Below are 144,179 nucleotides of genomic sequence, written 5' to 3'. Positions count from 1 at the left end.
CAGACATGAAAGAACACATGACTCACTCTACATAACGTTCAAAATATACAAAACTTATCTGGGGGATGGAGGTCAAATCCTGGCTACATTTGAGGGTGGGTAATAACTAGGAGGGGAAAAAAAAACCTCTAGAGTGCTGGGAATCTTCTCTTTCCTATTCTAGGTGGTGGTTACAAGAGTATGTTTACTTTGTAAAAGTACATAGGCTGATTTGGGCATTTTCTTGTATTTTTGCTAAGATTTAATAAAGAAATAAAAACAAAAAAAAAGAAAACAAAAAATTTAAAGGGCTTTATTTATTGTATTCTAGTCAGCTATTCTCTTTCTTTCCTACTAACCTTTGTTTCTTATAATTCCCTCTTGCTTTAGATCTGTTTGTTGTTTTTTTTTTTTTTCTTAGAAATCTTTTAAATACCCAAATGGTTATTTTAGGGAAACCAGACACATCTACATTCTCTCCCTTCTTTCCACTGAAAAAACTTTTTCACTTTTTCTATGTATAGCCCAGAAGAAGTCACAAGCTTAAATGACAATGAGAGAAATAATTTTTTAATCCTAGAAATTATCACATACTTGACCAAACTATTAATACTGTAGGACTCACAACTATATGTCTGTCTTCCCACTTGACCATAAATTCCTTCAGATAAGAAGACAGATCTAAGTAATGTTTTTGCTCCTGCTCACACCTTGGTCTTTGCTACATAGTAGGAACTCAAATTGTGATTGACCTGAAAAATCAGGTAATCCATTTGAAGTCCTTGAGAGTAGCCAGAGGGCCAGAATTGAAAGAGTCTGAGATATCCTATTTCTAAGCCAAAGAACTAGATTATATGACCTCTTGAGAGCCCTTCTTTCTCCTAGATTCTATGATTGAGTGACTTACTGGTAACTTTTATAGCCTTCCTTAATTACTCATTGTACCAGTTGATATACCACTGAGATTTACTTTGTTCTTGTTCTTTTTGTTATTTTCCTTTTATTAAAAAAAGTCATTTTTTTGGTCCTTTCCAAATTATTGCTATCTGAACTAAAGGATTAAAATGTACAATTTTTAATTTCACATCTATGTGATTCCTATGCTTGAAATTGATAGTTCCAAATATTGTATCAATAATCCAGATTTATTTCCAGATACAAAATTAATATCCTCAATACATTTGCTACCACAACAGAAATTCATTTATCTTATACCTGATTTTTGTTCTTGCTCCAGACAATATCTAGTGTTTAGTTTGTGGTATCACATGTTAGAACAGCAGAAATTATTATGAAACAGATTAACCTGATCCACTAGGATTTGATCATGAACTTGCATGAGGAAGACTCTTGTCACAAGAAAAAAAAAAGTTTTAAATGAAAGCAAAGGAAGATAGCAATTGGAAAGTGCCTATGTCTCTCTAGGTAGTTGATAAATTTTGATTATTTTTTCTTCCTTTTTATGTCCAAAGCAACACTAATGACCTTCAAAAAATAGTTGTTTGCTATTAAGTAGACAGACTTTGAATGCAGCTAAACTCTCTTGATCACATTTAATGCTTTAACCTTACTGAAATTCAGGGTAAACACAAATGCTCACTTTCTTAAAATGTATTTTAGTAACTGCAAAATCTAATGTCTCAGTGATTTTGCTTCCATATATTAAGAAATGCAATCTATGTATCTATAAAACAATTACCATCAAAAGTCTATGTGTATTTTATCAAAACATGAACTAAAAATTATTGTGCACCACCTCTGTACTTTGATTTCCTTTGTTTACATGTTGACAAAAATTAATTTAAATGAGATCTAATCGCACTATTTCAAAATCGAAGAAATACCTTTGACCTCGAGTTTACTGCAGACTACATTTCTCATTACAACACAGATATGTAGTTTCCTTTCACTTATTTTTTTTAAAAAGATTTATTTATTTATTTGAGAGAGAAAGTGGGGGTGCAGGGGCAGAGGAAGAGAGAGAATCTGAAGCAGACTCTCAGCTGATTGTAGAGCCCAATATGGAGCTTGATCCTATGACCCTGAGATCATGACCTGAGCCAAAATCAACAGTCGGACCCTCAACTGACTGAGCCACCCAAGTGCCTCTTACTTTCATACTAGAGATATAAAAGGTTTACTTTCTCTCCTTTTCTCAGTTCTAAGTGAAGAAAGATTTCCATCTTCTGATTAAGGACAATCAATTTACCGACTCTCCTTTGTCAGCACCCAGGGCAAAAGGAATTGTAAGATTACTTATTATTTAACCTGGGATCTAATTCTAACTCTAAGATTGTGACATTCAGGTAGATAGGAATTCAGCAAATGTAATAATGACTAATGACAAGCCTACTGGCATTTCTCCTAATTGAGTTCTCCTGGAGGATTACAGCTAGGGTTACAGAGAAGGGACAGTTATTCCTGATGGAGCCCCTTGTAGGGAGGGAATTGACCAAGCTGTCCTTGAGCAGAAGCTGGGGAGGCAGGTGACTATTGTGGTCTGAAGGGTTCAAAGTGTCTTCGGAAGTTTCACCCAAAACCCCTGTAATTCCCAAAGTATTCACTATTTAGAGTTAAAATGCAAATGGTATGTAGGAAGGACAACACTGCTGATCAACTAGTTTTATGAACTATATTGCCCGACAAGATATGAGTTGGACAAAGATAGGTAATAATTTGGAGGTGAGGAAAGAAGCAGAAATAAGATGTTCAGAAAGTAGGACAGAAGGATCAGCTGAAACAAGGACGGGTAGAAAGAAATCACAAAGTATAGTTAAGGGAAAGACAGGAAATGGAGTAAAGCTGATTTTCAAAGCATAGTAAAAGGTCTGAAAATGATGTAATATTGAATGTTTTCACTGAGGGAACAGAATGCAAATTTTCAAAGAAATCACCAAAAACTTGTTTAGTGAGCCTAAAGGTCCCTTGGCCACATGGAGGATATAGCAGGGTCTAGATGGTAGAGATGAGAGGATTCTGTAGGATGCTATATTTAGAGAGAGCTGGTGGTATGCTAGGAGGGGTGGGATGCAGACCCATCACTACTTGAATGATTTACTGGTAACTAGTGAATAGATCTCCAACAGGAGCACTCACTCAGAGGGGGTGTCTTTATGGGTCTCGGAAAGGCAGGGGTCTTTAGCATTTGATTTCTGCCTGGAAATTCTTAGCGTCCAAGATGGACCTGCTGGCTGCTTTAGTAGAGAGAAAGAAAAATAAAATCATTGAGATCAGCTTATAGGCCCAATTTTTTTTTAAAGCAGAGATATGTTAGCATTTCACACAAGAGAAATAGTCTGAAGCCATTTCAGATCCTTCCCTAGAAGACCTCTGGGAAAACAGGGGAAAAAAATCCCACAAATAATAAAACAAAAAACAAGAGCAATATGGGAAGAAGCAGCTGTAGAAAAATATATTGCCCTTATCACTAGACATAAACTCAAATGTTCAGTGAGAATATCTGAAAGAGCACACGAGAAGAAACAAGTCGGGTTAGACATCTTTCAGGTGGGAGGTAGAAAGCAATACCAGCATGTAAGCCTGCTCCTCTCCCTTCAATCAGGAGGGATTAAAAACAAAACAAAACAAAACAAAACCTTGTCTGCAAAGATAGGGGTGAAAGGGAGGAGAAGGACTCTTGGCTTTCTGTAAGAGATGCTTTGTTAGATCCTGAAAGTGGATTGATTAGGAATAGAAGGATACTTTTCATATGCCTCTATCTGATGTAAAATTCCTAAGTGGAGTGTCTTTCCCCTTGCCCCTTCTTAAACTGAACACTTCTCTCCTGCAGCACATCCTAGCTGGGAAAAGGAGAAAATGTGCAAATCAAGTTTAAAATGTTATCACCTCCTGGACCTATTTTAAAATACCCAATTGATACTGTGTTTTGTGACTTAGAGTAAACACAATCCTTTGTATTTATTAAAAGTGACCAGAAAACTCATGGTACTAAGCTTTGAAAAAAAAAAGGGGGGGGTGGCTGTTGGGGGAGTTCCATCACTAAATAAAATTTTAAAGGGAAAGTGGAAAGCAAAAATAAAGATATTTTCTGGGGTGCCTGGGTGGCTCAGTTAGTTAAGAGTCTGATTCTTGATCTCAGCTCAGGACTTGATCTCAGGGTTATGAGTATAAGCCCTGCATTTGGGCTCCATGCTGGGTATGGAGCCTACTTAAAAAAAAAAAAAAGACACTCTGTTAAATCCCATTACTGTGTCTTGTTCAACATCCTTGCTACAACACTAATAGTAATAGCTGTAGTGACGACAAATAAAATAGCTACCACTTATTAAAGACTTATTATATGCCAGATGGTTTATGTAGTTTGCACATATTACCTCATTTAATGTTCATGACAATGCTATTGGTTTGATGCTATAATTTCTACTTTAATAGTAATCAAAATGAGATGAAAGGGTTAAGAATTATCCACGGTCACTCAGATGTGTAATAAACCACTTATGTGACCACAATGAGAGCTTCAAAGTTATATACTCTCATCTAACTATAATACGTGGTCTCAACGCCAGGTTATAAAATTTTTGTTTTATCCAGCTGGCCCTGATAATCCAAAGGCCATTGTAAGTTGTAAAAGAAATAGAATGAAAAACAAAGAAAATGAAAAAAAAAAACAGAAGTGGTTTTTTTAAGAAGGATAACCTGGCAGCCCTTCACCCTGTGGCTCGACATCAGGCTCCTTTACCACTCTGGCCTCTCTGACAGCGACAGATAAAGGAACTGGTCACTACTCAGCCCCCTTGCCAGTCCCCAAAGCCATCTAAGTGAGCCATCAGACACATTGCAGAGGGCGGGGGGTAGTCTTAGAACCTGTTATCATGTCGTATTCTTCCTACAGCACATCTGGGAGACTCCACTTAGAAATTTCACATCATAAATGGAAAGGTGAATAATAATACCCTCTATCGCTAACCAGTTCACGTTTAGAAACTGAACAGAGTCTATTACAAGAAGACCAAGTGCCAATTTCAACAAAGTTGTCCTTCTTATTTTGTTCTCCTTATTTTTCCTCCTATTCTCTTCAAGGACACTAGAACCACATGCTAACGAGAGAAAACTCCATGAGCAACTCTAGCTAGTCATTTGAAGTAAATAATTCAGGTGTTAAAAGTCTGACCTATGGGCTATTCAGAGTCAGATAACGGCCAAAAGTTTAGGAACTGGGGCACCAATCAAGAAGCCATTTATTGTTTCCATCCTAAGATTAGAAGTCAGCACCAGATATATGAAAACTACAAAATATAACTTAAAATATTTTACACATCACAGTAAATATAAATGCTTCACAAAATTCTTTTAAAAAATCTTAACTCTTTCATATTGCAGACTAAGGAATTTTAATTAAAATATTTCAATCAAGATTTTTATATTTCATATTTTTCATATGGCTGACTCACAATGATCCCAAACAAAGATCAAAATACAGCTTCTACATTAGGTAAAGTTGTCCTTGACCAGAAACCCTGTTGCCTACATTAAGGTGGTTGTAATACATTAAATACCCTGGTGTTCCTTTTGCTTTTTTAACCCAAAAAAGATGTAGCTCTCTTAAGACAAAGCAACCTTATTAAATACAACTAGGCATTTTTTTCCCCATTTGATTTTCTAAAATAATTTAAAAACTCTTTTTCTTTAATATAGCAACATATGTAAGTACCTAGACAACATTTCAGATACTTGAACTCATTACATATGAAGTTTAGTCTTCAGGAACATTAAACCCAAGGTGAATTCTGAAACAACTGTGTCACTTTGAAACTAAAGCTTCATTGATTGGTATCAGCCAACTACAAGATATGCATTCCATTCCAGGATGGAATCTGCCTCCTGACTCATATTACCTATTGGCAGCAGTGTAAGAGCATTGCACCTGGGAATATTTTACACACAAAAATATAAAACCACTGAAAAATCTTATCTTTTACTACCAGAGCAGCATAATAATTTTTAACAAAGGCCTCAGAAGCTCTGAGGGTAAGGAGGTCAGGAGTGATGCTGTCCTGTGCCTCGTGAATCCCAGAAATGGTAAATAACTCCATGGTGCATTATAAGGAAGAGGAAAGCGCAGGAAGACCATTGTACCCAGGGGTACAAGCAGATATACACCAGCATGAGTTGAACAGGGCAACTCTTGGCCATCTCTTACAGTCTTCCTCCTGAAATCACTCATCAAACAACAAAAGATATATTTTGGAGGGTTCTAACTAGCAACGCAAAATGAGGAAGTTGAAATCAAGGGCAAATAGATTGCTATATTTACTATGGGTGTTCACTGATGGGCTTCCAAATATTGATTAAATATTATCTAAACAATGTCTGAATTTATTGAAATTCAGGGTTGGAATCAAGTTAGCAAACTCTTCCTAGCTATGTTTCTGTTATGTGATTATAAACGTGGCCCTCCCTCCCTGCTTTCACTCTCCACACCTATACAATGAAGAGAATAAAAAATCCTACCTATCTCAAATGAATGTAACGAAGAGGATTCCAAGTTAATAATTCATAACATTTTCTGGGTGAACGATTCTATATAAATGCAAGCCTGAGAAGAGAAGCCGGTAATAAACCACAGGTTATCTGACACCAAGTTTAGTATTTGATCTACAACAATACCATTGTTTTAAAAATATATTTGAAAATAGTCTCACAGAGTTCTCTTCCCTGTCTCATCTCACCCACATCCTTCAAGGTCTTCAGATTATTTCCTATATTGAATGAAGGAGACTATTTTCCACCACAAAATAGATAAGAGTATTGTCAACTGCCTCTTTTTTTCTCTTTAAAAATTTTAAGAGACTTATTCATGGGATGACTGATCACTTGCTCACTACAGAATAGCACTTTAGGCTTCTAAGTAAGGGAAGTGTCTTCATATTTCTGATTATATGACCACAAATGAAATACAGCCTAGGAGTTCATCCTATGTAAATAGCAACCTACCCAGTTGACAATAATAATGTGCATCTGTTATCTGGACTATAACTTCTAAGCTAGTATCTTAGAGTTGCCTGACTTGGACTTAAAAACAAGTCACGAAATGAGCAGACTCATATACCAGTAATTTTACTATATACCAGAACAAAAAGCAATGCTCATTAAACAAAAACAAAGCAATGAAAAGTTCTGACTTTAAGCAATATAGTAGTTACTATATATTAGTCAATTACTGGCCACGTGTGAAGAATCCAAAAATTATAAGACCCGGAAAAATAAAAAGAGTAGTCTGTCAAACTTGGGATGACCCAAATGTGGATTTCCAAAGAAGGACTTTAAATCATCTGATTAAATAGGGTCAGGAATTCAATGAGAAGATGGTTATAATGAATAAACAGATGGAGAATCTCAACAAAGAAATGGAAACTATAAAAAAGAACCAAATGGAAATGAAAAATTTACAAAATACAATTTAGTAAATGAAATATATACTGGATTGGCACATAATTAGATTGGAAATAGGAAAAGAAAGAGTCACAAAATCTTAATACAGGTCAATAAAATTATTCAAACTGAAAATGAGAGAAAAGCTAAAAAAAAAAAAAAACAACAAACAAACAAAAAAAAACTAGAGGCTCAGAGATCTGTGGATAATAGAAAATGGTCTAACAGAGTGTAATCAAAGTTCCAAAAAGAAAAAAAATAATAAGTTCCTAGAAGAGAGAAGAATAAATAGATCAGAGTATTTGAATAAATAATGGCTATATAGTCCTCAACTTTCAAGAAAAGCATAAATTTATATGTACAAGAAATTCCATGAACACCTAGGAAAATAAATACCAAGAAAACAATATCCAGATCAAACTACTAAAAATAAAAAAATATTTTCACTGGTGATAGTATTCTAGTTTGATCTTTTATTTTTTCAGTACTTTTAGGATATTGTTTCACCATCATCTCACACTGTTTTTAATAAGAAATATGATGTCATCTTTATTGCTGTTCCACTATACATGCCATTTTTTCCCTCTAGATCCTATTAAGATTGTCTCCTTACTACTGGTGTTGAGCAATTTGATTTTGATGTGCCTTGGTAGAGATTTTTCATGCCTCTTGAATGTGGGGTTTATGGAGATTCTTGCATCTGTGAGCTTATACTTTTAATTAAATGTTGGCCATTATTTTCTCAAATATTATTTCTGTTCCCACTTCAGTTCTCCCCTTCAGGGACTCCAATTATATATTAGGCCTTTTGGGAGGGAGGGGCAAGATGGCGGAAGAGCAGGGTCCCCAAATCACCTGTCCCCACCAAATTACCTAGATAACCTTCAAACCATCCTGAAAATTTACGAATTCGGCCTGAGATGTAAAGAGAGACCAGCTGGAATGCTACAGTGAGAAGAGTTCACGCTTCTATCCAGGTAGGAAGACGGGGAAAAAGAAATAAAGGAACAAAAGGCCTCCGAGGGGGAGGGGCCCTGCGAGGAGCCGGGCTGAGGCCGGGGCGAGTGTCCCCAGGACAGGAGAGCCCCGTCCCGGAGGAGCAGGAGCTGCACCGACCTTCCCGGGCGGGCGGAAAGGGGCCCGCAGGGAGGTGGAGCAGGACCCAGGAGGGCGGGGATGCCCTCGGGCTCCCGGGGACACTAACAGACACCTGCGCCCCCGGGGGAGTGCGCCCCGAGCTCCCTAAGGGCTGCAGCGCGCACGGAGGGACCAACCGGAGCAGCTCGGAGGGGCTCGGGAGCGGCTCCAGGGAGGGGGCTGCGGGGCGGGAGCGCGAATCCCACAGCGCAGGCCCCGGAGCACAGGGCGCCGGGACACAGCCCAGGATCCGGCCTCCCCCGGGACAGGCAGAGGCCGGGAGGGCCCAGGACAGCAAGGACGCTCCTGCCCCGAGCTGAGCAGATCAGCGGCCCCGCCCCGGAGCCTCCAGGCCCTGCGGACGGAGAGCCGAGAGCCCCGAGCCCCGTAGTTCCTGCGGAGGCTGAATCCAGGCTTCCAGAGTTGCCATAGCAACTGCGGCTGTTCCTCCTGGGGCCTGACGGGGTAAACAACCCCCGCTGAGCCCTGCAGCAGGCAGGGGCAGAGCAGCTCCCCCAAGTGCTAACACCTGAAAATCAGCACAGCAGGCCCCTCCCCCAGAAGACCAGCTGGACGGACCAGTGATACTCCCCCGTGTTCCAATACAACTTGTTTTTGGCCACTCTGCACTGAGCAAAATGACTAGAAGGAAAACCTCACTTCAAAAGAAAGAATCAGAAACAGCCCTCTCTCCCACAGAGTTACAAAATCTGGATTACACTTCAATGTCAGAAAGCCAATTCAGAAGCACTATTCTACAGCTACTGGTGGCTCTAGAAAAAAGCATTAAGGCCTCACGAGACTTCATGACTGCAGAATTTAGATCCAATCAGGCAGAAATTAAAAATCAATTGAATGAGATGCAATCCAAACTAGAAGTCCTAACGACGAGGGTTAACGAGGTGGAAGAACGAGTGAGTGACATAGAAGACAAGTTAATGGCAAAGAGGGAAACTGAGGAAAAAAGAGACAATCAATTAAGGGACCATGAAGACAGATTAAGGCAAATAAATGACACTCTAAGGAAGAAAAACCTACGTTTAATTGGGGTTCCCGAGGGCGCCGAAAGGGTCAGAGGGCCAGAATATGTATTTGAACAAATCCTAGCTGAAAACTTTCCCAATCTGGGAAGGGAAACAGGCATTCAGATCCAGGAAATAGAGAGATCCCCCCCTAAAATCAATAAAAACCGTTCAACACCTCGACATCTAATAGTGAAGCTTGCAAATTCCAAAGATAAAGAGAAGATCCTTAAAGCAGCAAGAGACAAGAAGTCCCTGACTTTCATGGGGAGGAATATTAGGGTAACAGCAGACCTCTCCACAGAGACCTGGCAGGCCAGAAAGGGCTGGCAGGATATATTCAGGGTCCTAAATGAGAAGAACATGCAACCAAGAATACTTTATCCAGCAAGGCTCTCATTCAAAATGGAAGGAGAGATAAAGAGCTTCCGAGACAGGCAGGAACTGAAAGAATATGTGACCTCCAAACCAGCTCTGCAAGAAATTTTAAGGGGGACTCTTAAAACTCCCCTTTAAGAAGAAGTTCAAGTAACTCTGAACGTGAATGGGCTTAATGACCCCATCAAAAGGCGCAGAGTTTCAGACTGGATAAAAAAACAGGACCCATCTATTTGCTGTCTACAAGAGACTCATTTTAGACAGAAGGACACCTACAACCTGAAAATAAAAGGTTGGAGAACCATTTACCATTCAAATGGTTCTCAAAATATACCCTAAAAACTACAGAACACTTCTGAAAGAAATTGAGGAAGACACAAAGAGATGGAAAAATATTCCATGCTCATGGATTAGCAGAATTAATATTGTGAAAATGTCAATGTTACCCAGGGCAATTTACACGTTTAATGCAATCCCTATCAAAATACCATGGACTTTCTTCAGAGACTTAGAACAAATTATTTTAAGATTTGTGTGGAATCAGAAAAGACCCCAAACAGCCAGGGGAATTTTAAAAAAAGAAAACCATATCTGGGGGCATCACAATGCCAGATTTCAGGTTGTACTACAAAGCTGTGTTCATCAAGACAGTGTGGTACTGGCACAAAAACAGACATATAGATCAATGGAACAGAACAGAGAACCCAGAAGTGGACCCTGAACTTTATGCTCAACTAATATACGATAAAGGAGGAAAGACGATCCACTAGAAGAAAGACAGTCTCTTCAATAAATGGTGCTGGGAAAATTGGACATCCACATGCAGAAGAATGAAACTGGACCACTCTCTTGCACCATACACAAAGATAAACTCAAAATGGATGAAAGATCTAAATGTGAGACAAGATTCCATCAAAATCCCAGAGAAGAACTCAGGCAACACCCTTTTTGAACTTGGCCACAGTAACCGGAGAAGGACAAACAGTGTATGTTCTCATTCATTTGGGGAATATGAATAATAGCGAAAGGGAATATAAGGGAAGGGAGAAGAAATGTGTGAGAAATATCAGAAAGGGAGACAGAACATAAAGACTTCTAACTCTGGGAAATGAACTATGGGTGGTGGAGGGGGAGGAGGGTGGGGGGTGGGGGTGAATGGGTGACGGGCACTGAGGGGTACACTTGACGGGATGAGCACTGGGTGTTATTCTGTATGTTGGTAAATTGAACACCAATAAAAATTAATTTATTAAAAAAAATATTAGGCCTTTTGAAGTTGCTCCACAGTCCCCTGGTGTTTATCTTAATATTTAACTCCTTCCTCTGTGTTCTTTATTTTGGATTGTTTCTATTACTCTGCCTTCAAGTTCATTAATCTTTTCTTCTGCGATATCTAATTTGATGTTAATTCTATCCTACATATTTTTCACTTCATGCACTGTAGTTTTGATCTCTAGAAGTTCAATTTGGGTCTTTTTATAGCTTTCATGTCACAACACAAGTTTGAACAAATAGAATACAGTTATAACAGATGCTTTAATGTCCCTGCCTGCTAACCCTGGTATCTATGTAAGTTCCAGGTCACATAACTTAGATCCATAATTTGCATTAAGTTATCTCCTCATAATGGTAGATATTTTCCTTCTTTCTTATACAACTGGTAATTTTTTTTTATTGGACACAAACTTGTACATTGCAAATATTACCTTGTTAGTTCCTGGGTATTATTTGTACTCTTCTACTTATTTTTGAAGGTTTTTTTTTTTTTTGGTGGTGGGGGTGGGGACACAAATTATAAGTGGTTGGAAGCAATCCCTGAGCATGGAGCCTGACATGGGGCTCCATCCCCTGATCCTTGGGATCACAACCTGAGCTGAAGGCAGATGCCTAACTGACTTAGTCACCCAGACACCCCTCATAACTTGCTTTGAAGATTTGTTAGGCATGGGGCACCTAGGTGGCTGGGTCAACTAAGCCTCTGACTCTTAATTCGGTTTAGGTCATAATCTCAGGGTCCTGAGACTGAGCCCCATGTCGGGCTCCACACTCAGTAGGGATTCTGCTTAAGGATTTCTCTCCCCCTCCCCCTCCCCTGTCACCCCACATGTGCTCTTTCTCTCTTTGTCAGATAAGTAAATAAATAAATCTTTTAAAAAAAGATTTGTTAGGCAAGATGGGAGCTCAATATGGGGCTAATTACTCCCCATTACCAAGGTCCCTCTGAGTAGTAGTCTACCCAGTTTCCCATGGATCATGAGGTTTCTCACTCTGACTTATGTAAACACTGTGCACTGTTGACTGTAATACTTTCAAGCAGTTCTTTCCCCAGACTCAGGTAGTTTCTTAACACACATGTGCTGATTGGTCTTCACCTGACTACTCAAAGAAGATCATCTGAAGATCTCAGTAATTCCCTTTTTGTACAGATCCCTCCTTTATGGTACTGTCTTGTGAATTCTAGCCTCCTTGATCTCCCAGGCCCTCAGTTCTAGATCTTTAACTGAGGTAGTCTGCTTACTTTGCCTGGGTTTTTTCTTCCTATACCGTGGCTTAGAAACTGTTTTGAGAAAATAAAAATGGGCAATCAGAATTCATCTCTTTTTTTTTTCATCTCTCATGTATGACTATTGCCCCATGTCTTAAAATGTATTGTTCTTTATAATTTTCTCACTTGGGGGTTATTTTAGGAGAGATGATAAGTCTAGTCCCTATTACTCCATTTTGGCTGAAAGTATACATCTCCTTTTATTATATGTAAAGCTAATTAAAATTCTATGTGCAAAATAACAGGATACAGGTTAAAAATAGAAAATTAATGTAATAGTCAAAATTAATTTTAGAAGAATTAGTGAATTAATTTGAAGAGCAAAAAGATATTCTAACACAGATCGAGTAGTTTGGAGACCTACCAGCTTTGGGAGAAGCATTTGTTTAAAAAAACTGCCTCTCTCTACTCTAGTATTATATCTCAGTACATTTATACATGGAAACAGAAGGTATGGAGGTCCTGAAAAGCCATTGCTAGATAATGCTTGAGAGCCAAGTAAGATGGCCAAAGTAAAGTCTGAGGCCATGAGAAGATGTTTATTACTTATGAAGGTATAAATATTGATTGATAAGAATTGTTGCATTTTAAACTCTAGGGCAACCCATAGAACTTCTTACATTTCATGCTTTGATATAGTATACCTACATGCTCTCTGCTATTTAAATGGCAAACTACCTGTCCTAAGATCCCAAACAGCTTGGTCCATAAAATACATATTTCACTTTATTTTTTACACAACTAATTTTTTATAAGAAGAGGAGATGGGAAAAGGAGCAGAGGGGGAGAGGGAGAGGGAGAGAGAGAGAGAGAGAGAGAGAGAATCTTAATAAGCAGGTTCCATGCCCAGTGTGTGGAGCCTAACTGTGGGCTCAATTTCACAACCCTGAGATAATGACCTGAGCCAAAATCAAGAGTTGGGTGCTTAACCGACTAAGCCACCTAGGCATCCGTATGTGCCATGCCTTTGTCAAAGATATTTATGGCCTGATAAACCCTAGTATCTCCATCATCTTCCTTTTAAATATATATATAATATTATAAATATATATATTAACTATATATATTTAAATATTTATGTATATATATATCTCCAACCCAGCTTTCTATGTGAAATATATATTTAAATATTTATATATATATATATATCTCCAACCCAGCTTTCTACATGAAGCACCTATGGGTCTACACATACATGTAGCATGCCCACACAAAATCACTTTCTTTTCCATTAGCTCTGTCCACATTGGGCTTTCTCACTAACGGTGGAAATTATACGGGATTTAATTATTCAAGAAAGGCCTGAAGTGACAGTGCTTACATATCTACAATTGATAGCAGAAAAATGATACAACATAGCCATAGCATTAAAGAAAGAACATGCATCACAGCCAAAGGCTATCTTACAGTAAGGAGATCTAGAGAGGCCATGTGCAAAATCCAACGACCCTCCCTTTGTAAGGACCATAGCAGTATGTATTTATGCTCTTAAATCAGAAATCACCATAACACTGAACACTCTAGAACCAGAGATCCCAAAATGGAAGTTATCACTAGAATTTTTATTTTGCCTTGTATTTTGCTGGTCCTATAGGTATATTCATTCTGTATTGACCCAATCAGGGATGTTCAGGGATGTCACCACGTCCAGGTGTAACTTCTCAATCTCACTATTATCAATAATGATACAACCACACAAAACTCTTCAGACTCATGGTTACAGAGCAATGCCCTTACTGACTAGGGATCAGTGCCACACAGAGACAAGTAGAACAGCTCAGACTAATTCCAGGCCTACTAGAATCAATTCTTACAGAACAACCTTTACTAAATACTTATGAAAGTCTGATTTGTGGCATATATCTATCTTCTTCAAAAATTGACTATAATCTCCTTGAAAGTAAGAACTATATTTTACTTTCCCTGATATTAAATTTTTATACTAGCATCATTAAATATATTCTTTTTCCTTGCTTATAATAAGGACTGAATTAAAGGATCAAATCAGTGACAAATAATAGCAAGTGGAAATATAATCTCTCTACCCAGAAATTTCATATATATACAAGTTGTTATTTCAAATTTGCAAATTTGAATTTGCAGCAGTATAAAGCCAATGGCTATTGGAAAACCTGGCTAGAAGACATCTTGTTTTCAATGTCTCATTCATAAAAAAATAAACATTCACAAAAATAATAGAAAAATGAGCCCATCATCAAACTACTATAATAATCAACCCATGGCTACTCTTAGAAAATACATTTTTGTCCTTCTCCGATTGACTCATTTCACTCCTTAGTCAACTAAGTTTTAAGAGCAAAATGTAATAGCAAAAATGTGAAGTTACATTAGTGACTATAATTTAAAAAATGTTTCACAATTATTGGCTATCTTAAGGGTTTCATGCTCTTGGCCATTCTCTGGAAACAGAGTGTTCATATGCATCACAGCCAGCGACAAGCTCTGCTTAACAAAAGCGACTCTTTTAAGGAATATTTCTGTCTTAACTTTTTGGCAATCGCACAGGCTACTAAACTCAGCTGCACAACAAACTGACACAGCATACGCACTGCTAAAAGGACTTCATTTCGCTATCACCTAACTTATCACTAGCCTCCAAGATAGCGCTACCCAAATTACAAAGAGTGGATGTTCTATGTTCCTGGGTTACCAAAGCATCAGCTGAGGCTACAGTTACAGGATCTGCTCCATCTTGCTGATACAGTATAAGGAGATTGTGGTGTACAGTATCCCAAGTGCAGTCTCTGCAGCAGGAATAGAGGCAGATACATTCTCCTAGGTAAGACACAGGCTTCCAGCTACCTCAGGATTATATATTGGTGCTGAGTAAGTGCTTCGAGTGATGACATTGGTGTCCTCTGAGAGCTTACTCAGCGAACCTCCAGAGTCCACTGTAGCATTATACCGTTGTAGGAATCAAAAAAAAAATGTCATGAGCTGTCTTTCTGGGATAGTGACTAGAAGAAGGGGAATAAATCTATTGTGAGGCCCTACTACCACTCAACTTCCTAAACTTTAAGCAAAACAATCAGAGAGACACAAAATAGCAGTTACTAATCTATTACTGCTTCTTGATATATTTTATCACTAGTCTATCTCTGATCTCTTTTCATTCATACAGCAGTACAATAGAGAGTTTGGGTTTAAAAATAAGAACAGCCTCCAAGTTTGGTCTTCAGCTTTTTAAATTTCTGTTTTGATCCCCACTATTCGCCCTATTTAATTTTTGTTTTGCAGATGCATCATGTGTTCCTTTGCTGCACAAATTATTACAAACTCAAGGCTTTGAAGTGTTGGTTTCATGTTATTTTTGATATCCCACAGCCCTGATTTGGTTTGATTTTGTCTCTTCTTTATATTAAGGAATAGTCTAAAGGAATAGCATGTAGTTTCATCTCTTTACTCCCTTCTCTAGCAAGCTTATTACTCATGAATCTAGTATTACCTAAATCTATGAGAAAAAAATCAAAAAAGGAAAGCCAACTTTTCCAGAACAACTAATGTGATGGGAGATTATAACAGGCAATGTGTTACCTAAAGCTCTTCATTTACAACCCTGATGATGTAAGAAACACAGAACTCAAGTCTTGTCAGGAGATTTAAGACTCTAAGAGGAAAAGAGCTCCAGTCTGGTATTCTAACAATTGGACAATAAATGATTAAAGAATCGAAGAGAACTCTATGTTGCAATCTTGTAATATATGGATAACATCTCTAGAGAATCATTTATATCATGCCACTGTAGCAGGAGCTACCAACTTCATTCCCAATTAAGTCATTGACCACTGTTATTCTGTGTTATAATAATTACCTCAGCCATGGCAATCACTAAAATGGGACCATTATTTAGGTATAAATAGAAAACCAATTTTCTTAAAGGATCATGTTCTTAAAGGAATTGCAAGTATAGCTTATGCCATAAAACCCAGCTGTTTATTAGACTACATATCAAGCTCAGTCTGGGAGAAATTGGAAGATTCATCATATAATTTACTGATCTAAGTTCATTTTCCTTTAATCTGAGTTTCTGACAACTAGTTCAACCAACAGCATCTTTCACAAATGTTTACTAGAACCAGAAGGATTCCCAGCCTTCTGCTTAACAGAGTCATCCTCATTATAGTTAATAGTTCCCTTACAGGAGAGAGCTGTCAAATCCTTGAAATTCACTCTGAACAGACAGTATGCCGATAATTATCTCCTCCTTATGCCTTCCTTTTATCTAAACTTGCTCTTCTACTGGTATTTTCTATCTCAGTTAATGGCATCACCATCTACCCATTTGTCCAAGCTAGATAACACGAAAAAAACTTTTTCAATTTATTCATTCTTACTCTTCCTCCACATTTAGATTTCTACCATGCCATAAACCTTCTACTTCTGATAGGTCTTTTAAGTAGATCTCCTCCTCCATATTCCCACTGCCTTACTTTTGACAATGCTCATGTCTCACCCTGACCATGAAGTATTATTAAATGGTTTCATAAATGGGTTCATTTACCTCTTTTCCTCTTCTACCCTGATGCCTGAATCTTTTCTAAAATTTCTTCCCATAAAATAATTTCCTACAGCCTATAAAAGCATTATTCAAGAAATATTTATAGAGTACCTACTGTGTACTAGGCATTAAGTGTTTCCTATACAAAAATAAGAAAGGTCGAATCCCATGTCCTCAAGGAGCTCACAATCTAGAAGGGAAAATAGCATATCGACAAGGTGTGACAAGTACTGAGATATTAGAGTCATGTGCAATGGTCAGTGACAGTATAAAATATAAGAGAGTGATCAATTCCACCTGGAGGTATTGAAAAAAATGCATATATTTGTCTGTGTCTTGAAGTATATATAAACTTTTCCAGACAAACAAATAAGAGAAAGCCTTCCAAGCAAGGCAGCAACACATGACACATTTCCAAAACCTGAGTAAGCATTGCAAATTTAGGGAACTACAAGTTATTGAACATTGGGTAAAATAGTATAAATGATATTAGAAAATGCATACAAAGGAGTCTAAAATTTGACCTGAAGGTTACAATAAGCCATTACAGATTTAAGCAGGAGAATAACATGGACCAGGTTTGTGTTTAAGAAAAAAAAAAAGGCTGGAATGAGAAAGAGAACAAATGGAACATTAATAAAATAGGCAAGATACGATTAAGTCCTCAGTTAAAATAATAACCATGGCATTTATAATGGCTATGGTTATATATGGCAGAGAGAATAGGACTCCTTACCATGAAATGTAAGGCTCTGAAAAATATGGTCTCAATCCAGCAGAGTTCCTGGCACATTGTAAATATTCAAATTCAATAAATGTTGAATAAATGAATTTACATTCTGTATCTCTTCTCTATTGCTTCCAAAGAAACGGTTTCAAACTTAGTACCTTAAAATTATAATGATTTTTGCTTCTCACAATTGTGTGGGTTGCCTGGGTGGTGCTTCTACTAATCTTGCCTAAATTCGTATATGACTGAATTCAGCTTGCTTAAAGGTGAAGATGAATTCCTGCCAAAAACTCCTATCTTACCTGGTTCCTTTCTTTTCATGGGTTCTCTCTATACATGGTACCTCCCTCCCTCTCACTGGCTCGGTCTCTATTTGTCTCTTGGATTGGTCTACATGTGCTCTGCCCACTTTCATAGAATCTCTATGTCATTACTCCTTTTCCATGGAAGCACTCATCCTCAAGGAATATAATCCGGGCTTCTTCAGCCATGACAGTCTCAGGGCTCCAAGCAGGCAAGTCTCCCACATGGGTATTTATTAAGCCTCTGCATATACTACATGGTCAAACTTAGTCAATCTGAGAAGAGATTGCACAAGATGAGACTTCCAGGAAGCATGATTCCTTGGAAGCCATTATTATAACAACCACACATCTCTCTCTCTTCATTTTACATCACTCCCCCTCATAGGAACTTAACATCATAGCCTCCTGTTTTTCTCCTAGGTTCCCATACATGTAATGGAATTTTATGCCTTCTTAACTTTGGCCAGGCTTCTCCTCTTACAGTGCTTCCCTTTGCCTTGAGATATTCTCTCCCTCAAATACAGAGTACCTACTTTCACAAGTCAGCTGCAATGTTGGAGAAGTCTTCCATAAAATCCATACAGAAGGAACAAGCTCTCCTTCCTTTCTTTCACTTTATTCATAAATTATAGTAGTAATCTAAATGTGCTGGAATTATCCATTGGCATGTCTTTCTCTAGCCAGAATTTGAACAGCTCAAATGTAGTCATTGTATCAAATTCATCTTTGTGTATTCAATAATTATCTTCATTCTTTATGAACACTTTCTTCTCAATTTCTCAATAAACATTTATTGGGTGAATGGTTCTGTTCCTAACCTATTTGCAAAGGGTTATAAATCATTCTATAGAGTCTTCATGTAATTACAGAAATAGCCTAGAAAGAAACTATACCCATTAAACAGAATGTGTAATTCAGAAACAGAGACCTAAAAGATGTCTTAGAACTTTACACACCTTCCTGTAAACATGTAAAAAAGTGACAATATTGACTTAGGAGCCAGACCTGCATTTCTCCTTAGAGAAGGAAAATTCTTGATAATTCAATGCAAGATATAGCATTCTAGGAATGAGATTCTAACTACCTTTGGAAAAAAGATGGATCAGGACCCCAAAACTATTATCAGTATGGAGAATAATTCCAGCATTCTTTGCAGAACAAGCAAAATGATCCAAAACTAGAAATAGTTTCTATAGAACTTACTTCGGGTTCCCCACTCAGGGAAGAAAGAGGAGCCTTCCTTGAAAAGGGGGAGATAATCCATCAGAAATCACTTTCAGATCCACTTTGGAGACCCAACCTGTTAGCCTCCAACAGAATTCACTACTGTGGGTCCATCTATCCATGTGGTACTGTCTACAAATATGGTTCAAAGATCACTCTAAATTATCACTTTTTAAAAATACTTTATTCGTGAAAGGCACAGAGAGACAGGCAGAGACATAGGCAGATGGAGAAGCAGGTTCACTGCAGGAAGCCTGATGTGGAACGCAATCCCAGGACCCTGGGATCATGACTTGAGCCAAAGGCAGACACTCAATCACTGAGCCACCCAAGTATCCCTAAATTATAACTTTAAACAGTATGGCATGACTGTGAATTTCCAGGAGACCCTAATGAGTGACATAGCAGCCTGCCTTATAGTCCTCTTAGGGGATAACATTCTTTTCATACCTGGAAATCTGTACCAAAGGGTCAAACAACAGTCTTAGGAGTGACATGCAGCAGCTTGAGTTAACAATTAGTCACTGGCTTATTAGGTTGTAGCAGAGACAGTAACACCAAATATTCTATTTATACATTATAAATATCTATATCTATATATTACATTCCCAGCCTCTCTGCACATCAATGAAGAAACACACAATAACTACTTTTGGCCAAAGATATAAGTGGAGAAAAGCCTGTATATGATTCTCCAGCCTCTCTCTTCCCCTGACATAGTATCTAAATGGAGACCTCTATTCTAGATGGTGCTATACAAGACTGTGGAGATTCCATCAACCTAGGTGCAGAGCCATTTGTCAACCACAGTGGTGTGTTGCAGAAGCAAGAAATAAACATCGGTAGGTTAAACCTTTGAGATTTGGAAGCTGTTTATTAATAAGAATGCAGTTTAGCCTAGTCTGGTTAGTACATATTACTCAAATATTGGATTTTTTTCAGCTGTCTTCAAAACACATCCCATCGTACATTTATTGAGTATCTAATGTGCACCAGGAACTCTATTTAGAATATATCAGTTAGGGCAGCCCAGGTGGCTCAGCAGTTTAGCGCAGCCTTCAGCCCAGGGCCTGATCCTGGAGACCCGGGATTGAGTCCCACATCGGGCTCCCTGCATGGAGCCTGCTTCTCCCTCTGCCTGTGTCTCTGCCTCTCTCTCGTGTCTCTCATGAATAAATAAAAAAAATCTTAAAAAAAATAGAATATATAACATTTGTAAAGTACTATCCTCTTGGAGTTGATATTCAAATCAAGAAAATCAAAATCACTAGCAATAATTGGGACCATGAAGCACACAGAACACTGACAAATAAAAGAGATACTGTAGTAAAAATATTAAGGACAGTATTATTGATATGTGAGATTTTTTTTTCTAAAATCACTAAGTTAGAATGTTTGCTTTGGTGAGAACAAATAATTTACATTTGATTCAAGACTTGCTTCAAATTACTTAAAATGTGCAGCATTTTGAAAGGAAAAACAATTTTAGCAGGTTTGAGGAACAGGTAAATGAAGAAGTAAGTAGTCTATTACCTCACCAAAGGCCACTGTCATGGTAAGTATAGTAATTAGCCTGTGCCTATTGAGAAAAGCCAATCAGCCTAGCATCTAGTCATTATTTGAAAGGTGTGTAGAGGGCAAAACCAGATTTCTGTTTTTTTTATTTAAATTCAATTTGCCAACATATAGTATAACACCCAGTGCTAGATTTCTGCTTTTCATTTGCTAAGTTGAAATACTGAGCAATGGGTCTCAAATTCCAATCCTTTTGGTTCTAGGAAGACAATAAAAAAGTATTTTTCAAAAAAGCATTAACTGCAGGGACACCTGAGTGGCTCAGTGGTTGAGCATCTGCCTTTCAGGCAGATTTCAGGGTCCTGCAATCAAGTTCTGCATGCGGCTCCCCACAGGGAGCCTGCTTGTTCCTCTGCCTGTGTCTCTCATGAATAAATAAAATTTTAAAAAAGCATTAACTGCAAATATTTATTTTTATTGAATTATGGTTTGAATATATATAATAAAGCAAATATGTATTATAGTTGGGATATTTTAAATTGTATCTTAAATATATATCTAACAAAGAGAAGCTATTAAGTATTAAATTTGTCTTTCCTAATTCATTGCTTTTTTGATTTAGAACTGGAAAATTAATCTTTTATACATCAAGATGGCCATGCCTTGTTGAGTATTTTACATTGCAACAGAATTCAGCCTTTAGTAGGGAGTTTTTTTTTTTTTAGTTTTATTCAGAAAAGAAAATAGCTGTTCACAAACATAAGTACATCTGGACATGTATAAAATGTTTGCACAATGTTTTTTTTTTACAATTAAGAAAATTATTGTACAAAGACATTAGAATTCTATTCTAGAACTTCTATTTAGTTTTCAGAAAACATTTCTGTAATTCAGAAACTTCCATTTGAAGCTCTCTCTTCTCATGATTAAAGTTAATTGACGGAGCTTAATTTGATTAAAACGAAGTGTTAGCACATCTTCATAAACTTTGAAGTCAGAGAATATTTTCTGGAATTCAGTTCCTACTGGGGGAATGTAGTTTAAGCTCTGTTAGTTCTGGAGACACTTTCATCAAAGGAATGTAAACCACAATATTCCTTGTCAGATGAGTTTCCCAAGGATACAGTTTCGCTTGAAATGGGCACATAATTTCATTGGTAACCACCAATGAAGGCCCTTTTAAGGGGGGTTAGATGGGTTGTAATATCAACCCAAAAGCCCAAGATTCATCCCTGAGTCTCTGGTGAGCTAAAGTAGAAATTTTCCCAAGATGACATGGCCAGCCAATTTCTTTCAATTCCTGAAAATGAACTTTTCAATCAATTAAAATGTCACAACTAAGTTACCTAGCCCGCATAGCAGAAAATTTACTCAATTGTGCTTCTAGAGTACCAAGTCTAGCATTGAACTCTCTCCATTTTGAACCACATAAGCACTTCCAGTTTGTAGTATCACTTATTCCACCAAGATAGGTTCCATTTTTGTGAACCGTTGATATGAAGTAATTCCTGGTAAATTACAATGTGTCCCTCCAATTTTACCATCTGAGGTTTTCAACTCAGAAGGAGTTTGATGTTAACATGGACGCCCATGGAAGTGCCAATGTATGTTAGAGTCACTCCCTAATATTTCTTAGGCAGTCTCCATTAAGCATTTGAAGATTTTACTCAACACAAATATTTTTTTGATGTTATACCTCTCATGAGCTTTATATTCAAAATTTCTTCAGTCTCGTGTATATTTTCCTTTATTACACATACAAATACAACTAACCAGATGGGCTTTTGTCAGCTGCAACAGAACACGACATAAATATTTTACCTTCTTCCTCCAACTTATCCTTTAAGATATCAGCCATTTCTTTAACACTCTGAGCTCATGTTTCCTATTCGAATTAAATCTTGCTGCCAATTTAAATTTTCATAGGTACTACTTAACTGAATTTTATGGCAGTATTATTCAAAAAAAATTTTAATACAAAAGCAAGTTCAGTGAAAAAATTTGGAATCTTTTCCCAGATCATTAAGTTTCTCATCAAACAAGTTTTCCATGTATCAGTTATATTTCTTACCATGGTTGCTTACATAATGGTATTTTAAGTTGTCTTTTTTTGGGCAAAAGCACTTTTCACACATTAAACACATAGGAGTAATCTTCACTTTTGCAAATAAGTGTGCTCTGTCCCATATCCTATCCTCTCAGCTCATCATTCATTTTCTCTCTTTTTATAAAGATACAAATATAAGAAATCACTCATCTTTTCTACAAAATAAGAGAACTGCAACGATATATGGTGACTGAAATTCAGTCACTATCACAGAAGCAAAAGGGAAACTATTTCATTCTGCTGCTGATACTTAGCTCAAGAAATCAGTCTAGGGATGCCAGTGCTTTTAATTTTTCAATGAAAGGCAAACCCCCAGGATTTTCTGTAAAACTGCCCAATTTTCATATAAATGTTGAGAACTAGTTCAAACTGTATTTAAAACACTGTTCCATCCAAACAACAAAATGGCTGGGGCTCCATCCAGCCCATGGCTAGTTTATGGTCTCTGTGCTGAGTCAGGTCTTTATATCACATGAATTCAACTACCCTTGTCAACTTGTCCAACTACCCTACATCTTCCTAACCTTACATTTGGCTGCAGAGCCTGATCTCATAAATTCTTAAACAAATTAATTATGTATAGCCATTATCCATCAAAAGCACTGCTTGGCATTTAAGAAAAATGGTGAAACAATGGATTCATCCAGTAACTTACCTACATTACATGAATGTGCCACCATCAACAGACACTGAAATATTTCAATGTGTAAAGGAATTTTAATAAGGAATAGTATTTCAGTAATGGCCTATATATAACCTGTCTCACAAATGGATAGAAAATCAACATACTGCTCATCCCCTATTAAAACTAATAATACTTTTTTTTCATCACAGGCAGTCAAAAACAACTTGAAGAGTTTTCATTCTTTCTTTTTTCTTTCATTCTAAGTCTGCACAGTAGTTCTTACACATCCATATACAAGCACAAAGAATATCACTTTTGTATCTCACAAGAAACCGGTGTGCAAGGATTTGACTACTTGAAATTCTTCACCAAATAGAAAGCTAAGCTAGCAAGTTCATTATGATTCAATAATTTATTATCTGTAAGGTCATCAAACTCAATTATAATTTAACATGTAAACATCTAGACTGGGGTGTCCCAGGAGAGAAAGTCTTAAGGAAAGGCCAGGTAATTAAGCTTGGAGAACTAAAAGGTAAGGAGTAAAAAAATACAGTTGATAGTGTATGTTACATATACATATTAACTCAGAAAGGCAGAGAATATTAAGTAATATATAAAATATAGGTCTTAAAAAGTTACATTTCCCACTGATTACTAGAATCTAACAGTATCTTCTTTTACATCATTAAACATTTAGTTTCAAGGGAGACGTAGTGTCATACAATAAGAAGTGACCAACGTGATAATCCCTTCCTTCTAAGACAAGACTTTATCCTTGGGTTCAGGGACAGGCAACAGAGAGATTCACGAAGTCCCTGAAATTACGTATAAATGTTCAAAGTAATTAATAATACCAATTAGTTTAAACTTATTATTTTGCTAGGAACTCAAATTAAAAAAAGAATTTGATTAGTATTTGAGTCTAAAATAAACAAACTATTTAAAAAAATAACTTTCAAGTAAGTCATTAGTAATTATTTGCCTAGGTCTTCATTAAATATGAAGTCAAGAATTACGGCAGTTCAATAAATTCATTAGGAAAAGTAGTCCAATGTTGAAAAAATGTGAGTTAAGGAGTCAGATCTATGTTCTATCCAAGTCCTACCACTAACTAGCCACATGAAAAAGAACACTGTGTTTAAACTGTCTGAGCTCTTGTTCCTTCCTCTGTCAAAGATAATTAACAATTCCCACTTCAAAATGACTACCTTTTGAGTTTTAGAAAAATCTGAAGAACAGAGGACTTCCTGGTACTTAGTAGGAACTAACAGTTAAGTTTCCTTCCTCCTCTCTTTCCTATTGAATAAATGCTCTTCTTAATTGCCTGAAATATCCAGACCATTCATTCCTGGTCAGTATGAAGTATGAAGGCCAGAGGTAAGTAACCTTTAAATATCCATAGGATGGATACACTAACACCTCAACAAATATCCACCAGAAAGAACTTAATAGACTTTACCTCGTGCTTAAGCCAGGAGAGGCCCCAGTTTCATATGACAACTTTAAAAAATAGTAGCAAAGAAGAATAGAAACTTGACAAAACCCAGGGAGTAAATTCCAGTTCACAAGTACAGAGCTGAGCCACAAAGATCATTCTAAAGGATATTAGTAATTTCCCCTAGTTAATAGTTTGTGGGGGGGGGGGCCAGGGGAAAAGTCATAAAGTCAAGAGAGGATCTTTTCTGACCAAAATAAACTTGAGGAACCACCAAAGAGAATCAAAGCCCCTCAGGTAAAGAATGAAACCAGAGCATTTGCACCCAGGCTTCACTTAATATGTACACCTGAACGAAATAGAGCTTTGCCACCTGAAAAAGTCCTCCACTCCTCACAGAACAGACAACTATAATGAGGCCTGAGGGTGATACTGTGACCACAGTAGCTCCCAGTCCCTACCTCTCAAGAAAAAAAAAAATTCCACTAACCTGTGAAGAAATAAAGATCAATTCTTTAAGAATGCATACAGCCAAATTTGCACTATTTAAGAGACTGTATTTTTCCTACTTCAGAGGGATTAAAATATCCTTTCTTTTTATAAAAACTGGAATAGCTTTTCAATTAACTTTTATATTAAACGTAAAAATTAACAATACTATGTCTTTCCTCAATTTTCAAAAAATTCAAAAAATCCTCTATGGAAAGGTCTGAAATTACTAATCTGCCTAACATTAATTATTAACCTAAGCTAATCATTTTCATCATTGTCAATACGACAACAGAAGATACTTAGAAATGAAAAAGAAAAATCAGAAGCTGAAAAAGAAGGTGACCAAGTTGGGTGATCGGAACAAACAGCCGTGACTATGTAATTTTGGAAACAGGAGAGAACTTTTTAAAAATCCTATGTAGAATTCTCAATGAGATGTGAAAATACCACATTGTACTTGTTTTGTGTTTTTTTGAGTAAACATCTATTTTTTAAAAGAGCACACAGAAAGTCAGACATTTTGGTAATTTAAAAAAAATGATTGGCTAAATAGATTAATCAATAGAAGGAATGATTTTCCAGAATAGTATTGCTCTGAAAACCCAATCTATGAATCAGACCTTAAGAAATTCTTCCTTTGAGAAAAGGATTATGGTTCTAGAATTAAGTACCTGTAAACTATTATTCTTGTGTGAAAGCAAACACTTGTTCAATAAAAGAATGAATTTAAGATGAATGAATTCATTAAAAGGTACAAAGTATCACAAACCTATAACAATTGTGAACACTCTTAGCAAATGCTATTTCTCCTCACTCTTATGCAGGACTGACTTCCAACTGCCAATACCTGAATTAATGCTGGTTTTCTCTGGTTACCAGAGCCCACACTGATTGCAGGAAACTAATGCCTGCCAACCTTGGAGTAGGCCTCAACTAATAACTGACAAGAGTGGATGTATAAATACCCCAGCTCCCTCACCAACTTGGCAAGGATAACTCTGAACTTTTTATACTGGCTACTCAGAATTCCCAGGGTAGTAAGCTACACCTGTTCGCAATGGTAAATTGCTTGCTGATCCACCCTTTAGTGGCTTCCCTAATTTCTTTGTCCCACCTCCCTACTCTCTTACCTGTACTTTCTAGAAACTGCTTGCCCAAGTTAAAATAGCATTTCTGCTTCAAATAATTAGTCAAAATTTATAAAGAAAATAATCATAAATGGATGAAAGACGATCACATGCATAATTGAAAAGTGAAAACTTTCTCAGAACTTGATAGGCCAAGTGGGTATAAAATAACTAACCAGGAGACTTGAATAACAAATTGCCGTTTTGATATAATGAATTATAAAGATGAGAACATTATCAAAACTTTCCCATACAGCATCAGACCAAAATGATATCCCAAATTCAAAGAACAGACTAATTCTAAGTTATTTAAATTGTTACAGAAAAAGAGGGTTTCACTGTTGATTTTATGAAGCCAGTATAACTTTAATAAAAAACTAATTGACTTCATAGGCCCACCTGTGAGCTCATATCCACCCACATACTCAATAACTGTAAAGAAATCTCATTTGGGAGTATAATGGGAAAAAAAATCCTAGTTAAAATATTAGCAAATCAAATCCACCATTAAATCAAAAACATATTGCAACATGACCAAGTTGACTGTATTCCAGGAAAACAAGGATAACTCAAATTCAATTTTGTAGTTCCTTATGTTGACAGATCCAAAGATTAAAACCATATATTTCTAAAAAATGATAAAAAGGCATTATATGTAATTTATCTATTCCTATATTCTGAATAAAACTTCCTTAACGTGATTCAGGCTAACAAGAAAAAAAAAACCTAGCATCATCATAATAGTGAAAAAATTAAAATTACTTCTACTAAAGTCAGAGATAAAGACATTTGCTGTCATTTCCATTATTTGACACTGCTCTGAAGTTTCTAGCCAATACAATGAAATAAGAAAAAGAAGACAGGTACACATAAAGAAGCAAGCAAGCAAGCAAATTATCGGGATTTGCAATTATGTAATTTTCCATCCAAAAAAAGGCAAGAGTAAAAATTTTGGAATCCATAGCAAAATTTATTGACTAAACTACAATATTAATACATAACATTAGTAAATCACAAACATTAGTAATAATTCTTTAGATGTTTGAATACAATAGCTCAATTCACAGTCCTATTGAAATATAAGCTATATTATTTCTAGAAATAAACCTAAAAAGAATCATATAAAACCCCTGTGGATAAAACTATAAAACTGTAATGATACACATAAAAATTTTTTAAATACACTTTAATAAAGACTTTCTAAATAAAGTGGATGATATGCCAGATTCTTAGATGGGAAAACTCAACAGCGTGAAAGTTTCCATTTTCTCCAGTATAATCTATGAATTTAATGCACTTTTAATTAAATCCCTAAAGAATAGAAATGGGATGTAGTAATGGTATGGAATATACCAAAATTATGATTAATTTCATGAAGAAGAGTAAGTTTATGAGGATAATTTTTTTTTTTAGAAGCAGAGAGAGAGCCGGGTTGGGGAGAAGGTGGTAGGGGCAGAGAGGGTGAGAGAGAATCTTAAACAGGCTGCATGTCCAGCATGGAGCCCACTGTGGGTCTCCTTCTCACAATCCTGAGATCATGACCTGAACTGAAATCAAGAGTTAATGCTGAGCCACCCAGTAACACCCCGAATATAAGAAATTCTCAAAAGAGAAAAATAAGGGGGATCTGTTCTACTGGGAAAAACTTATTAAAAGCTACAATTATTGAAACAATACGTCATTGGCATAGGAATAAACACAAAAATGAAAAATTAAATAAGATTCAAATCCATAAATATATGAAAAGTTTTATATTATAAATGTGGCATTTCAAATCAGCAGGAAAAAGGATGAATAAATATAATAATTCTGCACAGCTGGGTAAACAGTTGAAAAATATATCTAGTCTCTGCCTCACACAAAATCCAGATGTATTAATATTTAAGTTCTTTTTAACATAAACTTACTATAATCAGAGGAGTACATTTTAATATTTAAGAAAAAAGCTGAGGATATCTTTCTTAGATCTAAGAAATCCAAAATTATAAAGTTATGTAACATTAATTTAAAAACTGTTTGAGGCAAAACCATTATGAACAAAATTAAAAGATAGCAAAAATACATCACAATGTATATGATAGACAAGCAATATTCCTAGTACATAAGATTCTAATATTATATACCTTAGTATTATATTAACTCATAATATATAGTTCCCTAATAGGAAAATAGATTGAGATTAAACAAAAGCAATTTACAGAATAAGAAAAATAATGAGCCAAGAATACTCAATGGGTAAAGGATAGTCTCTTTAATAAAGGATGTTGAGGAAATTGGATAACTACATGCAGAAAATGAAACCGGACCTTTTCTTATATCACTCACAAAAATTAATTCAAAATGGATTACAGGCTTAAACATAAGACCTGAAACTTTAAAACTCCTAGAAGAAAATATAAGGAAAAGGCTCCCTGATGTTGGTCTTGGCAATGATTTTTTGGACAGGACACCAAAAGCAAAAGCAACAAAAGAAAAAAAAATCCAACAATTAGGACTACATCAAACTAAAAAGCTTCAAAAGGTACTCAATATCATTCGTCATCAGGGAAATACAAATCAAAACTACAATGATGAGATGAGCACTGGGTTTTAGATGTTGGCAAATTGAATTTAAGTAAAATTCTTTTAAAAACCACAACGAGTTATCACCTCACAATTGTCATAATGGCTATTATCAAAAAGATGAGAGATAACAAACAGTAAAGAGGTGGAGAGAAGGAAACCTTTGTACACTGTGAGTGGAAATGTAAATTGGTGCAGCCACTATCAAAAATAGTATGGAGGTTTCTCAAAAAATTAAAAATAAAACTACCATATGATCCGGCAATTCTACTTCTGGATATTTATCTGAAGAAAACAAAAGACTAATTCTAAAAGATACATGTCCTCCCATTTTCACTGTAGCATTGTTTAAAATAGTCAAGATCTGGAAACAATCTAAGTGTCCTTCAATGGACGAATGGATAAACAAGCTGTAGAGAGTGGAATTGAATACTGAATATTGAATATTATTCAGCCAAAAAGAAGGAAATTTTGCTGTTGTCACAACACAAATGGATCCTGAGAGGATTGTGTTGAATGAAAGAAGTCAAAGAAAAAAAACAAATACAGTATGATCTCACTTATATGTGCAATCAACAAAAAAAAAAAGGCTGAGCCTATAGATATACGTAACAGATTGGTTGTTGCTAAAGGCAGGGAAGGGGGGGTAGTCAAAATGAGTAAATGGGGTCAAAAGGTATAAATTTCAAGATATAAATGATAAGTGTAATGCACAGCATGATTGCTATAGTTAATAACATATTGCATATCTGAGAATTGCTAACAGAGTAAATCTTAAAAGCTCTCATCATAAGAAAAAATTTGTAACTATATTTGGTGACAGGTATTAACTAGACTTATTGTGATCATTTCAGGATATATGCAAATATTGAATCATTACAGTATACATATGAAAGTAATGTGACTTTACCTCAATAAAAAGGAAATAAAAGAAAATGCTTCTGCATAGTAAAAAAAAATAAATTAATATGATGAAAAAGTAACTTACAAAATGGGAGAAAACATTTGCAAACCCTATATCCAATAAGGGGTTAATATCCAAAACATACGAAGAACTCCTACAACTAGGGATGCCTGGGTGGCTCAGCGGTTGAGGTTTAGCACCTGCCTTTGGCCCAGGGCATGATCCTGGAGTCCTGGGATCAAGTTCCACATTAGGCTTCCTGTATGGAGCCTGCTTCTCTCTCTGCCTCTCTCTCTCTCTCTCTCTCTCTCTCTCTCTCTCTCTCTGTGTGTGTGTGTGTGTGTGTCTCTCATGAACAAATAAATAAAATCTTAAAAAAAAGAACTCATACAACTAAATAATAAAAAATCTGTTAAAAAGTGGGCAAAAAAACCTGCATAGATATTTTTTTCCAAAAATTACATACAAATGGCCGATACCTGAAGAGATACTAAACATTACTAATCATCAGGGAAATGCCAATCAAAAGTGCAATGAGAAAAAAAAAAGTACAATGAGATTATCATATCACACCTATTAGAATGGCTATTATCAAAAAGATAAGAAATGTGTTGTCAAGGACATAAAGAGGGAAACTTTGTGCACCATTGGTGGATATGTGAATTTGTACACTATAAAAACCAATATGGGGGTTCTTTAAAAAATGAAAAATAAGGGATGCCTGGGTGGCTAAGTTGGTTAAGTGTCTAACCCTTGATCTCAGGTCTTGTGAGTTCAGGCCCCTCATTGAGCTCCACGCTGGGCCTGGAGCCTACTTAAAAAAAAAATAAAAAAATAAAAATAAAACTACTATATGATCCAGCAATTCCACTTCTGGGTATATATCCAAAGGAAATAGAAAGAGGATCTCAAAGAGATATCTGCACTCCTATGTTTATTGCAGCGTTATTCACAATAGCCAAGAAATGGAAGTAACTTTCACATCCACCAGAAGATGAATGGATAAAGAAGATGTGACTGATCTCTCTATCTCTCTCAATCTCTATCTCTCTCTCTCTCTCTCTCTCTCACACACACACACACACACACACACACACACACACCACTGCAATATTATTCAGCTATAAGAAAGAAAGAAATCCAGCCATTTGAGACACGGATGGAACTTGGGGCATCACCCTAGATGAAATAAGCCAGACAAAGACAAATACTTAAAAATATCACTTATGTAGAATCTAAAAATGCCAAACTTGTAGAAACAGAGTACAATGATGGCTACCAGGGCCTGGGGAACAGGGAGATGTTGCTAGAAAGTGCAAACTTGGAGTTAAAAGATGAAGAAGTTCTGGAGTTCTAATGCACTGCATGGTGATTATCATTAAAAGTACTCTAACTATATGCTTCGAAGATCCTGAGATTAGATCTTAAATGTTTCCTGCCACAGGGAAGAAATGATAATTATGTTCTGTGATAGAGACGTTAGCTAATACCGTGGTGGTAAATCATATTGTAATATGTAAATGTACCAAATCATATCAACACATTTTATACCTTAATCTTACACAATGTTACATGTCAAATCTCAGTCACAAAAAAAGAAAATATGAAAAATTCCTTATTTTAGTGAATTTTAGAAATTCAAATAAAAATAAGACTATATTGTCTTTTAACCTATCAGATTGGCAGTTTTAAAGGTTTAAGATGCATGGTGTGAGACAACAGACATGGAAATATTTTTGATGGATTGTATAGTTTGAAAACATCTTTCAGGGGCACATGGGTGGCTCAGTTAGTTAAGTGTCGGCCTTTGACTCAGGTCATGATCTCGGGATCCTAAAGTCGAGTCCCATGTTTGGCTCCCTGCTCAGCAGGGAGTCTGCTTCTCCCCCTCCCTCTATGGTCATGCTCTCTTTCTCTCTCTCAAATAAGTAAACAAATATTTTTTAAAAAGAAAAGAAAACATCTTTCAGGAGAGTCATCTCATTATCTTTCAAACTTACTATTTGATTCATCAGTGTATGAGAAAATATTCAAAGAAATAACAGAACAAAGGTAGAAGTACAAAGATGTTGGCTGAAATGTTACAATAGTGGAGAAAAAATGGTATGTTCATTGTGGAAGTAATATTAAATAACTTCTCAAAATGATCCCTTTTGTATTAACTTGGAAAGGAGTCCACAAAATATATTTAGGTTAAATAAGCACATGCATTCTTACATATATATTATGTATAGTTATTATATGTATATAAATATGTATAATTTTAAAGGGTGGAAGGAAATATACTAAAACATTAATAGTAAATAGCTTTATAAAGTGAGATTATAGGGGAACTTGAAACTTTTTTGTTTCATAATTTTTACCATGATTTGTATTATCAGGAAAATATTTTCCATTTTGAAATAAGAAATATCAAACTTCATTATTTTGGAGATAGGAATAAAAATGTGAGACAAAGGACTATCTTTTCAATGAAATCACTGACCTAAATAAATATTTATATTACCTTTGAGCAACAGTAATATGGAACTTTTTAGAGCTTGTGACCAAAGCTATGATTTAAAGCAAAACACACTTTTGATATTGGAGCCACAATAAAGCTGAGTTTTGATGGTTTTGAAAAAAAAAAAAACTTCTACTAATAAAGCAACCTCTATAACTCCAAGATATTTGAAATTCTTCCCGAAGAAACTCTACATACAACAGGAAAAAATAAGTTTATGCTTTTGATGGGTTTGATGATTGATATTGAATAAAAACCGGCACAAGATAAGATACAATCAGTGACTTAATGTTATAGATAATAATGACTGAGTTTAATGCTACAGAGTTTTCAACTAGCTTGGGCTAGTTGAGATTGATCAAAAGCAACTGGATTTGTTCTTTCTGTCAAAGATACACTTTAGTTTTAATGAAAATACATGTAAAGAGGCACCTAACTGGCTTAGTGGGAAGTGTGTGTGACTCTTGATTTTGGGATCATGGGTTCAAGCCCCAAACTGGGAGTAGAGATTACTTAAATAAATAAACTTTAAAAAACAAAGAAGGGATGAACATGTGTATCCTAAGGGCCTGTATTTTGTTAGCCTGCTCAAACATTATGAAAATATTGTAACATTTTCATCTATAATAAAATTTTCTAAAACAAAAAGACATGCACATTTTTTTTCATACACCAAGGATTACATTTAACACAGTGTATGTCAACCTATATATAATTCTAGGAAATCAATCAGCCAGCCAAATGAATCTTTTAAAATAAATGTTCTATGCCTAGCGCTGTAAAATATTTTTATGTTCCAAACGTATATTTACCTCCTCAAACACAACAGTTAGTAAAAACAGCACTGTCGGCTGCATAAATAATGTTTACAGTTCTTGAAAGTTCATAGTTATATAATTATCCTTTAAATCAATCTCAGGTTTCATCTTGATAGACTAATAAAAGGGATTTTTGTGACAAATATAAAGAATATCTATTTGAAGCAGTATATTTACAACACATTCTCCAAGAGCAGAATATTGAGTGGAATATTTTTATCTGGAGATAGGGACTCTGTGTTGGAATTCATTTTCTGTGATGGACAATTTAGTTCCATAAATAAATTCTCAGTTGATGATTCCTATTTAGTAAACTAATTTGTAGATGCAACCCCAGGTTACAGAAGCAATATTCCTAACACCTAAGTCTACTCAATAACCAAAGTGCCCATTATTTTGATTAAATAGTGGGAAAATCAGCCAACTTGATGAAAAAAATCAGTTACTTGATTTTTAAAAGCCAAAATAATAGGATTCTTGAGTAAATTTCCACTGCACTATCAAATTCTCACATTGGTTAACTGTAATTGTCCCAGGATAAAATGATTAATCAATTAAGTTGGATGACTGAGAAATATTGTGGAGGAATAGAAGCTCACAATAAATGTTCAGTTAGTTGAGTGTGACAAAAGGTAGGAAAAGAAGAGAATGTTAAGAGGAACACATGCACCTTCTCATTTAAATCTTTCAACAGCTTAGATAAATCTTATTATCCCTATATTACGAATAGGGGGAAAAAAGCTTAAGAGATGTGGAATAATTTTTCCAGATTCACAAAGGTGATAAATGTTGGATTTAAGTTTTAAACCCAAATTTCTGACCCCAAACCAAGCTTTTCCCTCTTCACCATGCTGCCTCCACAGAGATCAAACCAGTCAGCACAATGTAGACATTTTCAGCCATATAGACTTATTTTATCTCCAGATCTATTTGAATGTTTCATATGAATTACTCAATTAAAAAAAAAACAGTACAAGTAGGTGGAGCCCAAGGCTCTTTGGTTAACAAGAAACTGAGCTCAGATTACAATCTAAGGTTTGGAAATAATAACCCATCTCTTCCACGCACTTGTCTAACAATCTTTTAAATTCTCTCTAGTGACCAAAAAAAGAACAAAATATTAAGAAAATAAAACTTCCTATTTCGGATATATCAGGTAGTTGATTCAATTTGAGAGTAGGCTGGGGAAAATGGCTTTGTCTGCCTCAGACTCTGTTTCCTCAGCAAGGAAGGTCATAAAATATTGGGCAATTTATTGGCATCTGTATTTTTTGCTAAAGAAACATGAGGGAACTAAGTTCAACACTGGGAAAAGTATGGCATCCTGAATAAAATCTCTCTCTCTTTCTCGTTTTTTTATTTTTTTATTTTTATTTTATTTTTATTTTTTTCAAGTTTTTTTAAAAACAAAAAATAGCAGTTGTTGTCCTCCAACATCACCAAAATTTGATGAAAGAAAAGGAGAGAAGGTAAAATAGTGGGCTTAACCGGATGCTCTCCTGGGATTAACAATTCCTCTGGAACTCCGGTCAGTTACTTCATTTAGGGGACTATTAATGCACTACTGGCATAAAGAGGCTTCTGCATCTTGTTACAGGGAACCATTTTTCCATGACCCTACCATATACCACTCCTAGAACATTGGTTTGTTTTGAACCTCTGGAATAATAGTACGGTCATCTCTATTATTCTAGGTTCCCAAGGTTGCAGTCTCCGCCTATTTCCCAGTAAGCAACATAATCTCAACTTTTTCCCATTGATAAGAAAGCACAGGTTGGAGAAACTCACTTGCTAATTTGCACTAATGATGATAGGGAGCACTGAACATCACATTTTGTAGATGAGAAGACATATAAACAAACAGGATTAAAACTCAAAGATACCGTTTCACTAAATGTACTTTTCTCAGCAACTGCTTACTTTTTGAGTTTTTTGCATAAACGTCGTTGGCTCTAACCGTGCCACAATAGTGAAATATCACCAAGTATTAGTGACACTTTAAACCATTCCATCTTTTCTAAGCAATGATGTGAAACACTCTGATTTAAAGTCCATGTATTTTTCTGCAGCGAAGCAGGAACAGAAGGAAAAAGAGCTAAATTCTACTTGTAAGAAAAGTTTCATTTTAAGTGAGGGTCATTAGATGCTGGAACAAGGATAGAAAAAGGTCAAAATAGAGCGAAGAGGTGTTTTAACTACAGAATAGATTTTCTATCCCTGGAAGGATTCAGTAACTGTTCAAGGACATCAATTCCTATAAATTTAAGAAGTCTTAGTCTGTACCAACACATTAAAGAACGGACCATTCTTCCTTCTTTAATTTATAAGCAAGAGAACAGAGATAGAGGGATGAAATGACTATTCAAGGCCATGCCATTAATTTGGGAATCACCAAAATTAGAATTCATAGGTCAAACTTAAATTTTTTCACCTTGGAAAACACATATTCACAGTTACAGTTGACAAAAAATAAGCTTGCGGTTTGGGAAACATGGGTTGGAGAGTTGATGAAAAATCGCAAAGCTATACCACTCTGGGAGATACCAAACCTGCATTTCTATTTTAACCCTTTTCTCTTTACAAAAGTATTACTCTAAGTTAGTACTACTCCATGAACCTTCTTTCTTCAGAGACCTGATTATTTGCCAGTGGCACAGCCTATTTGAATTTTGGAGTTTGTATTAAATGACTTTGAATTCCAAATTTAAAGATATATGAAAGCATAAGTTTCAAATTTTCACTTCATCGAGTTTTAAAATTAACTTTTAGAACTAAGTCAAGGGAGTTGATTTTGCCTCTAATTTGTTGGATGGGTCCCTAGAAGAGTAGCAATGAGATTCATTTAATCCAAATTTGAATTCATGCTGTTATTTGGGATAAAGATAATTCAGACTGCCATCAAGGAATTCCTCTAGTTGGGGCTTTTTAAGTAAAATTCACAGCAATGAAAATGGGAAATTGATTTTTAAAAATAAGTCTAATAGTATGCATTTATTTTATGGAAGACCTTTACAAAGAGAAACAGTTATTTTAACATCTAAGACTAAAGTAATAACAAGATAAGAAAATGATATTTTTACTGCAAAAGTGAGAAATTAACAGGAAGATAACTTCAGGCCAAAGTTTTATGTATATGTGAAGTTACCTGTGTATACTGTTGATAACATGACAACTTGCCCAAAATGGAGTGCTTATGCTAAGCCCATGTCACCAAACTAAGACTTGACTTCATCAAGTTTCAGCCATCCTGGAAATGTCATCTTAAAGCTAGCCAGTCAGGAATTGCCTGATCAGCATTAGTTAGCTAATGTGCCGGATAGATTTCTGCTAGCCTCTAACGGAGAGGACAATAACCTGCTTTTTCTGTGTAGGATAACTTCCTTGTTCCTGCTTCCTTCTGCCTATGCGAGTCTCCTTTGGTATAGCAACTCAGAGCTCCCTTCTGTTAGATTGGATGCTGTCTGGTTCAAGTCAATTTTTGCTCAAATAAATTCTCAAAGTCTTGAATACGCTTCAGTTTCTCTTTTAACATAAACTGATATCAGAACTTAACTTTTAACATAAACTTCTGATATCAGAAGCAGGAACCAAAGGAGACTCTCGAAGGTCCCCAGGAGCTTGTTGCTCCAACAGCAACCAAGTGCAGGTACCTGTTGGACACCTTGAGCTTGCTGCTTTCGCACTGCTTCTGAAGGTCCTGAGTAAGTCCCACTCGGGTCCTAGCTCCCCAGCTTTTGTGGTATGAGCATTCAGACTTTCTTTGAGCATTTCTTTTTCCAAACTGGATCCAGAAACTGGGTGGAGTCAGATTGAGCCACCGTGGAAACTAGGCTGGGTCAGGATGGACTAGGTCTGACTGAGAAACTGGACTGGGCCTGGAGTCGGACTGGGTTCAATTTAAGATGGACTGTATTCAGTGTGAGACCTTGGATGAATAAAATTTTAAGCTGAGCAACCAAGTTAACTTTACCAAAGAAAATTCTGAATTCCAGTGGACACAGTAGAGAACTTTTAAACTAAATAAGCTTACTCATTTATGGGGTGCCCTAGGGAAAAGGGAGTCTCGGCCTTTAAAGATCCTTTTATTTATTAGAGAGAGAGGGAGAGAGAATGAGTGGAGGAAGGGGCAGAAGGAGAAGCAGACCTTCCCACTGAGCAGGGATCCTGATGTGGGACTCGATCCAGGCCCCTGAAATCATAACCTGAGCTGAAGGCTGATGCTTAACCAACTGAGCCACCCAGGCACCCCCTAAGGTAACTTTTTAATAAAAGGCAAGATAACAAGCAGATAGTGTAGAACATTTTAAGGGCTGAAGAAGTCAAAACCCAGAAATGCCAGTAAGAGCAGAAAAACAACAACAACACACACACACACACAAACACAAACAGGGCAACTTTCTCTAGCCAAAAGATGAAAAAGGGGTTGCCTAGAAAAACAGTAAACTTTGAGACAATAATCGCCACACTGCACGCAACCAAACATCACAAAGAGAAACCTATGGCCACACCTTCATCCCTGCCAGGAAAGGCTAGGTGAGAAATATGGACTTCCATCCTCTCCAGCCTATAACGAGGTACCTCCTGACTGGAGTGGTACTCCAGAGGGGGGAGTGGAGATGTAGAGCTTTCATCCCTGTATGGCAGTAAGAAGCATCCTTCATATGTCAGTGCAGGCCACATGGGCAGTAATACCAGCCTCTCCTCCCCTTGCAGCCAGTGATGTCAGGGCAGGTTTGAAAGGGAGCTTGAATTCCCACTCACATCCAGCAATAACGAGGAACTCTACCTGTACACTAGGCTGTTAATGGAGGCTGAGTGGAGAACCTGAACTTCCACCCCTACCTGCTAATAACGAGATTATACCCACAGGCACAGTGTCAGAAGAGGCCTCTGACATCGTCAGATTTAAATAAGATTTATAGTCCCATTATAAAATACCCAAGATGTCCAGGATACAGCTGAAAATCCCTCGTCATACCAAGAAAAGATCACAATGAATGAGAAAAGAGTCAACAGACACCAACAAAGAGGTGACCCAGATGATAGAATTCTCAGACAAGGATTTTAAAGCAGCCACATAGTCAGTTAAGTGTCTGCTTTTGGCTCAGGTCAGGATCTCAGGGTCCTGGGATCGGACCCCACATCGGGCTCCCTGCTCAGCAGAGAGTCTGCTTCTCCCTCTCCCTCTGATGCTCCCCCTACCTGTGCACCTGCATAAGAGCTCACTCTCTCTCTCAAATGAAGCTTTTAAAAAATAAAAAATAAGCAGCCACATAAAAATGTTTAAATTAGCAATAATATACTGTCTAGGTGGAAAAATAGAAAGTCTTGGTAAAGATATAGGAAGTATAAAATAGAATTAAAGGAATTTTTAAAATTAAAAATAATCATTAAAAATTGTCTTTAAACTCAATGACTCAATGATAAGCACAATAGCAGAATGGGAGGCCAGAGGAAAGAATTCATGAACTTGCGGATAGTATAAAAATTACCTAAATTGAATAATGGATAGAAAATAAACTGAAAAAAAAGTCAAACAGAGCTTTGAGATCCTGTGAGACTATAACAAAATATAATATTTATGCCATCAGAGTCCTATAAAGAAAGAACGAGGGCAGGCCTGGTAAAAGATATAAAATCTAAAAGGTATAAAAACATATTCAAGAAGCTAAATTGGCAACAAGATAAACCCAAAGTAATCCATGCTAAGACATAGTACACTCCAATTTCTGACAACTATGGAGCAAGAAAAAAATTGAAAACAGTCAGAGACATCCCCTCCCCTATAACGGAAAAACTATTGGAATGAGAGGTATTTCTCATCAGAAACCATGGAAGCCAGAAGTAGTAGAAAAACATCTTTCAGGCACTGAAAGAAAAGATCAGTCCCAAATTCTATGTCCAGTGAAAGTTTTTTTTTTTTAATGAAGGAAAAAAAGACACTCCCAGATGAAGGAAAACTAAGAATCTGTCACCCACAGACCTACTCTAAGAGAATAGTTAAATGAAAGTTTTGAAACAAAAAGATGATGTGGGAAATTTGGAAAAAAAATAGAACTATGGCAAAAGTAAAATTATGTGTACACATAGTGAACTTTTCTCCACTTTCCAAATTGTGTTGGAGAGTTAAAGCCAGACATTTAACATTGTTTTAAGAATTACTAATTGAACTGAATATGTATATTTATTGAAAGAATCCAGTTTTAAAAAAAAATTCAAAGTTAGGAAAGAGCTCAACTTGAAAACCTAAAATGATGATGTAAGAGAACTCTGACACCAGTAAAGGAGGATATTGTAGTTCAGTTGAATCATAAATATTTAGAAAAGGAGTAAAGAACTAAAATCAAGCGACTGAGAGTGTAGAGAAAATGTGGGGATCAGAGGATGCTGAAGACAGTTAATGGCTGAGCTGAGAAGGCCTGAGAAAGATACGTAGGTTATACACCTGGCCCTGCGACTATTATTTGTAACCGGAGATTTAGTTTCCTGAAATCTGAAAGAACTATGCCCAACAATTTTAAAGATCCCTTCAAATTCTAGGATTCTTAATTTGGTGCCCCACAGAACTGGAAATTGTCACGGATTAAAATGAGCTGTTGATTCTGTGAACCTAAAGGTACACATTGGGGTTGGGAAGATGGAGTTCAGTCACAACAAAGGAAAGTTTATTGAAACTACTAGTGGATTACAGTTACCAATGCATCCACCCCCCTCTCCTTCTGAAGGCTTCATCCTAGCGTGAGATCACCAAGCAATATCTCGTCTCTAGCAACTGTGTGTTGGATGGAGTTGGCTCTACCTGGCTATCAAGAGCCATATTTAAATATTAAGGAATTTTGCAAAGGCGATGGCTAAACCAACGGTAGCATGAAATTGGCTAGAGTGGGAGCACTTACACTACAGAAATGGACAAACAATATAAAACAGAACATTTTATTCACAGAGCAGTTTACCAGCACACCACAAAACAGCAATTTTCCTTTTATAGACTACAGATTTATTCATATTCTGGCTCCTGCTTACCTTTCCGGCTTCATCTTTTACCATCGACATCTCTCCATTCCCCCATATTAACCCTCTAACAATATTTTAAAAGTGCAGGGCCACAAGCACTCTATGCTCCCTCTTACCTCTATGCCTTCAGACATATTGTTCCTTCTACCTAAAACACCCTCTACCATCACCAACACCATCATCCCCTTACATTCACCACCATCACTAGGACTCCTGTATCTGCATTCAATTCTACCTTTACCTAGAAATTTCTTTCGTGTGCAGATAACCTCCTCCTCTAGAAACCTTTCTCTGCCCCAGCCGCTTGAACTGGGGACCCCTACACTCTCCCACAGTACTTAACATTATCTTTTCATAACACACATTACATTGTATTGAAATTTCTTGTTTACTTGTCTGTGTCTAACTAAAGAATAAAACCCTTGAAAATAGAGATCTTCTGATTTAGCATTGTATCTCCAGCTTCTACACAGTGGAGGGCACATAATGATTGTTGAAAAAAATCTTTTTTTAACAAACTTCAGGTCAGTATTTGCTTTTCAGTTTCATTATCTTCCATGGAAAAACATTTCTAATGGGATAGATTAGAAAATATAATTTGCTTCATGGAAAATCATTTTAAATTCAACTTCATTAGCACAGATTTATTTCATAAGGAGAAAAATGGCTCTTCACATATGCTTGCATATCTATACATACTTAGTGCCTATTTATAGAGAAAGCTCTGTCTACTCATCTTCAAATAATTTTTAAGCAATGTTCATCGTCATTAACATTATGATTATTGGTGATTTAGTTAATTTGCATTTTCATGGCACCAAACACCATAGTGCCGGGTACAGTATCTCTAAGCACATTCTAATTGCTTTCCATCTATCAAGATATTTGTTTACTGTTCATCACTGTTCTCCTGGGCACATACATGATTTTTTTTTTGAGGGAGGAGGAATTTTTAACAGCATTTTCCTTGAGGAAATTAAGACTATAATGTAAAATTTCTCGGTCTGATTTAGTCCTTACTATACCAAAGCTCTATTAGTCCAAGAAACAAATAGAAGTCAATTTTCAAATTTTCCCTGCTGCTAGAGAACATTTTTAATAATCTGTTTCCAGTAGATATACTAGCAAAGGTGCTAAATAAAATTGGTCTTGGGTAAGGTGGATTCTTTTTGTTTGCTTTGTTTTGTTTAATTACTGATAATCTTCTTTTACTCTCATTTTTGTGGGGACCTTAATAATAATATGTGGGGACTCTTTTTTCATCTTCCATGGAAGCATTTTTTCCCCAGGGGATTTCTTGATTTTTGTGTTATGGCTAATTGGAAGGGGATATCCTCAGAGTCACTGAGACTGCACTTAGCTTTAATAATCACAAAGTACCTTAAAAACATAAAGAGCTCTTATCATGATCAGTTGCCCTCACCTTCATGGTTTACTTGATGCTGGCATTGTCTGCAATGCAGAAGCCAAAAGATCAAAACAGCACTTCTAGTTAATGAATTGTGACCCATGAGTAGAAATTAACAATAACCATCTAGTAATCATGCGCCAATAAATTGCCATGGAATTTTGCTATCATAAAGGACATGGGAATGGTTTCCCTAGTCAGTTATAATGGATCAGGATTAATGCATCTTGAGATAAGAATCTTGAATCTAATTGAGCACTTTAATATGTTAACCTTAACAGATCCTTATTATAACTGCATTAATTACTAACTACTTGATCCGGCCAGCACCCTACCAGGGTCTTTAACTATGGTTCCTTTTTTAATCTCACAATATCATGAGATAGATATCACCATTTTTACATATTTTAGGACCACTCTTAACCAAGGTCACAAAATTAACCAGTTGCAAAATCAGGATTTTTTAAGATAGTCTTCCTACTGTAAAGTCTGTTTTTTCCTATTATCCTACATACATTTCCTCTATCCTACATAAGGACTATGGTATCTTTAATGAATAATGGAATAACAGTAAAAAGAAGTTGATATTTTTAACTCTCCATACATTGGGGAAAAATCATCAGACTGGATTAAAAAAAAAAAGCAAAATCCAACAATATGCTGTCCAAAAGAACAATACCTTAGATTCAAAACTACAGGTAGGTTCAAAGTAAAAGGATAGAAAACACATATAATGTCCAAAAGTAACCATAGAGTGGAGTGACATATTAACATCACATTGACTTTAAAATAAGAAATATTACAAGATATAGAGAAGGAAGTTTTAGAATGATAAAATCATCAATATATCAGGAATATATAACAACCATAAAAGAATACAAATAAAAACCTATTGTCCATATACATGAAGCAAAAACTGACAACGTTAAAAGGAAAAAAGAGATAACTGAACACAAATGGTTGAATAGGTCAATAATTCACTCTCAAAAACTGAAAAAACAACTACATAGAAATTCAACAAATATATAGAAGATATGAACAACAATATCTCCTAACTTGACCAAACTTACAATGCTAAAGCAGACCATCCAACAGCTGTGAAATACATTTTTTCAAATACATATGTAACATTACTTAGTATAAACTATCTGATGAGCCATAAAACAAGTCTCAATAATTGTCAAGATCGAATTTATACAATATATATTCTATGCCTATAATAATTAGATATCAAAAACAGAAATAAAGTGAAACTGAAAAGATTGTCAACTAACACACTTCTAAGTAATGCATAATTTTAAAAAAATCACAAATGAAATCCTAAAATATTTTGAACTAAATGAAAACAAAAGTACAATATATCAAAACTTTCGAGATGCTGCTAAAGCAGTGTTTACAGGGATTTTTATAGCTTTAAACATCAATACCTAAATAGAAAAAAACGATCTCAAATTAAACTTCTACCATAATAACCAGAAAAGGCAAATTAAACTCAAAGCAAGAAGAAAATAATAAAGATTAAAATAGAAACAAATAATAGGTGGAAGGGAGGAGGGCGGGGGGTGGGGGTGAATGGGTGATGGGCACTGAGGGGGACACTTGACGGGATGAGCACTAGGTGTTATTCTGTATGTTGGTAAATTGAACACCAATAAAAAATTAATTTATTAAAAAAAATAAACAAATAATAAAGACTAAATTACATTAAACTAGAAAATGAAAACCAATAGAGAAATATCAATGAATCCTAAAGTCGGTCCTTTAAAAATATCAACTAAATTGACAAACCCTTCCCTACATTAATCTGGAAAATAAGGAAGAAGATCCACATTACCAAAAGTAAGGAATGAAAAGAGGACATTACTAGCATTCCTACCTAAATTAAAAGCATTGTAATAGGATATTATAAACAATTTTATGCCAACAAATTAAACATAGATGAAATAGATAAATTCCTAGAAAGCTACAAATTACAAAAAATTATCAAGAAAAAAGCAGAAAATCTGAGTAGACCTATAATAAGTAGTGCAGTTGAAATACTAATGAAAAAGTCTTCCCAAAAGAAAATCTCAGTCTTAGAGGGGGCTTTATAGGTGAATTCTAATAAATATTTAAGTAAGAGATAATACCAATCCTTTATAAACTTCCAGAACCGAGGAGAAAACACTTCCTAACTCATCTTATAGGACTAGTAAGACTCTGATACCTAAGGCAAATAGCACATGATAAAAAAGAAAACTATAGACCAATATTTTTCATAAATATGATGCAAAAATATTTACAATATAAAATATTCAAGTTTTAAAAATTAACAAATTATTAGCAAACTGAGTTAAACAGTATATTAAACGATTATACAATATGACCAAGTTGATTTGATCCTAAGAATGAAAGGTTGAACCACCAAAAAAATCAATTATCATAAATGCCATATTAATCAACAAAGGACTAAGAACCACAGGTGTAGTTTGTGTGTCTATGTGGGTCATCTCAATTGATGTAAAGAAACGTATCTGTCAAAATCCAAAACCAACTCATGATTTTTTTTTTTATTGTGCTATAGTTGACACACAATGTTTCATTAGTTTCAGGTGTTCATTAGTTTCATGGTGATTTGATAACTCTATATTCTCTATGCTCACAACAAACGTAGCTACCATCTGTCATTTCAAAATACCTTTTACAATACCATTGACGATATTCCTTATGCAATACCTTTCATCCCCATGACTTGTTCATTATATAACTGAACCTCCCACTCCCCTCTGATAACCATCTTTTTGTCTTCTATACTTATGGGTCTGTTTCTGTTTTTGTGTGTTTTTTTTTTGCTTTTTCATTTGCTTTAAGATTCCACATATAAGTGAAATCAAATGGTGTTTATCTTCCTCTGACTTATTTCACTTAGCATACTGCCCTCTAGGTCCATCCATGTTGTCACATGGCAAGACATATTTTTTATGACTGAATAATATTCCATCACTCACACACACACACACACACACACACACACTCCCCACATCTTCTTTATCTAATACAGATTCATGACTGTAAAAATTCATTGTATTAGAAATAAAAAATTAACTTACTTTAATAAAAGATATCTGTGGAAAAAATCTATAGCTAATGTCATAGTTAATGGAAGAATATGGAATATTTTCCCCCTAAGTAACAAGGCAAAAATGTCTGCTGTCACCAGACCTATTCAAATTGTTCTGGAGATTCTAAGGAGTTTGCAAGGAGAGGAGGAGGCAAAGGTAAGGGGGAGTGGGAGAAAGAGAAGAGAGGGCAAAGGAAGAGGAACTAGAAGAAGAGAGAAGCACATATGCAAATACCCTAGAGAAAGAGAGTCCTGAAGAACTCAAAAAAGTTCTGAATCAAAAAGATTCAGTACAGATGGGGCACAAAATATAATAGAACAAGTGTACTGGAAAGAAATTTATTCTAGAAATCAGACGTTGCTAATGATTGAAATCCTTGGACAGTACATATTCATTTCATTGATTAACTAGTTATCCATTTTCCATTTCTTAGGACATTTTTTAAAGGCTAATTTTTTTAATTCATTGCATGTATTGAGAACTTTCCATGTTGCATACTTTTAAATGTTACAAAGGTCCGTTGGGGGGAAAAAGTACAATTATAAATTCAAAGATATTACCATATAATAGCTTTCTTCTAGTCAAGTATTAATTCAGATTAAAATCAGAAGTGATAAATTTCCTGCCTGTTAGTAGCCAAATATCTTTCCTGAACATATTTCCTTTTATCTGGGCCTTTAAAACCACTTTATAAATAACTACTTAATCCAGTTGAGAAGCCAGGCAGAGGAGATAGAGAACAGTAAGCTACTCAAAGTTACCTTACAGACAGAAGTATTATCTCTTGGTGAGAGACCAGTAGAGAGCAAGCCAGCAAGATCTATACCTGTGGGGAGATGCTGATGGGCAGAGCTCCAACAATAAAATACTGAAGAAGGGAAAAGATTTCCTCTTCAAAAAGAGAACAGCATAAGCAAAGATATACTCCAAATATGTAGATTTTTGTGGCTGGAGAGTTTTGGATATCATGGGAATGGTGTTGAAAATAAGACTGAAAGTGTCTTGCACTGGTGTCTGGAGTCTAGGTGGAGGGATTTAAATTCTATCCTTCATATAAATAGGTACCCACTAAAATTGTTTCAAGGAAATTACATTTCACCAAGCTTAAAATATCATTGACTTAAGATACCTGATTATCATGTCTCAACTTGTCAATTGTGGAATACTAGTAGAGATATTAAATAATGGAGATATTAAAATGAGAAACAATATGAAGTTTAAGATTGATGTAAATTATTGATTGCAGAAGCCTGATGACTTCACATTATCTAAGGAAAAAAAAAATCTTGACAAAATCTGTCTTCTGTGTTTAACATCTCTTTCTCTTCATAAATCAAAGGATTCTGTGCCCGAAAAAGTAAGAAGACTGGTCATGTACATGAAAATATTTGAACAGAATTTACTGCTGTTTGTAGCCTGAGAGGTTAAATAATGGGTTTAATGAGGCCACAGACTTCAAAACTATCCTAAGTAGGCCAGTTAATCACTAAGAGAATCATTTTTGCTCAAGGCCATAGCCCATACTCCTTACCTGGTATCTATTTTGCAAATGCACACTACTCAGCATAAAAACAACAGGACAAGCTGGGAATCACAAAATTATAGAATGGAAAGGTTGGGAAAGATGACAGAAGTTATAAAGTAAAATCCTCCCAGTGCACGTATCCCCTCAACAACCCTCCTCACATCCTGCCATAGCCTCAACCTCCACATTCTTTCCAACTAAACTGTAACCCTCATGAAGACAGATACTCTGTCTTCACCACTGTAGCCTCTTGAGTCACATACTGAGGTCAATAAAATACTCCTAACGAGTGTTCTTGTGGGGGTATTGTACCACCCATGTAGCAGTGCCCATCTTTGGGGGAGAGCTGCAATCAAAAGAGAAGTCTGTGAAAACTGCACTAGGGATCCCTGGGTGGCGCAGCGGTTTAGCGCCTGTCTTTGACCCAGGGCGCGATCCTGGAGACCCTGGATCGAGTCCCACGTCGGGCTCCCGGTGCATGGAGCCTGCTTCTCCCTCTGCCTGTGTCTCTGCCTCTCTCTCTCTCTCTCTCTGTGACTATCATAAATTAATAAAAATTAAAAAAAATAAGTATTTAAAAAAAAGAAAACTGCACTAAAAGCCACCTCTGGTGCCTTCTGGTAAAGACTGTCTCCTTTTCCTTATAGAAGCTCTGTAAATATTCTTAGGCAACTTCTCCAAGCCAAACTTTGCTATATCATTCCACAATTTGCCATATATCATTGTTTCCAAGACCTTCTACTATGGTCCACCATATGAGCTACATTCTGTCATTTATTTTTCTAAAACTTGTGGCACCCAGAATGAAATACAGTTCCCATTGTTGCCGAGCTAACCCAAAGCACGGAATTCTCTGTGACTACATCCATGCAAAATCCTCCAGTCCTTGGGAAAAGCACACCAGATAGCAAGATGATGCTGATGAGGTATCCTTCAGAGAATATAAGTAGGTAAAACCATGAACTCCCTCCCAGAAGACTTCATTCATTCGTTAAAGACACTTCTATGAGGGGCTGGGATGCAAAGAGAAAGTGATGCAGTATGTTCCCCCTTTGCAATTGGGATCCACACTACAAGATTTCTGGGAGTTTTCTTTTCTGAATGGAAGCTAAGTAGCATTCATTAAACCTGGGAAGTTCTGAGTATTCCAATTTGCATAGTGAATTGGAATGGCAGTAGCCTGAATATGAATGAAGATGAAGTAATTCAGTAACATGAAATGGAAAATGCAGTTTAATTACCTTGAGAATATTTTTTGCAAATAAATTGCTTCTACTTTTATGACAATACTGGATCATGAACCCATTTACCTTGATGCTGGGTAATGAGGACTATAAAGCAAGTCATAAAAATGCTTTGTTAGCAATGTTGATTTTAGAAACTCTAATCTCACAGAAAAATCTTTCTCACTATTAAAATCATTTGTAGTTCAAAAATCCTAGAAATGAAAGGATTCCCATGGATTTTAGAGGACCCTTCTTACCTTAATTAAGGAACTAAAGAATTGGGAACAGTGGTGAAAAGCATTTCTCAAGTTGCTTCAGATCTATATAGAATATATACTCCTTTACTGTTACTATATAGAATATATACTCCTTTACTGTTATCATAAAATAGAATTTAATCTAGAAATGGCTGAAAATAGTCTGAGAAGAGATATTCCTTTGAAGTGAAAATCTGTGACAATACACCAATAATAGTCCTGAGGAAAAATATTATCTATGGAATTATACTTCTGCTATCAAAGAAAATTCTGTACATTTAGAGAACAAGTGCTTGCCAGTGCAAGAAAGGAATTTTTATACCTTAGAAAAAAAGAAGGTAAATTTTAAGAATACTGTATGCAATTTAAGGGAAATAATAACCTATTTTTACCCATTATATTAGCACAAAATTTAAAAGACAGTATAATTCATAACTAAGGTGTATAAGTCATCTTTAGACTCTGTTCATTTTAATAGGAGTTGCTACAAACTGGGGGAAATAATCTGGAAATGTGTGTTAAAAATTTAAATATGCATACTTTTTTAATATAGTTACTTTTGGTGACTTTGTCCTGTTATAATTACAAAGACATGTATCTAAGAGAAATGGATAAAGTGTTTTGTTGCAGCATTATTTATCACAGTAAAAAAAAAACATCTGAGTGTCTATAATTATGGTTAATAAAAATATTTGGCTGTTAGAAAAGTATGAGCTGGATGTTGATGTTCACATTAGAGGGATGTCCCTGAATTAGTAATAAAATATGGAGAGTAATATACAGAATATAGCCTCTTTTCTGTAAAATCAAATAACAATAACAAACTCATAGCTATGTATTTGCATATTTGTGTAAGCATAGGGTACTTAATATTGATTACCTTGGGATAGTGGCAGTACTAAGAGGTGATTTTAAAGGAAACTTTAGATCTCCATAATCTACATTAGTTCCCTAAAAAGCCACTCCACATGAACATAAAAAGTAAAAAAGTGTGCTTGCTATTTGTACACAGCTACAAGAGAGACATTCATTCCTTTCTCACCCTCCCACCATAAAATCACCACACCTAAACATTGCCACATGGAAATTCTAAAATCATCATAATTTCAGAGAAATTAAATGGAAAAGAGATGGCTTTCTTATGTACATTTTTCAAAAAGCCATGTAATATTTTAGCAAATAAAAATGAAACTCATAAAAAAAAGTTGTACTGGAACTATTTAAGAATTTATGCGGCCCTCACACCTATCAGGGACATTACAAAAGTCAGTTTCAGGAAGGAAATTAGTTATAATTAACAGAAAGCCTATAAATACTAGTTTTCTTTTCATTGGCTTAATTCATGTGTTTTTTTTTTTCTGGACTTTTTGTCTCAGAACTGTACCCAAAATCTAGACCTTGCTAGCATTAGGACCAGAAAGGGTCAGAGTGCTTCAAGTCATTCCATAGTCAATACTTCCTCATCCTCTTTTCAAAGTTGATCCTCCAGTATTTGCTTCTGAGTTCACATGCCATATTTTTCGTACAAAGATCCCACTGCTAATATGGTGGCAAACAAGACATTTCTTAGAATTAGTTTTCCAGGAGTTATGAAGAGCTTACACCAGCTAATTGATCTTTCACTCCCTTGACCATTTCCCCGTATAGCCTGAAGTGCTCTCCATGGAACAAAGTTTTCTCTGTGCTCATTATCTAAGCAAAGCTAGGTAACCTAAGCTTCAAGTCTCACAGAAAAACACGGAGACTTATGTAGGCATATTAACTTATGGATGCTTCTATTATATCCACTATGTAGTGTCATCTGTGTGCATGTGACCATATCCCCATAAGTCTAAGCTTCAAGAAGGCAGCCACCATGTCTTTTCTGTATTTTCCAATGTCTAGCAGAGTGCTTGACATAGTAATTATCAATAAATACAAATAACTGAACATTTAGTGAGCACCTGTTTACTCCAAAAATAGTTATTTCCCTCTTGTATAAAGTAAGAATGACAGTATTGCTATGCATAACAGTCTTAGTCACTAAAAATGAAAAGCAGATAAGGCAACCAAAATGAAAATAATTAGAGTATTATAGAAGAAAGAACTCCATTGAGAAGATTATTGAAAGAGACCAGCTTTCAAATAATGGGTCTCTGAAAAGGATACACATAAAAAATTCCATGAATCTACTATTGAGTAGAGTCATAGTCTGAAAAACATAAATTTGAGAGTTCTCATACTTAATTATGCAAGGTTAACTATGCTTGGTGAGTTCACTTTAATATACTTTAAGTCTATATTGGCTATATTTGGATTTTCTCTTGTTCCTTCATTTTGCTTTTGTACCACCGTAAATCAGTGGTACACTAAAGATATGCCTTCAGAGGACCTCAAAGTCTCAAAAGATTCAAAACCAAACACTTTGGAAGCATTCATGTGAATAATGAATTATCTAAATTCATTACATATTAAAAATGTAACATGTATTTGGTTACGCAGCTTTTTTTTTTCTCCCCAACTCGGATGGTCACTTCCAGTTCCTGAAAAATTCCTCAACAAGGATTGCTTGGCATAGAAAGAAGAGATAGAGGTGTTAAGGCCTCCAAATGGGGCGTTGGCTGGGTCACTAATTTACCTAGGTATAAACTTGGACCAGATTCTTGGTTGCTCTTTGCTTTGGCTTACTCTTTCTGAACTCATGAGGAAGCAAATCAAAGTATCTCTAAAATCACTTCATTCTCTAACATTTTAAGATTTTATAATTTAATTCTATCGCCTTCCAATTATAAGTCTACTTCAAGCCGGGAAAACAAAACAAAACAAACAAACAACAACAACAAAAAAAACAAAAAACAAACCCACATAATCCTGCTTATCACGTTGACAGGTCTTGTTCATGTAAACCATCTTAAGACACATTCCTACGATGACTCTCCAGCACGAAATAGTGTGGTTGACATCAGTAAGTGGATTGTACGCATTAATCAAGGTAACTTAAGACTTGCCAATTTTCCACCTGAGGTTATTTAAACCAATACTAAAATGTCTTGGAGAAATCTCCCTCCCTGTCTCTCTCTTACACACACACACACACACACACAGAGAGATGTCATTTATACAATTGTTTTTTTTTTTTTTATCAGCTTTCCTCTTGCATCTGAAAACCAATAACCTCAAGTTATTGCACTAGGATACTCAGGAATGAGGGTATTTTATGGATTAGGAAAATGTGTGTGTGCGGAGGGGTGGGGTGGGATGGGGGGAGGAGGTGTCTGTTTTCAGCCTCCAGTCTCCGCGCTCAGGATCTCCCACCACCTGCTGCTCCCTACACTCCCAAACTCCTGCTCCAGCCAGCCTTCCCGGGAGGAGAGGAGAGAACTGGGAGGCGCGAGCTAGAGGCGGGAATGAGGCCTGGGAGGCAGGAGGAGGCGTGGCCGCGCCCGGCAGGCAGGATAAATGCTGGGAACCGGGTGCGGGGTGTGGAGAGAGAACTCGGATCAGCACCGCTCAGCACCGCTCAGCACCGAGGACAGCTCCCGGCCGCCGCCCGCGCTCCCTGGGCTCCCCGCGCTCCCGCTGGCACACGCGCACGCACACTCACTCACACTCGGCTGTACGATGGCACAGTCCCACCTGCAATCCTCCCTCATCACAGCCTCACAGTTTTTCGAGATCTGGCTTCATTTCGACGCAGACGGTGATTATCTCCTCCCTTTTTAACTGGGTGAAGATCCCCCCTGGCCCCTGCCCCTGCCCCTTCCCTCCCTCTCCCCCCACCCATCCCACCCCGAGCCGCCTCCTGATCCTATCATCCCCTCGTTTCTTTACTTCCTCTCCACCTCCCTAATCCTGTCTTTTCCAGCTGGCTCCTCGAAAGTTTATATGCACCTTCTTTTTTCTTAGGTTATCCCCCCAAAAAAACCTTCAACTTTTATGCTCTCCAAGAATATGCACAGTAGGAAATCGGGGAAGGGTGGGGAGGGAGAGAGAGCAAGCAGAGATTGCAGAGGGGTGGGGGGGGGGTGGACACTGCACCCTAAAGTTTCTATGGCCGCACTTAACATCCGTACCATGGTGGGTCCAGTCTTTGACATCCACCCCGGAGAGAGCAGCGCTGCCGCTGCCGTTATCCTTTCAGGGTTAATCAATGTCCAGGCAGGATAGAGCCTCGCAGGTGGCCAGAACCACAGCTGCCATAGAAATTGAGAGGGGAAGAAACTCCGGGAGGAGAGGTCTGATACCTGGCTGCCTCTTTGTCTTTGCAGGAAGTGGCTACCTGGAAGGAAAGGAGCTGCAGAACTTGATTCAGGAACTCCAGCAAGCACGGAAGAAGGCTGGATTGGTAGGTTTAAGTTTGCAACCAAGGTGGGGGGGGGGAGATCTTCGTCCCTGAAATATAAATATTCTAGAGTATTCATAATGAGCTAGCCAGATCAAGTGGTTTCCAGGAAATGTAGACTGAGGGAATGTAGGTTTCTACTGAGAAAGGAAAGAAAAAAAAAAGCACTTTTTCCGAATTGTGTAAGGGGAAAGCTGAAAGGGGGGGGGGTCCTCAAAAGGGAAAAGCCTTGCACTTTGAAGTCAGAGATTTTAAAATATAGATTCTATACCTGTACTTGCTTTAATCATGCTTTAAAAAAAAAGTGGGTGCATGAGATCTTTTAGCAGATCACCTCTTCCATGGAGTTCTACTAGGTAATTTTTAACTTCTTTAACTGCATTAGAAGTGGGGGGGGCGGGGGGGTTAGAAATACATTTCTGCCCCTTGGTGGTCAGGAAACAGATCTGCAGATTATGTATCTCTCGTTTTATTGCCACTTATTGTTGTGAGGTTGATGTGGTTGGACAGATGAGAAAACGTTCTGTCTTGACCTTTCTCACTGGGGGGAAAGTTGGACAACTTGCAACAATAATCATGAGCAAGAGCTTAACAAGAAAGGTGTTCGTTTCTGTTGAGAGGGGAAAAACCCAAAAGTCAGAGACATAAAAAGTAAAACAATATTAAGAATTCCATGTATTTTAAAAAAGCAAAGCTACACTCTGATTGGAAACAATTAGTGGGGTCTTGAAAACAAGCTATATTTGTGATTTAAGCCGTTAGGTAATTAAATAAATGACAATTCCTTCCAGTTATAAATTACTTCCTGTGGGCATAAATTTACCTGTTAAGATGTTGTCAGCATAAAAAATATGCCCAGCTTTAGAACATAGATGGGATGTTTGTACAAAGGAAAATAGGATAAGAATTTTACTAGTTTACTGGGGTTTATTAAGACTACATTTCAGCAGACTGTGTTGGATTAGGCTAGTTAGAGGTTAATGATCTTTGGCCTTTTAACCACTAGTTAGAAAACTTACATTACAGATTATATGTAACTTTTATAGGAAAACATCTTTAGAGGAACACATATTGTGTTTGATCTTTAAGCAGATCACCAGCTCAAGCATAGATATATATAGATATAGATATTTTATAAATCTATAAGTTACTAATAGAATTTCCTTTTTGTTCTATCTAAATTGAAAACTGTGTGATACACATCTCTGTACAACATACTCAAAAGACTACCAGAGGACTCTAAAATGTATTATAATTCATCACAGAACTGTTCATTGCTAAAATCATGGGCCAAATTGATTTAAAACCTAATAATATTCTGGAGATTGGTTTACCCAGATTTAATATTATTTAAAGTATGATAGAATGAGATCAAATAGAAAATGTTTTATATATGCTCTCCCCATCCTCCCCCTCTTTGTATATTACAATAAATCCATGCAATATTATTATAACTCTATATATGTTTGACTAATAGAGCAAAAACAGTTCCTTATCTCATTTAAAAACATACTTAAAATATCTGTTTGGAAAAATCTTACTTGCCATAAAATTTCAAATTAAAATATTGTAACACTTCCAGTAGCTAAATTATATTTTTATAGAATTTTAATATTGTAATTTATTCGATTTAGAAATTCAAATATTTAGAAACTATATTTTTTCAGATTTTTTCTTTTCCTCTTCCCATTTTATTATTTCTACTTTTTTGTAAACAAACAACTTCATGTTAGAGTTTTAAAGATTTTAAAGCTTTTTCTACTACGCAGCCTCCAATTTTAGAATATTGGAAATTCCAATTATTGGATGTTAACTCAAATAGCAGACTTGAGCACAGGTACAAGATTATACCAAGTTGTTTAATATGTTGATTATTGAGTATTTTTCTAGGTTATGTATATAGGCTTTGGATAGATAAAATCTAAATTGAAATCTGGATTGAGACATTCATGTACCAGACAAATATGTCCCTATACTACTGGTCCCACTGTAGTAAAGCTTTTATATATTTCTTCTTTTTTTTAGAACATAAAAACTAACCTTAAACACCAGGGTTTTTTTTTTTTTTCATTTTTGGCTCAAAATTTCATTGAGTTAATGGAAGCACTGTTTGGCTTGTGTTATTAGTAATGTGAAATTTTTTAAATTTTACTATTATAAGAGAATATTACATTTTTTAAAAAAGATTTTATTTATTTGAGAGAGAGTACAAACGGGGAGTGGCAGAGGGAGAGGGAGAAGCTGGCTCCCCACTTAGTAAACATATTTAGTCTTTAAATTTGCATTTTTATAAAGCTTTATTACCATTGTCACTACATTTCATACTATTTAAAATGTAGATTTTGGCATAATTACCATCCAAGAAGCTCACAAACTAAATGTCAAGTCTGCCAGTTAAACTAATGGTCCTCCATGACTAAGATTTAAAATCAAATTATTTACTGTTTACGGTATGTGCAAGAAACAATTGATGGTCCCACTAAAGCCAGGGGGTGAACTCTTTCCCTTCCTTATAGTTATTGCTGTAATAAATGTTAATAAATGCAAATTACAATTAATCCATAGAAGAGCTTTGTTTTAAAGACTACATTATAATTAAATTGCTTGATTATCATTTGTTACCTCAGTTCTACTAAAGATATTTACTTTGGTTCAAAAAGGATTCTGTAACAACCAGTAGTGATAATAGTCAACCTCAATATAACTCTTAAACTATATTAACCTACCTATCCATAAAGCAAACTCATGGGGTAGATAATACCATCATCTTGTTAGTTGTGATAAAAACTGAGACCTTAATATTCTTTCCCAAGGACATAGAATAGGACATTAGTAAAGGCTGACCTATTTTAAATTGGCTTCAGTTAATGCAACAGGGCTATCTAAAATGGGCTATGTTGGAGACCCAAGGGTATAAATTCAACTTCCTGAATAGTAGTTCTATATTCAGATCACTAGTTTACAGTTCATGGCCCCCAATCTGTCAATATGTGAAAAGATTACATAAGCAATGGAACAGATTGGACAAAATAATTCAAATGAGATGAAAACATTCATTTTGTCACTCTTAAATGTATATCCTTGTACTAAAATACCTGGGAGAAAAAACCTCTCAGAAAAAAAATGGAAACAAGAAAACACTGGAAAACCATTCTCTAAGTTATTCTGGGAGGCAAAGATCCTAAACATACAACCAATAGCTTATAATAAGGTTATCAATATTGTCTGTCCCTAATGAAAGTATAAATTAGCCAAGTCTTTTTTTAATCTTATTTTTTGGAATTTAATTTTTCAATGTATTTAATCAGTAAATGCCACTTCTGGAAAAGCACTGGAAAGCACTGGAAGCACTGAGGAGTGACAATGTGAGGCACTCTTCAACATTCACATTTTTTGCTTGTCCAAACTGAAAACACCCCTTATTACTTCTCATGGATAAAACATATTAAAAAAGGAAAATGTTTTGGGCAATTATAATAATATAAAAGAGTCTTTCCTGAAGCAAGCAATGTTTTAAGTATATTATATTTGAATTCATTGTTATGAGCTGAATTATTCTGACTACACTTTCAAAGGATAACATATTCTCAAAACTAATAGAAGACAAATCAGTAATTGATTCAGAAATGATAATCATAACCCTTTCATTTGAAACCAGTAAATACTGTGTATCAGGTATATCTTTAATTTTCATGAGAATAGTTCATCAGTGTGCATAATTCTAAATGGCTTCAATTCCAGGTGTTTTTTGCAAGAGTTATTAACACCATCAGAAATATAATTGGTAATTTTTAAAATAAACTTCTTCACTTCTTTTATATAATTTTAGGAGTTATCACCAGAGATGAAAACCTTTGTGGATCAGTATGGGCAGAGAGATGATGGAAAAATAGGAATCGTAGAGGTAAGGAACTAATGCATTTTTCTGATATACTTTTTCGACAAATGAACTTCATTTTGTACTTGAATCCAACTCAAACAGGATGTGGCAAGACTAATTTGGAAAGGTTTATTTTGCCTAAGTAACATGTTATCTTCTACTCAAAACTATAAAATCAAAAATGCTCAGAAATGGAAGAGACCTTAGAATTTGCCTAATCCAGAGCCTAAATTTAATATATTATGAAACCAAAATATGGAGAAGTGAAATGATTGGTCTTCGGTCATGCACCCATTTGCCGCCATAGGTATAGTTAGAAGCCCAGGTCCCAGACTTCTGGATGAGTATCTAGGCCATTACGTTACCCCGCCTCCCTTGGATAAAATACCAACCAAGTACCTGGTTCACTGGTATTTCTTGTTTAACAATGTGGAGTTTTCTATTAAAATATGAAAGGATATATTTGCAGTCCCCTTGACAGTGGCAAAAAGCTGCCACCTGGTTCCTGAAATTCTATTTTAGATTGACAGTTGGCCTTAGTAAAAGCAAAGAACTTAATTAAGTTAATGAATATTTTAGAATGTATTGGAGGTAAGGATTTCTTTTGAATCTCTAAAAGATAAAACTGTGGGTGTCAAATCTTATCTTCTGACAAAGACTATTCCTATGGAGGACAACTTTTGTTTATGAATCAAGGAAGCTAGACTTTGATCATACATCAGTTCTTCAGCATTCTCAGATTTGTGCAAGAGCTGTTGCTTTCCTAACTTGTACTTTTGGAAACTCTGGTGTCTCAGCTACTTTATCTCTACGACCTATTAGAGAAATTGAGTGGACAGCTTTGTCCAGAAAAACTAATAAGGTTATATTTTAAAATATGCCAAGTCAAAGTATAATTATTGTGATATGCTTAGTATATTAGGTTGTGATGTATTCTGTCAACAATATGTAGTCATATTTGCCTTTGACTCAGAATTAACCCGGCTTTCAATTAGTTGATCTTATACGACATCTGTCATGTCAGAGTGAAATACTTATTTTTAAGCAGCTACTACAAAAGGAATTAAGAAAGGGCATACTATTATTATCTTTGTAATTAAAACATTTCCCTGGAGTATACATTTTCCTCTTTACCTATGTACAACTCATTACAATATAAATGAATAAATTAACAGTACTGGGACTGGGACTTACAGATTGATATAGAGGCCAACTAATCAAGATATGAAACCATTAAGGATAAGAAAATAACTTTTAAAGGGACACAAATGAGATGAGGTAAATCTGTTCAAAATGAGTTGGAAAATCTAAAGTCAGTGAAATTACAGAAATGGTTATTTCAGAGTTTGGCATACTTTATAATCCCAATAGAGCAAGGACCATCATCCTACATATAACATGCTTCACCTTAAAGGACTCCAATGGTCTCAGCTATTTATTTTCATTTCTTCAGTGATACCTTAAACAATAGGATTTAAAAGCATGGGTCTAATTCAAATGCATTTCACACTTTTAAAAGGATTAGATGAATCTGTTTGAATCCAGATTTTACTATACATGATATAATCACTTGTGAATTATAATTTGAAGCTATATTTAAATGAGAGGCTGGGGGGGGTCACATTGTCCTGGAGGTTTGAGAAAAGAAATTTCTATAAAAGTTTGAGATAAGAAACTGTTATAGAAAACTTTTACGTATGAGAAAAGATAGGTAACAGAAGAGGATAAAGAAGGAAGGCTGAAACAAACTGAGGAGCTTTTATAGCAATCACAATAAGAAAATTTACATTAGTATGACAATATGTAATTTCTAAACAAATATATTGTCTCATTTGATCCTCCTAACAGAATAAAGTAAGCCTAAATATAATATGTGGATCTATTTTTATAGATGGGGAACCTGAGGCTTCAATAGACTTCGGCTAAAGTCAAAGAAAAAATATGAAATAAATGGTGAAACAGCCAGAACCCAGTCATGTTCCTTTAAACCACTTTCTTGGGAGTAATAAGTAATCTGTGCATTTTCTGCATTAAAAGAAAATAGTTTCAAGCTTCAGTTTGTCAATTATTTAGGGCAAGGCTTTATGTTTAGCCTGGCTGAACAGGATGCAAAAAGTACAGAGAAGTTATCCAGCCAAAGCATTTGAAACATTTGGGCAAAACTTTCTGTAGACTCTTCTTCAGTTGATCTAAAAGAAAAACTCAAATTCTTATGTGTCTCACTTAACTATTCCAGGATAGAATTTTTTTTTGCTGGAGAGGACTCCTAGGGAAAAACTAACCAAAATTCCTCATTTTCAGGATGAAGAAACTGAAACCCAGAAAGGTTAAATGATGTGTCCAAGGTCCCCCTGGCCAAGAGTGACAACAGATGTATACAAGCCTAGATCTGACCCTGATTCCAGAATTCTTTTCTTTAATCTGAATTATCAGCTACACATAAGAGGGGTGGAATGGTGATTAAATGAAGAGAGGAGAATTAGAATGGAAGAACAAGAATAATCACTGCAGGAGTCTAGGGTGGGTAAGAGTGAAGAGAATAAAGAGAGGTTCTGAAAATCATTGGAAAGAAATTGAAAGTTACAGATTACATGTTGAAAGTGAGGAAAGTAAGAGTGGGAATGCCCAAATTATAGTGTCACCAGGAAGTTGTATAAAATGAAGTTCATCTTTTTTTGCCCACTTGACATATATCACTTGCTACGAAATCCTATATATAATATGGGACACAAATACACAAACCCCAATGTCAGTCACGAAGGAATGGGAAACCCCATGTTTTCCAAAATTTTTACTGATTTACCTACCCACATCAGGATACTGTAGCTTTGATGTTCAAAGGGAAAAGAGGTTAGATTTGCCTATGTATTTAATAGGCATACTGATGGGCTTCTCAAAATCTAATCAAGGTAAACCAAAGGATATTCATGTGGTAGTCTGCTTTCTTGTTGGAAATGGGCCAAAGTGATTTGGCTTTAATTGAAATATGTTGTTCAAAAGATCAGAAAATATAGTGATTAATTTTCAAAGTTCTGTCCTGAAGTAGACTGACCTTGCCAACAACAAGCTTTTGCTATCTAGAAATATATAAAATGAGGGGTGGTATGTAGATGTCATTCTTCTGAATTTTTAAAATGTCAGGTCTTTAGATTTAAAATCCACATAATTACAGTTCATTTATAAAGAGATTGTTAATATGAACTCAAAACAGGAGCAGTAAAATTCTGAGATACTTTAACAAATACCGTGACAGTCAAAAAATGTTCTAAATTTATTCAGACTAATAGCTCTATTGCAAGAAGGCTGATTAAAATAATTAGAAAGGAAGACTGAATGATTCAACAGATCATGTGGGTACCAGAGAAGAAATTTCTAGTAAGTATAGATATTTCCCTTAGTTGGATATCAGATCTGTTAGCTTTTCACCTGGTCTCTTGGGCAACGTGTGGGAACCTACCATTCTCTTCAGGTTTTTTGTGTCTATTTGTCCAGGTCAGTGCATCCACTGAAAATAAAATAGACCTAAAAGCTATTTTAATCCTGAAATTGTAACATCTCTCCCAGGGAAGCAGACACTACACAGCTTACCCTCTTTTCTTCCACAGTAGGATTTGAGAATATGAATTTAGCTATAGTGAATGTAATTTTTCATGGCAGACTACTTTTCCACCTCAGAATTTGGAGAAATTATGGCCAATAGAATCAGATTAAAAATTTGCCTCTGTATAAATATTTTTAAGTGATTAGAAAAATGTTTTTGATTGAAGATTTTAATGGAGGCTGATGGCTACAGACGAAGGCCTCAAAAGTCATGAAAGTCAGATGGTCGGATTTCAAATCTGGCTCAAACTATAAACTATATAATAGCAGTTCATTTATTCTCTCTGCCTCTGTTTCTTTGTAATAAAGGATCGTATAGAAGTATCAACATCAAATGTGATAATAAAGCACGTCAAACAAATAGATCAACCCTGGCACACTGTAAAAGCTCAACAAATATACTTGCTATAATTTTTTTAAAACAACTGAAAATCTACACCTTCTTCTGAATGCCAAGACTTCTAACCACCTCTTCTATAACTTCTCATATTCAAATTATTAAACTCAACTAGCCTTAAATTTACATAAAATTATTTGCCTTCCAAATTTCCTGGAATCATTTACCTAGGAAAAATACTTCTCTGGTTCCCAAATGAAAGAAGTGAATACTTTGCTAATATGTGTTGAAGGAGGTTAACATGCACCAGGAATGTCTTTAGGAGTTAAGAATCATGCCTTATGTGTGCTTTGACTGACAGACCTCAGTCAGTTCTGTTTCTAGTAAAATTACCCAGTGTGTGTGCTCTCCATGCACCTAATACTTAGCTTTATCACTAGATCTCCTTTTTTGAAATTGTGGGAATAAGATTTGAAATTATCTGCCTCCCCATAAGGTTCTTAACCACAGTGACTAGGAATCCCCAGCATCCAGCACAGTGCCCAGTAGCTTCTGAATCATAGCTGCATGAGCTGTAGCAAGGAATTTCAACCTACTCCAACACATAGGCAAGAGTTCTACATTATGCCTAGGAAGAGGACAAAGATGTAAAAAAAAAAAAAAAAAAAACACAAAAAACCCTGTGACATGTTCAGTTCCCTGAGAAGCAGATCTAGGTTTAAAATTAGTAATAAGCAAGCTTATTAGGAAGTATGTTGGGACCAATACCTGTTGAAGGGAAATGAACAGAACTGGGCAGAGGGAGATAATGGGCCATAGTGATACAGTCTCAATAGAGACTTCAGCTGACCCTACAGTGGGCTCCAGAGCCTCAACAGCCCTTCATAAAAGTCCCAATTGAGTGACAGGGCTGTGCCTTTTTCTCTTCATTTGGATCAGTCATAGGACATAGTGTCTTTGGGAAGGCAGTGCTCTTCAGCCTAGATAATCTCCCAAAGGCTCTCCCAAAGAAACACTCCCAGCACCTAAAGGGAGCTCTGGGTGGAATATCACAATATCCACCCCAACCCTATCCACAATTCAGTAATAAGTTATTTGAATTATCTCCCAAGGAACCTTATTTATCTATACTCTGCTGACTCTAGACAATAGCCATTTGCCTTCATTCATAAGTTCAGTAAGGTATTTACTGGCATTTTTATAAGTGCTGGGCAAAGAACCAGTAAGACAGAGACCCTACCCTCAAGAAGTATGTATGTAGACTTCATGTGTGTAGTCTTCATCTCGGGGAGACATGCCAACTCTCTTCCCCACTCTCAGTGACAGGCACCAGTTCTTAAAACTGAAGCTCTGAGGGGTTCTGGTCACAACTGTCTGCCCTCTACTTACTCCCTGGATATTCTCTTTTCCACCCCAAAACAAATTTGGGGGAGTTCAGAGCAGGCAGGCAGACTAAGGATTAAGAAACTACCAATAACATTGGATCAGGCATTATTGAGTACTTCCAGGGACAGCAAAGACTCAGCAAATCTGAGAACAAAGTGGCCTTACTTGACACCTATGATAAAAGACCTCTCCCTACTTTGTAGATATGCTCTAAGGCACTAGAGCTAGAGACTTCCTGCGTCCAGCTCTGAAATTTGAACATTAATTCCCTATATATTGATGGAAGCAGCCACAGCAGGACCGTTACATTGTGAAACACACCCTTAAGAGGATTTCTTTACGTTCACTATAGTTACATCCTTTCCACGCGTATTCATTGCTTCTCTTTGAATGGCTGGCTTGTCATACTATAATCTTTTACATGTTTGAGACTCATTTCTAATCTCCAAAATAGGATGACACTATATTCAGTGTAACATTAGCAGATCAAATTAATAGATTGAAAATGCACATATAGACATAATCTGTATTTTTTCAAAATAATGAAACTGAGTAGGACCAAAATGGCATGAGAAAGGAAATATATATTTATACTATATATGCAGACCAATTTTACCACCTCTATATTTGATGTTCTAGAGACCTCTAAGCTTTATGCAATTGTATGAACTTTGATTTTTGAAACTTTGACGGTTAAGTTTTCCCTTATTTTACATTTGGTAATTGCTTACCAGTTCATTAATTTTCTTCTGTTTTCATGTACTTGGAGGATTTTGATAAGGGTAAGTTTTTAAGAAAGAATTACTTTTGTTCAAAACAGAGTTATTAAAATTCAAGCAGTATAGAAAATTGCAATGAAGATAGTAAAAACGAATACTATAAATCATGTTAAGTTGGTATTTTTAATGAAGTAAAATTATCAACCAATCCACGAGCATTTACGTCAGGCATATAACGTGTGGAGCATCCAGCAGATGGACATTCAGCAGATTCAGACAAAGAATGATCCCTGTGCTCCCGAAATGGATGGTCCAACAACAACTTACAAAGTGGTATCTGACAAGTTACATACCAATAAATAAAAGAATTGGCATTAGCTATTTCTTATCTCCTAAATGAATCCTTATGTTCATGCACAACTATACTAGTGAACTCTATTTCAAAGTAACAAAACGTTTTCTGGCAGAGTCCTATTAACATTCTAGTAGGATATATGGCCCTGTTCCTTAGTTTCACCTGCATATGTAGTGTCTGTCTGTAAACTGAATGGATCTAGTTTGAGGTATTATTTTCAAGACTTAAAAACAAGTTAAAGAATTATATGACATTAAAAAAACAGATTACTTACACATAAATATAAAATGCACATAAATATAAAATAATTTCAACTTAAGGTTTTTAATATATCTAAATGGATGAAAATTTTTTTAAAGAGGCAGAGGGAGATAGCCTTTCCTATAATTTGGTAGAAATTTTGGAACTTATACTGCACTTAAGGTTGATCCATACCACAGGCTCTTGGTCTAAAATACAGAGATAAGGGGCCATGCCTGAACTTCAAGGAAACTAGAGGAAATACAATGTGTGTAGGTTCATTCTTTAATGGTGAAGATGTTGTGATTGTAACAGATTCTCAAGGTCATCTTGAGCCCAGTACATTTAAGAGACGTTGGTTTCTACTTCAACTCCTTATTTTAGTGATAAGGGTAGTAAGATCCAGAAGTGGCTGAGGGAGTTGCTGGGGGACCACAGCTAATTAGGAGCTGAGCCAGGAATAGAACCCATGCCTGCAGTGGGGCCATCAATCCAGCTCCCTCCTTCCCTGCACATAATAGATAATGGTCATCTTAAAATGGGATCTAGAGCCTTTTTTTCCCCTTAAAAAAGGGGCGGGGGGGTTACTGAAGTTATGAAAAGAGAGCTAAGGAGATAGGTTATAGGGTCATGAAATGGAAAGCATAAACCCAAGCCCTGGATCCTGACAGGGGACATCCTCTTAGTTGAAACCAACAGTTTGAAAATCGATTTTCCCTATTACTATTCTATTTCCACTGTTCATTGTGAATTGGCTTTTCCATCTCTCTTTCCACTGCCTTACAATTGTCTTCAGTTTATCTTCTTTTCCTCTCTTAGGCTGTCTCCTTAGATCTGGGAATGCATATTTTTTTTCCTTCCTTCCTTCCTTCCTTCCTTCCTTCCTTCCTTCCTTCCTTCCTTCCTTCCCTCCCTCCCTCCCTCCCCCTACCTTCACATTTCTCATCATTTCCTTCCTTCTACATGACAAAGATGTCCCCACATATATGACATTCTATGCACCCTTAGAAGAGCAACATTGCTCTATGGCACAGAAGAGGTGAAGGGTTCAAGCCATAGGGATGAATGTGCGTGGGTGTCCAGCAGATGAGTGGTCAAACCAGTGCTATCTGAGCTTTCTGAGCACACCTGCTGCAGCCATCTCACTGACCAGACAGCCCGCCACTCAAGGCCACCCAAGCATTGGAAAAGACAATGGTTCTCTGTGGGGACAAAGTATCAGAAAGGGAAGGTCAATCCTGTTTTTCCTCTCCTAGTTTTCTAGGCAAGAGAACTGCTTTGAACAAATACATTCAAGAAAAATTAAGCAGGAAGTAATGACAGAGGCTTGCTTTCCTTACAGCTTTTTAAATCTTTTTCAGTTGGCTCATGTATTACCCACAGAGGAGAACTTCCTGCTGCTCTTCCGATGCCAGCAGCTGAAGTCTTGTGAGGAATTCATGAAGGTAAAATAGAGCTCTGTCAATGAGCGCGGTCTTCAGAAAGCTACTTAATGTAGGAAAATTGTTGGCTTTTTTTAAAAAAATATTTGGTTTTCTTTATCCAAAATGATTTACAGACATGGAGGAAATATGATACTGATCACAGTGGCTTCATAGAAACTGAGGAGCTTAAGGTAAGCAAATAAAAACCTAGGTTAAGTTTTTTTTCTTTTAAATAGAATTATGAACTTTTTAAAAAGCCTCCCACAAAAGAAACTTATGTTGAGCAATGGCATATTTTCACCCACTCTTCCACATCGTTAATGAAGTTCCAGATTAAAAAAAGAGACAAGTACTTCTTCAAATTCTATTCAGCAGTGAAAAAAAAAATTAGCATTTTCTGTGGTATAAACAAGTTGTTAGACTAGATAGATATAACAATATACTAAACCAAATAAGATACTCCTTTTCACTGAAATTTGCCATTTTATAAATTAAACAATATAGATTTCTCTCAAGAGAAACAATTGTTGAACACCAACTATCTGCTATGCACATTGTTTTATCTAATCTTCATGTGAGTTCTGAGATTAGTACTACCCTCATGAGGAAAAAAGTTTGGGGATAAACTGAGGCCACAACGAAAGAAGATCCTAGGCTGCAGTGTTTAAACCCACATTCCTCTCCCTCCAAATCCCTACCCATTCCATAAAATCTCCTGCTTCTAGACAAGAACAAAAGCCTCGTATAATCAAACTTCTGAAAAATTGCAACTTTGAAAATGAATTTACCAATTCATCTCTCCCGGACGTACAGAGGACCTGGTCGGGGAGGAAAGGGGGATACAAAGGAGAAGGCAAAGAGATCTAAAAATCAAGTGATTTAGTCTGATTTTTTCATCTCTTTAATGAGGATAATAACTAATACCTTCCTCTCAGATTTATTGTGAAGCCCAAGTAAAATTCTGTACATGAAAGATTCTGTGAAATACACAAGGCACAATAAATTGTATCATTCATGAACTCGATAATTTACTAGTCTTTCAGAAGTATGGCAACATCTTTCCCTCATTTCCTTAAATTGACCCCAAGACCTCTCAGTCCAGAGATCCTATTTTGTCTATCTTCAGGATAGAGAGTAACCAAAAGGGAGGCAAATGAATACTTATTGAGCACCTATGTGGTCCTCAATACTATGTGGCAGGTATAGCACTAGATGCCGAAAATCTATTTTAACATTTAATCCTCGCAGAAAACTTGCAAGGCAGGTATTGCCATTCCCATTATACTGAGAAACGGAAATTTAGAAAGATTAGTTTTTCATTTACCCAGCTGCTTATGAAAGAATCTAGATTACCTGATAATGCTAATTATATTTTTTCCACCACCACACCACATGCTTCCAAGCTTTAGTCATGAAGGGCCGCCTCTCCTCCTGTCATGTATGGAAATAGGAATATCAAACCCAGTTTCCTTGTCATGGTTTAACGTGGTTTGAGTCACATACAGTTTTAGAGATAGATCTAGGACATTTGCACCACTGTAAAATCGCTAAAAACACATTCAACAGCAACCTCGGAGAAACAGAAATATTTCTAATGTGAAAACATGATCTTTGATACAAACTTGTGGCACAACAACCCAGAATTCACAAGGCAACAGTTAAGCTATTGTGTTTTTATTCTGTAGGACCAAAAAGCACAATCTACTAAAAATCATTTCAAGTTCATAATGAAAACCTTAGTTCATTTCTAAAACTGACCTTCTTTGTTCTACATTTTATTCTCAGAAAGAGAGTCTAAATAGAAATCCTCCTCTCTGGGGAATTTTGAAGATAAGTTGGTATTCTTGTTTAATGGATCTTTCAAGAAAGCTAATTTTAAGATCCATAATAGAGTAAAACATCACTTGTTCTCAGACACGACTTTGAATCTCAGCGTCCCGAGGTTTCTCCCAGGCTATTTTTGTGACCACCATTTTAGTCTCTGATGAGGCTTTTTAACCCAATTAATCTCTGACAAAAGACTCATAAGGCTCAAAAATAAAATTCACCCCAATAGATAATTTTGAATTTTCCATGCTTCACTCTGGATTTGAAATGGAATGTTTGAAATGAAAATACATTTAATCAAACCAAGAAAAAGGTCTCCATTCTCAAAAAGAATAAAGTTAAATCAGCCCAGGAGAACCGGTACATTTGGGAAGAACATAAACCACTGCAGAACCAAAGAAACCCAATCCTTCGATAATATCCCAACACAGTATCTGCTTAGTTTTCCAGAACTGCATTAATTCATTTTTTGAAAAAATAAAGGAGTTGCAAATGAACAGCACTAGACAAAATGAGTATTATATGCTTAAGTGCTAACAATGTCATTTATGTGACTTTTGTAAAGCTTTTGATTTATTTCTGTTTAAAAAAAAAATCAATTCCCTCCTAAACTCCAACTGTCAAATTAATAATTATCTTTTCCACCCTTCCCACAATAATCTCTATTTTAAATATGATTCAAATATCCTTCAAGGATTAGAGAACATCATCTGTGTCTGTCTTAGTCTGAACAGCCAGCTGAAGCCTTCGAACCAACGTGTTTGGGACTGCATCCAGCCCAAATGCTACCTGACTGGCCCTTCGGTGCAACAATGTCCTACTGGCTATAAGCTAGGGTGAAAATACAGCTTGTGAGGATAGAAAATACACTTAAAATTAGAGGTAGCTCTCCATCTGGCTTACTAATAATTTTCACTTACGTTACAAAGGCATAGAGAGGGGGGCTTGTGTTTCTTACAGAAGAGTCATGTGAACCTTTGTGAAGGTATCATTATGTTGAAATACATCCACTGGCCTGGCTGGTATACTAGCTTGTTCTCGGATTCCTGAACAGTGCACAATCCAGATACTCATTTAATTGAGGTCATAAAAGCCGTGCAACACAGACCACTGCAGATCAGGTCTCAGTAAGAGGCAGATATCGTACCTGTCAAAGGCAGCATCATGGCTGGAATGCCAAGTGAACCAAGTGGAATAATTTCCCTTCTAAGGCCCTCTCCTCACCCAGTTCTAGTCTCAAAAAGAGGCCTTCTTTGCATTCTTGGGACATTCCATTTCAAGGCAGGCTGAAATGGAAACAGACTGTAGGTGACTTGTGACATTTATCTGGGTGTTCTTTGTCTTAACAGAACTTTCTAAAGGACCTGCTGGAAAAAGCAAACAAGACTGTCGATGATACAAAACTAGCTGAGTATACAGACCTAATGGTAAGACTGATCTTGGAGAGACTGTAGCCAAGAACCTATGAAATATTACTGTGTTCTCATTAGTTCTCAAGACTACGGAGAATGAAATAAGCCATGTGGGCATCACATGCATACAGGCATCATTTCACTTTTCAAGTGAAATGCGTAAGGATGTTCATACCTCGTAAGGTTGAGTGAATGCTGTTGTCATTGGCTTTAAGGCTCAACATGCGATCATTTCCTTTCTGGTGGAGCTAGGTAATTTATACCTATCAAAAGATCACTCATTTTTCTTACAAAGCCAGTGTAAGTACATCATTAAATTATATAATTTACATATATGCAAGTTATACTATAGATACCTATATACATGCATATAGATATATACATATATTAGATCACTAAAAACATTATGAAGATTCTTAATCAGCTTTTATGATGACTCACAAAATCATAAGTTTTTTTAGAGTTTAAATGCAACTTACAGTTACTTTCTTCACTTAGGGACTTAAAAAAAAAAGAAAAGAGTATTTTGCAATACTGTCTGGGTGCTTTGGGTGAGGAGTTCCAAATGTACCCTGAGCCTGATGCTATGATAAATAGTATAACCAAGATCTCTCCTAGAATATTGATTATAGAACCAAGGAAATTGCTTTACACGCAGGCCCTTAATGTTTTAGGAATGAACACATTTATGAAGTTCAAGATAGAATAATTCAATGCCCATGAATTTTGTGAATTTCAAGTAGGCAATCTCCGCATTTTGACTCATAGCATTAGGGCTGTGAGGAAAAGTCTTTGCCAAACTGATTAAGCTATGGACCGATATTTTGGAACATTTTAATTTTTGAAATTCAAGCAACATTTTAAATTATCCAGATCAGTACATATATTTATACATGTTTTAAGTGCTATAAAGGTACAGTAAATTCTTACCCTAGATTTAAATAAATAACCTATTTTAAAAAATGTATATTATAAAAACTATGACCTATTAGATTGATAAAGGAGTTAGACTTTTTAGTCACCCTGGAAAATCATGTTACACAAGATTTGATTACAAACCTTAGTGAGGAGGTTCACTTTCAACCTGTCAGCCTACAAGAAAAAAAAACCCACTAGAACTTTACTATTGTCTTATTCACTATATAATGATATTTTAAAATGAGACTAATCTTTAATTTCAAAACAATTGAAAATTTTTCATTGCAAAGCAGCATCCTTTTTAATTTACTTATCAGAGCACTAGCATCAAATGTGTCACGGTGGGCAGGCTAAGCTCTGAAGAGCATATGGGAAATGGACAATAACCTACATTTATCAATTTTGTTTTGTGCCAGCCTTATGGGATGTCTATTTAAAGTAAAGACTCCTTTCCAGGTAGAAATATGAAGCAGTCTTTTAAAAACTACTCAGATGGGAGTTTTCCCCCTGTTGGACTGGCCTGGCATATCTGATTCAATGTCATAAACCAGTTCAAATCTGAGAGGCAAGTTAATCAAGAACTAATTAAGGTTTAAATATATATGTAGGGAAATATTCCCCTATGGATACTAAATTGCGTGATCGGGTGTCCAATGTCTTAGTAGACAGTTTAAGGATATCAGAACTATGGTCAACAGACTATAAAATGTGTCTGTATCAGATCCTGAAAAAAAATCTGCCTCTTACAAAGGATTCTTAGAACATTTCAAGCCATAGACTTTTTTTTTCTCCCCAAAGAGACTTCACTGAACCCATAAACGTTAGGACCCTGATCACATTCCTTTCTGAAAAAAAAAGTCGTTTCACATATGTAGCATGCAAACTTAGTTTAGTACATTTCACCTATTGTCCCTCCATGTACTTTAGTAGAGTAGCAACTGTTACATGAATGCTTCCTGAATAAGGGTCTGAGTGTATATGGGGACAGGTCTCGGTGTAGGATATGAAAGTAAGTGCAACGAGGAGGTATCTAGTATCCAAGGGAAAATAAAACAATTGAAAATTAGTCAGAAATTCTATTCTCTAAGAATTTATTCATACTATCTGCCTGTTGCTTTTCTTTATACTTTTATGCTCTAAAAGAGGGAAGTATTTCTTTTCACATCATTGTTTGGAGAATTTTAGAGCATGCTGTATACTGCCAGACACCATCATGACATACACAGATTTGCAAGAAAAATGAATTATGGGCAGTCTGGGTGGCTCAGCGGTTTAGCGCCACCTTCAGTCCAGGGCCTGATCCTGGAGACCAAGGATCGAGTCCTGCGTCAGGCTCCCTGCATGGAGCCTGCTTCTCCCTCTGCCTGCGTCTCTGCCTCTCTCTCTCTCTCTATCCTGTGTCTTTCATGAATAAATAAATAAAATCTTTAAAAAAAGAAAAGAAAAAGAAACTATAGTATTCTAGAACCTAAGAGTATGGTTACCCTGTTGGATTATTCTATATTGTCCTGATAAACTTTGACAATTGACCCAACTACTAGAACTGAAAATTTGCCAAGTCTAATAAAAGCTAGTTTCTAGATTTTTCCTGTCTATATAAGAAATTGATAACTCAAAGTACTTTTTCTTTTCCTTCCTGCAATAAATAATTCTTCAGTGGTTACAGTAACAACATTCTGTCTTTCAGCTGAAATTATTTGATTCAAATAATGATGGGAAGCTGGAATTAACTGAGATGGCCCGGTGAGTTTAGGAAGTACATGAATATTAAAATAAGTTGATCTTTGTCCAAAAAAAATCTAATATATTAATATCTCTCTCCCAAAAGGTTACTACCTGTACAGGAGAATTTTCTTCTTAAATTTCAGGTATTTCTTTTTTCCCTACCACAAACAATATTTTTCCATGAAAATTTAGACTGTAGAAGATTTGCCAGGGTAGACAATGAAAAAAATAATAGTACTTTAATCTTTGCTCTCTTCTCTATCATCTAGGGAATCAAAATGTGTGGGAAAGAGTTCAATAAAGCTTTTGAGTTATATGATCAGGTAAAAATTCATTCTTATAATTTGATTGTTTAGAAGAATTTGGAAAATGCTCACTTAAGGGGGGGGAACCCCCAAACTCAAGGTCCAAATTAAAATAAACAGGAGCTATTAGAATTACTCAGGCAATTCATTCTTGTTGTAGGAAATGTATTATGATATCCCCCAATTAGAGGAATCTTGATCCAAATCCCATGCTACAATTTCTCTATTTTGAGGCTTTGAATAAGATACCAAACTCCTCTAAACCTCAGGTTCCTCATTTGTAAAAAGGAGATTATACCTACTGTACAGGGTGGAATGAGGATTGAGGTAGTTGAAAATATCTGCAGAATCCTCCCCCATGTGTAGGAGGAAAGGTTTGCGAGGTCATTAGTTACCATCCTTAATTTTCTTCTAACTCCTCTACTACTGGACCAAGTCAGTCCTCGTGGACTCTCGCACAGCTCTGCGCCTACTTGGTGTGGCATCAGGCTAGTCATATAGCCTCCCCAGGCCTCAGGGAATTCATTCACCTGAAGATATTTAGGACCACCTACTTCCTTCAACAGGATGTGTTACTGTTAGCATAAATGTAAAATATGAAGATGTTAAATATGAAAGTACTTCGAAAAATTCAAAGCACTTTATAAATGCAAGGTGTTGCAGGAGAGGCAATTCGTGTGTATTTGGGGCCTTTGGAGCAATTAAGATTGAGGGTCTGACATTAAGATGTTGGAATATCCGCCAAGTATGCAGTAGGGAGATTTTCTGAAGAATCCATTATTTCCGTTTTATTACATTCCTCATTGTTGTGGAGTTGGTTGCATACTGGTTTATTTCTGCTCCCTCAGGATGGAAATGGATACATAGATGAAAATGAACTGGATGCTTTACTGAAGGATCTGTGTGAGAAGAATAAACAGGTAATCTAGTTATGCCACTTTTTTAAACAGACTAGAAGGATCCATCCAGAAGCACCGCACATCCGTTTTTGGAAATCTACTTTAAAGATTTATAGAGCAGAAGTAGAATTCAATTCTTAACCTGATTTGGTACTGGCCTAAAACAGCGTAACTGTGATAAATAGATTTTAAAACAACCTTGTGATTACTCACATCTGTGTAAGAATTTAATCCAGCTCTTAATGGACCGATGTAACAAGCAGTTTTCATCCTACATTTTATCATTTGACAGTGGTTAATGGACTTCCATGTGTAGCTGGATAACAATGCCATCTATGTTCTGTACAGGATCTGGATATTAATAATATTCCAACATACAAGAAAAGCATAATGGCTTTATCGGATGGGGGGAAGCTGTACCGAACGGATCTCGCTCTCATTCTCTGTGCTGGAGACAACTAGAGTTGGTGACCATGACTACTTACTAGTGATACATCGTATCTAAAAAAATAACTGTGCACTATAAGGGAGTAGGCTGTATTTTCTTTTGTATCTGTAATTTAACTGCATATAGATGATTACCCGGGATGTGTGGCACATTCTTTTCAGCTTGTTTCTACACTGTTTGTAATGTACAGTTTTTGTAACTACACGACTGGGGAAAAAAAAATAAAAGGAGAAAAGTCTTAGGCTTAGGCCAGTCAACAGACCCAATTGATAAAAATTAACAACCAACCAGATTCCTGCTTTCCCAAATATAGTTGGACAAGATTTCCCTGAAGATTCCACGAGGATCAGTCTCTAAGATTCTCGTCTGATGTGTGAATGCACATGTCACCGAATAGGAGACTTCTACCCAACAAGAGACAATCATAGGTCTGTCCCACAAAATAGTCTTAAGCTGTATTTCCGATTATTAGGAAGAATGTGCTTTTACATCTAAAATACCAAAATATCAATAGTTAGTTATTTGTGGCTCTAGGAGTTTAAACAGTCTCACTAGAGAAGACTTAGTTCATCAATCAACAACATGTCTACTGCTTGAATCCATACCAAGCTATTGGTTCTAGGTAATCTGATGACAAGGAAAGGTAGCACCAGATGAAACAAATCTGTCTGATTCCACATCTGTACTTCCAAGAAGCCTACTGTCAGAGTAGGACCTTAATTCATTTTCTAAACTGTTTTCACGTGTTGCAGATTATAATTATTCTAGTCACCTGCTGTTTTTGTCATATTGTGTGATCTCTGATTAAATTATATATGCCGAGTATCCTGGTGTCTACTTTGCATACTTCCTGGAGTTTCTTTCTACGTAGGACTGTCCATTTCCACCAAGGGTATCTGCTGCCTCTGAAAATATTTTTTTCTAGCTCTGACAACTCTATTTTTTACTACATAATTAAATTTTAATGTAAAACTCATAGCACCCTGATTGTGGGATGTTCTATCATCAATAATTTTGTGTATTTTGCGAATTCTATATATTTCGTATTGAGATCAACATTCAAGACAGCTCTATTTCTATCTGCAAATGAGTTAAAAAGGACATCTGAAGAGAATTACTAATGTAATCGTTTAACTTATTTAGCAAGGGAGATTCTAAAACATTCTTTTGACCTACATCCAAGTCAGTTTCGTAGATTTGTAGTTAGAACATCCTATACTGGTTATACTTGACATGGAATGGGTGATAATTTGATTCTTTGTGAAGCAAAGAGCTAAGAGATATGTGTCTGTATGAAATTTATAGTTACCTCCAAAGAGTTAATGGCTCTGGGTCAGTTTGAATGTCCCCAATTCTATAGATTCGGGACTACTTTTCTCAATTTATAGAAATCGCGAAGGAAAAGTAAGGTATCTCTTTCCCCTAAGGATGAACAGAAAAGAGACTTGCCAAAAAACAAAATTTATCAAATGATGTGTTAGATTGGCTTTGCTTCTAGTGTGTAAATGGAAGCACGGACCTTAGGTTGAATCTAACAACTAAGAATCAATAAAGAGGAAAATAACTCTAATCTCTTGTATTTTTGTTTCTTCCTCAAAAAGTTAGTTGACACATTAACTGGTAATCAATCCAGGTGAAAATGAAGGATGCTTAAGTTATGATGACCAAAGAATCTAAGTAAATGTAAATCTGCCCGATTCAATGAATTATTGGATGCCTTAAGAGGAGCCTCTGACATCAAGATTTACAAAGAAATCTCAAAGAATCCAAATATTTGGGAGTTTTCTGCCCAACTGACATGATCAAATAGTTCTTCATGAAAGATTTTCTCCAAAGAAATCGGAATATACAGACTTGCCTACATTCATCTGTTTGTTATAGATGCAATAGCTGCTCATTACCAAGTATACAACAAAATAAGAACAGGTTTGGCACTCTTAAACTTGTAGTACTGAAAAACAAAGAAAAAAACAGCAAGTCTGATAGAGGAGTAGATCTGGAGGACTTCCTAGAGAGACAATGGTAGTAATGGTCATGTGGGCACCTGGGTGGCTCAGTGGTTGAGCGTGTGCCTTTGGCTCAGGGAGTGTTCCCGGGGTCCTGAGATCCAGTCCCACATCAGGCTACCCGAGGCAGCCTATTTCTCTCTCTCTCTGTTTCTCTCGTGAATAAATAATAAAATTTTTAAAAATATTAGTAACAGCAATGGTCATGACGCCAGCCCCTGGCCTATGACAGTGACCTTTAACCCCTAAGCACTGTGCAGAAGAGCTTCTTAGAGCTCAGCTAAAGCAGTCATGCATACCTGTGGGGAACAGGCCCGCCTCCTGGAGCGGAGAGCAGAATCGTGGAAAGCGACCCTGGCGGGACAACCGTCGGGGAGCTCGTACCCACCTACCTCCCATCACAACGTTCATTCCAGGCATAATCAATCCGAAGGCAAAAGGTACGCAGACAACAACCTATTAGGCTACCTCCCAACCCTCATGCGTGGAAACATTCCTCAACACCCAATTATGGGGGAAAAAAAAACCAACTAGATTGAAAAATTGGATCATGTTAAACTTAAGATTTACCTCCCTGAAAAGTCACTATTAAGAAAGTGAAAAAAATCAAACATGAGAGTGGAAGAAGACACTGAAGTTGGCTCAAAGCCTCAGGAGCTTTCCAGGTGAAATCTGAAATTTCTTCCCCATAGGTGGAGGGCGAGGAGGGACGAGAAAGAAGCGGGCCCCTCCAAGTTACAGGCACCAGATTCATAAACAAGGGGCCTTACTTAGGAGGCTTGTCTTGAGCAGCCCCACACCCAGCGCCCAAAGCTTAAAGCTCATATACAGGCCTTAAGTGGCTTCAGGCACCTGCATACCATCCAGGTGGTTTCCAACACATTGCCGTCTCCAGGCTGCTCCTTGAAAACCATTCCAGCCCCAAATGGTGGGCACGTGGAACCCACATGCCAATGGGGGTGGGGGATGAGAAGCCTCTGATTGCCCAGGTGTTGCTCTTGGGTCAACTGGTGGTCATGCCCTCTTGATGACCTCCAACAATTCGCTACATATCCAGAGAGATATACGAACGTCCCTCCAAAAGTAAATTTTCTTTTATTTTTTTTAAATTTTTATTTATTTATGATAGTCATACAGAGAGAGAGAGAGAGGCAGAGACAAGGCAGAGACATAGGCAGAGGGAGAAGCAGGCTCCATGCACCGGGAGCCCGACGTGGGATTCGATCCCGGATCTCCAGGATCGTGCCCTGGGCCAAAGGCAGGCGCTAAACCGCTGCGCCACCCAGGGATCCCCAAAAGTAAATTTCAAAAAGCATAATCCAACGGATGCGTAAGAAAGGTGAACAGGCGTTTCACAAATAAAAAATATCTCTAAATAGCTGAAATAAATAAAAGTAATCAACTTTATTAGTACTCAGAGGAAATGCAAATTAAAATAAATGAGAGTGCCATGCGCTCATCACAAAGGTTTAAAATCAAAGAGATTTTTGATTGCCGAGTACTGGGGAGGGTGTGGCACAGTGGAAAAATCTTACGAGGGGCTGGGAAGTTAAAGAGATGATGTGGGAAAGCACTTTGGCAATATCTCCTACCTTTGAATATATATACACACCTCATAACCCAGCAATTGCACTTTTAGGTTTTACCAACCTAACAGAGAGAGGTCTGTGTCGTCATCAGAAGAAAAGAATGTTGACGGTAGTATTGTATCTGGCATAGCTCCAAACTAGAAACCCAAATGTCAGAACTAGTATAAACTGTGGTGTATATTCATGCAATTGGAATGCTATGGTGAGGGGGGATGCAGAGACAACTGGCTCAGGGTAAAAACCAGAAGCAGAAGAACATCTAGTGTGTGATTCTATCCATATAAACAAAAGTGGCTTAGCTATGGTGTTAGCAGTCGAGATAGTGACTAGCTTTACAGGAGGGGAGTCACGATGGGAGACAAGCAAGGCTTCTGGATTCCTGGGGTTTTGTTTTTTTTCCCTGGGTGGTGGTTACACAAGCGTATTCAGTTTGTAATCACTGATGATTTGTGGATGTTAGGAGATCACACATCAAATAAAGTCTTAAAAAATTAATGGTGTGTGAGCAGGGATATGGGGAAGCCTCTCTGAAGGAGCCGGCCCTACAAAGATCAGGAAAAGAGCATTCCTAGGACAGAGAAGGAGGGAGTGTAAAGGCTCTAGGTCAAACAACCCCAAGAAACAGAAGGAAAGCGGCTGAGGGACAGCCTGGGGCCGGGGGAGGGTGTGTTTGGGGCGGAGCAGGCAAGCTCTCCTCCACCAGGGTAAATTGAGATTTGACACTAAGCTCCATTCATTCTGTCTCCAAACATAAAGATTATTTGACCTCACAGTTGAGAAATGTAAGACTTCAGAGGAAAATTCAAGTCAAAGGGACTGAAGTTGAGAATGAACTGATGAAGCCTAATAAATAGTTTTATGTTCAATAAACAAAATAATAAAATTGGTCAAGAACAAAACTTACAAGCGTTTCCCTTCGAAGGCTTTCGCGATAAGAACCGTACCTCATAAAGACCCTACTATTGCCTCTTGGTTTTAAATTATCCCAAGAAATGGCCGAATTGGGAAGGAAATGACCTTGACTAATGGAGTGACCTTGGGCAAGTCATAACTTCCCTGAGCTCAGTTTCCTCAACGATAAAATGAAGGGATTGAGAAGTATCTTCTAAGGTTTCCAAGCTCTAAAAGTCTATTATTCAAAGTCTCACTTAAATTCTTGCCACTTTAGTTTTTTTCCACAAGAACAATGTAACAACAGCTGTTACTCCATACCTGAAACATTTCCTGGAGGTGTTTTCTTATTTAATTCTAAGATTGATGATCTTGTTACCAACAATTCTCACTTAATTTACTATTAATTCTTCCATTAGCGCATTGCAAGCAAGACCCTTCAAGAAGGTACTAAGTAGAATGACAAAGTAATCATTCTTAGAGCGAAACGTTGATTTGGCTATAGCCCCAAGGTGGTATGTCATTAAATATAGGAACTATTGATCAATAGCATCCTTTTCATACTTCCTGAAAACATTTCTTTCTTAGGAAGAAATTTCAATTAATTGATATCTTCATAATCTCTCTTTTCTGGTCTCCTCTTCCATGCTCACAAGCTTTTCTTCATCATTTATCATTTGTAATAGAATGTAATGACCAGGGGGCGCCTGGGTGGCATAGTCGGTTAAGCGTCTGTCTTGGTTTCAGGTCAGGTCCTCATCTCAAGGTCCTAGGATTGAGTCCGGAGTCTGGCTCGCACTCAGCATGAAAGTCTTGCCAAAGTTCTTCTCTCCTTCTTTCTCTGCCCCTCCCCCTTGCACTCTCTCTCTTAAATAAATAATTCTTGAAAAAATATATAATGATGAAGCAAACTCTTAAGAGATGATTAATAAAAGAAAAATGTGTTTAAAAACTTGGATGAAACGTTTTTACAATATCCAATTAAGACACCAATAGGTAAAAAAAAAAAAAGGCGAATAGGACATTCACATGTGTAGAAGAGTATTCAGTATCACCAATAAATAAACACATGCTTGAAGAGAAGCTATCATTTTTTTACTTATAAAATTAGTAAATAGTTTGAAAATGAGAATACCCCATGTTGGAACTGACACTATCACACACAGCTTAGAGTGTTCTAAACCCATACAAATCTTAGGCATAACACTTTGAAAATGTGTATCAAGGGTCTTTAAAAGCTTCATAACCTTGGATTAGTAATATTACTCCCAGAGGGACGCCTGGGTGGCTCCATGGTTGAGCATCTGCCTTCAGCTCCGGGCATGATCCTGGGGTCCTGGGATCGAGTCCTACATCTGGCTCCCCGCAGGGAGCCTGCTTTTCCCTCTGCCTGTGTCACTGCCTCTCTTTCTGTGTTTCTCATGAATAAATAAATAAAATCTTAAAAAAAAATTCTTCCAGAAATCTGTTAGAGGAAAAAATTCCAAATTCTAAAATGTTTCATGTACAAAGATGTTCATCACAGTTTTACATGTTATGCTGAAAATGAAAACCACCTAATTCTGAGAATAAAGAATTAAGTGAACATATGTAAACCATGAAATACAAAAAAATCATATTTATGAGAAAACAGTATCTGATTTATCATAGTCTAAACTGTTAGAAAAAAAAGAGGAAAGTCAAAAAAAACACTGGAAAATGATATTTATAAAGTTATAAAAAATATGAACACTGAGTATTAATTTAACCCAAATTAGGGATATGGTTTTATGGGTAGATTTAGTGGAGGGACAGATTATATCTCAGGGGGGAAAAAAAAGAAAACTCAAAAAAGCTGAAGCACTCACTATGGAAAGAGAGCTTAGAGTGAGGACAGCGGTAGTACTCTCTCTGTGCAAATTATATAAACAAATTACTTTCATAAAATATAAAATTGAATAAAAAAGCCAAAGGCTGAAAATAAGTATACCAAAATACTAACAGAAATTTTCTTTAGGAAGTTGGTCTTTGATGTTTTCTATTCAACTGTATTCATTTCTCAAGTTTTCTATGATAACCAAGTCTTTTTTTTTTTAATTTTTATTTATTTATGATAGTCACACAGTGAGAGAGAGAGAGGCAGAACATAGGCAGAGGGAGAAGCAGGCTCCATGCACCGGGAGCCCGACGTGGGATTCGATCCCGGGTCTCCAGGATCGCGCCCTGGGCCAAAGGCAAGCGCCAAACCGCTGCGCCACCCAGGGATCCCGATAACCAAGTCTTAAAAGTGAAAAGGGTAGAATGACAGGAGGGCCCACCTTTCAATGTACATTTGAATGTACATTTTACATTTTACAGGGTTTTCACTGGCTTCCCCTCCCTGAATCCTCACAAGAACCCCACAAAGCAGATATTAAAATCCTGGGTTTTATAAGGAGGAAAATAAGAAGCAATGAAACTTATACAAGCTCATTTATGTAATTACTGGCATTTTTCCCCGACACTGTAAGAGCTATTGATTATTTGAAGAAGAAGATGTAGGCAGACAAAGAGAAATGAGGGTTAACATCAGGGATAAAATGCAGAATGGGTGCCTGCGGTGTGAGAGTGTGAAGAAAAGCCCAGTATAATGGAGAATGTCAAGGCCACTATTCCAAACCTACAATGTTATCCACTTATGTACACAATGTAATGTAATTTATGCACAGAATTAACTGTGAATGTAGTGTTTCCATGTGGGGCTTACAACACATAGATTCAAACAGGAAAACTAGATTCCTTTACAGATCTATTCAGAGGAGCTAAGATAGAAGTTGATCCCCTCTCTTGGTAATTTGAGCAATGGGACAGTCTAGTGAGTATGTCTATGAGCGATTCTTGTGAAAGCAAAATAAAATTAAAAAATTTTTTAATATAAGCTCAAAATGATAGCTGTATACATTTGATTCCCAGGATGACAAATTAGTCAATCCAAATAGGAAATGAAATGAAATTATACACAAAAATATTTTATAAGCTTGTTCATCGTCTCTACCTAGAGAAATCTCTTCTTTTAATGCCATCTCCTAGGTGTCACTTTCTCTACACTCTGGAGATGGAATGAATTACTTCCTCCTCCACACTTTAACACTGCTGGAATAATATTACATTGCATCACAAATAATTATTTATAGGTCTCTCTATCTTGCTAGATAATGTTTCAAGAAGGCAAAGGCTGTAGATAGTTCATGTTGTATCCTCAGTACCAAATAAAATACCAGACTATAAAATAGGTTCCAGCTAAAGTTCGTTTGAATTAATACTGAGCTATCTGAAGATAATTCACAAGTCCAGTGAAAAGGAAATATAATGCAAAGGCAGGGTCTATTAAATCAGAGTCCATTAAATTCATTGTATACCTTCTTCTTTCTTTTTTTAGGCCCCACCACCATAGCCATGGTTTAACAGGTAACTCAAATGCTATTTTGACCATCAAGATTCTCCTGATTGTTCCAGGTTAGAAGAGCTATTTCTTTCTCTGCACTTCCAAGCACTTTACCTCTACTAAAGCCTTTTCTCACTTGCCTTGTTTCAATTCTTAAAAAAAATTCTTAAAAAAAAAAAAAAAATTCTTGAAGGGAAACTATCCTACCTTATGTATCTTTGAATATACAATGTCTACATACCACTGGCCTGGCACATGATACACACTCAGTCCACGTTTGTTATTTAACAATTTATTAGACTTGAAAATAATTCAAAAGATCATAGATTGTATCATTTCCATCATAACCAAGATGAAGGCCAGAGTCATCTCAGGAGCCTTTTGTCTTCCTGATGAGTCCTTCTATTGTGTCCCACTCCTCCTTGGTGACCTAACACAAATAGAAAAAGGCAATTTTATGTGGTTCTTGCATGTTTTAAAAATCTTGGTATCTTAGCTGCTAATATTAGAGTCACAAAATGGCATTACCTTCCTCAGACTGTTGAATTCCCCTGAAATAAATACTTCCTCTCCACCGTCAAATCTAATGACCTGGAAAAAAAAATAGCAAAACCTCTGACATCCTTTTTTTTTTTTTTGACACTAACTCTTTTTAAAAAGCTTCTGAGCCATTGGGCATTTTCCCATCTTAACTGGATGGAACATCTCCTTGGCACATTCAATCAAAGCCCAAATTTTGAAGACAAAAGTGATGATTAAACCTAATTGGATTCATTCATTTAGAATCCTCTTTCCCTCAACTCCACAATTTCAAATTCTACCCAATATTTAAGATCATCTTAAAGGCAAGTCTGCTAATTTGCATTTAATAAAATTAATTCATCATTGAATAAATTCCACAGGCTAAATAATCTATATTAATATTTTTCTGCTGTTTCCAGCTAAGTAAGTATTTTAAGTCATATTTACACTCAGTATTGCCAGGACTGGTTCCACAATATGCCCTCCGACCCCAGATCCACCTCCCCAGGAAGTCCAGAGGAAACAGTACGTACTGCCCCATTGATCCAAGAAGCATAATCACTACAAAGGAAAGCGGCAAGGTTCGCAAGTTCTTCCACAGTTCCCAGCCGACCGCACGGAATTCGGTCGACCATATCTTTCTCAAATGTTCCAGTTGGGTCAAGACGGCTAAAGGCACCCTTGGAAATTAAGAAAATTGGTTGCATTTAAAAAATTTAAGAAACAAGTCTGCATAAAATGGAATATTACTGTGGCCGCTCATTTATACCTCAGGCCTTGGGAACAACAGAGAGTTTTGCCAAATTCTTCCATATTCATTTGAGCTCAGAACAGGTCATTTCATCTAATACTGACCTAAAAAGTCACCAGAAAATATCACCATTTCCCCTTTTTACAACTTCATCTATAAAATGAGGATACCTGTCTTTAGCTACCTCACAGAACTGTTGTAAGCATCAAAGGAGAAAATGCATATGAAAGTACTCTGAAGTCCTTACGAGCTCTGTGGGGTACACATAGTGGTGCTAACATTGTTGGATTTAATAATCACGGGAAAGTCAGACGCCTGGGTGGGTTGAGCGCCTGCCTTCGGCCCAGGGCATGATCCTGGGGTCTGGAGTTCGAGTCCCACATCGGGCTCCCTCCATGGAGCCTGCTTCTCCCTCTGCCTGTGTCTCTGCCTCTCTCTCTGTGTCTCTCATGAATAAATAAATAAAATCTTAAAAAATAATAATAATAATCATGGAAAAGTGACTCAAGGAGGGAACCTTTAAAAGGAAATTCCTTTTCTTCTCCTTTCTTCCCAAAATAATTGGAAAGGAAGAAAACATGTGTGTAAGAAAATTAAATTCAAGTAGATCCTAGAGAAAAAACGAAAAACAAAAAACCTGTAACTAAATTTGCCAAACAATGTCTGGCTTCTGTTTAATGATGTGAAGGTGCAGACCAAGATGAAGTTACGCATGTGCACTGATTACAGAAAAAAAAAAAAAAGAAAGAAAGAAAGAAAGAAAGAAAGAAAGAAAGAAAGAAAGAAAGAAAGAAAGAAAGAAAGAAAGAAAGAAAAAGGACTGGATTTCTCTGTGCCAGTGCCTGGAAGTCTAGGTGACAGTTTTCTTCACTAAAACAGGTATGAGAAGACAGAGCAAGCTCTCAGGAGGCTCCTCGTATGCCCTCCAGCCCTCCCTGGGCAGGTATGAATCAGCAGAGACAAAGGGTAGCAACAGGTCCCAATCCTGGCTCTATCGGGTTTGCTATGCAGTTTTTACACTTCAATTTTCTTTTCATCTCTTTAAAGCTACCTGCTTCTTATTCGTGTACAACTTATACCTCTACTGCTACACTATAAGCCCCTTGATGGCAAGTACTCTCTCACAAATGTTTTTGTATCTTTCTCGGTACCTTAGCACACAATAGTCTCTCAATAAATATACATTAAATAAATAAATAAATAAATAAATAAATAAATAAATAAATAAATAAATAAATAAAATGCAGGTGGTCTTTCCGAGAGATTGAGGTCCTAAAGAAGAGCTTCTGTGACTCTAGGGTTCTCTTCAGACAGTGCTCAGCACAGTGCTGTCCTGAATCATGTGTTTTAATGTTTGCTTTTCAGTTATTTTTCCATTAATTAAATTAGATTTTTTATTATTGTGGTCAAACAAGATAATCAAGTTTCACTCACTCATGTAGTTCTTTCCATTTTCTACTTTTAAACTGCTAAATAAACTAATACAGCCATGTCCATATTGATATTTAATATCCAGAACTACCTACAATCTAAATGCTCCTTATCATTATTTTTGAACCTATTTATACAACTGAAACAAGTTATCATATGTCACCTAGGCCTCCAGAGCTACATGTCAGTTGGGGTTGTAAATTCTTGCTTTATGTGAAAACAAAAAGTGAGAGTGAAGCTGTCTGGGGCTGAGAGAACACGGAGCCTGGGGGCCTTCTGACTAACAATGTTAGTGATCATTATGAGTTGCAATGAGTATCTGTAAGGATTATTGATTATAGGAGAAATGCATGCCATCAGAAAGACTTGTCATCAGAGAGACATGGGAGTTAAATGACATGCATAATAGAGTGTTTGAAAGTGAAAGGAACAGACATGAGTCAAAGAAAATGCTACCTATAGCAAGACCAAACCTGTATGATAACTTTCTAGAACACTTTTCAAAATAAAAATTTCCATGAACTAAAAAAAAAAGATGTCAAAGTAAGAATCCACAAAATTGGTGAAGATTAAGAAATATAGGCTAATAACAGATCACCAAAGCAAATCAGACAAAATACCAAAATGGGTGGCACAAAAGATCCCAGAAGAATAAGATGCTGAAATAGGTCTTACCAAGAAATTACATAGCTGTTGTATTCCTGCCCACCTCCTTATTTATATTGGATAATGGCAAAACCCTCTTCCCTACCCCTAGGGCCCCAAACTCAGGCATCTCTGTACAAGTCCTGCACACACCAATCAGAATATTTCTATCAGTATTTCCTTCCTTAATCATTTACGAGATAATAGGCAAATTAAAACTTACTTTTGTTTTTATAGGCCCTGGTTGAATCACATTAAATCGCATTCCATATTTACCCCATTCAGCTGCAAGAGACCTAAAAATTAAAATAAGCATCAAAGATTCTAAAATATCATACTATATGTTAAAAATACTACCAACCCAGACTCACGGCATGCTTACTACATATCATAAACAATCCCAACTGGTAGGTATTATTATTATTACTATTATTCCCCCTGTTACAGGCAAGAAAACTGAGGCACAGAGAGGTTAAATCACTTGCTTTGAGTCATATAACTAGTGAATTGACCTCAAGTGGTCCAGCTCTATTCTAGTGTGTGCCTTTAATCACTAAGCTGTAATATCGACTATTTACATCTTAGTGTCCTTAATCACAATGCTCTACTACCTACCACTTACATTTCAGAATGAAGACCAGTATCAAAATATATTATTAGAGTAAGTATCATAAGGAAGTGAGAGACGCATGCATGCCCCTCCCCCATATTTTCTGGAGTTCGGTCCAACATGTACAAAGTCCGATGTAGCTTCACTTATATATAGTACATTGGATTACAATGTTTGCAACATCATGAGTGCTTTTAAATAAGAGATGGATTACATAGATATAAAATATTAAACACAACCATGTTTAACAAGGCTTTAATACAATTGCTGAACTGCACTCGAAGGGAAATAGGAATCTAACAAAATCTTACTAAATGCCATGAAGCAAAATACAACAATAACAGCAAACATGGAAACTTGAAGCAATCGATTTTAAAAGCCCACCTGATAGGTCTAACTTTTATAATCTAAATTGTAGGAATTTATATTCATATGCACATTTCTGTGTATATATACTGAATCTGGTTTTAAAAAACAACTTAAGGCAATAACTTTAAAAAAATACATATAATGCAAATGAGGAAGATAAAATCGTGTAAAGGAAACAGAGAGGGACAGAAAAAGAGAAGCAGGAAAGGAGGAAGGAAGAGAAAAACAGATAAAGAAAGATAAAGGAGCCAAGAATGGAGCGAATGCCTTCATGTTTTATGGCATTCTATATAATCACAATAGGTGGGTCACAAAATTACATCCATCTTTCCAAGACACCATGCAAAAAAGGTAAGCCTAAGCAGTTACACACTTGGCAGTGCCTATAAGGAAAAGGCAAGCTAATTTCTCAGGAAAAGCACATTTGTTCCTGATTAAAAAAAAAAAAAGTCAGAAAAATATTTCTTTCAAGAAGACTTTTTTTTTTCTTGAGGGCTCTTTTTTTTTTTTTTTTAAGATTTTATTTATTTATTTGAGAGAGAGAGTGGGAGACCACAAGCAGGGGGAGCTGCAGAAGGAGAGGGAGAAGCAGGCTCCCCACTGAGCAGGGAGCCGACACAGGGCTAGATCCCAGGACTCTGAGATCATGGCCTGAGCTAAAGGCAGATGCTGAACAACTGAGCCCCCCAGGCGCCCCACAAGAAGACTTCTAAAATGAAAACTGTGTAATACAGTAACACAATACTGTATTGGGCAATAGATACAAAGACATAAACCTTATGAAATTATAAGGAATCAATTAACATGGTCTGACAAAATCACTTTAAAGGCCAATTCAGCAAAACTCATTCCATAGGACAGGGGCAAGTGCTCCAAGTAGAGTCCATTAATTTGTCGTAATCCATGGGTGCATTTTAGAGAATGGATGGACTGCGTCTCTTTTAGGCAAATCATACATAAAAACTGCTTTCCTCACTGGTGCTTTTGACTGAATTCATGACCATACCTACCGGACATGTACTTGTGGTGCACCTCCTCCAAGCTGCTAGGGAAGTAGCAACTTTCTGTCTTAACAGAATTATGAGCTGAGCACAGTTTATAGCATCCTGTGAAAAAACTGAGCAGCCATTAAGGAAACCTGCCTAGAGAGATAACCATCCTATCTCTGCTCAAAGGGGGAACCAGATACACTTTTTCCAGTCCAGGCTCTCATTAAACTACCTTATATTCTGAAGAACTACTGTAACATGATAAGAAATCCACCTCATTAGCTTCTTCTGAATGTTACGGTGCTAAGCACAATATACCCAATATATGTGAGCCATGAGTGTTGTTAAATCAGCAGATGTTACTGTGTACTTACTATGTGTTCAGATCCTGTAAGTATTATTTATCTGCAAAGGAAGGCAGTCCCAGCTCTCAAGAGGGCAATCTTTCTCTCAAGGGAGGTCAGCTTAGTTGTATAATAAACTAGTTACTCTGCTGGGAGTTGTGTGATGTGTGCCACGGCTGCTTACAGGAAGAAGTACCTAAGTCTACTGAGAATGAGAGGGACGGCTTCCTGGAGGAGATGATATTGGAGTTGACCCTTGAATAAGGATTAGGAGTTTATTGTGGGAGGCAAGGGGGAGGAAAAAAAGAGGGATGAGAGATAACAGGGTGTAGGATGGAGAAAAACCAGTATGAGTAAAAGATGAGGGCACAAACAACACGTAGTATCTGAGGACCTATGAGACCTTATCCAGTAGGACTGTGTACTATAAAGTATGAGAAGAGAACTGACAGAACTCAGGCTGGAGAGGAAGTACACATCTACTGAGTATCTAGTCTATGCAATATAGGCTATGCAGTAAAAGCAGCAGCACAGAATCACAGTCCCTAAAGGACACGAAATTGAAACCTCTTAACAAGATCAAAGATCCCAAACAAGACAAATACTGATACTGTACAAATGATGCCAAAATAGTCAAGTTCTAATTCCTTATTTCCAATCCCATCTGACCCTAAAAAAGGTAATTACCTCTATTCCCACTAAGATTCAATCTCTAAGTACAGTAATATGTCTTCTTATCTCAAACGAATGTGTTCTATTGATTTCAATGTCACAAAGTACTTTGCGACTAATGAAAGAAGAGAACAGTGATGAAGTGCAGCAAACACTGAGCTTATTTTTCCTGCTGAGAAATAAGCATACTGAGATGAACAAGGTATGGTGCCTCCCTCACAGAACTCACATTCTAGTGGGGAGGTCACATAAGCTTTAACAATATGTTTGAAAGCAGTCTTGCATGTCCTTCTTTGTCCCCCTACCATATAGGTACATGACCTTCATTTTAGAATCTATAACAATGGATGGCCAGATTGGAATGGACAAAGTTTGAAGGGTGCACAGAGTAGAGAATAATTAATTCTGTACTAAAGAAATGAGAGAAAACATCCTAGAGGATGTGATATGATGACAGTCTTGAAAGTAGGGAAAATATCATAGCAAATTCCAACAGCAGCATAGCCCAGACACAGAGAGATGAAAATGCATGGCAGATTTAAAGAAATACAGAGCAGTTCAATGGAGGTTAAAACACAAGAAAAAAAATGGTATAAGGCAATATACTCAGGTAAGGATGAGATCTATCCCACCTCTATCACTGTCCTATCCCTGGAACCTAGCACAGTGCCAGGCACACAAAAGGAACACTATGAAACATTTATCCAATTAATCAATAAACAAAGGGCAGGGACAAGTTTCTTTAGAATACCACATTGAGTTTTTGGCTTTTATTCCAAAGAGTAATGAAAAATGATCTAATGTTTTAGCTAGGGAGTATCATAAGCAGACATATATTTTTTAGAAAGATGATTCTGGTGGGAATAAGAATAAAAAATAAAGAGGGAAGAGACTGGTAGCAGAGAAACACATTCTAAGATTATTATGGTAAGCCATGATGACAACATACTTTACAACAAAGGCAGTGGAAAAGCCCAATGGGGAACAGATTCAAAAAACAATCATATGCTGCTGAGAAAAGGCCAGGAGATCTGGCAAGTGGTCACTGGTTTATGTTAGTCCTATTAATCTTGCACAGCAGGTATAAGAAAAGGATGAAGGTGTGTGTAACAGAGATCAGAAACAGCACTGATAAAGATATATGGGATAGCAAAAAGGTTATTGTCCTGTGCTATCCAATATGGCAGCCACTAGCTATATGTGGCTATCTAATCTTAATTTTAAAGTAATTAAAATTAAATAAAATTTAGTTTTTGAGTCACAGTAGCCACAATTCAAGGTTTCGTATGTGGCTACTGGATAGTGCAGATTTATAAAGGATTTCCATCACTGCAGAAAGTTTACTGGGCAGTGCTGATATAGACAGGACTCATCCAAGAGACAGAACGTCTGTTTCCAAGTGAATCCAAGTTAAACTTTGTTTTACTTTTCTCTGGATGGAGACTAGAAAGGAGAAATTTAGCCCCATAAACAACCAAAGTACATCATTTCTCTTCAGGGATAGGATTAACACAGTGGTACTCACTTGTTCATGGCTTCCACTCCTGCTTTGGCAGAAGCACTTGGTACTACAAAACCTGACCCACTCTCCGCATAGATGGTTGTGATAGCAAGAAATGCTGCTCCTGAAATTTGAAAAGGATATAGTAATTAACAATACAGCTAAGTCAATTCACATCAGGAAAATATGATTTATAAGAATGGGATATGGTTCAAGAAGATATAACAAAAATGTAGCATTTTTAAAGCTTCAGTAGTCCTAAACTAATGAGAGAGTAATCTAATAAAATTGCTACATCTCTCGAGTAATCTTCCTGTCATTCAAGACGGTCCAGTCTGTGCTGACTTGAAATTCTATGCCAGGTGAGTCAAGATGGTGACCCAAAACTCAGAGGCATGGCCCTATCACCCCCACATAATCAGCTGGATGGGATTTCTATTAACTAAGCACCCAGTTAAATAAGAATAAATTAGAATCAAAACTATATTAGCAGGGACTTGACTTTGAGCCACGATAGACTTGCCCTTCTCCTATAAACATCAAGAAAACTGTGTAAGATATATAATTATATGATACAACTATTCTCAGATACTGTACAGTAGGCAGGGAAAGAATGATCCCTAAGAGAAGAAAAATGAAATGAGCCCTAAGATCACCTTTTTGCCTAAAGGTACTATACATATACATACTATAAATATACTATGGTGTATTCTACAAACATGCACATCTTATATGATATATATATCATATATATATGATATAAATCACTATATAAACTGTGAGATAGGGAGGAGAAATACAAGCCAAACACAGCATTCTCAGAGTTGAAGAAAGAGATCAGAGTTTGGGGAGACTGAGGAAGTTGGAATTTGTGAGGAGAGCTCCCCCAAGGAGAGAAGTATGCAGAGATTGAGCCTTTGGGCAAATATCAAGCTGTACGTGTTTAGGGTGAGATTTAATTAGGCCAGGTGAAGAACCATGAAGGAGCTATAAGCTGAACAATTCCCAGCGCTCACATAGGCTGGGAGATAAGTGAGTTCTAAGCAGCTTCACTGAACATCCAGGACTTGCAGTGAATTCAGAAAGGCCACAGTGGAGGTCTTTAGGAGAGTTAAATTAGCTCAAAAGTAAAGGCTACTCTAGATGCATCCAAAGAAAGCTTAAAAATGAACACTGAAGTGATTGAGCTGATCCACAGTACCTTAACTATTTGCTAAAATAAAACTCAATACACTTCAAAGGAAAATTTTAATACACACACACACACACACACACACACAAAACGTTCAACAACATAATATTCATAGCACGCAATCAAAAACTGCTACACAAAAAAGACACAGAAACACAACTGGGAGAAAAGTCAGCTAATAGATCCTCAGGAATGACAGAAAAGACAGAATTAGCAAAGACTTTTAAAATGATATTGTAAATATGCTAAAAGATTTCAAGGAAAATGAGTGTAATAAGAAAACTGAAAAATATAAAAATAAAACCAAATAGAAATTCTAAAGCAAAAAAATATGGTATCTAAAATGAAAAATTAAATGAATGGGCTTAGTTGTAGAAGAAAAGATCCATACTCTTGAAGACATAGCAACAGCTGTCATTCAAAATGGATGACAATGGAAGGAAAATAGTTGGGAAAGGAGAAAAAAAAAACAACCAGAGCCTCAATGAGTTGTAGGACAGTATCTAGCACACTAAGATGTGTACAACTGGTGTCCCAGAAGGAAGGAGCAGAAAAATCACTTGGAGAAATAAAGACTGAAAATATTCTGTATTTGGCAAAAATGATAATCTATACATCCAGGGAGCGAAACAAATCCCAGGTAGATAAATACAAAGAAAACCACACCAGGGCACATCATAATCAGTCACTCAAAACCAGTGACAAAGAGAAAATTTCTTTTTTCAACATGTTATTTTTAAGGAATATCTACACCCAACATGGGGCTCAAACTTACAAGCCTGAGATCATGAGTCACCTGGTCTATGAAATGAGCCAGCCAGGCGCCTCAGAGAGAAAATCTAACAGCAACCAGAGGAAACAGGAAACAACATAAATAAGGGAACAGGTATGGAAGATATTCACTGACATCATCAGAAACAAGGTTAGCTAGAGAAAAAGGGAGTATCTTTAAGGTGCTGAGTGAAAAAAAGAGTTAACCCTGTTTTCAGTATACAGCAAAAATACTCTTTAAAAATAAACATGATATTTTCTAACAAACAAAAGCTACAAGAATTCAATGCCAGTAGACGTGCACTACAGAAATATTGAAAAAGGTTACTCAGGTGAAAGCAAAGTGATACTAAAAATGGAAACTTAAATCTTCAGATGAAATAATGGCTGTCAGAAACAGTAAATATGTCAGTAAATATTTCCTCTTTTTGTTTTCCAAGTTGCTTTTGAAAATAAATGATGGGGGATCCCTGGGTGGCGCAGCGGTTTGGCTCCTGCCTTTGGCCCAAGGCGTGATCCTGGAGACCCGGGATCGAATCCCACATCGGGCTTCCGGTGCATGGAGCCTGCTTCTCCCTCTGCCTGTGTCTCTGCCTCTCTCTCTGTGACTATCATAAATAAATAAAAATTAAAAAAAAAAAAAGAAAATAAATGATGGTATAAAGCCACATTAAAAAGTGACATCAAGCATAGAGTAATCAACAGTGCTTAGGATATAATAGGTTCTCAATAAAATGACTGAATGAATCAAAGTTTAAAATAATAATCTTTAGCTGCTAAGAAATCAGTGATTTTCTAGTTCTTATTTAGCCACTACACTAGAAAATACTGCAAGTTTAATACTTGCAAAAGGACGAAGCTATAGTTACATGTTTTATCAAACAGTACATACTTTAAGGAACTTAAAGAGCTACAAGGTTGAAAGACAATAAAAATAATTCAAAGAATATTCAGATACATTTTATTCCTCCTCCAAAAATATTTAGTTTCTCTTCCCCTCTGTGTTTTCCAAAGTCGTAACAAAACTCAGCACATCCCGGCCAACACCAAGATGAAAAAGGGGGCAGGAGTGCCGTTTTGAGGGTATGAGAAATAAGAATAGTTATGTTAGTCATTATGGTAACTCTTTTGGTAGATCAAACTCTGCCTCTTTCAGAGCTCTGAAAATTACTTTGCTTCCAAAATCACTCTATGAAAAAGGAGAGATGGAGAACAATCGTGTACACAATTACAGTACATTGACACCAGAAGCTAACTGCATCATTCTTGCAAGCAAAATCATAAAAACTACTTTAAAAAGTGATAATTACTTATACAAAGCAAATGCTGCAGTAGAAAGTGCTCTAACTTCTGATTTGGAGTAAACACATGTTTATTCATGGGTGGGAGAGGAGGGATTAAGCCATTTTATATAATTCAGATACTGAAAATGGAAGATACTGTCCTCTTTTCTCTCCTTTAGGTTTTATTTTCTCAACCTAGAAGATCTGGGTCACCCACTGCTTAGAATGAGACAGTGCTGCCTTTAATTTTCTGAATGTAAGAAGGAGGTAAAATTTTAAAACCATACTATTCCAACTGGGTTAATGCTGCAGAGTATTAGTAGGGGTTAATGCTGCAGGGTATTTAAACTGGACTTTAAAGAATGAACAGTGGTGGGGCACCTGGGCGGCTCAGTTAAGTGTCGGACTCTTGATTTCATTGCAGGTCATGATCTCGGGGTCCTGGGATCGAGCCCCATGTTGGGCTCCATGCTCAGCATAGAGTCCACTTGAGGATTTCTCTCCCTCTCTTGCCCCTACCCCCACTTGCGTTCACTTTCTCCCTAAAATAAATGAATAAATCTTTAAGAAAAAAAATGAACAATGGTGCTAAGAGCTCAAAAATAAAGAAATCTCAGATTCCCAGGGTCAGTCATTGGTATATTTTTCTTTTTGCAAAAAGGCCAATTCTTTAAATTAGCATAACTTCCTATAGAAGAGGTTTGGAAATGACAAATTTCTAACATCCCAGTGCAGACAAGCAGAAATGAATCTGTTATTTATTCAGGTCAGATAAATGGAGAAATGGGGCAACAGCCTGTCCTTCATTACTTCAAAATGGGAAAAAATAGTAACAAAGAAACACTAAAAATTACGTTGTCTAGAGGCACCTGGCTGGCTCAGTCGGTGGAGCATGTGACTCTTGATCTCTGGTTGTTAAGTTCAAGCCCCATGTTGGGTATAGAGATTACGTAAAAATAAAATTTTTCTTAAAGATCACATTGTCTATTAAAAATAATAAAATGTAAGATTATGTCCAATTTCAAGATTCAAAAGTTCTAAAATCTAGTTTCAGCCCAAGCTATGCATACTAAAATAATAAACAATTTTAGTTCAATAACCAACAGAGGTAGAACAGTATAAAGATATCTGGGCCTCAATATTGATTCTACTTTTTACTAGTTCTACAGCTATGTGACCTTGACCAAGTCACTTCCCTGCTCTGGGCCGAGGATTTAACATCTATAAAATAGGAAAATAGGGATTGTTTAGCAAAAGTCATTAGATTCCAAGAATTACTCATTAATTAATTGTTGCTATTGACTCTACCTATTATTCTTTTATCTTCATGCAAAAAACACTATTTTGAAACTGATAATATCCAGTTTTTTTACTACTATCTGGAACTTCAACTGATGTTTGACTTCCCAGTTAGTCTGCCAATTTTGCTGAAATTTCACTCCTGGCCTTGAACCTACACAAGTATCTGTAGCCACAGTTCGAACCCAACTTCCGTCATCATCTTGATAGATTTCAACAACCAGATGGACAAGATTAGAAATCTCAAATTTCTATGATCTCCCCATCTCCAACGACTTTCACTGCTACCCAAGAGCCACAACCTGAGCTTTGCCATCATGCCAAAATACTGATACAGTGCCTCCCTCTCTGGATCCTGTCCTTCCAGTTCTCTCATATCCTCGTACTACACGTGCTCCTTGAGACGTCATTATAAATTCTTAGTTTTTCCTCTCATATTCTTTAGGCTCATAATTCCCTCCAGCTCTAACTTGCCAATTACCACCTAGACAATTATATGAATTAATCACTTAATGCCTAGCCACCATGTTGTCTCAACATATCCACCCTCGACTCCTCAGTACCAGGACTGCTTTCTCCACTCTGAAAAGGAAGGGGTTTTATCACTGTTACGAATTGTGGGTAAATGCCATTGGAAAGATGGAGCTGCAATTTGACCTAGGCTCTCAACATCACTTATCAACTCTATCAGTACCCAGGGTTAAGACCCTCCACCAGTTTCGGATTCACAGCTCCTGGCAATAGACCATCCTTTCATTGGTTCTTCCTTCTTTTTCCTTTAATACTTCTCTTCACTTGGCTCTCCCCTCAGTCGTTAATCACGCTTCAATCTCCACTCAGAATGTATCTCTTCTTAAAATCCTTCTACTAAACTTTACTAATCTCCGGAGGGTAAGCTCCACACCCTCTACCTTCATTTCTTGCCTCCCCAGGCATTATACATTACACATAAGAACACTGAACTCCTTATACTTCCTAAACATATGACTGGGCTATTGTTTGCTTTAATTACTCCATTTTTGCCAGCAATTAATCTTACTGCCAATCATGGCAAGAAGAGAATACTGCGTTTCTCTGTCTTTTGGATTAGGACACAGAGGACCCTGTCTCTTAGCCATTTTTCAATAGAAGCTCAGATTAAATTTAAATCTAAAAATCATCAGTGCTCTAAAAGTTAAAGGATTATATAACTTTAAAAAACAAAATAACTTCTTAAAAATATATTATTTACTAAGTAAAGACATTTCAGTCGAACATTTTTATATTTATTTTTTTAATTTTATTTATTTATTCATGAGAGAGAGAGAGAGAGAGAGGCAGAGACACAGGCAGAAAGAGAAGCAGTCTCCATGCAGGGAGCCTGATGTGGGACTCGATCCCGGGTCTCCAGGATTATGCCCTGGGCCAAAGGCGGCGCTAAACCACTGAACCTCAGGCTGCCCCTTAGTTGAACATTTAATATAGACACATCCTTCATACAGATTAAAACTTGCAAGTTTAATTACAATAAGTGGTATTAGGGCTCTGATTTTTCTAGTCTATTTTAATTATAGGTCCTGGTATCAAGTTCAGACACTTTATGGTCCCCTTATAAAAGAGGGAGTAAAAATAGATTTATCTCGGAGTCACCCAACATTTTCTTTAATAGCTAACCCTTACTGAGCACTAGTCTGGGCCAGACACTGTTCTTAACACTTTACAGGTACTTGTTCACTTAACCATCATAGCAATCTTCGGGAGGAGGTTCTACTATTATCTCTGATTTACAGAAGAAGACACTGAGGCACAGAGAAGTAAATTGTCCAAGTTCACATGAATATTAAGTGGTATAACCAGGATGAGAACAGGCAGTGTGATTCTAAAACCTACACTCTTAACCAGTATGTAAAATTGCCTCTCCAACAAATTTCCAATTACATAGTTTAAAAGAAAAAGTTTCCTTTCAAATTTTCCAAATTGCCTTACCTTTATATTATCTTCATAATACACCAAAGTAAGGTACATATGGTGCTACAACAAATTTTAACAAATGAGGTTTAAATGTTCCAACAACCTAGCAAGATAACCCTAGCAAAAAGTGATTTTAAAAAGGATATGAAAAAAAATAAAATAAAATAAAAGGATACGAATGCTATCTTAATAAATTCCAACTGATGACTAGAAATGTATTTTTAAACATTCTTTAAATGTGCCCACTATTTTAAGGAAGCCCTGGGTACAACGGACAGAAATGCACCCATATGGTCCTAATATACTTTAAAATCTACACTGTATTTAACTTGCACTCATACTACTGAAAGATGGGAAAGCCACATTCTACTCTTGGTCTACTATTCCTTGCTCGTGAAACAAGGAGCACTACTTCCATACTACTCAATTTTGTCAAAATGACTGGTCGTCTTCTTTTCTTCTAGTAGTGAAGATGACAGACATAACTAACAGAAGTGTAAGTGTTAAATGTGCCCTCCACTCCTCTTGTTTTTGTGGGTCTCAGGAGTGTTTCATGTCATAAATAGTGCATTACCTCTGTGCTTAGGAATGAGTGAGGAACTCGCAGAGAGAGGAATGGAGACACTGTTATAGGGTTTGCACGTGGGATAGAAGTAATGTCTCCCGTGAGGGGAAAGCATTTCCAATCTTGAAGGATGGGAAAAGTGGACTTACAACATGGAAAAATAACAACCTGCAGCATGCAAATTTTCAAATACTAATGTGTCCATCATAGCCTGTGAACAGGGCATCTTTAATTGAGTTTAACTAGAGTTGGGCATGAAGGTTCTGTATGGCTTAGAAATAAATGGTTCTAGTCAGAATACATGTAAAAGCCCATGGGATGCCCGGGTGGCTCAGTGGTTGAGCATCTGCCTTCGGCCCAGGGCCTGATCCTGGAGACCTTGGATTGAGTCCCACGTCGGGCTCCCTGCATGGAGCCTGCTTCTCCCTCTGCCTGTGTCTCTGCCTCTCTCTCTCTCTGTGTGTGTGTCTCATGAATAAATAAATAAAATCTTAAAAAAAAAAAAAGAACAGCCCAACAAGGGGTGATTATAGAGGGAAGTGAGATTGGACAGCCAAGGGCACTGATGATGGAGAATGAGGGAAAAGAGACTGGTCAAGTACAATATCAATGGACTGGAAATAGGAATATTTTAAAATTGATTTTTGTGTTTACAGTTCACACACGAAGTAGCATAGCAAGATCATTAAAAACCCTGGATTTTCTGATAATTTATTAAAACAGCATATGAAAAGTATAAAGTATTTTACCTAGTTCAAGCTTTCAACTATTTCTTTATATCAACCAACCAAAAGGATGCTCTCTTTTTTAATTCTTTCTTTAGTCAGTGAATTGGTTCAATTTACTCTTCTTCTACACAAAGCTGCTGGTAAGATACTTCCAATGACACCCATCTACCCACAATTTCCTTTGGAGACATTTCTTAGTTACTGTCCTCTTTCCCCTCATTTTACATGATTAATCTGCCTAAACAGTGACCCGTCACTCCCTCCCTTTCCCCTACACAGGCTTCATATGGTTCAAGCTGTCTTGGACTGCAGCTGACTCTCGCTGACTCTTAGATACTCTGAAGCTCTGAAAATTATCTCCATCAAATTCTTTAAATTGTCTAAGCTACCATGTGTTTATTCACATGAATGAAGAAGGACAAGCACATTGGTAAAGCAATTTACATTTTTCATGAAGCTTTTGTATCTATCAGTTTGTTCTGTTACTAAATCTTGGGTAAGTAATTAATTATATAATCTGTTTTATACATGGGAAAGCTGAGTAAAGGTAAAAACATCATGACTCCCTAAGTGTCCAAGTATCACATGTAAACTAGGTGACCATGACTTAAACTTCTTTTTTTTTCACTAGACCACTTTAAAAATATTATGTCAATTATAGGGAAACCTGGGTGGGTCAGTCGAATTCAATCTGATGTTTGGTTTCTGCTCAGGTCATGATCTCAGGGTTGTGAGATGGAGTCTGCTTAAGGTTCTCTCTCTCACTTCTTCCCGCTTCCCCACACATGCTCTCTCTCTCTCTCTCTCTCAAAAAAAAAAAATGTCAACTGTCAGTCTTAACAAAGAGAATTAATGCTTATTAGGTACTTAACAAACCATAGTTTCTCATCTGTCGAAGTGAAAATTTAAAATATTGGGAGTGGGGGTGACTGGGTGATGGGCACTGGGGGGGGGGGCACTTGATGGGATGAGCACTGGGTGTTATGCTATATGTTGGCAAATTGAACTCCAATTAAAAAAAATGACACATACACACACACAAAAAAAGAAAATTTAAAATATCTACCTCCTATATTATAAGAAAACCTAACTCTGAGCCACCTGTTACTATAAGGGAATAAAATAATTTTCATACCTTACAGAGTCACTGCAAGTATTAAACAAATTAATAAATGTTTAGCATTTAGAACAAAACCTGATACAGAATAAGCACTCAATAAATGTCTGGTGTTTAAAAAAAAAAGAAGGAAAGATGAAAGGAAAGAAGGAAGGAGGAAACGGGAGGGAGGGAGGGAGGGAGGGAGGGAAGGAGGGAGGGAGGGAAGCAGGGAAAAAGAAAGAGGAAGAAAATTTGTTAAAATTAAAATATTTCCTTATAAATAATGTTTTGCTTTTTGCTTTGTTCAGCATTCTAACACCTGTTGGGTCATCTATCTTTATTTAATAATTATAGAAGTTGCAGTAATGACTACAGAATTCTCATATGCTCTTATGTGGAAGGAATTCTGTCTTTTTGGTGGAAAGTAATCCACGTGACTCAGCTACCAAAGCTAGTAGAAAGTCAAGTATCATATCTGGGTAGTCTATCATACAATAAAATTTAAGAAAAATCTGTTTTAGTTTGAATCTAAACAAATATGTTTTTCAAAGACAATCATGGATATGTGGCCAATATTTTCACTTGAATGTCAAGTGATTTAAGATTCTGATAAACAGCCAAATAGGACATTTATCATGCTGTGTTGAACACTCATCTAATATGTTTTTGACAGTGGCACAAAAGACATTTTTTGGATGTAGGTTAAACATGATATCAATTTCAAAAGACAGGGCTGTAGCCAATGTATCATCTGTTCACAAAAAAACAGAGCTAAGGACTGCCAGTGCAGGTAGAAAAGAGGAAGCAACATCTGCATATAAATTCCCCTGGCTGATCCCTAACCTGAACAAGCACTGCAATGGCTCTAAGAAATTCAAATCAATGTTAATAGCTGGAAGCTGAAAAAGTGAGCCTTAAGAAAATTTTAGCAAAACAAATCTAGCAATATACAAATAGGATAATTTATCACAACCACGCAGGATTTCTATTTGGAATGCACTGTTGGTTTAAAAGTCAAAAATTAACCAATGGAATTCATAATATTAATGGGCTTTTTAAAATGGGCATCTCAACAAATAGAGAAAAAAGATTTGACAAATTTAATACCTATTAATGATTTAAAAAAAAACTGTCAGCAAACTAGATACAGAAGCAAATTTCCTCAACCATAAAGAGCATTTAGGAAAAACTACAGGTAAACTAATAATTAATGATAAACTATCTGAGAGCTTTCCTCTTGTCATCAAGAGGAAGCATTTGCTTTCACCACTGCTATTCAACACTGAACAGGGGGTCCCAGCTGATAAAATAAGGTGAGAAAAGGAAATACAAATTAGAAAAGAAGATGCACAAAATGTCTTTTTTCACAACTATCAAGAATATAGAAAATATATCCTAAGGAGTCTACTGAAAAAGCTGTAAGAACTATTAAGTCATTTTAGCAAGCTCACAGAATAAAGGTTAGTATACAAAAACAAGTTCAGTGTATTTCTAAATATTAGAAGCAAACAATTATAAAATTTAGAAAACAGATTTAAAATAGTGACAAAAATATAAAATTATTTAGCAGAAATTCAATAAAATGTATATGACCTGCACACTGAAAATAGCAAAACATTGCTGACAGAAATTAAAGACCTAAACAAATGGAAAGATTCAGATTTTCCACAGAAGTACCAAAGTATTTCAATGAGGAAAGGATGGACAGATGCATGCAAAAATTAACCTTGACTGTTATCTCATACCAAATGCAAACATTAAATCAAAATGGATAACCTAAATATAAAATGAAAACTATAAAAGTTCCAGAAGAAAACAATAGAGAAATTGTTCCCTTGGGTTAAAGAAATATCTCTTAGGACTCAAAAAGCATGAGTCATAAAAGGAAAATTTCACTAAGCTGAACAACATCAAAATTTAAAATGTTTCATCTTTAGAAGACATTGTTAAGAACATGAAAAGACAGATCATAGACTGAGAAAAAATATTTGCAAAAACATATCTGATAAAAGATTTATATTTAGAATATGTAAAATAACTTTTCATTCAATTCAATACCAAAAGACAAACAACCTAATTAAAAAAAAAAAAGATTAGAACAGACACTTCGAAGAATGTATACAACTGATGAATAATCACATGAAAAGATGCTCAACTTCATTAGTCAGTAGAGAACTCTAAGTTAATATCACAAACGAAGGACCACTACACAAACTGAGGAAGACTAAAATAAAATGTAATATAACCAAGCCAGTGTGGGGCAGAGTGAGGTGCAAATGCATCTTATAAAGTGCTGCTGGGAATGCAATCTCCTAGAGCCAATTTGGAAAACAGTTTGATAGATTCATCAAAATTTAGTTCCTTCAAAAAAAAAAATTTAGTTCCTTCTGCTCATCAAAAGATAACTGATAGGGAAATGAAAAGAAAGCAACAGATTGGGAGAAAATATTCCAAACACATATTATTATCTCACAAAGTACTCGGTCCAGATTAAACAAAGAATTTCTAAATATCAGTAATAAAAAAGACAATCCACTAAAAATGGATTAAAAGCTAAGAGTGGGGATGCTTGGGTAGCTCAGTCAGTTAAGTGTCTGATTCTTGATTTCACCTCGGGTCATGGTCTCAGGATCGTGAGATTGAGCCCTGTGTTGACTCCACATTCACCACAGAGTCTCCTTAAGATTCTCTCTTCCTCTCCCTCTCCCTCTCCCCACCTCATGCTCTCTCTCTCTCTCTCTCTCTCTCAAAAAAGGAAAAAAAAAAAAAAGCTAAGTCAGAAGATAGGAAAGATAGGAGAGGAACCCTTTGGTGGTAGTGGAAATGTTCTGTCTTGGCCGGTTACCTAAGTGAGTAAGTTTATCAGAAGTTCAATTTAAACACATAAAATCTGTGGATTTCACTATATATAAATTCTACCTCAATTTTAGCAAAATAAATTAATATATTCAAGTTATGAATTGGTTTACTCTTTTCTTTAATCAGTTTATAATAATCTTGATTTCGTACTATTTGCATATTGGTATATGAAAGTACTTTGTAAATTAAAAAGTACCATAGTGGTATAAAATATTATTAGTACTACCTCAATAAAGTATTTATTTATTTATTTATTTTTCCAAAGATTTTATTTATTTATTCATGAGAGACAGAGAGAGAGAGGCAGAGACACAGGCAGAGGGAGAAGCAGGCTCCATGCAGGGAACCCGACGTGGGACTCGATCCTGGGTTTCTAGGATCAGGCCCTGGGCTGAAGGTGGCGCCAAACCACCGAGCCACCTGGGCTTCCCAATAAAGTATTTCTTATATGTCCTGGGGCATCCGGGTGGCTCAGTTGGTTAGCGTGACTCTTGATTTCAGCTTAGGCCATGGCCACTGGTCATGGGATCAAGTCCCATGTCAGGCTCCACGCTCAGTGGGGAGTCTGCTTTAGATTCTCTCCCTCCTTCCCCTCTGCCCCTGCCCCTACCACACTCTCTCTCTCTTTCTCTAAAATGATAAATAAATCTTTAAAAATACTTCTTACATTTCCTAAAATCACCTCCTGTGAGTTTCAAGAGGTATCTCTTCAGTTTCTAGTGATCTAGGGTTTAATGGAAAATTTCAGTATTTATCCTATCCTTTGTGACTAGATTTAAAAAAAAACAAAAAACATATTAGTCTTTTAGTCTCTTCCCATTGCGTGTTCTCTCAATTCTTTAATAAAATTAGGTATTCTCTTCCATACTGTTCACTAATTTGTACATTGATACATGATATCTTAAAGATGAGGGGACCTCAGCATATTTTCAATATCCTTCCCAATAAGGAACAGCCACTTTTTTACTGACCTTTGTGGTTTTATAAAAGCACATTGGGCTAAGGTCTTTAAGAGTTTCCTAAATCTTTTATTTGTTCATATCTATTAATTTTGCATCAAAACTCTGCTACTCATAAACATATTTTAATAATGTGCTTCTGATTCTTTGCTTCTCTAGCTAAGGCCACTGCTCTCTTGATCCTCAGTCACCTGCTATTCCCTCTTTGAGTGCATGTCATCAACAATTCCTATAAGCGTCTATCTTTTAGTTGCTGGCATCCTCATCTTCTCTAGTCCAACTTCCCTGGGTATCTTACCTTGACTGACATCTTAGATCCCAGACCCCCGAACATACTTCTGACCGCAGATTACCATAGATGGCCTGCTCCCTGAACTGACTTCCACTTTGACACACTCCCGAGATCATTAGCACCTGAGATCCCCAACTGTTGCTCCAACACCAGACCAGGCCCCGTACACTGTGCTCTCCAGGACCCAAGGGCACAAGTCCTTCAAATTATGTCAGGTTATGGCATCAATAACTGACAGGGATCTTGGAGGAATAAAAACTGGCTTCCATCTTTTAAAAAGTCTTAACTAATATATTTTTAATGAACCCCATAGAATTTTAATCCAATGTGATGAATAAAAATAGATCATAGCCTGTTCAAATGAAAGACAATAAATGAGAAAAGAAGGGAGAGCCAGACAGAAATCAAGAGTCACAGGGATGGGCAGCGGAAGGAATAAGAGAGAATGAGGAGAGAAACACAAAAGGAGAGATAAAGAGTGAAATAGGGAACCAAGAGTGAAGAGGTAACAAAGAGGAACAGAGAAAGAAAGAAATGAGTAAGAGATAAAGAGAGAGAAAATCAGACAGAGGTAGAGGGAGAGAGAAGAGACACAGAGGTCAAGGATCCTTGGACAGAGAAAGGAAGAGAGAGGAGCCAGCCCATTCTTCTCTGTCTCCTTTCTCAACCATCCATCTCTCCTGGAAAAAAAAAAAAAAAACAGAATAAAAAACAAAACAAAATAAAAGCACGGAAACTCCAAAAGGAACTGATACCCACTTTGCTGCAGTGGGAATGAGTGACCTGGGGCTTCCATCCCAGTGAGTACATGAGAAAGGATGGAGCTTATACATGTACAAAAACAGCAAGCACCCTCTAGCAGCCCTCTGCCTGCCCCTACATCCTTTCTCAAGCTGGCTCGAGAATCACTCACACAGTAAAGAAGAAATTAAATCTAACGAGGCAAAGATTTCCGAACCAGAAGAAGGAAACTGGCCAGCTCCATGCCTTCCTTTCTCCCCCCAAGACCCAAAGGACATCCTTTAAGGAGCACCAGGACTCTTCCTCCTTTTCCTTGCTCAGAATACTCTCCACCCTGAGAAATACCACGATCTATCAAGTCCCAACCCCTCCCACCTTGTTTGGCGACAGAGTCTCATCCACCTCTGTCATTTGGGCATATAGCACAAGACCTGCTACATTAAAGTCATCAGTAAGTGTTCATTAAACGAACAAACATACACGGATTCTAGACATATATGTATATACACACACACATATATCACACATATATTTATATTGCACAGACTTTTATAAAGTTTGTTCATAGTACTAAACAAAAATGTTCTAGTAACTTCTTTCTACATCTAGTCCCCGGATGACTACACTGACGTCACCATCATCCAAACTATTCACTCAGCACAAACTCTCTCATCTAATCAGTAAGGCCTGTTGATTTTGTCTGCTAAATGTCTCCTAATTTATCCCCTATGTCATCCAGCCACATACCAAAGGAAAAGTCAAACCCTTCGGAATGTCTTCCTAATCTTTTCCATTCCCCCACATTGTTGCCAGTATGCTTTCCAATCAAGTCACATTCTTCATGAGACAGCTTCAAGAGAAATCCATAAGGAAATCTCTCCCCATTTCCTTCAGAATTAACATCAAATTTTCTATTTTGGTACTGGGAACTTTCCCAGTTATACCCAAACCACCTCCCCATAATCATTTCCCGCCATTCTTCTTCCTCCTCATCTCTAACCACATCAAATTTGCATCAGTCTCTAAACCCTGTTTTACTCCTCTAGCAGGTCTCTTTCCATGGACTTCCCACCCTCCTTCCCCCACTGCCCCACTTCCCCACATCTAGATCTTTGGAAATTCGGCTCAAATTGCATCTTGTTCCTCAATCTGATAACCATCGCTAGGGAGAGTTAGTTGTTCCTGTCTCTGGGTTTCCCACACACATGAAATATATATTTATTATAGCTCATATCATAGCATGTGATAATCACCTCAGTATCTTTCCTCTCCATTAGACTATGAGTTGTACAGGTATCGACACTGTCTTATTGACTTTTATGTCTTATTGACTTTTATAAATATCCCAGGGCTTATCACGGAACGTGTGTGTACTAAGGACCCAATAAACACATGAAAAATTAATCAACATACCTTTCTGTGCTTTAATTAGTTGCTTTCCAATTTCTAACGTCACATAGGCAGTACCATTTAGAACTATGTCAGTTATGGTCTTCCAAGCATTAGCAGAGAGTCTTTCAGTGGGAGAAATAAAATTCCCTGCTGCGTTGTTTATCACAATCTAATAGATGAATAAGGCAAGTTATAGAAATTTCTATAGAAGTTATAGAAGGAAGAACATTTTCCCTGAAGAGCTTTTTACTTCTGAAACTTATTAACCCAAATAATACGATAAAGCTAAAGTTGATAGTGTGCTATAAAATAATACCATGGGATTTGGTTTGGTTTTATTTTTTGAGCCTGTGAAAATCTCACCAATTTACCAAATTTCAGAATCCTATCTTTGTCTCAAAATCACAATAGAATCTATCATTAAGAAAACAAATGTGGACTAAGCATATCTACCATTTGTCTAACTGTATTTCAAGGAATCTCAAAATGTCTTTTAATTTCTGGTGACATGTTGGCTTAATTTAACCCAATGAAATTCTTGGTTGATAACATGTTTCCTCACCATCGATAAAGATTCTTCTTAGTTCTACTAGCAGATTCAATATTACTGGTCTCTCTGAAACTAACTTTAAGTTAGAACAGTCCTCTCTTGGGGCGCCTGGGTGGCTCAGCGGTTGAGCGTCTGCCTTCAGCCCAGGGCGTGATCCTGGAGTCCCGGGATGGAGTCCCACATCCGGCTCCCTGCATAGAGCCTGCTTCTCCCTCTGCCTGTATCTCTGCCTCTCTCTCTGTGTATTTCTCATGAATAAATAAATAAAATCTTAAAAAAAAAAAAGAGAGACTATTGGAAGAAATCGCTTCTTTCCAATACATGAACCAAAACAACAGCAAAAATGCCTATGCACATCTCTGGTCTTAAAGAAAAAATCTGCAGTATCTTAGAGATTTCTTTACTTGTATCATTCTCCTCTATTGATAGAGATAATCCAAAATTATTAGGAAAAGCAAAGCGCATGAATCATTTAAACTAGATATTATGCCCTTGGATAACTGCTCTGCTTATTTCATAATCTTATTACATAAAGTGAAATCAGGTTTGTTCTATACAACTGTAAATGCATTTTTTAAGTATTTCCGAAAGGCAGTGGTGTAACAGTTCACCTAATCTGTTCGCTGCTCTGAGCAAAGCCAGCTCTTTGCTAAGGACAGAGAATAGGTGCTTCTCAACACAGCACTTGCTCACATCAATATTTTATTCCCTTAGTGCATCCTTAGCACATCTTGGTGGGTGTCATCAACATCAAACACCTCATACTTTGGCCTCAACACCATTACACTTACAGCAGGATGTCCTGCAACTTTGATCAATTCCAACACAGTCTTTTGCACCATTTCAGGATTCCTAACATCACACTGAATTGCATGAACCTGAAAAATATCAGGAAGAAAAGAGAATCCTAAATTTTTCAGACTTCTTAAACTAAAAACATGAATAAGTTATTTAAGCATGTTTTAATTCCTATATCTGAATTAAATAACTCTTTTACCTTATTTCCAGTCTGAGAAGAAATTTGTTCCGCGGTATCTTTTAAAACGTCAATGTTTCTAGAAATAAAGCACATGGTACTTTGTGTAAGCTCTGAAATAAGTTCATATTTTTCATCTTTTTAATTCCATAAATTAAAAAACAAAGAGAATCTATAGCTTAAACTGATGTAATTTTGACAAAAAGCAAAAGCTGTATCTACAGTCAGCTTGAATGAATTCACTTTCTAAAAGTTAAATTAGTACAATTTTTATATATCTAATATTCAATTACTGAGTTATTTACTTTTAAACTAATTATTTTATATCTACTCACAAATTTGAAGTTATTTCCTTAATAAAAAATACTGATTCAAAGGGGCACATGCACTCCACTGTTTGTAGCAGTGGATCAACAATAGCCAAATTATGGAAAGAGCCCAAATGTCCATCAACTGATGAATGGATAAAGAAGATGTGGGGTATGAATAAAGAATGGATATATATATATATATATATATATATATATATATATGAATGGATAAACAAGGAGTGGTGTGTGTGTGTGTGTGTGTGTGTGTGAGTGCACGCGTGCACATACGCATAATGGAATATTACTCAGCCATCAAGAAGAATGAAATCTTGCCATTTGTAACAATGTGGATGGACCTAGAGAGTATTATTATGCTAGGGAAATAAGTCAGTCAAAGAAAGACAAATACTATATGATTTCACTCATGTGGAATTTAAGAAACAAAACAGATGAACATAGAAAAAAAGAGAGAGAGGGAGGGAGGCAAACCATTGGAGATCCTTAACTATAGAAAACAAACTGAGAGTTGCTTGAGGGGAGGTGGGTAGATGAGCTAAATAATGGGCATTGTTAAGATGAGCACTGGGTGTTATATATAAGTGATGAATCACTAAATTCTATTCCTGAAACCAATATTATACTATATGCTAACTAGAATTTAAATAAAGACTTGAAACATGAAAAAAATAAAATAAAATTATTTCCTTAATATATAATCACTTCTGTTCCCTTGCCCAAACCTGCTTTAGAAAGAAAACACATTCATGATATAATGTAAACTTACATTATACTATATAAAATCTGCTATGTATAAGATTTATGTTAGTAGACTTTAGACCAAATTTAAAGATATAAAAGCATTATATGCATTCAGTTTCACATTCTTGAAAGAAACACGAAAAAGAAACCGTAAATATGAAATATGTAGTGTTACAAAGAAAATAATACTTTAATATTTGTAAAAACACTATAATATTTTTAAAAAATGTTCAGGCCAATTTGCATTAAAGGAAACATCTGAAAGTAGTTCCTTTGGGCCTTTGTAAATTACATAGTGACTTGTCATTCAGATTCCTATTCAGCCTATCTAAAAATTTTGCACTTTTCAAAATAAAAGGAAGTTGTAGATTTTGGGGCCTGTCTCTAAAGTTCTAGACTTACACTGTTATAGGGTCCCAGGATATGCCTAAATAAGAAATTCCATCTACATCGCCTTATCCTTCCTACATTTATCACAATAGACGTTTTGAAACATCTGCCCGTCTTATAGAAAATGGAAGGGTTATGCCCATTATCTTAGTACAAGGCTAACTATCCTTTGAAGCAGTAACTATAATCACTCCTAACTGAAAACAAAGCAGCCTCAATACAGTACTTTTTAACTTAAGCTTCAGGTTTAAGGAAAAAAAATTCTATCACTGAATTTGGTTAATATATACATCATCAATTTCATAATCAATCATTACTGATCTTCCTCAGCCTAAAAATGGGGTTACATCCTTGGTAAATCCATCGTAAGTTGAAAATACCATAATTCGAACATGCATTTAATACACCTGACCTAGTAAACATCATGGCTTAACCTGGCCTGAGGTTAAGCCAGGTTGACTTACATTAATGATTAACATTAGCCTATAGCTGGGCAAAATCATTTGACACAAAGCCTGTTTTATAATAAATTATTGAATATCTCGTGTAAACTTATTGAATACTGTACTGAAAGTGAAAAAGCAGGGCAGCCTGGGTGGCTCAGCGGTTTAGCGCCACCTTCAGCCCAGAGTGTGATCCTGGAGACCCGGGATAGAGTTCCACATCGGGCGCCCTACAGGGAGCCTGCTTCTCCCTCTCCTGTGTCTTTGCCTCTCTCCGTCTCTCATGAATAAATAAATAAAATCTTAAAAAAAAAAAAAAACAAAAAACAGAAGGGTTGTACGGGTACAAAATGGGTGTGAATATTATCATTTCCTTACCCTTATGACCAAGTGGCTGACTGGGAGCTGAAATGCACTGCTGGCATCATGAAAGAGTATCTTACCACATATTATTAGTCTGGGAAAAGTTCCAATTTCCAAGTACAGTTTCTACTGAATGTGTATCACTTTCACACCATTGTAAAGTCAAAAAATCCTAAATTGAAATCAATGTAAATCATGGTCCATCTGTATTTCTAGCATTACAAATTATAACTGATTTTTCCAAGGAAACTTGTTTAAATAATCTAAAGGATATTTCATAGAAAATTAAAATAAAAAAACTCTGGTAAACGGTGTTTTCAATATCATGGCACAGAACTATTTTATAATAGACTCTTGTCAGGCAATTTGCTGACCATGACTTACCGGCTGGCTATCACACACTGAGCACCCAGGCTGGACAGAAGGGCTGTCATTCCTTTACCAAGGCCAGTACCTCCTCCTGTAATAAATGCCACTTTTCCTTGAAAACTATTGGGCGGTAGCATCGCTTTTTGAAGGGGTGGGAAGAATTTAGACTGAAAAGCTTCATTGTTTTGATACAACATTTGTGTTCCATAACTGAAAAACTGAAAGGGAAAAAAAGAGTAATTGAAACTTTTGTAAATGCATTTCCACAAAATAGATGAATTTCAAAAAATTTACTCTTGGAATGTACTGTTAATCAAATTCTTAGTTTAACAAACTCACTGTAAACATATTGTACTGTATTTAATCAATTATGACTCTTTTTCCACTGGGATGTTAAGTAACATAGCGGAATGGTTAAAAGCATGGGCTTTGGAGCATGACTACATACGACAGAATTTTCTCCCTAGTTGTATAACCTGCAAGTGATTTAACCTCTTTGTGCCTCAGTTTTCTTCTATAAACGGAGACAATAACAGAATCTTATTCATAGGACATTTTAAGTATCACATGAATAAATACAAATAAAATACCAAGACCATTCTTTAGTATATACTAACCATTCTATGAGTGCTGGTATTATTATTTACAGGGGTTCTGCTTAAATTTAACTTTAAAAAGAACTAACCGAACAAGAAACAGTCAACAAAACTAAAAGACAACCTATGTAATGGGAAAAGATATTTGTAAATGTCTTATCAGATAAAGGGCTAGTATCCAAAATCCATAAAGAACTTATCAAACACAACACCCAAAAAAATAAAGTTCCAGTCAAGAAATAAACAGAAGACATGAACAGATATTTTAAAATACCAAGACCATTCTTTAGTATATACTAACCATTCTATGAGTGCTGGTATTATTATTTACAGGGGTTCTGCTTAAATTTAACTTTAAAAAGAACTAACCGAACAAGAAACAGTCAACAAAACTAAAAGACAACCTATGTAATGGGAAAAGATATTTGTAAATGTCTTATCAGATAAAGGGCTAGTATCCAAAATCCATAAAGAACTTATCAAACACAACACCCAAAAAAATAAAGTTCCAGTCAAGAAATAAACAGAAGACATGAACAGATATTTCTCCAAAGAATACAAACAAATGGCCGACACATGAAAAATGCTCAACATCACTCCACATGCAGGAAATACAAATCAAAACCACAAGGAGATGCCACCTCACACTGATCACAATGGCTAAAATTAACAACTCAGGGATCAACAGATGTTGGCGAGGACACAGAGAATGGGGAACCCTCTTACACTGTTGGTGGGAATGCAAGCTGGTGCAGCCACTCTGGAAAATGGTATGGAGTTAAAAACAGAGCTCGCCTGTGACACAGCAATCACACTACAAGGTATTTATTTAAAGGACAGAACCATAGTGATCTGAAAGGGCACATGCAATCCAATATTTATAGCAGCAATGTCCATAATAGCCAAAATATGGAAAGAGCCCACATGTCCATTGACAGATGAATGGAAAAAGAGGATGTGGAATATATATATAATGGAATATTCCTCGGCCATCAAAAAGAATGAAAACTTGCCATTTGCAATGATGTGGATGGAACTAGAGGGTATCATGCTAAGCGAAATAAATCAGAGAAAAATAAATACCATATGATTTCACTCATGTGGAATTTAAGAAACAGAACAGATGAACATAGGGGAAGGGAAGGAAAAATAAAATGAAAATTGAGAGGGAGACGCTGAACTCTAGGAAACAAACTGAGGGGTCCTGGAGGGGAGGTGAATGTGGGATAAGGTACCTGGGTAATGGGCATTAAGGAGGGTGCTTGATGGAATGAACACTGGGTGTTATACGTGACTGATAAATAACTAATTTCTACCTCTGAAACTAATAAAAAATTTAAAAAGATGTTAGTTGAAAGATGCATTCTTTAAAAAAGATGCAAAAAAAGAACATAAAGCATATTCATCTTTTAACAAGAATAATTTGGATAAAAATCACATTCCATTTTTCAATCACTGAAGAAAATTATTAAAATCTCCTCATAAGGCTTATTAAATCAAATGCCTCTTCCTATATTGTCCTTTGGATAATAAATTTACAACAGATGACTACTTGTTATATTTGAAATAGGGGAAAAATAACAATTTACACTAAAAATATATGTATTGTCCTATCTTATGTCTTACAACTCACATTCTCACATTACTTGTGAAAATCACTGCCATTCTCTCATTTAATCATAAAAACAAAGTGTTGAACATAATAACAAACAATAAGAGCTAATTTTATTAAGTGCTTACCATGTGTCAGGATTCGATATTAAACCAGTTCATTTTCACCACCCCATTAAATAGGTATTATTTTTACCCCACTGTACAGAAGTCCCAGAGAAGTTAAATATATTGCCCAAGTTATGGAACCAAGATTCAAATGTGATCTGGCTCCAGAGCCCTCCCCTATCACCTTGTGTATCTCCTCCCTCGCTGAACTCCTACAGAGCTTAATGATCACACCAAAGAGGCACATGATATTCCCCATCAGGTCATGGTTGGAAGATTAAAATCCCAGAATCTATCATTTCCTGCTAGAATATTCCTGTAAGCCAAGTGGGCTGCCGTCAGTTGGCCTGGGATAACCGGAAAATTTCTCTTAAGGAAACAATTGGTAATGTGGGCAATGATTTACACAAGAAAATGTGTACGATATGATATTAAGTGAAAAAAAAGTATATAATATGTTCTTAACTATAAATAGAAATATATGCTTTAAAAAAAGATTAATGAAGTAACAACAGTAAGTAGTAGATTCAATATTTATCATTTGCCAAGGTCTACTAAAGACTTTCAGTGCATTACCTCACAACAATCCTATATGGTGAATTCTGCTGTTATCCCCAATTTATAGATGGAAAAGCTGAAAAATAGAAAGGTCAGTTAACCAACTTTTAAAGAAGTAGAAAAATAGGAAGTAGAAAAGACTTGTTGTATCCAAGATGTCTGACGTCAGAGTCCATCCATTACCTTCCTTACACAGTTATTATCTCTAGATGATGAGATTACGGATGATTATTTTTGCTTTTCGTTTGGTTTTCAGTATTTTCAAAATCTTTTCAATAAGTATGATTTGCTTTTGTAATCAGGAAAAAAATGTTGTTGGAAGACAAAATTTGAAAACATGTATAAAATAATTGAAGATAAATTTGTGAATCTGATTATGTTCCATGCTGGTCATTGTATTTCCTTTAAGCTTCATGTTGACAAAGCATTTTCTTTTTGCATCCTTTTGCCAAAGCATAATAATCCAAGCAACCTACAATAATCTTTCTCTACAAAAATGGCAGTTTTACTTAAGGCTGCCACTGCCTCCAGGACTATTACATTAAGATGATGAATCAGGAAATTTGCACAAGTAGGCTCGTGAGTTTGTCATTTCCCATTAATAATGAAAAAATGTGTTCTAATTTTCCAAAGGCTCTAAAATGAATTTTTACTTATTTAGTGCTGATTTGAATAGAGAATGTGACATGGTACTTTATGAAAGATAAATTAAGTAAATAAAATATTTGTATACAAACATTTTTTATTTATCTTAAAACATTTTCTAAACTTCCTCAATAACAGAAGAATATAGAGGTAAAAATATAATCACTTTGATAACAATCCCTAGTAAGTGTCTATAAGGTATCAGGTGACTACACAGCACAGGCATACCTGTTATGTTTTACTTGATCTAATCATACGGATTTTTCCCACCAAACAAAAGTGAAGAAATTGATAGGCTATTTTATTTCATTACCTTCTGATAATTCATAGCATAAATGCTATTAAATATTAAATCCAAACCATCTGTCTGCCTAAAAACAAGTTGTTCATTTTAATATTAAGATCCATAGAAATGAACAGACCTCACAGAATCTTGTGGTATTCCGTCTCCTATTTCTACAGAGGATCTTGAATAACCTGAAACAGCATTTTGGCCATTTCTTTTTGAGTCATATAAAGTGGATACAAATTACCTTGCTTTGTGTTTTTTCCAGAAATAAGTTGTCTTTTGAAAGTAGATATAACATCTTTCATATCAAGATTGATTTCTTTGAACATCTTTTATTTTTTTAATTTTTTTATTTAAATTCAAGTTAGTTAGCATATAGTGTATTATTAGTTTCAGGGGTAGAATTCAGAGATTCACCAGTTGCATATAATACCCAATGCTGATTCCATCAAGTGCCCTCCTTAATACCCATCCCCCAGGTACCCCATCCCCCACCCTCCCCCCCAGTTACCTTCAGTTTGTTCCCTATAGCTGGGTCTCTTATGGTTTGTCTTTCTCTCTCTCTCTCTCTCTCTCTCTCTCTCTCTCTCTGTTTTTATCTTATTTTTCCTTCCCTTCCCCTATGTCCATCTGTTCTGTTTCTTATATTCCACATATGAGTGAAATCATATGGTATTTGTCTTTCTCTGGACATCTCTAAAATCTAAAATTCTTAAAATTCTCTAACATTTTCCACTTTGGCAAACAAAATTTGCTTATTAGAAGTTCTAAAATTGGGATGCCTGGGTGGTTCAGCGGTTAAGCGTGTCTGCCTTCGGGGCAGGGCATGATCCTGGAGACCTGGGATAGAGTCCTGCATTGGGCTCCCTGCATGGAGCCTGCTTCTCTCTGCCTATGTCTCTGCCTCTCTCTTTCTGTGTCTCTCATGAATAAATAAATAAAATCTTTTTAAAAAGTTCTAAACTTCCCAGAAAAAAAAAGTATCAGCTATCATCTGCCCTCCCTCCATACTCATGACTCTATCACATCATATAAATAATATCTTCCACCTTCATATGGTCCTAAATGATAGCATCTAAACTAATGAAAAGCAATCATACTTCTAATCCTCAGAATGGCAATTCCTTTAAAGAGTCTTGACTGTCTCTTCCCTGGAGGATGAGAACTGTATAGCATCAAGATTAATTCTTAAATTACCAAAGTATTTTGACTGGTCTCAAATGTCTAGAATAAACACCTACAATAAACACAGACTGGTGACCCAAGCCAGATGTTTTGTTATTAGGCCTGCTCAATATTTTAAAATTTTGAGCCAATATTTAGAATTCAGGTAAAATGCAAAAGCTCTACCAACTCTTAGGTCCAGCTTCTGCAACCACTGTCATTTGAGTGCCTTACTCCTCATCTAAATAAAACCCAAGAAACCAATACAAAATGGAAAGGGGAAAAATGGTTTTTCCTCTTTCATATAGCAATGTCGAAATAATTGTTTAATGTTCTAGGTACACTATGAAGAAAATTGAGTTTCAAATCTATAAATATCATTAATAACATGCAGAATTTGTGGAGCTAAAGAAGGTAATTTAACTCTTAGCTTCGCTATCTCACCATCATTGTCACTATTACTAATTGACCAGGCCTCCACATTAAAAGCCCATACCTCAAAAACACTGATGTCCATGAGGTGCCTGGGTGGCTGAGTTGGTTAAGCATCTGTCTTCAGCTTAAGTCATCATCTCAGGGTCCTGGGATCCAGCCCCATGTTAGGTTCTCTGCTCATCGGGGACTGTGCTTCTCCCTCTTCCCCATCTCACCCCACTCCTACATGCACTCTCTCTCCCCCAAATAAATGAACTCTTAAAAAAACAACAACACTGATATCCTCTAGAGTCAAAAATACAAAAATTAAGCTGTTTAGCATGGCATTCAAGCTGGACAATATGGCCTCAACCTACCTTCCCAGCTCTACTTCTTACCAGTTCCACCACTTAGAGGTATATACTCTATGCTCAACAACCCCTCAGCATTCCTGAAACTTGCCAACAACTTTCTCCTTCTGGCCTTTGCTTCTGATGTCTCATCTACCTGAACTACTCACTTTATTCTCCCACCTTGCAGGACCAGCCTTCAAAACCAAGCCAAAGTGTCAAAAACAGTTGATATTTTTAAAACATGCCTCAGTTAAAAATGGGCCCAATGAATCCCTCCCTCCATCAGAATCTCAGTTTTCTTCACCAGACTGTGAGCATCCAGGAAGATAGAAGAGCATCCATTTATTACTAAACAGGGTTTCTAACACCAATTAGAAATAAGCATTCAGTAAATGCTTGTTTCATTGACTGTAACAAAATCACCTGAGTGCAGACAAGTAGAGTCTTAATGGTGCTATGGATATAAATTCAGCTCTCTGTACTTCATCAGGTTGAAATAAGTTACTTCCAAGAACTCTAAATTATGCCTTCTCAAAAATTAGCCCCCCGAATCCAAATCTATTGATTTGTGAATAAGTCATTTGCAAATGGAAAAACTGGGCAAAGGCCTTAAAAAGATAGTCCGCATGCAAAAAAAAACATACTATCATATTTATAAGTAAGTGAATGTTAATTAAACAAAGATAATCATTTTTTTTTCTCACAAGATTGGTAAGGTTCAAGATTTCATAATACATAATACAAAACAAAATAGCTTATTAAAGTCACTCTTACACTCTGTTGATATGAATTGGGGCAACTTCTCTGGAGGCCAATTTGGTAACGTATTATCAAAATATTATCTAAACAATACACAACCTTCGGCGGACAACTCCACATTTAGGAATTAACCCAAAAGATATACTCATTCATTTGGGTGGGAGGGAGAAGCTATGTTCAAAAATACATACTAAGATGAAAATGAAATTAACAATTCTATTTACAATCACATCAAAAAAAAGTGCTTACTAATAAATTTAATAAAAGAAGTACAATACTTATAAATTAAAAACTATAAAATATCATTAAGTCTTATAGAAGTCCTAAATAAATAAAAAGACATCCTGTGTTCATGGATTAGAAAACTTAACTTTTAAGATTGCAATACTCCCCAAATTGATATACAGATTCAATAAAACCCCTATCAAAATCCCAGTTGGCTTTTTGCATAAGTTGACAAGCGTATCTCAAAATTCACTTTTAGGGGCTCAGAAATGCAAGGAACACAGAACAGTCAAACATATAATATATGAAAGCATTGGTTGTAATAAAAAATACTAGAAAACAATAGATCAGCATTTCAGTAGGGGGTATACCCAGCCAATTAGGGCACATCCATATAACAAAAAACTATGTATCGTTTAATATAGTCTATTCTAATAACAGTATGTATTTATCCAAACTTTCAACAAATATTTGTTGAATACCAACAATGCGAAGCGTTACATTTAAGGGAAAAATCCAAGGTAGGGAAATAAATATGAAAAGCTCCCAATTGTGTGGTCTTTTAATGAAAATATCTTCATACATATGCTTATACATGAACAAAAATTGTTGGGAGGATCCACAAGAAACTATTCATAGCACTAACCTCTTGGGAGAGAGACTTTTTGTATAGTCAGTGCATATTGTAATGTTGAGTATTAGGTATGTTCATAAATTAATATTTTATTAAAGATAGTTAACACAGGGGCACTCACACGGCTCAGTCGGTTGAATGTCTGACTCTTGGTTTTGGCTCAGGTCATGATCTTGGGGTTGTGGGACTGAGAGCTCAGCACATGGCTCCCCACCCAGTGGGGGGTCTGCTTCCCCTCTGCCTCTTCCCTCTATCCCCACCCCGCTCATGCACGTGCTCTAAGTAAATAAATATTTTTAAAAAGTTAACACAAATCAAATCATATATGCAAGCACACAATATAAAAAGGATATAGAGGAAAACAAAGTTATAGCAGGAACACTAGCATACGATCAGTGTTACAAGGATTTATTTAAAGTTTAAGTATTGTATGTTCCATACTTAAGTGTGAGCTATACTTAGAAGGAAAATGAAAGGTGTTCATAATCTGTTTATTTTTTTTTTTGGAGTTTCTAAGTACCTGTTGGTTTAGATCTTTTTAAAGATTTTATTTATTTATTCATTCGTGAGAGACACAGAGAGAGAGGCAAAGACACAGGCAGAGGGAGAAGCAGGCTCTCTGTGGGGAGCCTGATGCAGGACTTGATCCCAGGATCACGCCCTGAGCTGAAGGCAGACGCTCAACCACTGAGCCACCCAGGCATCCCGACATGAATATTTTTTTAAGAATAAATTTATCCTGACTCAGATTCACAGGATGAGAGCTTTGCAGACTGTCATATAAAAACATCAGCTTGGTGAAGACCTGACAATCTTAGTTTTCAAAGGATGACTTTGAAAAATGCATATTTTTGCATTCCCAATGCAACTCAATAGTCTATGCACACCATAAGCCTCCAATAACTGCTTCTTGATTTATTTTGTCCAGTTGCTAGAAGGCACATGTCTGTGCCCTGCATGCACTTTTTTTTAACATTTTATTTATTTATTCATGAGACACACAGAGAGAGAGAGAGAGAGAGAGAGAGAGAGAGAGAGAGGCAGAGACATAGACAGAGGGAGAAGCAGGCTCCATGCAGGGAGCCTGACACAGGACTCGATCCTGGGTCTCCAGGACCAGGCCCTGGGCTGAAGGCGGTGCTAAACTGCTGAGCCACCCGGGCTGCCCATGCTTGCACTTTTCAATGCCTAGACCACTGCCACTGCAGCCATGGAGGTAGCTCTCAGCTGGATGCATCTGGAAATACAAGAAGGAGCTGGGCAGGATGCTCTGTATTGATACTCCAATACAGGAACAGATAACGTTGCAGAATGAAGAACTGTCCCACCCACTAATACCATTAGTGATCCCACCAACTGGAAAAGAAACAGAGAGCCCAAACTCTACCCACATCTATGGCTTGCCATGGGCCGTTCTGCGCTCAAGCTCGGTGCCTGTGTGGATTGCTTGAGTACCTCCGCCCTCTCCTTAACTGAGAGCAGGGCACTGCACCAGAGGCCACTGATATTATAAGCTTCTGCAGAACACAGATCTCGTTGCCACAGCAACTGGAAGGTAAGGCTGAGCAAATATAAAAGAAAGTTAGCGGGACTCCAGGTTGCAGTGGCTAGGCTGAATTACGCAGCTGTTGCCAGTAGCAAGACAGAAATTACATTTTTAAGTAATGATACATCTTATAGCAATGGACAGGAGTCCTTGAAAAAGGAGCTGCTCTGTGCTTCAGGGTATACTTCCCATTTTTATTACAGTTCTTACCGGTCTGCAGTGAGATGTGGACCAAACAGATGCTTCACCAATACTTCTCAATAAAAGGAGATGAAATCATGGAGATAAATTAGCAGGCAGTTTGAAATTTTGGTTTGTTTTTTTTTTTTGCAGTTTGAAATTTTGAACGTGGGTCTTCACTATGCTTACCTCTCATCTGAGTAATCCCATTGATCCCCAAAACATTAGCCATAAGTAACATAATTATCTTTTTTGAACCAAAAAAATAGAATCCCTGCTCTTGAAAAGGTTTTGTTTTGAATTGAGATTTGTGTATATGAAAAAATATTAGAGATAAACATGATATTATGATTTGGGATAGTTAACTCATTTACCTATTTTTAACAAGTTTTTTTTTTTTTAGATTTTATTTATTTATTTGAGACAGAGAGGAGGAGAGAGTGAGCTTGAGCTGGGGCCAGGGGGTTGGGGGAGAAGCAGAGAAGGAGAGGCAGTCTCTCCACTGAGCAGGGAGCCTGACTTGGGACCCATTCCTAGGACCCTGGGATCATGACCTGAGCCAAAGGCAGATGCTTAACTCACTAAGCCACTCAGGCGCCCCTATTTTTAACAAGTTTTTAAGGAGCATCCCCCATGCCCCAGGCACTGTTCTAGAAAATAGCAATACAGCAGAGAGCAAAATAAATATAATATTCTACCTTGAGAGATTATTTTTGGATGGAGGGGGATAAATTAAAGAATATGTATACTTACATAGTATATTACAGGCTAACACACACAGTGTGGGGTAAAAATAAGGCACAGCATAGGGATGGAGAGTTGCCATTTTAAATAGGCAGTCAGGAAGGGTCTGAGGTGAATTTGAATAAAGACCTAAAAAAGGTGAGAGAATGAGTGCCACAGTTCTTTCAGGCAGAGGGGAGAGTAAATGCCAGGGCCATGACCAGCAAGCAGAGGAAGTCAGAGGGCCAGTGTGGCTGGAGTGGAAGGGGGGAGGGTGGCAGGGGTGGGAGGCCAATCAGGTCAAGAAGACTGGATCGGGGGGATGCCTGGGTGGCTCAGCGGTTGAGCACCTGCCTTTAAAGGGCTCAGGGTGTGATCCTGGAGTCCCGGGATGAAGTCCCGCGTCGGGCTCCCTGCATGAGCCTGCTTCTCCCTCTACCTGTGTCTCTGCCTCTCTATGTGTGTGTCCCTCATGAATAAATAAACTTTAAAAATCTTAAAAAAAAAAAAAGGAGAATGGATCAGAGGCACCCGGGGGCTCGGTGGTTACACACCTGCCTCCAGGTCAGGTCATGATCTCAGAGTCCAGGGATCAAGCCCCTCATCGGGCTCCCTGCTCAGTGAGGAGCCTGCTTCTCCCTCTCCCTCTGCCCCTCCTCCTGGCTTGTGTGCTCTGTCTCTCTCTCTCTCATAAACGAATAAAATCTAAAAAGATGAAGAAGATTGGATTATGCAGGCTGAGTCAACCACACGATGTGCACTAAACTTTTACTCTGAGTCCAGTGAAAAACATCTGTGACGTCTTGAGCAGAGGATCTGCCTTAGGTGTTCGGAGGACTGCTCTATACTGTTTTGCCTGCGATGCTGAGAAGGAATGTAGGAGGCAAGGCTGGGAGCAGGGATAGTGTTTTTGCTGCAGGTGAGGCAGGAGGTGACCTGGATGCCATCATCAGAAGGGACAGGACTTAGCAAATGAAATTACTTGCTGTAAAAAGGCCCCAGAAAGTGAGGATGTAATAAATTATCGCCATACTTAGACTGTCTGGTCCAATTATTTCTTGCCTCAAAGCCCAACCTCAGCACATACTGACCTATTTCACGGAAGGGAGATAAAGCGTCCCCCCACTTTCCTGAAAAGATGAAGCCCATTCAGCTGAGAGAGCCTTCTCCACCTCTCTCCCCTTAACCTCACTCTTTGCACTGCCTTTGTGTTTTAGACGGGAAGGTTCAACTCTGAGCTAGAAGGAAGTGGGGCTCATCAGACGGAGGGTGTGAGTCTAGGGGAGAAATAAGGAGGGCGGCAGTAATCCAGACAACACTCTCCACTCATATGTAACACGTAGTCTAGCCTGAATTCGGAAGCCAAGCAGCTGGAAGCGCTGAGTAAGGAGGGGAGAGCTGAAGATGAGCGAAGTTTCCATGGCTACTCGCTGGGCGCTGCTACAAAGGACGGGATCGACGTGGGAAGACCCAGGCCGGAGGGAGGACGGAAGACAAGGAGTTCTGTACTGGAAACGCCAGAGCTGCAACACCTGGGGGACATTCAGGTAAACACACCTAACCCGCAGCTGGAAATACCTGGCTCGCAACATCACTCCGTAACTGTGAAAGCACGCACTTCCACCACCACGCAATGCGGTGTGGGAGCCGCCCCAGCCTGGAAGGGACCAAAGTATGGCTGTCCCCTTACTCTTAACCTACTTATATTTACCCAGGCATTTCTTTTCTTTTTTTTTTTTTTTAAGATTTTATTTATTCATTAGAAACACAGAGTGAGGCAGAGGGAGAAGCAGGCTCCATGCAGGGAGCCTGATGTGGGACTTGATCCCAGGACTCCAGGATCACGCCCTGAGCCAAAGGCAGATGCTCAACCGCTGAGCCACCCAGGCGTCCCATACCCAGGCATTTTGGATTCCAAGACGAACCATCACCTCAGAAAGAGAACAGCGTAGAACAGCTGAGAACGCTGATCGTTTTCTACCTGGAATTTTCTTCAAAAACCAAGGGTTGCCAAACCCTGATGGAATGCCTTCTACTATGGGCTGTAGGCAACCCTGGTTCACTTCAGACATGCCCTCCTCTCTCTATGTGTTTTGTAACGATCTTTGTAGAGATCTACATATTGTTTTAATATTATAAAATGAGTGTTATTCGTTTTGGGAAGGAGATTGTTTGGACATTTCTTCACATACATATATCTGAGCTCTGAAGCCACCATTCATCCAAGTGACTGCCTCTAAGGACTCCTCCAAGTCGTCTTTCTCTTCACCTGACACATCCCGTCCATCGCCAAGACCCCAGTCCGTATCTTTCCTCTCTATGCACTGCTCGACTTCAGAGGCCCGTATCTCCTGTCACCCACAAATACGGAGGTCCCACCTTATGTCATCTGTTACCTTGTCTCTGGCCGCCAGCGTCTCCTCTCTCCAGTCTGTCTCCAGAATACTGCAAACCTGCTCATGGCACTTTTCACCTTAAGCTCGATCTACGGCTCCTGGGAGCTGCACAAAGTCCAGATTCCTTAGCTTCACACAGCTCGTTAAGTCTTTGTGACTTGGCTCTTGCCCATCTCTGCCGCCTCTTCTCCTTCTGCTTTACCTCCTGGAAATCTGCACTCAGGAAAACAAAACACTCAGGGTTCCCCAAATATAGACTGTCTTCTACCTCCCTATTTATACCAGATCGATCCCACATCATACAACACTCATCACTCGAAGTTAGTTCTGAGAGTTCCGATGCCTTTCCTAACACTCCCAGACACAGTGAACATTCTCATCTCCATCCCTGTAGCCAACGTCCCCCTGCAAGTGCCCTCTCTCACTGCCACTGCCCTTAGCTCAGGGGCCAAAGACAGAAATCAGGGCTTCCGTCTCATACCGCACATCCAAACCAAAGTCATCTAGTTTAGTCCTAAATAGCTCCCATGTGCAGACCCCATTGCTTTTGTTTGGACTTGTGGTCTTCCTAGATCAAGTCTTACCTGTTAAATATCACTTCCCTGCTCACAACTGTGATGGTGCCGTATCACCTCAACATGGCCCAATCTTCCTTCTTCTTGCACACCAACAACCAATCACAAGGCCTCTCAATTTACCTCCTAAATATCCCTTGACTTGGAGTCTCTAGGCATCCACAGCCACTCCTATCTGAGGCCACCATGGAGAGAAGAGTACCCGGATTTGACTACATGCCTCTATTTTTACCGCCACTCCCACCCACGCTGTCAGGACGGAGCTCTCACTCCTCAGTGTGGCCCACTGGCTGTTCACCAGCTTGCCTCTCCACTCTCTACCTGTACACTTTAGCCTGGACCCATCACATAGGCCCCTCTCCCACCTAGAACTTCCTTACTCATACTCCTCCCCTTGGCTAACTCCTATTCATCCTTCAGGTTTCAGCCTAGGTGTGTACTCCAAAACACATTCCCATAAAATTGCACACTCCTCCCACTGGGGGTTGGGAAATGCTTCTCTCCTGACCCAGATGTTTCCCTGCAACCCCAGGCTTCTCTGCACACCCTTAGTTTCCCTGTCTCCACAGAGATAGTATATCTGACTGGTAAATACTGAAAGAATAATTGGGCACACCAATTATTTTACCTTACACCTTCCTCCTCTTGAGTCAGCTGCCCTGAGAGAGCAATTCTGCTGTCCTTCTGAAGCAGCAAGTCTGCCTAATGCAGGAGGTCCGGGTAACAGGTAACAGGGGCAGCTGGCTCTCACGTGGAATGGTAACAAGTGACACTTTGGCCTCAGTCTGTAGTCGTATTTTTCAAACTGGAGAAGACAGATGCTTCTTATGTTGGACCTCTTCTGAGATCAAGAGCACTCATCATAATACTTAACTATATTATACCAAAATGTCGTTAGAGTATAAGCTTCCTGAGAGCAGGAACCAGCCCTTTTGCTCATCCTTATACCCCTGGGACCCTGTCTAGCACCTAATAAAGGCCTAATTTGCCATGTGAGTAACGCCCACTGTGTCCTGCCCCCAGCAACCTGTCCAATCTCATCTCCATGCACTTCTCTCTGAACCCGTATTTTAAACTCCACGATACTAAACCACTCTTTTTTTTTTTTAAAGAAATAGGCTATGCTCCCTCACTTCTTGATATATGCTATTCCTTAGGTCCAGATCACATACATGTGAGGCCCCATATATTCCAACTCCTCCTTTAAAAGTCAGCCCTGGGGCAGCCCCGGTGGCGCAGCGGTTTAGCGCCCCCTGCAGCCTGGGGTTTGATCCTGGGGACCCTGGATCGATTCCCACATCAGGCTCCCTGCATGGAGCCTGCTTCTCCCTCTGCATGTGCCTCTGCCTCTCTCTCTCTCTCTCTCTCTGTGTGTGTGTGTGTGTGTGTTTATATGAATAAATAAATAAAATCTTTTAAAAAATAAATAAATAAATAAATGTCAGCCCTGGAAGCCACCTCCTCCATGAAGCCTTCGCTGCCTCCTCCAGACACACACCATTCTGTTTACATATGCATTCCAACATACACCTGCATTTTCACGGTCTACTCATGTCTTGTGTGACCTGCTAGACTACAGTTTTTCAGACATTTATATGTTATATAAAGCATACTAAGAAATACACCTTATATGGCAACACAGTACGCATTCATTCATGTGACAGATATTTATTATGTTTGTTCTACACTAGGCAATATTCTAGGCCTAGAAGTACAGCAGTAAACACACAAGATATAAATCCTTGCCTCCAAAAAGTTTATATTCTGGAATTTTAGTTTGGGTACACAAAGATTTCTTAAGCTTTCCAGACAGAAAATACAGAAGGAAAAAAACCACTAGCCTTACATTTTTCCCTGACAATATTCAATGTTAGAAGACAATGAAAACGATGTTGATTCAGTTCTGAGGGGAAAATAAATATAATACATCCAAGTAAAATGATGCCTGTGTACCCATCTTTTTTTATCAGCATAGACACCTGGAATGATGTTCACCAAATCTCAACCCTGGTTATTTCTGGGTGGCCAGATTAGGGTCCTATGTTACTTTTTTTAAAACTATATTACCTGAATCCATATTGGTCGGGTATCATTTTTATAAAAATCCTAAAGTTACAACCCTTGATAAAAACAAAAAGAAAGGTATGGCAGTGTGCATCACAGATACCTAATATTTAGTCCACAATAGAAAAAAATGATATATTAAAAAAAAAGATTTCACAAAGTAAACTTAACCTTACTACACTTACATGAGATGAATTCTGGTATTTTGTATTCTATCCCAATGTTTTTTTCTTACTCATCTTGCCCCATAAGACTGATTTCTGTGTCCACTCTTGTTTATCCATAGCTTGAAAAATATATATGAGACTTAATGATGGTATAGATATCTTTCCCGCCAAGTAGCTCCGAACAATGCCCAACATGTAATAGGCACTTAAATAGAATTTCCTGATAAAACAACTGAGAGTGTGCCCCCTTTTCCTGAGTACAACTGACAGCGACTTGAGAGCAGAGATTGTTTTTTGTTTTTTTAATCTTTATAACCCCGACAAGCTCTGTGCCCCCAGCTGGGCACAGAGCCCATTGGCAATAAATATTTGTTGCATTGAATTGAGGCCTACTAGCTAACCAGCACAATTTAAGACACTTCATAAACACGTTTAACAAAGAAAACATTTTCCTTGGTTCTTGCTCAACAAAAATACTCAAATTGGGAGTTCTAACTGTAATAACTAGTATTTGCCAATGGAAACATGATGTTCCCTGGAACCACCTCCCACTTCACAGACAGGAAAATGCTTCTCCCAGGAATTCAAACCCAAGGAGGCAGGTGCCAGGAAAACAAAACACACCAAAAGGAGCTTCTGTTGGCTCTGAACTCTGACCCTCCAAACTTCTGTTTTTCTTAAGCAAAAGAATTCCAAAATTGTCAGAGTACAATTAATTTTTAAATGAGTTCCACTTGCCCCCCCCAAAACTGTTTTTTGTCTAATGGTGTCCGATGAATTGGGATACAGTCTGCGTGATTGATTTTATTATCTTATTATTACAGTCCTAATGATTTGGGGGAAGGGAGGGTTGTATCAAAAAACCTCTGAAGACTTTTCTAACCTCACAGCTGTTGTACAAAGACAAGGTTCTTTGAGAAGAGGTCAGAAAACAGAGGCTTCTTTCACAGTGACCTACAACCAGAATATTTACAGGAAAATCATATCAGCAAAACCTTATTGTCAAACAAACAGCACTCTTTAAAACAAAGTTCTGGGGCAGCGGTGGGGGTGGGGGGGTGGGGGGGTGGGGAGGTCCCACGTGGATAGAGTCCCGCGGGAATAGAGTCCTGGCCGGGATAGAGTCCCACCGGGATAGAGTCCCAGGGGGATAGAATCCCGGGGATACAGTCCCATGGAGATAGAGGCCCGCGGGGATAGTCGCGCGGGGATAGAGTCCCGCGTGGATAGAGTCCCACGGGGATAGTGTCCCGGGGATAGAGTCCCACGGGGATAGAGTCCCAAGGGGATAGAGACACGGGGATAGAGTCCCATGGGGATAGAGTCCCGCGAGGATAGAGTCCCTCAGCGATAGAGTCCCGCGGGGATAGAGTCCCACAGGGATAGAGTCCTGGGGATAGAGACGCGCGGGAATAGAGTCCCATGAGGATAGAGATGCGCGGGGATAGAGTCCCATGGGGATAGAGTCCTGCGGGGATAGAGTCCTGGGAATAGAGTCCCAAGGAGATAGAAGCCCGCGGGGATAGAATCCCACGGGGATAGAGTCCCACGGGGATAGAGTCCCATGGGGATAGTGTCCCGGGGATAGAGACGCGCAGGGATAGAGTCCCATGGGGATAGAGTCCCGCGGGGATAGAGCCCCAGGGATAAAGACATGCGGGGATAGAGTCCCATGGGGATAGAGTCCCACGGGATAGAGTCCCGGGAATAGAGTCCCAAGGAGATAGAGGCCCGCGGGGATAGTCCTGCGAGGATAGAGTCCCACGGGGATAGAGACCCGCGGGGATAGAGTCCCACGGGGATAGAGTCCCATGGGGATAGTGTCCCGGGGATAGAGTCCCGGGGATAGAGACGCGCAGAGATAGAGTCCCATGGGGATAGAGTCCCGTGGGGATAGAGTCCCACTGGGGATACAGTCCCAGGGATAGAGACATGCGGGTATAGAGTCCCATGGGGATAGAGTCCCACGGAGATAGAGGCCCTCGGGGATAGTCCCGCGAGGATAGAGTCCCACGGGGATAGAGTCCCACGGGGGAATAGAGTCCCAGGGATAGAGACATGCGGGGATAGAGTCCCATGGGGATAGAGTCCCACGGGGATAGTCCTGCGAGGATAGAGTCCCACGGGGATAGAATCCCACGGGGATAGAGACCTGCGGGGATAGAGTCCCATGGGGATAGTGTCCCGGGGATAGAGTCCCACAGGGACAGAGTCCCAGGGATAGAGACATGCGGGGATAGAGTCCCATGGGGAGAGTTCCGCGGGGATAGAGTCCCACAGAGATAGAGGCCTCGGGGATAGTCCCGCGAGGATAGAGTCCCACGGGGATAGAGTCCCGAGGATAGAGACTCGCGTGGATAGAGTCCCGGGGATAGAGACGGGCGGGGATACAGTCCCATGGGGATAGAGTCTCGCGTGGATAGAGTCCCATGGGGATAGAGTCCCGCGGGGATAGAGTCCCTGGGATAGAGACATGCAGGGATAGAGTCCCATGGGGATAGTGTCCCGGGGATAGAGGCCCTCGGGGATAGTCCCGCGAGGATAGAGTCCCATAGGGATAGAGTCCCGCATGGATAGAGTCCCGGGGATAGAGACTCGCGGGGATAGAGTCCCGCGGGGATAGAGTCCCGGGGATAGAGACATGCGGGGATAGAGTCCCATGGGGATAGAGTCCCACGGGGATAGTCCTACGAGGATAGAGTCCCACGGGGATAGAATCCCACGGGGATAGAGTCCCATGGGGATAGAGTCCCACGGGGATAGTCCTGCGAGGATAGAGTCCCACGGGGATAGAATCCCACGGGGATAGAGACCTGCGGGGATAGAGTCCCATGGGGATAGTGTCCCGGGGATAGAGTCCCACAGGGACAGAGTCCCAGGGATAGAGACATGCGGGGATAGAGTCCCATGGGGAGAGTTCCGCGGGGATAGAGTCCCACAGAGATAGAGGCCTCGGGGATAGTCCCGCGAGGATAGAGTCCCACGGGGATAGAGTCCCGAGGATAGAGACTCGCGTGGATAGAGTCCCGGGGATAGAGACGGGCGGGGATACAGTCCCATGGGGATAGAGTCTCGCGTGGATAGAGTCCCATGGGGATAGAGTCCCGCGGGGATAGAGTCCCTGGGATAGAGACATGCAGGGATAGAGTCCCATGGGGATAGTGTCCCGGGGATAGAGGCCCTCGGGGATAGTCCCGCGAGGATAGAGTCCCATAGGGATAGAGTCCCGCATGGATAGAGTCCCGGGGATAGAGACTCGCGGGGATAGAGTCCCGCGGGGATAGAGTCCCGGGGATAGAGACGGGCAGGGATAGAGTCCCATGAGGATAGAGACATGCGGGGATACAGTCCCATGGGGATAGAGTCCCATTGGATAGAGTCCCGCGGGGATAGAGTCCCCACGGGAATAGAGTCCCACGGGGATAGAGTCCCGGGGATACAGTCCCATGGAGATAGAGGCCCGCGGGGATAGTCCCGCGGGGATAGAGTCCCACGGGGATAGAGTCCCAATGGAGATAGTGTCCTGGGGATAGAGTCCCACGGGGATAGAATCTCACGGGGATAGAGTCCCGGGGATAGAGTCCCACGGGGATAGAGTCCCATGGGGATAGAGTCCCATTGGATAGAATCCCACGTGGATAGAGTCCCGCGGGATAGAGTTCTCGCGGGGATAGAGTCCCGGGGATACAGTCCCATGGAGATAGAGGCCCGCGGGGATAGAGTCCCGCGTGGATAGAGCCCGGTGAGGATAGAGACCCACGACGATAGTGTCCCGAGGATAGAGTCCCGTGGTAATAGAGTCCCATGGGATAGAGTCCACAGGAATAGTCCCATGGGGAGAGAGTGGGTGGGGGGATAGAGACCCACGAGGGTAGAGTCCGGCAGGGATACAGTCCCATGGGATACAGTCCCACAGGGATAGAGTCCCATGGGGATAGAGTCCCACGTCGGGCTCCCTGAATGGACCTGCTTCTCTCTCTGCCTGTGTCTCTGCTTCTCTCTCTCTCTGCATGAATAAATAAAACCTTTAAAAAAATAATAAAGCGAAGTTCTCTAACTTAAGAGACTGACCATACTATTTCCTCATGTTCACATTTGGAGCTGCTACCTCCATTTTCCAGAAAAGAACAGCAGGGCTGGCATCCCACTGGACTAAGCAGGGTTTGGTTAGTCCCTGACTTGGGGGAAGTACCCTTGGCAGGATAGATACTTCTTTCACCTGGCTAAGGAAGCTGAACTTTTAGATTTAGTGTATTAAGGTTCCTAACTTTGCTTGGGGGAAGAGACTGTCTTGGATCTCACTGCTTCTTCTTACAACCTCCTTTCGCTCTCTTAGCCTCTCCAGCTATCTTCGCGTGCATTTTAAAAAAATATTTTATGTATTTATTCATGAGAGACACAGACAGAAAGAGGGAAAGGCAGAGACACAGGCAGAGGGAGAAGCAGGCCCCATGCAGGGAGCCCGACGTGGGACTCGGGACTGGATCCCGGGTCTCCAAGGTCACGCCCTGGGCTGGAGGCAGGTGCACAACCACTGAGCCACCCAGGTGTCCCTCGCTTGCATTTTTTTTTATTCTGACTCTGGGTCCCGTGGACGCACGTTGACAAAACACACCGGCTGCGTCTCCCAAAGCTGGGGGGTGGAAGGCAGCCCGAAAGGTACCCACCTCTCTCCCAGCTTTGCCTCTAGGGAGGAGGATAGAGAGCGGGGTTTCGGGGTTTTTTTCTTCTAATAGAACTTCTGTTTGCATGAACGTTTCATTTGCACAACTAATGCAGAAGCGGATCTTCCCGGCGAGACGAGGCCGCCAGGGAGGCCAGGGCACCCTGCGGACCCCTCCCACCGCCGCGCCCCTCCCCTTCCGAGCCGACGCCCGCAGGGTCCTGCTACCCTTCCCCCCCCACGCGTACACACGGCTCTGAAGCTGCCGGGGCACTCGGAGGAGCCCGGCCCGCCCTCCACGCCCACGGTTCTCCGACGGCCGACCGTGACCTTGCCCCCCCCCCAGGCCCGCCCTCCACACCCACGGTTCTCCGACGGCCGACCGTGACCTTGCCCCCCCAGGCCCGCCCTCCACACCCACGGTTCTCGGACGGCCGACCGTGACCTTGCCCCCCCCCCCGGCCCGCCCTCCACACCCACGGTTCTCCGACGGCCGACCGTGACCTTGCCCCCCCAGGCCCGCCCTCCACACCCACGGTTCTCGGACGGCCGACCGTGACCTTGCCCCCCCCCGCCCGCCCTCCACACCCACGGTTCTCCGACGGCCGGCCGTGACGTTGCCCCCCCCCCCAGGTCCGCACTCCTCCCGCGGCTCCGCGCGCCCCGCATCCCGGGGTCCAGATCTTCGCCGCGCGCGGCCCCGGGCGCGGTCCCGGGGACCCGCACGGGCAGGGCGCTCGCTGGGGGGCGAGCCGGGCCCTCGGTCCCTCCAGCGCCGCCTTACCCGCCGAGGGCCGCGGCCCCGAACGAGGAAGACGCGACCCAGCAACGCCATCTTGGACCTCCCAGACTCGGGCTGCAGGCGCTCGGGGCCCCGAGGGGCGGGGCCGGGGCCGGAGCGGGGGCGGGGCCGCGGTGGGGCGGAGGCGGGGCCGCGGTGGGGAGGGGCGGAGCTAGGAGTGGGAGCGGGGCCGTAATGGGGAAGAGGGCAGGGGCCGTGCTGCGGGTGGGACGGGGCCTCGGTGGTGAGAGGCGGGGCTAGGAGTGGGCGGGGCCACGATGGGGAGGGGGCGGGGCCTGCTGCGGGTGGGGCGGGCCGCGGTGGTGAGGGGCGGGGCTAGGAGTGGGGCGGGGCCACGATGGGGAAGCGGGGGCGAGGCGGGGGCGGGACTGGGGCTGAGGAGCCTTGGGGAGCCACAGCGGCCAGGCTGCGGGGAAAGGGGAGCGGATAGCGGAGTGCCGGGGTGGGGGCGGGGGTAGGAGCCGGGAGCGGGGGGGCCGGAGCGGGTGGGGTCCGGGAAGGGAGGAGGGGAGGGGAGAGGGGATGGGTGTGGAGTGTCGGGGCGGGGAGGAGAGCAGAGCCGGGCGGGCGGGGCCGGGAGCCGGGAGTGGGGGGCGGGAGCCGGGACGGGCGGGGCCGGGGCAGGTCGGGGTCCGGGAAGGGAGAGGGGATGGGGGGCGGAGTGTCGAGGCAGGGGCGGGGCGGGGGAAGGGAGCCGGGAGCGGTGGGCCGGGGCGGGTCGGGGTCCGCGAGGGGAGAGGGGATGGGGGGCGAAGTGTCGGGGCGGTGGGGGGGGGGGGAGCGGAGCCGGTACAGGCGGGGGCGGGGCCGGGGGCGGGGGCGGGAGGGAGGGGAGAGGGGATGAGGGGCGGAGTGTCGGAGCGGTGGGGGGGGAACGGAGCCGGTACAGGCGGGGGCGGGGCCGGGGGCGGGGGCGGGAGGGAGGGGAGAGGGGATGAGGGGCGGAGTGTCGGGGCGGTGGGGGGGGAACGGAGCCGGTACAGGCGGGGGCGGGGCCGGGGGCGGGAGGGAGGGGAGAGGGGATGGGGGGCGGAGTGTCGGGGCGGGGCGGGGGGCGGGAGCCGGGAGCGGTGGGCCGGGGCGGGGCGGGGCGGGGTCCGAGAGGAGAGAGGGGGCGGAGTGTCGGGGCGGGGGGAAGCGGAGCCGGTACAGGCGGGGGCGGGGCCGGGGGCGGGGCCGGGGGCGGGCGCGAGTCTGGGTGGCCGGGACGCTGCGCCCCGCCCAGGTGTAGCGGCGGCCGGCCCGGTGCCGAGTCCCGCGCCGTCACGGCATAAAATCTTGCAAAACTCCGCCGGGCCGGTCCTGGGCGGGGCGCCCGGCCTCCGACCGAAGCTGCGGAGCGCGGGCGGCGGGGCCGCGGAGGGGCCGCCGAGGGGCTGTGCGGCCTCCCCCCGGGTCCCACGTGGTGCCCGCGTCAGAAGCCAAGGCCACCAGGCGTCGCTCTCCGACTTAGCGCCGTGCACCTGTGGGCACGTCTTAGCGCGGTGCACCTGTGGGCACGTCTTAGCGCGGTGCACCTGTGGGCACGCCGTGCGAACTCAGGTCACACCTTCCCGCTGACCTCTAGAGCGTGGCTGGTCGCCCCTGTCCCGCATTATTGTGGAGACTGGAAGAGGGTGGATGTGAAGCCCCGAGCTCGGGCGGACGGTTACGTGACGTGGAGAGCTTACAAAGTGGTGAGAAAGACGAACAAAAAGCCAGAAAGCAGACTCGGAAGCAAGCCTGGCGCTCGCGGGGATCGATGCTGATCTTAAAAATTGAAACCGGCTCCCGGAAGACCGACCTCACAGCTTCATTCCGAGACCAGAAGCGGAGACAACGCAAGTCAACTTGATCATGTTGTCCAAGCACAAGAAGATGACGGTTGTTAATCCACAAAATACCCAACAACTGGTCTCTTGCTACAATGAGTGACTATTTCTTTACCAACCACAGCCTTTACCTCATTCTAGGATCCCCTCACTTTAGGATTTATTGAGATCTTCCTTGATAGAATTGCCTTCTCTTTCTGACAGGCCAACCTAAGTGAACCACCCGCTTCCTTAGACCACTTTCAATCATCCAATCAAAGCCCAAACCCTCCAATAGGTTCTAGGAAGACACCCCATGGTGTGCGTCCTCCCTTGCTGCAAAAAATAATGAGCCCAATGGGTTCTACTGTAGGTGTGCCCCTGGTGGACTCTGGCTGGAGGGCGTTGACCGTGCCCTTCCAATATGAACCCACTGTCTCAGTTTAGGTTCTTCTAAAGTAGATCGGGGAACAGGGATCCAGTGCCAGTGACTCATTTGGGAACCTTGGGAATCACCAGTAGGGAAGAGAGGCAGGCAATACAAGATAGGTTATTCAGCTAGCTAACGCCACACAGGAAACCAAGAAGATGGAGAAAACATGCTGCTGTGGACTGAATAGTCATAGTTTGCAGCCCTACCCCTCAAGGTGATGGTATTTGGAGGTGGGGCCTTTGGGAAGTGATGAGATGAATGCCCTTATAAAAGAGGGTTAAAAGAAAAAAGGGGGGGATCCCTGGGTGGCTCAGCAGTTAAGCATCTACCTTCGACCCAGGGCATGATCCTGGAGATCCGGGATCAAGTCCCACGTCAGGCTCCCTGCATGGAGCCTGCTTCTCCCTCTGCCTGTGTCTCTGCCTCTCTCTGTGTGTGTGTCTCATGAATAAATAAAATCTTTAAAAAATAAAAAATAAAAAAATAAAAGAGGGCCCAGAGAGCTGGCTGGCCCCTCCCTTTCACCAGCTTAGCTGTAACAAAAATCTGACCTCACTTGTTGAGGTTTGATGGCTGGTAGCTTTTAAGCCTCCTCCCCTCTCTATTTCTTGTGTCTTGGGTCAGCTGGGCAAGACAGGATAGTCAGGAAAGCCCCGATAGTCCCTCCTTTGGCACTGCAGCCAAGCCCCTTCCCACACCTGGATACCCTCTCTCTAATCCTTAACCAGTCCTTAACCACAGTAAAAAAAAAAAATCCCAAACCACTCTTTTATCCTTACTGTATGAATTTTCCAGAGTTGCCATAGTAAAGTAGCATAGACTTGGTGGCTTACACAATAGAAGTTCTGGAAGTTAGATATCTGATATCAAAGGTGTTGGTGGGACTGGTTTCTTCTGAAGCTTCTCTCTCCTTGGCTCATAGATGGTGTCATCTTCCACTGTCTCTACATGGTCTTCTTTCTATACATTTCTATATCCAAATTTCCCCTTCTCATAAGGACACCAGTCATATTGGATTAGGAGCCACCATAATAAACTTATTTTCACTCTGTTGTCTTTTTAAAGCCCTATCTCTAAAATAGATTATTTGAGCTATTGGTCAAATTCTAAAGTACTAGAGGTTAGGACTTCAACATACGAATTTGAAGGGGACGCAGTTTAGCCCGTAATAGTTGCTTTCTCAAACCATTTTTAGATCAGCACGGGAGGCCTGCTCTCTCCTCCCAAAAAGTTTTGCCACATAAATAATAAACATTTTTATGCTCTCATGATGTGTATGTGTGTGTGTGGCATCATCAGTCTTGACATCCAAACTAAATTTGGGGTGGGAATCCATCTTGTTTCTACAGAGATATTACAACATTAGTTCTTTTTTTAAAAAAAGATTTTATTTATTCATGAGAGACACACAGAGAGAGAGGCAGCGCAAGCTCCGTGCAGGGGACCTGATGTGGGACTCGATCCCGGGTCACCAGGATCAGGCCCTGGACCCAAGGCGGCACTAAACCGCTGAGCCTCCCGGGCTGCCCAACATTAGTTCTTAATACATAGTCATTAGGTCACATTTTCTCTGGGTCAGAAATCCAGATATGGTCCTAGGCAGACAGACTCTAGGACCATCCAGGTATGCTCAGGCTCTCGAAAGACTGCAATCAGGTTGTCCACTAGGCCATAGTTTCACCTGGAGAAGAATCTGTTTCCAAGCTCATTCAGGTTGTTGGCAAAATGCATTTCCTCGTGCCCCTATAATTGTTGCCTGGAGGCCGCCCTCGGCTTCTAGAGGTAAATTATAATTCTTTTCTGTATGAGCTTCATCAGTGTGACTCGACTGCTTATTTTATCGAGTTCTCAAGGAGAATCTCTCATCTCAGGGCGGACTCAATCTCTCTTTTAAGGGTAACCACCTGATTAAGTAAGGCCCACCCAGCATAATCGTAATCTCCTGTGATTAGCTAAAAATCAACTGATTTAGGGCCTTACATCTGCAAAATCCCTTCATCTTCGCCATATTCTGTAGGCTAGAATCAAGTCAAGGTCCCATCCATATCCAAAGGGAAGGGATTATGCCTGGTGTGAATACCAGGTGGTAGGGATTATGGGGACCTCTTAAAATTCTGCCTACCAAAACCACTAGGCTATACATGAGGAGGAAAGGCAGTTGCACACGTTTTAGGTAGACTTACACTTTACCACCAGTCAGAGGTAAATAGCTGTAAAATACACTCTCAGCTGGGCTAGGCACTGGGCACTCAGGCTACGTGTTTGTGGACCAAGCTTGGTACACCTTGGCAGAAGGTTGGACTTCAAGAGAACAAGCCAGCTAGGGGGAAAAAAATAACCACTGTGAACTGAACACTAGAGAGGTCTCCCCAAAGGCTTGTGTAAAACCCAGGGCCCTTCTCATGATTTTGAGAGGGAAGGAGAAAGCAGGACACAAAGACAAATAAAATACGAATGAAAACAATTATTTTAACCACTAATGGTATGATATCTTACGTTTGCAAGTTTTACCGAAAAATAAAGGGCCCAAAGGGGCTTTACCTTTAAGGAGTACCTTTAAGGTACAAGATACAAGATACCTTGTACCTTTAAGGGGTCCCAAAGTTTACCAGTTTCAGGTACGTCCACCTCTGGCCTTGCTACATGTTTTCATAGAGCTCCAAATTTTCCTTTTTGAGCTCTTAATATAATTGCAGTTGCATCTTTCTTTTATATACGAGGGTGTGGGGGTGAACACACCCCCAAGCATGGTTTCTTTTTAAACCATACTTCTATCCTCCACATCTAACAAAAGCTTGGTACATAGTGAGCCCTTCACAAATATTTGCTGAATGAATAAGCACTGAGGCGGTTGTCATCTTCTAGAGGCAGTACCATAAATAGAACTTAGGGAGCTTACAGCATTGATAGGCACTACTCAGGAATAGACTGGGAGCATGAAAAAAGGCAAGGAGTTATTTAGGCAAGAGCCAGGGGATTTGACTTCAATGCCTAAGAATATATTACTCCTGAAAGCTAATATTTCTCAACTTCGTCTGTGTACCAGGTGGTGCTCAGCACCCTATGTGTGTCTTAGTCCTCACAAGCATTTGCGGTTTATACTATTGTTATCCCCATTTGGAAACTGAGGCACAGAACAATTAGGCAAACTGCGAAGCTGATAACTCCCAGTGATGGAGTCTGAGCCAGCCCAGGCTGGCTCTGGGACTCAAGCTCTCAACCATTGCATTATTCCCCGTGTTAGTGGGGTATCGACGTGTGAGTCAGACTGCTGGGCCCCAGGCAGAGCTGTAACTCTCACTAGACATGTCACATTTAACCAATTAAGAGCTTTTTCTATTTCATTTCCTTATCTGTGAAGTGCAGGTATTAAGAGTGCTAGCTTCAGAAGGTTTTACTCAGGTCTAAATGAAATATGTGTTTAAAGCACTTGCACCAGGGCCTGGCACATACAAAACAGCAGAAAATGCTCACTATGATCCTGCACTTACAGACTGAGCAGTAGGTAACTTGGAGTTAAAGGAAACCCCTGAAGACCACTATATAAGGGTTTTGGGGTTTTTTTCTCATGGAACCACAGGCTATAACTATTAAGCTAGTTCAACAAGATTTTAAAGATTTTATTTTCTTATTTGAGAGACAGAACATGAGCAAGGGGAGGGGCAAAGGGAGATGCAGACCCCCCTGCTGAGTGGGGAGCCCCACGTGGTGGGGCTCCATCCTAGGACTCAGAGATGATGACCTGAGTTGAAGGCAGATGCTGAACCGACTGAGCCACCCAGGCACCCCAGGTTCACCAGGATTATTACCCAGAAGATGAACTCCCCATGGTAAAAAAAAAGAAAAAGAAAAAGTGGGGGAACCTACAAAATGCCTTGCTCAAGCATTGTCTAGAAATTACTCAGTGCTGTCTCATATTTTTGTTAGAGTTCTACAGGCAACTAATAGGAAGTGTCCAAAATAAGTTTACACAGTTATGTTTTAATGAAATCAAGGCCCACAGCTTCTGCCCCAGGGGAAGAGGTTGAAGAGGGAATGATCAGTTTCAATCAGCTTGGCAATTTAAGCGGTGTAGGTTCTCGACCATTCTGGGAGCTTTATTGGTGGATGGGAAACCAGCCCCCTGTCATAGAAGCAGGGCAATACTGAAGAGGCCACTCTTTGTTCGTAGGTAGCAACTTTAATAATAGCAAAGGGAATTTACTTATGAGGCTGGTCTTGGGCAGCAGCAAGACCAATGGATCCCTGCGCCTGCCCTACAAATCTTAAAATCTTGTAAAGAGGACCTAACGGGCATATATACTGTGCAGGTGTTTTCAACATCATATCTCAAGGCTAGGTCCTCAGAGCAGCCTCCTGGAGCAGGAAAGGCAAGTCAACCCCACATTCCAAGGGCAGGTGGGGGTGGGGGGAGGAGTCATTAGGAGTGGTGGAAGGTGGTGGTAAAAGAGCCTTCAAAGTGCCCTGGTCCAGCTCACGGGTCAACTGGTCATGGTATCTTTTTTTGGTTACATTCCCTAATGGGTGGGATTACACATTAAAATAAGAGACAATTTTCCCTGTTGAAAATAAGGGAAAAGGCTCCTCTTTTTCAAGAACATCTGCTTTAGAAGACTTGTCATTATAAATTCTTTCCTGAAAGGTATGTAGATCCTATTTCAAAGGATAAATAAAGCTCTGCCACCTTTGGGACCCAGCAATGTCTTTCTCAAGGGGGGGGGGGGGATCTCCTTGAAATTTAACCATTGGGGAAGTTAGGCCCATTTCCTAGTTCAACCTGCTAAACTGTCTCCTAGCATAAAGATTTGAGAAGTCTATTTGTCCTTGGGATAAAGGCAGTTAGCTAACACAACGATCACTCCAGTTGCCAAGTGCGTTTAGGATGAACTATGTGTGACAAATGATGCTGTCAAGTCCTCTTCCTCAAGGACGAGCCATTATGCACCTTGAGAATGGGTTTGTGCGGAATGGGTTTTATCTGCCTATTTAAAAGGATGAGGTTTCTCTCAGTAATCTCTCCAGCAGATTGCCTTTGATTCTCGTTTATGCTTATTCAATAATAAAACGGTTTCCTGTCTCTTCTATATTAGGGTGCCAGAAGATTTTGTTTTAACTATGTTTCCCCAGTAGCAATGAACTTCAAACTGCAAACCCTCAGGTCTAAAGTCACACAGGTACATCAGCTCAGTCCCTACTGCCAGGGAAATAAAGAACCACGTCCCCCCCGAAAAGACCAGACAGATGTTTAGCATTGCCTTGGAGAGGGCATGAGGTTTGCATGGTTTCTTTCTTTCTTTCTTTCTTTCTTTCTTTCTTTCTTTCTTTCTTTCAGGTGTTTAGCATTACCTTGGAGAGGGCATGAGGTTTGCATGGTTTCTTTCTCTTTCTTTCTTTCTTTCTTTCTTTCTTTCTTTCTTTCTTTCTTTCTTTCTTTCTTTCTTTCTCTTTCTTTTTTCTTTTTTTCATGGTTTCTGTTTCACTACTGAAGAAAACGAAGAAGGCCCACCTGAAAGGGGAAGTCATGAGTACTTCAGGTGGGAGGTACAGGCCACGGGGCCAGTAACGTTCTTAAAGGTGCAAGTCTGAATCTGGAAAAAGGGAACATCCATCCAGCATTCACTCCTAGCTGCACAGCGTAGGGATTGCTAAACAGTAATGTCAACTGAAAAAAAAAAAAAGTCAACCTCAAAGTAGGTGAATAAATGCTTTATTTGTCATTTTACCGAGGACAATAGCCCGGGAGACAGTATTTCAGATTGGGCTGAAGGAACTGCTCCAAAGCTTGTCAGTTTACCGGAGATTATATATAAAAAGGGTAGGGAGTAGACGTGCTTGCAGGCAGTTCTCCAAGGTCTGCGCATCACAAAGTGTAATTTGTTGGGTTGTAAAAATGAAGGTTTATGGATTTCCACCTAGACACGTGGGGGACCCTTAGGTTGTCTTAATACATTCATCGTGTTTCTAGCATGTCTGATAAAAATATTGACTGTGTGTCTCCACTTCACTGATTTTCTGGTTCTTCTTGTATTTGGTTTCTCCTTGAAGTCACTTGAAAGGGTCGCAGGTGGCTGCGGTTACAGTGCACAGCTAGTGCTCAGAGGACTTGGTCCAGGCTGCTGCTGAAGGGATCTATAGAGAATTTGCACCGAGAAACAGAAGATCTGCTTGTCATGACTCTGCTACAGATTTTCTTTCCACACTTTTATCAGCTTTATTTTCCTCATCATAAAACTGTGTGTTGGTGTAAATTATGTCCCAAATCATTTGTAGTTTTAAAAATCTGTGATTTTTACAAGCAGATTAGATTTGGTGGAGTTATAGGCCACCTGGTAGGTTACTAAGAAGGGCATTGTGAAGTGCTATTAAGATTTAAAAAAAAAAAACCTGATAGGTAATATTCTTTCTTTAGAATATTAGCTCTTGTGTATCTCCAGTGTTCGAACACCTCATACAATTTTACACATTCTAGGTGAATATGAAGCTTCATATTTTCAAAGTGCCTTACAACCATCAATTATCTAGTTGAATGAATTCTTGAAGGGAGTCTTACCCATGATCCCAAAGGTTTAATGCTTCTCGTTCTGTAAAGGTATTATACTTTGCAATTTGTGACTTTATCTTCATTTATCTTTCAATTAAAAATAAATTATAGTTAAACAGCCAATTTGATTCAAGTAATCCACTGATGCTTTGTAACTCTGCTATGATTTGCAGATTAACTTGATATATACTGTTTTACTCCCGTATAAAGATGAAACAATTGGGCAGCCCCAGTGACACAGTGGTTTAGCGCCGCCTGCAGCCCGGGGTGTGATCCTGGAGTCCTGGGATCGAGTCCCATGTCGGGCTCCCTGCATGGAGTCGGCTTCTCCCTCTGCCTCTCTCTCTCTCTGTCTCTCATGAATGAATAAATAAAATCTTTAAAAAAAAGATGAAACAATTAAGACACACAAGTTATTTTTTTTATTCGAGTAAACTATAAAACAGAATTATCACAGTGAAATAATTCTAGTAAAGTAGAATTAGGGTTGAGCTACAGAAATAGAATTCATTTGTTCCTTACTATCTGATTGTATTCTAATAATCTTCACAAAAAAAGATGACACACACTGAGTCATCACTGTTCTCCGCATGCTTCTCATTTCCCCAAACCACACCTACTTTCAAAGCTCAACGTAAGTACTGAACACAGGTGCAAAAGTGTTTTGATGAGTAGTTAAATTCAATAAACAGTTATATCAGGTACTCATTACTATGATAAATATTACAGATATGAAAGTGATTTAGACAGTAGGGACCCAAATATGACTTAGACACAGCCCCACCCCAAAGGAACTAGAAAGGAAGGAAAGGAATCCAATATTTGTTTAAATCCATGATGTACAGTGTAGCATCTCATTTAATACTAACAATAATACTGCAAAGTAGATATAAATTAAGCCCACTTATATGTAAGAGGAGACTGAGCTGCCTTTATTGTTACCTGTGTGTGATCCTGGGACAATGAAATCCTAGCTCTGTTAAACCTATGCTGTAGATTAACATTAGTTAGAAATTAATGGCCAAGTTAATGATATTGGGGTGAAGACAACATGATCTTTTATTTATCATTTTTCCAAGTTTTTACTTAAATTCTAGTTAACATACAATGTAATATTAGTTTCAGGTGTAAGAATTTAGTAATTCAACACACATAAAACACCCAGTGCTCATCACAAGTGCCCTCCTTGATATCCATCACCTATTTAACATCCATCACCATTCCCATGCCCACCCCAGTTCTGGTAACCAACAGTTTGTTTTCTAAAGTTAAGAGTCTGTTTCTTGGTTTTCCTCTCTTTTCCCCCCTATATTCATTCGTTTTGATTCTTAAATTCCACATATAATTTCCTTCTCTGACTTATTTCACTTAGTATAATAGTCTCTCACTCTTTCCATGTTGTTGCAAATGGCAAGACTTCATTTTTTATGTATATATATGGCACTTCCTCTTTATTAATTCATCTATTGATGGACACTTGGGCTGCTTCCACAATTTGACTATTGTAAATAATGCTTCAATAAACATAGGGCTAGGTCTCTTCTGCTGAATTAGTGTTCTTATATTTTCTGGGTAAATACCTAGTAGTGCAATTGTTGGATCATAGGTTAGTTCTATTTTTACCTTAAATTTTTTTTTAACTTTTTGAGGAACCTCCAGAGTGGATGCACCAGTTTGTAGTCCCATCACAGTGTAAAAGGGTTTCCCCTTACTCCAAATGCTTGCCAACACCTGTTGTCTCCTATGTTCATTTTAACCATCCTGATGGGTTGAGGTGATATCTCATTGCAGTTTTTTTTTAATTTTTATTTATTTATGACAGTGAGAGAGAGAGAGAGAGAGAGGCAGAGACACAGGCAGAGGGAGAAGCAGGCTCCATGCACCAGGAGCCCAACGTGGGATTCGATCCCGGGTCTCCAGGATCGTGCCCTGGGCCAAAGGCAGGCGCCAAACTGCTGCGCCACCCAGGGATCCCTCTCGTTGCAGTTTTGATTTGTATTTCCCTGATGATGAGTGATATTGAGCTTCTTTTCATGTGTCTGTTGCCATTTAGCTATCTCCTTTGGAAAAATGTCTAATCATCTCTTCTGTCCATTTTTTTTAAAAACTAGATTATTGGTTTTTGGGTCTTGAGTATTATAAGTTCTTTATGTATTTCAGATACTAACCCTTCCTTTATTAGATATGTCATTTGCAAATATCTTCTCCCATCCTATAGTTTGCCTTTTAGTTTTGTTGACTGTTTGCTTCACTGTGCAAAACCTTTTTATTTTGATGAAGTTCCTATAGTTTGTTTTTGCTTTTGTTTCCCTTGCATCCGGAGACCTATCTAATAAGAAGTTGCTATGGCCAATGTCAGGGAGCTTACTGCCTATGTTTTCCTCTAGGATTTTAATGGTTTCTTGTCTTACATTTAGGTCTTTCATCCATTTTGAATTTATTTTTGGGTGGTGTAAGCAAGTGGTCCAGTTTCATTCTTTTGCATGTTGCTGTCCAGTTTTTCAAACGCTATTTGTTGAAGAGACTTTTTTCTATTGTATATTCATTCCTACTTTGTCGAAGATTAGTTGACCATGTTGTTGTGGGTTCATTTCTAGGTTTTCTATTCTGTTCCATTGATCTGTCTGCAACATGGCGTTTTAAATGTTTTTCAGATAAGGTGAAGGAATCAAAAAGAGAAATGGAAAATATGTAGGAGATGGAGGTAACTGAGAAAGCAAGCCTCTGGGAAAGATGAAAGGAGGTAGGTTTTAAAATTGAGCACAAATGGAGGAACGGATCCTAAACTAAAGGGCCAAATCATACCCTGATACCAGAGATAGAAAGGTAATGATGAGGTGTATGTATAGATTTTAAAAGAAAAGAAGTTTGTCTTATGATGAGAATAAGGGCAGAGTAGGACAGAAATTATAAAGAAGTCCTTACAGGAATTTCCCCAGGAAGATAGGACCCCATATTCTTTGAAGGAGGCCAGGGGATGACCTGATCTGAGGAAACTGGCAAAGGTGTAAAATAGCTCTTTAGGATTTCAGAGAATGTTTTTTTTTTTTTTTAAAGCAGGAAGTAGAACTGATGAGTCATGTTCTATAGTTCAACTGATATTAGAGCTTATGAATTTTCACTGTTTCTATGTTTTCAAAGATAGGCAGATTTAATCCAAAAACTTCAGTAGGAGGTGGTTGTATAATTGGCTCATGGTTGAGGATTATTAGGGCTCATAAATAAGTAAGCAATGAGATAAGAGCTCTGAGACTAAAATTATTTCTGAGAGCTGCTCCCAGTACTGAGAGCAGAGCTGTGAATAAAAGTAGTTCAAACTCCAAACCTAGTATCCAGTTGGGATGTGATGGAAGATAGGAGACTGGTCACCTAAAAAGCAGGTGTATTTTTTTTTTTTTACAAAGCAGACAATCTTTATTCACAATTGGGGCAGCAGAGGGGAGATACCCCCAGGTCAGTCCAAAAGCAGAGATACTGGGTGGAGCTAAAAAGCAGGTGTTATGGAGTGAGTGTATAAGAAACCTAGAAGGCCAGACAGCTCCAGTCAGAAAGTAGGATATTAAAGATAAGGTACTGATGATGGAAAGATCTAAACAGTAGCCATTGAAGAGGTTATGTGTGTAAAGCAGAGGTGAAAATCACAGGATTTGAAAAAGTCAAAGAAATGTGAGGCTAATGGGTAAAATGAGTTTTCCACTTGTGTCTTGTAGTTACTTGAGAAGAATGTCAGGAATTGGGATGGAGCAGAAAGCTCTCAAATAGGTGGCAATGTTCTCAATAAATATGGACAAGTTGGGACACCTGGGTGGCTCAGCAGTTAAGCACCTGCCTTCGACCCAGGGCATGATCCTGGAGTCCTGGGACCGAGTTCCTTATCGGGTTTCCTGCATGGAGCCTGCTTCTTCCTCTGCTTGTGTCTCTGCCTCTGTGTGTATCTCTCATGAATAAATAAAATATTTTTTTTAAAAAAAGAATATGGACAATGACATGGATATATCTGCAGTGGCAGTAACAGGATTTATAGAGGTTGGGTATTCACATATAATGATCTTATCTAGGAGAGATATTGCAAGTTGGAGAAGAATAAGATGCTGAAATGGGAAGTGAAGGTGTAGGGATTTAGGGAGAAAGAGTAATCGTCTTGGCCAAAAAATATGGTGGATATCCTATGGGTCAGGAACTATGGGGGAGGCATTGGACAGGTATCCTAGAACTGATAGAGAAAAACTGATCTAGGGTGCGAGCCATATTTAATTTAAAGCAAGACATAGAAGGAAGTTTTTATGAAGACTTAAAAGATCTGGTGGGGTTTGTTTACAACAGAACAGAGGGCGGAAGCAGATGTTAGTAAGCTGCATGAAACAGTGTGCATGGAATAGTAAGCAGACTAATCTGCTATTGATCTTAAACTCTATCTGCCTTCTGCCCCCTTTTTAAAGATTTTCTAAGCTCTGATTATTAGATTCATGCTGTTGCCAAGCAACAGATAAATTTTCCTTTGTCACTCTGACATTGCCCCATCTCCCCTTCTAGGGAATAAAGGGCTAAGTTATAGTGTATGTAACCCAGCTCGAGAAGGACTTGGCCTGATGAGTGAAAATGTGACCTTACAGTAAAGGAGCTTCAGGGCCATCAATATGTGCCAGCAGGAGCAAGGAGAATACTTTTGGGACTGTATTCTGAGGATGCTGAACAAGATACAAATGGAAAATGAATTTGGATAAGGGAGTGTTTATTGATTTGGGATTATTGATTTGGGAACACTCATCAGGAAGAGAAGAATGAATCCTGGTAAGGATCCTGGGAAATATGACTAGCATACTTCCATGATGGCTCTCAGAAGCTTGAAGAAAGTGGTGGCCCATACTCAAAGAAGTAGAAATAGAATTGTCATGGCAGATGGTGGGAACAGGGAGAAAAATGCTCAGAAAGGTGGGCATGCTAGAGAGACTATGCCATATTAAAGCTGGATGCTCCATTATCAAAGTGACTATGAATTTTCTGGGGAGAGGGGTATCCCATGAGAAGCTCAGTGGTGGCTCTCCTCTGTGGGTCATAGCTGATGACAAAAGATGATGTTACCAAGCTAGGTTCAAAGATAACAACAAGGATAATAAAATCCTGAAACAACAGAGGCTAGGGGGCAGCACGTAAACGTCATAAAGGATACAACAGTCCAATTGAGTGGCAAGATTAGAGTGGCAGTCAGTGGTCTTAACCTAGAGAGAGCTGTGAAGATGATTAATAGAATATGGGGAAAAGATAGAAGCTAGAAGCTAGCCAACCAGAGTGTGCTTAAAAAAAAAAAAAATCAAGGATGGATGACCCCAAGGCTGAAAGCAAAGGCCTTCATAAAAAGTTTCAGTCTCTTCCCTAGTTTCCTGAGTTGAGCCAGTTTATCAGTCCAGAACCCAGTAGCTGAAGGAGAGGCAAGAATGCCAGGAGGGAGGACCCTTCAACACCGTAGTCAGAATATATGGTCATGACTTCTCCCACCCGCACTCCACTCCCAATTCTTCCCCAAAAGGACCTGTGGCCATTCCCTTGGAAAACCATACGCTGAAGATTAGAGAATGCCTGAACATTTTGAAGATTGTTGGACACAATCATTATTGATACTTAGGAACTCTGAGTATTATGACAGTCCTCAATTATAGTAGAGGTATACAGGAGCCAGATAATGAGCGGAGTTTCTGCCCAGATCTGGCATATAGCAGGTCCACTGGGCACAAGGACCCATGTGGTGGTCATTCCGCCAGTCCTAAATGTACAATTGGAATGGACATACTTGATAGGTAGTATAACACCCACATCAGTTCCTTGGCCAATGGGATAAGAGTTATCAAAGTGGGAAAGGGGAGCCTCTGAAATTGCACAGTTAATATATTGAATAAAAACAATATAGGAGAATGGTAGATAATAATGCCACTTTTGGTTCCCATCTAAACTCCATTTAATTCACCATACGTGTCCCTCCAAAGATCCAACAGTTTCTAGAGAATAGACGATAGACTGCCACAATTCAACCAAGTAATAACCCCAATTAGAGCATATGATATCTTTACAGGAGCAGAGCCAGGTGACCTCAGGTCATTGACTTGTGGTGACTGATATGATGAATGTGCTATTTCCCAACCTTATTAGAAAGTAGAATTAGAAAACGTTTGCATTCAATGAGAATGAGTAATAGAAAATATTTATAGTGTTCCCTTAGGGCTGCATTGTCTCTTCTACCCTCTGTCTAAATGTAATCCTAAGAGATTTGAAATGTTTGGACATCTCGCAGAACACAACAGTGGTCTGCTACATTGATGGCATTATACTAATCCGGTTAGGTTAACAAAAATTGGAGGCCTTGGTGAAATATGTAGACTCCAGAAGAGTAAGAAAATACCTATAAATTGTTGGGGATCCATAAAATCAGTGAAATTTAAGAATTTATGGAGTTCAGAGCATACTTTTTCATGTACTATTTAAGAAAAATTTGCTTATTTCTCAGTCATATTTTCTTCTAGAATATTTATTATTTTACTTTCATATTTAGATTTATGACCCTTCTGGAATTGATTTTTTTGTACGTGTGCGAGGTAGGTGGTCAGCCTTCATTTCTTCTGTAGTGTTAATCAATATCTCCAGGATCATTTATTGGAACACTTCCCTCCAAAAAACCCCAAATTTCCTATATTGCTCTGTACTATTACCTTTGAAAAATCAAATTACCTTACATGTGTGGATCTTTTTTAGGTCTCTCTTGACCATTTGCCTATTTTCTATCCTTGTGCCAATTGGAACTGACTTAATGACTTTAATCTTATAATGTCAGGTAGTGTAAATATTCCAGCTTTGGTTTCTGAAATTACCTTGGCTATTCTCAGCTTTTTAATTTCCATATATATTTTAGAATCTGCTTATTACTTTCCATTCAAAAAATCTTCTGGGACATTATTGAAATTGCATTGAATTTATAAATCAGTTTTGGGAGAGATGACATCTTAACAGTCCATAAACATGGTATATTATACCTGCATTTATTTAGGATTTAATTTCTGTCAGTGTTTTGCAATCAGTAATGTTTGTATCATATCTTTTGACAGATATCTTTCTTTTTTTTAAAGTTTATTTATTTATTTATTTACTTACTTATTTGGGACACAGAGAGAGGCAGAGACACAGGCAGAGGGAGAAGCAGACTCCCTGCAGGGAGCTTGATGCGGGACTTGATCCCAGGACCCCGGGATCACGCCCTGAGACAAAGGCAGATGCTCAACCACTGAGCGACCCAGGTGCTCCTTGATAGATTTATTTCTAGGTATTTGAGGACTTTGGGTGCTAATATGCTTGTCTATTTTATGTGTCATTTTAAGTTTATTTTCTGAAATACAGTTAAGTTTTGTAGTCATTGTGTCCCGTGACCTTATTACGTTCACTTATTAATTCAAATGATTTGTCAATAGATTCTTTTAGATTTTAAGTTTACACAACCATTTAACTTGTTAAAGTTAAGTAAAGACAGTGTTATTTCTTCCTTTCTGATCATTACGCTTTTTCTTTTTCTCCTTTAGTGCATTGGCTTGAGCATCCAATACCATGTTAAAAATATATGGTAGGGCAGCCGGGGTGGCTCATCGGTTTAGCGCAGCCTTCAGCCCAGGGCGTGACCCTGGGGCCCTGGGATCGAGTCCCACGTCGGGCTCCCTACATGGAGGCTGCTTCTCCCTCTGCCTGTGTCTCTGCCTCTCTCTCTCTTTCTCTCTCCGTCTCTCATGAATAAATAAAAAGTATTTAAAAAAATACATGGTAATAGCAGATATGTCCTTGTTTCATTCCTGATGTCGGGGGAAACATTCAATAATTTATGTTAAGTATAATGTAAGCTATATTCAGAGATGCCCTTTATCAATTCCCACTATTCCTACTTTTCTTTTTTTTTTTTTTTTTTTAATTTTTTTTTATTTTATTTTATTTATTTATGATAGGCACACAGGGAGAGAGAGAGAGGCAGAGACACAGGCAGAGGGAGAAGCAGGCTCCATGCACCGGGAGCCCGACGTGGGATTCGATCCCGGGTCTCCAGGATCGCGCCCTGGGCCAAAGGCAGGCGCCAAACCGCTGCGCCACCCAGGGATCCCTATTCCTACTTTTCTGAGAGTTTTTATCATAAGGGGATGTTGAATTTTACCAAATTCTTTTTTGGCAACTACCAAGCTGATCCTGTGATTTTTCTTTTTTTTCTTTCTGTTACTCTGATGAATTACAGTAGGCTTCCACCCTTCCATTTGTAGA

At 38.6% G+C, this 144,179-nt stretch overlaps 2 protein-coding genes across 13 annotated transcripts; one reads left to right on the top strand and one right to left on the bottom strand.

The window, feature by feature from the left end:
• Nucleotides 1–51,329: 51,329 nt before the first annotated feature.
• Nucleotides 51,330–73,125, top strand: CALB1 (calbindin 1). Its single transcript, XM_055303426.1, has 11 exons — nt 51,330–51,529; nt 52,098–52,174; nt 56,001–56,075; nt 64,050–64,133; nt 64,247–64,303; nt 67,289–67,366; nt 69,957–70,012; nt 70,098–70,137; nt 70,264–70,317; nt 71,148–71,219; nt 71,547–73,125. The coding sequence occupies exons 1-11, from the start codon at nt 51,451–51,453 to the stop codon at nt 71,658–71,660; spliced, it is 786 nt and encodes a 261-aa protein (XP_055159401.1). The 5' UTR covers nt 51,330–51,450; the 3' UTR covers nt 71,661–73,125.
• Nucleotides 73,126–79,811: 6,686 nt separating this feature from the next.
• Nucleotides 79,812–127,242, bottom strand: DECR1 (2,4-dienoyl-CoA reductase 1). Of its 12 annotated transcripts, XM_055303327.1 has the most exons (12): nt 127,115–127,191; nt 118,862–119,074; nt 109,552–109,609; nt 106,676–106,878; nt 104,047–104,104; nt 103,841–103,927; nt 102,521–102,668; nt 87,394–87,493; nt 83,108–83,180; nt 80,591–80,737; nt 80,064–80,126; nt 79,812–79,965 (listed from the first exon to the last, which is right to left on the bottom strand). In XM_055303327.1, the coding sequence occupies exons 4-12, from the start codon at nt 106,855–106,857 to the stop codon at nt 79,906–79,908; spliced, it is 918 nt and encodes a 305-aa protein (XP_055159302.1). In that variant the 5' UTR covers nt 106,858–106,878; nt 109,552–109,609; nt 118,862–119,074; nt 127,115–127,191; the 3' UTR covers nt 79,812–79,905. The 12 variants fall into 11 exon arrangements, 6 of the variants coding, with proteins under 6 accessions (XP_055159302.1, XP_055159301.1, XP_055159300.1 ...); XM_055303326.1 differs by lacking the exon at nt 118,862–119,074 and having other exon boundaries at nt 127,115–127,242; XM_055303325.1 differs by lacking the exon at nt 127,115–127,191 and having other exon boundaries at nt 118,862–122,684.
• Nucleotides 127,243–144,179: the final 16,937 nt, after the last annotated feature.

This window comes from Nyctereutes procyonoides, unplaced genomic scaffold, assembly GCF_905146905.1.
Source record: "Nyctereutes procyonoides isolate TBG_1078 unplaced genomic scaffold, NYPRO_anot_genome, whole genome shotgun sequence".
Classification (NCBI taxonomy): domain Eukaryota; kingdom Metazoa; phylum Chordata; class Mammalia; order Carnivora; family Canidae; genus Nyctereutes; species Nyctereutes procyonoides.
Note: the sequence above shows the minus strand (reverse complement) of the source record. Positions and strands in the feature narration are given on the sequence as shown.

Bases quoted from the DNA above. Each gene is read 5' to 3' on its own strand.
- CALB1 (XM_055303426.1), top strand. From the start codon at position 51,451: ATGGCACAGTCCCACCTGCAATCCTCCCTCATCACAGCCTCACAGTTT. The intron at 64,134-64,246 runs GTAAAATAGAGC...AATGATTTACAG, and splicing joins CTTGTGAGGAATTCATGAAG to ACATGGAGGAAATATGATAC. The intron at 70,138-70,263 runs GTATTTCTTTTT...TCTATCATCTAG, and splicing joins ATTTTCTTCTTAAATTTCAG to GGAATCAAAATGTGTGGGAA.
- DECR1 (XM_055303324.1), bottom strand. From the start codon at position 127,165: ATGGCGTTGCTGGGTCGCGTCTTCCTCGTTCGGGGCCGCGGCCCTCGG. The intron at 80,127-80,590 runs GTACGTACTGTT...TTTTTTTTCCAG, and splicing joins CTTCTTGGATCAATGGGGCA to GTCATTAGATTTGACGGTGG. The intron at 79,966-80,063 runs GTAATGCCATTT...TATTTGTGTTAG, and splicing joins AATTCAACAGTCTGAGGAAG to GTCACCAAGGAGGAGTGGGA.